The sequence below is a fragment of the Oryctolagus cuniculus genome, chromosome 13 (assembly GCF_051225735.1).
Source record: "Oryctolagus cuniculus isolate XC-2025 breed Fujian yellow rabbit chromosome 13, ASM5122573v1, whole genome shotgun sequence".
NCBI lineage: Eukaryota > Metazoa > Chordata > Mammalia > Lagomorpha > Leporidae > Oryctolagus > Oryctolagus cuniculus.
Window position 1 is genome coordinate 4,095 of NC_142879.1, and position 141,384 is coordinate 145,478.

The 141,384-nt window shown below is 57.6% G+C and overlaps 3 protein-coding genes across 15 annotated transcripts; 2 read left to right on the top strand and 1 right to left on the bottom strand.

Moving 5' to 3' along the window:
- The first annotated feature begins 19,914 nt into the window (after positions 1-19,914).
- KIAA1614 (KIAA1614 ortholog) lies at positions 19,915-40,802 on the top strand. 10 transcript variants are annotated; one of them, XM_089311947.1, is made up of 10 exons: positions 19,915-20,481; positions 22,664-22,772; positions 23,311-23,374; positions 26,045-26,188; positions 31,519-32,789; positions 34,275-34,401; positions 34,807-35,065; positions 37,647-37,774; positions 38,224-38,408; positions 40,422-40,802. In XM_089311947.1, the coding sequence occupies exons 1-10, from the start codon at positions 19,930-19,932 to the stop codon at positions 40,613-40,615; spliced, it is 3,033 nt and encodes a 1,010-aa protein (XP_089168073.1). In that variant the 5' UTR covers positions 19,915-19,929; the 3' UTR covers positions 40,616-40,802. The 10 variants fall into 10 exon arrangements, 8 of the variants coding, with proteins under 8 accessions (XP_089168073.1, XP_089168074.1, XP_069912320.1 ...); XM_089311948.1 differs by lacking the exon at positions 19,915-20,481 and adding an exon at positions 21,647-22,045; XM_070056223.2 differs by lacking the exon at positions 19,915-20,481 and adding an exon at positions 21,867-22,045 and having other exon boundaries at positions 22,398-22,772.
- STX6 (syntaxin 6) lies at positions 40,572-99,701 on the bottom strand. 4 transcript variants are annotated; one of them, XM_051841021.3, is made up of 8 exons: positions 99,448-99,700; positions 87,095-87,264; positions 85,171-85,265; positions 75,076-75,138; positions 71,298-71,423; positions 65,241-65,347; positions 61,363-61,457; positions 40,572-40,709 (listed from the first exon to the last, which is right to left on the bottom strand). In XM_051841021.3, the coding sequence occupies exons 1-8, from the start codon at positions 99,480-99,482 to the stop codon at positions 40,660-40,662; spliced, it is 741 nt and encodes a 246-aa protein (XP_051696981.1). In that variant the 5' UTR covers positions 99,483-99,700; the 3' UTR covers positions 40,572-40,659. The 4 variants fall into 4 exon arrangements, 3 of the variants coding, with proteins under 3 accessions (XP_051696981.1, XP_051696980.1, XP_089168076.1); XM_051841020.3 differs by lacking the exon at positions 40,572-40,709 and adding an exon at positions 50,429-51,646 and having other exon boundaries at positions 99,448-99,698; XR_011381803.2 differs by lacking the exon at positions 40,572-40,709 and adding an exon at positions 64,969-65,126 and having other exon boundaries at positions 61,358-61,457; positions 99,448-99,701.
- A 34,853-nt stretch (positions 99,702-134,554) lies between these two features.
- IER5 (immediate early response 5) lies at positions 134,555-136,838 on the top strand. The gene has a single exon (XM_070056224.2). It carries the CDS (start codon positions 134,687-134,689, stop codon positions 135,164-135,166), a length of 480 nt encoding a protein of 159 aa, XP_069912325.1. The 5' UTR covers positions 134,555-134,686; the 3' UTR covers positions 135,167-136,838.
- Positions 136,839-141,384: the final 4,546 nt, after the last annotated feature.

The window sequence follows — 141,384 nt, forward strand, 5'->3', positions numbered from 1 at the left end:
GTCTGGGTTGGAACTGGGGTCCAGAGGGGAGGGGCTGGGGTCGGGGTTGGGACTGGGGTCAGTGGTGAAGGGGGCTGGGGTCTGGGTTGGGACTGGGGTCAGTGGTGAAGGGGCTGGGGTCTGGGTTGGGACTGGGGTCAGTGGTGAAGGGGCTGGGGTCGGGGTTGGGACTGGGGTCCGGGGAGAGGGGCTGGTGTTGGGGTTGGGACTGGGGTCCAGAGGGGAGGGGCTGGGGTCTGGGTTGGGACTGGGGTCAGTGGTGAAGGGGCTGGGGTTGGGGTTGGGACTGGGGTCCGGGGGGAGGGGCTGGTGTCGGGGTTGGGACTGGGGTCCAGAGGGGAGGGGCTGGGGTCGGGGTTGGGACTGGGGTCAGTGGTGAAGGGGCTGGGGTTGGGGTTGGGACTGGGGTCCGGGGGGAGGGGCTGGTGTCGGGGTTGGGACTGGGGTCCAGAGGGGAGGGGCTGGGGTCAGGGTTGGGACTGGGGTCAGTGGTGAAGGGGCTGGGGTTGGGGTTGGGACTGGGGTCAGTGGTGAAGGGGCTGGGGTTGGGGTTGGGACTGGGGTCCAGGGGGGAGGGGCTGGTGTCGGGGTTGGGACTGGGGTCAGTGGTGAAGGGGGCTGGGGTCTGGGTTGGGACTGGGGTGGGGCTGGTGTCGGGGTTGGGACTGGGGTCCAGGGGGAGGGGCTGGTGTTGGGGTTGGGACTGGGGTCCAGGGGGAGGGGCTGGTGTTGGGGTTGGGACTGGGGTCCAGAGCGGGGGGCTGGGGTCGGGGTTGGGCGGGGGTCCAGTAGGGAGGGGGCTGGGGCCCCGGTTGCGGCTCGGGCAGCCCTCAGGCACCGGCTCCGCAGAGGCTGGGACGCCCGGCCACGTCCTGGCGGCGCAGCACAGGAGGTCCCGAGTACCGCGAACCCGCGGGAACCCGGGCGATCTGCGCTTCCTGGGGCCCCGAGACTCCCAGGATCCGCCCGCGGACGCGCGCACACGCACGCGCTCCGGGGGCGTCCGCGGCGCCTCAGCACCCGGATCTGCGGTTCCTGAGGGCAGAAAGGCCGGGCGATGACGGACAGGAAGGTTGCCTAGAAACGCAGTCCGTGGGCTGGCGCGTGCGCGTGCGCGGTGCTCGGTCTCCCGCTCCCTCAGCCCCAGAATCCCTCAGGGCTTAGGTGCAGGGCGGGGGCGCGGCCTCCAGAGCCTCCGGAGTGCAGTTCCCGTGGCGGCCGCGGGGGGCGGGCTGGCTCTCCCTTGCTCGGGCTCAAGGACCCCCAAGTCGTCTTCAGCCTCGGTGTAGGGCCAACAACGGGGGGATCGCATCCGGAGGCAGTGCCCCGTGTTCTGCGAGCAGCTGCCTGAGGCTGCTCAGTACACGTCAGCATAACTGAGGCTTCCGGGACAACATGGCCCCTCCCCTCAGAAGGCGGCAAAGTGGCCCTGGCCCATCCCAGGCCCCAAAGGGGACCTGGACAAAGTCACAGCCGTCATTACTGACAGCAGGGGTCCCAGCCGGCTGCCAGGCAAAGCCATGTGGCTTTTTACCCATGTAAAGGGCTCAGTGGCGCCCCTGTGTGGTCTCTACCTCCAGGCAGGGATCCAGCACAGAAAGCAGGAAGTAGTCAAGGCCCGCACTGGGGGGCACGCCTGCCACACCCACACACCAGGGACCAGGGCCTGGTGGGCTGGTTCTGACGGCCACACTGGGGGGCACGCCTGCCACACCCACACACCAGGAACCAGGGCCTGGTGGGCTGGTTCTGACGGCCACACTGCGGGCACGCCTGCCACACCTACACACCAGGAACCAGGGCCTGGTGGGCTGGTTCTGACAGCCACACTGCGGCAACGCCTGCCACACCCACACACCAGGGACCAGGGCCTGGTGGGCTGGTTCTGACGGCCACACTGGGGGGCACGCCTGCCACACCCACACACCAGGAACCAGGGCCTGGTGGGCTGGTTCTGACGGCCACACTGCGGGCATGCCTGCCACACCTACACACCAGGAACCAGGGCCAGGTGGGCTGGTTCTGACAGCCACACTGCGGCAACGCCTGCCACACCCACACACCAGGGACCAGGGCCTGGTGGGCTGGTTCTGACGGCCACACTGGGGGGCACGCCTGCCACACCCACACACCAGGAACCAGGGCCTGGTGGGCTGGTTCTGACGGCCACACTGCGGGCACGCCTGCCACACCTACACACCAGGAACCAGGGCCTGGTGGGCTGGTTCTGACGGCCACGCTGGGGGGCACGCCTGCCACACCTACACACCAGGGACCAGGGCCTGGTGGGCTGGTTCTGACGGCCACACTGGGGGGCACGCCTGCCACACCCACACACCAGGAACCAGGGCCAGGTGGGCTGGTTCTGACGGACACACTGCGGGCACGCCTGCCACACCTACACACCAGGAACCAGGGCCTGGTGGGCTGGTTCTGACGGCCACGCTGGGGGGCACGCCTGCCACACCCACACACCAGGGACCAGGGCCTGGTGGGCTGGTTCTGACGGCCACACTGGGGGGCACGCCTGCCACACCCACACACCAGGAACCAGGGCCTGGTGGGCTGGTTCTGACGGCCACACTGGGGGGCATGCCTGCCACACCCACACACCAGGAACCAGGGCCTGGTGGGCTGGTTCTGACGGCCACACTGCGGGCACGCCTGCCACACCTACACACCAGGAACCAGGGCCTGGTGGGCTGGTTCTGACGGCCACACTGCGGGCACGCCTGCCACACCCACACACCAGGGACCAGGGCCTGGTGGGCTGGTTCTGACGGCCACACTGCGGGCACGCCTGCCACACCCACACACCAGGAACCAGGGCCTGGTGGGCTGGTTCTGACGGCCACACTGGGGGGCACGCCTGCCACACCCACACACCAGGAACCAGGGCCTGGTGGGCTGGTTCTGACGGCCACACTGCGGGCACGCCTGCCACACCTACACACCAGGAACCAGGGCCTGGTGGGCTGGTTCTGACGGCCACGCTGGGGGGCACGCCTGCCACACCTACACACCAGGGACCAGGGCCTGGTGGGCTGGTTCTGACGGCCACACTGGGGGGCACGCCTGCCACACCCACACACCAGGAACCAGGGCCTGGTGGGCTGGTTCTGACGGACACACTGCGGGCACGCCTGCCACACCTACACACCAGGAACCAGGGCCTGGTGGGCTGGTTCTGACGGCCACGCTGGGGGGCACGCCTGCCACACCCACACACCAGGGACCAGGGCCTGGTGGGCTGGTTCTGACGGCCACACTGGGGGGCACGCCTGCCACACCCACACACCAGGAACCAGGGCCTGGTGGGCTGGTTCTGACGGCCACACTGGGGGGCATGCCTGCCACACCCACACACCAGGAACCAGGGCCTGGTGGGCTGGTTCTGACGGCCACACTGCGGGCACGCCTGCCACACCCACACACCAGGAACCAGGGCCTGGTGGGCTGGTTCTGACGGCCACACTGCGGGCACGCCTGCCACACCCACACACCAGGGACCAGGGCCTGGTGGGCTGGTTCTGACGGCCACGCTGGGGGGCACGCCTGCCACACCTACACACCAGGAACCAGGGCCTGGTGGGCTGGTTCTGACGGCCACACTGGGGGGCACGCCTGCCACACCCACACACCAGGAACCAGGGCCTGGTGGGCTGGTTCTGACGGCCACACTGGGGGGCACGCCTGCCACACCCACACACCAGGAACCAGGGCCTGGTGGGCTGGTTCTGACGGCCACACTGGGGGGCACGCCTGCCACACCCACACACCAGGGACCAGGGCCTGGTGGGCTGGTTCTGACGGCCACACTGCGGGCACGCCTGCCACACCCACACACCAGGAACCAGGGCCTGGTGGGCTGGTTCTGACCGCCACACTGCGGGCACGCCTGCCACACCCACACACCAGGGACCAGGGCCTGGTGGGCTGGTTCTGACGGCCACACTGGGGGGCACGCCTGCCACACCTACACACCAGGAACCAGGGCCTGGTGGGATGGTTCTGACGGCCACACTGGGGGGCACGCCTGCCACACCCACACACCAGGAACCAGGGCCTGGTGGGCTGGTTCTGACGGCCACACTGGGGGGCACGCCTGCCACACCCACACACCAGGAACCAGGGCCTGGTGGGCTGGTTCTGACGGCCACACTGGGGGGCACGCCTGCCACACCCACACACCAGGAACCAGGGCCTGGTGGGCTGGTTCTGACGGCCACACTGGGGGGCACGCCTGCCACACCCACACACCAGGGACCAGGGCCTGGTGGGCTGGTTCTGACGGCCACGCTGGGGGGCACGCCTGCCACACCCACACACCAGGGACCAGGGCCTGGTGGGCTGGTTCTGACGGCCACACTGGGGGGCACACCTGCCACACCCACACACCAGGGACCAGGGCCTGGTGGGCTGGTTCTGACGGCCACACTGGGGGGCACGCCTGCCACACCCACACACCAGGAACCAGGGCCTGGTGGGCTGGTTCTGACGGCCACACTGGGGGGCACGCCTGCCACACCCACACACCAGGAACCAGGGCCTGGTGGGCTGGTTCTAAAGGCCACACTGCGGGCACGCCTGCCACACCTACACACCAGGAACCAGGGCCTGGTGGGCTGGTTCTGACGGCCACGCTGGGGGGCACGCCTGCCACACCTACACATCAGGAACCAGGGCCTGGTGGGCTGGTTCTGACGGCCACACTGCGGGCATGCCTGCCACACCTACACACCAGGAACCAGGGCCAGGTGGGCTGGTTCTGACAGCCACACTGCGGCAACGCCTGCCACACCCACACACCAGGGACCAGGGCCTGGTGGGCTGGTTCTGACGGCCACACTGGGGGGCACGCCTGCCACACCCACACACCAGGAACCAGGGCCTGGTGGGCTGGTTCTGACGGCCACACTGCGGGCACGCCTGCCACACCTACACACCAGGAACCAGGGCCTGGTGGGCTGGTTCTGACGGCCACGCTGGGGGGGCACGCCTGCCACACCTACACACCAGGGACCAGGGCCTGGTGGGCTGGTTCTGACGGCCACACTGGGGGGCACGCCTGCCACACCCACACACCAGGAACCAGGGCCAGGTGGGCTGGTTCTGACGGACACACTGCGGGCACGCCTGCCACACCTACACACCAGGAACCAGGGCCTGGTGGGCTGGTTCTGACGGCCACGCTGGGGGGCACGCCTGCCACACCCACACACCAGGGACCAGGGCCTGGTGGGCTGGTTCTGACGGCCACACTGGGGGGCACGCCTGCCACACCCACACACCAGGAACCAGGGCCTGGTGGGCTGGTTCTGACGGCCACACTGGGGGGCATGCCTGCCACACCCACACACCAGGAACCAGGGCCTGGTGGGCTGGTTCTGACGGCCACACTGCGGGCACGCCTGCCACACCTACACACCAGGAACCAGGGCCTGGTGGGCTGGTTCTGACGGCCACACTGCGGGCACGCCTGCCACACCCACACACCAGGGACCAGGGCCTGGTGGGCTGGTTCTGACGGCCACACTGCGGGCACGCCTGCCACACCCACACACCAGGAACCAGGGCCTGGTGGGCTGGTTCTGACGGCCACACTGGGGGGCACGCCTGCCACACCCACACACCAGGAACCAGGGCCTGGTGGGCTGGTTCTGACGGCCACACTGCGGGCACGCCTGCCACACCTACACACCAGGAACCAGGGCCTGGTGGGCTGGTTCTGACGGCCACGCTGGGGGGCACGCCTGCCACACCTACACACCAGGGACCAGGGCCTGGTGGGCTGGTTCTGACGGCCACACTGGGGGGCACGCCTGCCACACCCACACACCAGGAACCAGGGCCTGGTGGGCTGGTTCTGACGGACACACTGCGGGCACGCCTGCCACACCTACACACCAGGAACCAGGGCCTGGTGGGCTGGTTCTGACGGCCACGCTGGGGGGCACGCCTGCCACACCCACACACCAGGGACCAGGGCCTGGTGGGCTGGTTCTGACGGCCACACTGGGGGGCACGCCTGCCACACCCACACACCAGGAACCAGGGCCTGGTGGGCTGGTTCTGACGGCCACACTGGGGGGCATGCCTGCCACACCCACACACCAGGAACCAGGGCCTGGTGGGCTGGTTCTGACGGCCACACTGCGGGCACGCCTGCCACACCCACACACCAGGAACCAGGGCCTGGTGGGCTGGTTCTGACGGCCACACTGCGGGCACGCCTGCCACACCCACACACCAGGGACCAGGGCCTGGTGGGCTGGTTCTGACGGCCACGCTGGGGGGCACGCCTGCCACACCTACACACCAGGAACCAGGGCCTGGTGGGCTGGTTCTGACGGCCACACTGGGGGGCACGCCTGCCACACCCACACACCAGGAACCAGGGCCTGGTGGGCTGGTTCTGACGGCCACACTGGGGGGCACGCCTGCCACACCCACACACCAGGAACCAGGGCCTGGTGGGCTGGTTCTGACGGCCACACTGGGGGGCACGCCTGCCACACCCACACACCAGGGACCAGGGCCTGGTGGGCTGGTTCTGACGGCCACACTGCGGGCACGCCTGCCACACCCACACACCAGGAACCAGGGCCTGGTGGGCTGGTTCTGACCGCCACACTGCGGGCACGCCTGCCACACCCACACACCAGGGACCAGGGCCTGGTGGGCTGGTTCTGACGGCCACACTGGGGGGCACGCCTGCCACACCTACACACCAGGAACCAGGGCCTGGTGGGCTGGTTCTGACGGCCACACTGGGGGGCACGCCTGCCACACCCACACACCAGGAACCAGGGCCTGGTGGGCTGGTTCTGACGGCCACACTGGGGGGCACGCCTGCCACACCCACACACCAGGAACCAGGGCCTGGTGGGCTGGTTCTGACGGCCACACTGGGGGGCACGCCTGCCACACCCACACACCAGGAACCAGGGCCTGGTGGGCTGGTTCTGACGGCCACACTGGGGGGCACGCCTGCCACACCCACACACCAGGGACCAGGGCCTGGTGGGCTGGTTCTGACGGCCACACTGGGGGGCACGCCTGCCACACCCACACACCAGGGACCAGGGCCTGGTGGGCTGGTTCTGACGGCCACACTGGGGGGCACACCTGCCACACCCACACACCAGGGACCAGGGCCTGGTGGGCTGGTTCTGACGGCCACACTGGGGGGCACGCCTGCCACACCCACACACCAGGAACCAGGGCCTGGTGGGCTGGTTCTGACGGCCACACTGGGGGGCACGCCTGCCACACCCACACACCAGGAACCAGGGCCTGGTGGGCTGGTTCTAAAGGCCACACTGCGGGCACGCCTGCCACACCTACACACCAGGAACCAGGGCCTGGTGGGCTGGTTCTGACGGCCACGCTGGGGGGCACGCCTGCCACACCTACACATCAGGAACCAGGGCCTGGTGGGCTGGTTCTGACGGCCACACTGCGGGCATGCCTGCCACACCTACACACCAGGAACCAGGGCCAGGTGGGCTGGTTCTGACAGCCACACTGCGGCAACGCCTGCCACACCCACACACCAGGGACCAGGGCCTGGTGGGCTGGTTCTGACGGCCACACTGGGGGGCACGCCTGCCACACCCACACACCAGGAACCAGGGCCTGGTGGGCTGGTTCTGACGGCCACACTGCGGGCACGCCTGCCACACCTACACACCAGGAACCAGGGCCTGGTGGGCTGGTTCTGACGGCCACGCTGGGGGGCACGCCTGCCACACCTACACACCAGGGACCAGGGCCTGGTGGGCTGGTTCTGACGGCCACACTGGGGGGCACGCCTGCCACACCCACACACCAGGAACCAGGGCCAGGTGGGCTGGTTCTGACGGACACACTGCGGGCACGCCTGCCACACCTACACACCAGGAACCAGGGCCTGGTGGGCTGGTTCTGACGGCCACGCTGGGGGGCACGCCTGCCACACCCACACACCAGGGACCAGGGCCTGGTGGGCTGGTTCTGACGGCCACACTGGGGGGCACGCCTGCCACACCCACACACCAGGAACCAGGGCCTGGTGGGCTGGTTCTGACGGCCACACTGGGGGGCATGCCTGCCACACCCACACACCAGGAACCAGGGCCTGGTGGGCTGGTTCTGACGGCCACACTGCGGGCACGCCTGCCACACCTACACACCAGGAACCAGGGCCTGGTGGGCTGGTTCTGACGGCCACACTGCGGGCACGCCTGCCACACCCACACACCAGGGACCAGGGCCTGGTGGGCTGGTTCTGACGGCCACACTGCGGGCACGCCTGCCACACCCACACACCAGGAACCAGGGCCTGGTGGGCTGGTTCTGACGGCCACACTGGGGGGCACGCCTGCCACACCCACACACCAGGAACCAGGGCCTGGTGGGCTGGTTCTGACGGCCACGCTGGGGGGCACGCCTGCCACACCTACACACCAGGGACCAGGGCCTGGTGGGCTGGTTCTGACGGCCACACTGGGGGGCACGCCTGCCACACCCACACACCAGGAACCAGGGCCTGGTGGGCTGGTTCTGACGGCCACACTGCGGGCACGCCTGCCACACCCACACACCAGGAACCAGGGCCTGGTGGGCTGGTTCTGACGGCCACACTGGGGGGCACGCCTGCCACACCCACACACCAGGAACCAGGGCCTGGTGGGCTGGTTCTGACGGCCACGCTGGGGGGCACGCCTGCCACACCTACACACCAGGGACCAGGGCCTGGTGGGCTGGTTCTGACGGCCACACTGGGGGGCACGCCTGCCACACCCACACACCAGGAACCAGGGCCTGGTGGGCTGGTTCTGACGGACACACTGCGGGCACGCCTGCCACACCTACACACCAGGAACCAGGGCCTGGTGGGCTGGTTCTGACGGCCACACTGCGGGCACGCCTGCCACACCTACACACCAGGGACCAGGGCCTGGTGGGCTGGTTCTGACGGCCACACTGGGGGGCACGCCTGCCACACCCACACACCAGGAACCAGGGCCTGGTGGGCTGGTTCTGACGGACACACTGCGGGCACGCCTGCCACACCTACACACCAGGAACCAGGGCCTGGTGGGCTGGTTCTGACGGCCACACTGGGGGGCACGCCTGCCACACCCACACACCAGGGACCAGGGCCTGGTGGGCTGGTTCTGACGGCCACACTGGGGGGCACGCCTGCCACACCTACACACCAGGAACCAGGGCCTGGTGGGCTGGTTCTGACGGCCACACTGGGGGGCACGCCTGCCACACCCACACACCAGGAACCAGGGCCTGGTGGGCTGGTTCTGACGGCCACACTGGGGGGCACGCCTGCCACACCCACACACCAGGAACCAGGGCCTGGTGGGCTGGTTCTGACGGCCACACTGCGGGCACGCCTGCCACACCCACACACCAGGGACCAGGGCCTGGTGGGCTGGTTCTGACGGCCACACTGCGGGCACGCCTGCCACACCCACACACCAGGGACCAGGGCCTGGTGGGCTGGTTCTGACGGCCACACTGCGGGCACGCCTGCCACACCCACACACCAGGGACCAGGGCCTGGTGGGCTGGTTCTGACGGCCACACTGGGGGGCACGCCTGCCACACCTACACACCAGGAACCAGGGCCTGGTGGGCTGGTTCTGACGGCCACACTGGGGGGCACGCCTGCCACACCCACACACCAGGAACCAGGGCCTGGTGGGCTGGTTCTGACGGCCACACTGGGGGGCACGCCTGCCACACCCACACACCAGGAACCAGGGCCTGGTGGGCTGGTTCTGACGGCCACACTGGGGGGCACGCCTGCCACACCCACACACCAGGAACCAGGGCCTGGTGGGCTGGTTCTGACGGCCACACTGGGGGGCACGCCTGCCACACCCACACACCAGGGACCAGGGCCTGGTGGGCTGGTTCTGACGGCCACGCTGGGGGGCACGCCTGCCACACCCACACACCAGGGACCAGGGCCTGGTGGGCTGGTTCTGACGGCCACACTGGGGGGCACACCTGCCACACCCACACACCAGGAACCAGGGCCTGGTGGGCTGGTTCTGACGGCCACACTGGGGGGCACGCCTGCCGAACCCACACACCAGGAACCAGGGCCTGGTGGGCTGGTTCTGACGGCCACACTGGGGGGCATGCCTGCCACACCCAGACACCAGGAACCAGGGCCTGGTGGGCTGGTTCTAACGGCCACACTGCGGGCACGGCTGCCACACCCACACACCAGGAACCAGGGCCTGGTGGGCTGGTTCTGACGGCCACACTGGGGGGCAAGCCTGCCACACCTACACACCAGGAACCAGGGCCTGGTGGGCTGGTTCTGACGGCCACACTGCGGGCACGCTTGCCACACCCACACATCAGGGACCAGGGCCTGGTTGGCTGGTTCTGACGGCCACACTGGGGGGCACGCCTGCCACACCTACACACCAGGAACCAGGGCCTGGTGGGCTGGTTCTGACGGCCACACTGGGGGGCACGCCTGCCACACCCACACACCAGGGACCAGGGCCTGGTGGGCTGGTTCTGACGGCCACACTGGGGGGCACGCCTGCCACACCCACACACCAGGGACCAGGGCCTGGTGGGCTGGTTCTGACGGCCACACTGGGGGGCACGCCTGCCACACCTACACACCAGGAACCAGGGCCTGGTGGGCTGGTTCTGACGGCCACACTGCGGGCACGCCTGCCACACCCACACACCAGGGACCAGGGCCTGGTGGGCTGGTTCTGACGGCCACACTGGGGGGCACGCCTGCCACACCTACACACCAGGGACCAGGGCCTGGTGGGCTGGTTCTGACGGCCACACTGCGGGCACGCCTGCCACACCCACACACCAGGGACCAGGGCCTGGTGGGCTGGGTCTGACGGCCACACTGGGGGGCACGCCTGCCACACCTACACACCAGGAACCAGGGCCTGGTGGGCTGGTTCTGACGGCCACACTGGGGGGCACGCCTGCCACACCCACACACCAGGGACCAGGGCCTGGTGGGCTGGTTCTGACGGCCACACTGGGGGGCACGCCTGCCACACCCACACACCAGGGACCAGGGCCTGGTGGGCTGGTTCTGACGGCCACACTGGGGGGCACGCCTGCCACACCTACACACCAGGAACCAGGGCCTGGTGGGCTGGTTCTGACGGCCACACTGCGGGCACGCCTGCCACACCCACACACCAGGGACCAGGGCCTGGTGGGCTGGTTCTGACGGCCACTCTGGGGGGCACGCCTGCCACACCTACACACCAGGGACCAGGGCCTGGTGGGCTGGTTCTGACGGCCACACTGCGGGCACGCCTGCCACACCCACACACCAGGAACCAGGGCCTGGTGGGCTGGGTCTGACGGCCACACTGGGGAGCACGCCTGCCACACCTACACACCAGGAACCAGGGCCTGGTGGGCTGGTTCTGACGGCCACACTGGGGGGCACGCCTGCCACACCCACACACCAGGAACCAGGGCCTGGTGGGCTGGTTCTGACGGCCACACTGGGGGGCACGCCTGCCACACCCACACACCAGGAACCAGGGCCTGGTGGGCTGGTTCTGACGGCCACACTGGGGGGCACGCCTGCCACACCCACACACCAGGAACCAGGGCCTGGTGGGCTGGTTCTGACGGCCACACTGCGGGCACGCCTGCCACACCCACACACCAGGGACCAGGGCCTGGTGGGCTGGGTCTGACGGCCACACTGGGGAGCACGCCTGCCACACCTACACACCAGGAACCAGGGCCTGGTGGGCTGGTTCTGACGGCCACACTGGGGGGCACGCCTGCCACACCCACACACCAGGAACCAGGGCCTGGTGGGCTGGTTCTGACGGCCACACTGGGGGGCACGCCTGCCACACCCACACACCAGGAACCAGGGCCTGGTGGGCTGGTTCTGACGGCCACACTGGGGGGCACGCCTGCCACACCCACACACCAGGAACCAGGGCCTGGTGGGCTGGTTCTGACGGCCACACTGCGGGCACGCCTGCCACACCCACACACCAGGGACCAGGGCCTGGTGGGCTGGGTCTGACGGCCACACTGGGGAGCACGCCTGCCACACCTACACACCAGGAACCAGGGCCTGGTGGGCTGGTTCTGACGGCCACACTGGGGGGCACGCCTGCCACACCCACACACCAGGAACCAGGGCCTGGTGGGCTGGTTCTGACGGCCACACTGGGGGGCACGCCTGCCACACCCACACACCAGGAACCAGGGCCTGGTGGGCTGGTTCTGACGGCCACACTGCGGGCACGCCTGCCACACCCACACACCAGGGACCAGGGCCTGGTGGGCTGGTTCTGACGGCCACACTGGGGGGCACGCCTGCCACACCTACACACCAGGAACCAGGTCCTGGTGGGCTGGTTCTGACTGCCCAGTCAGCTACATACTTGAGGGTTGTCATGGCTCCAGATCCAGACGTGGGAAATATCCCAGTGCGTTAATGACCACGACCAGGCCCCAGGCAGGCCAGCAGGCCTTACACTGTGCTGCTCTGTGTGGTCCAGGCCAGTCCCCATCTCCCTAGAAAGGATCAGAACAGTGGAAAGGAGAAGTTGATGTCCCCCATCTGCTCCAACGTTGCCTCAGAGTCAGCCTCAACTGGCGCCGACTCAGGAAAGCTTGTTCCCCTGTAGCAAGGACGCTGTCTCTGAGGAGCAGTTTGGGGTGTGTGTTCAGCCAGGGCTCAGGGAGCGTCCAGGTGCAGGCGGCGGCCCCTGCCCTGCCTGCAGCACTCGGCCATCGGTCTGGGGGCCCCTCTGGGTAGTGTGGCAGGGTGAGCTTTCCTGGAGCAGCCTCTGAAAAACTGGCTCAAGCAGGAGAGCTATCTGAGCTCCCTGTCTGGCCCAACCTCACACCCTCGGTTAGGGCGGCCATCGTGGGGACTCGCACGGGGCAAGTGCGGTGCTGGCCTCCTACCCACCTCACACTCCTCATCTCTGGCAGATGTGAGGTGCCACGCCATGCACCGCACTGGCCATGCACCGCACTGGCCCTGCCAGCACTGGGGACCCCATGGGACTCCTGCTGCCTCCTGCCCAGGCTACCCTGCCCGCTAGGGAGAACGTGACAGCTGTATCAAAGTGGCCGCAAGGTGGAGCCCGACAACCAGCGCCAACCACCCAGGGAAGGGCCCTGACAACCCCCCAAGTATGTGGATGACTGGGCAGTCAGAACTAGCCCACCAGGACATGGTGTGTGGGTGTGGCTGGGTCAGGACGACCAGGTGAGCCATTCCAGCACCCGCCCAGCTGCCGCGACCCCCTCGGATTTCATCTCCGGCTGGCTTGGGGAGCACACCTGCCAGTGCAAATGGGAGGGTAAGACTTGTTTCAGCATCAGATGATTGCTGCCGAAGGTGGGGCTGGGACAGGGTCCAGGGACAGGGCTTGAAATTGCCTGACATCCATCAGAAACACCTCCACAAAAGACCGTGTGGCTGGTATCCCAAGCAGTGATGTCGCTGGAAACTAGTCTCTCTCACATACAGTGATGTAGCCGCTCTGGAAAACAGCAAGGCCTTTTCCAAAGAACCACAAGCAAATGAAAAAACACCTCCCACTTTCCTGTTGCTACAAAAATCTTACAACCCAGCAAGTCAAATCCCCTGACGTTTCTCCCAAAGATACCCACACTGATTATGCGGTACAGGGCGGACCCAGCAGGTGCAGAAGGCTCAGAACCCGCTGTGCGCTCCAAAGGTGGGGCTGGCCTCCCTGTCTCCTGGGAGCAAACCCTGAGCCCCAGAATATCCTGCCTAGGATGTGTCTTCCTGGTGCTTGCGGAGGCCTTAGGCAGTTTAATCTAAGGTCACAGTCGGGCCTGAGCTGTCCACTTGACCTTGGAGGGGCAGCTTCATGGAGTTCTGTGAGTCCTTTTAAGTAGTCAGTCTACCCCAACCCTGTAGCCTTGAGAGAGCTCACTCCAGCTCCCACGTTCCCACTGTCCCAGTGCTCAGTAAAAGTGGCCACTAGGTGGTGCCCAAGTGCCAGCCCGAGCCCTGCGGGGTTGGGAGAGGGGCTGGGGTCATGTTAGCGCAGAGTTCGGGGTTCCCCTCCGGGCTCGACCTCCTCACGCATCCCCTTTCTGTGAAACACAGAACAGGGACACGGTCACAGCACATGCATGGCACAGAGCAGACAGCTTCATGGAGATGTCACACCTCCCTACTACACTCCTATGTCCACAGGACACAAGTCTGAAAGAAGGCACCTACTGACAGTCATCAGGAGCCTGGCTATAACCATCCCAGAATTCCCACACAGGCCACCAAAGACTAAGATGCACATCACACACTGCTCCAAGCAGCACCTCACCCCACGTCCACCACTGCCATCCTAGCCAATACTCACCCCACGTCCACCACTGCCATCCTAGCCAATACTCACCCCACATCCACCACTGTCCTGCCAGCTCCTCACCCCACATCCACCACTGCCATCCTAGCCAATACTCACCCCACGTCCACCACTGCCATCCTAGCCAATACTCACCCCACATCCACCACTACCATTCTAGCCAATACTCACCCCACGTCCACCACTGCCATCCTAGCCAATACTCACCCCACATCCACCACTGCCATCTTAGCCAATACTCACCCCACATCCACCACTACCATTCTAGCCAATACTTACCCCACGTCCACCACTGCCATCCTAGCCAATACTCACCCCACATCCACCACTACCATTCTAGCCAATACTTACCCCACGTCCACCACTGCCATCCTAGCCAATACTCACCCCACGTCCACCACTGCCATCTTAGCCAATACTCACCCCACATCCACCACTACCATTCTAGCCAATACTTACCCCACGTCCACCACTGCCATCCTAGCCAATACTCACCCCACGTCCACCACTGCCATCTTAGCCAATACTCACCCCACGTCCACCACTGTCCTGCCAGCTCCTCACCCCACGTCCACCACTGCCATCCTAGCCAATACTCACCCCATGTCCACCACTGCCATCCTAGCCAATACTCACCCCACATCCACCACTACCATTCTAGCCAATACTTACCCCACGTCCACCACTGCCATCCTAGCCAATACTCACCCCACGTCCACCACTGCCATCTTAGCCAATACTCACCCCACGTCCACCACTGTCCTGCCAGCTCCTCACCCCACGTCCACCACTGCCATCCTAGCCAATACTCACCCCACGTCCACCACTGCCATCTTAGCCAATACTCACCCCACGTCCACCACTGTCCTGCCAGCTCCTCACCCCACATCCACCACTGCCATCCTAGCCAATACTCACCCCACGTCCACCACTGCCATCCTAGCCAATACTCACCCCACATCCACCACTACCATTCTAGCCAATACTTACCCCACGTCCACCACTGCCATCCTAGCCAATACTCACCCCACGTCCACCACTGCCATCTTAGCCAATACTCACCCCACATCCACCACTACCATTCTAGCCAATACTTACCCCACGTCCACCACTGCCATCCTAGCCAATACTCACCCCACGTCCACCACTGCCATCCTAGCCAATACTCACCCCACGTCCACCACTGTCCTGCCAGCTCCTCACCCCACGTCCACCACTGCCATCCTAGCCAATACTCACCCCATGTCCACCACTGCCATCCTAGCCAATACTCATCCCACGTCCACCACTGCCATCCTAGCCAATACTCACCCCGTGTCCACCACTGCCCTGCCAGCTCCTCACCCCACGTCCACCACTGTCCTGGTGGACAGAATACAAATGTTTTCTCTGCATCTAATGAGATAACCATACGGTTTTTGTTCTTCAGTTTGTTAATGTGATGCATCACGTGTATTGATTTGTGAATCTTGAACACACAGAACAAAAAAGACACACAACAGTTTTATTCATACAGTTTATACCACTACAGTGACCCCCATTTCTTCTTAATTGGTCTCCCTAGATAGTTTTACAAAAGCACACTGTCTCTCCTCCCCACGGGCAGATGGGAAGAACTGTGCAGGGCTCCCTCAGGGGATCTGTGTGGTGGAATTGTCACAGTGTCTTAGTTTTTCCACTATCTGGTGACAGTTTCAACTCCTAAGATTATAGTTTCTCTAGGATGGGGTGAGTCTTTTTGCATTTTAACCAAATGACAAGCCAACAGAGGCAGAGATATTTCCTGAATAAATTAGTTTATTGTAATGCAAAGCAAAAATAGACAATAGGAATATATGAAAAGAGAGGTAAAAAAATTGCTTGAGCGGAGTGCTAGTAATGCCCTGAACATCACGTGTCCACAGAGGAGATTTCCAAATGGCCATAGAAAGTACACTCTTTCCAGGTGGCGCTGGTGGTTCTGGGAGCTGTGGAGCCATCAGCAGGGAAGTACAGGGCGGTCACTCCAGCAGAGCCTCCAGGGGCCAACACCTTCTCAGACTGAATTCTTGCAGAGTGGACTCGTAGTGAGCTATGTCCCAGATGTCAACTTGAAGGGAAGTGTGTTGTCTTAGCTTCCAGATGTCAGCCTTGGAGGGAAAAATTCTTGACCCAGACTTTCTCATTTGCATATTGGTGCACAGTTGTCCGTGTGGCTGTTAATTAGTAATGGCCTCCATGCTATGAGCTAGCCACAGGCTCAGTTGTGGTTTCTCTCTCTATCCCTCTTTATCAGGACTGTGGGGGCCCTCCCGCCTAACCTCCCAATGCCCATCTCCTGATACCGTCATACTGGGGACATGCGTTAGGGGGCATATAATCCAGTCCATAGGAGGGTGGATGTGTGCACAGTGAAGTAGGGAGAATCTGGTCAAAAGTCAGGAGGCCCGATTCAGCAAGCTTATTAGGAAATCAGTTCTTCTTTTAAAAAAAGGTTTATTTATTTTATTTTAAAGGCAGAGTTACAGAGAGGGAGAGACAGAGACTGAGAGAGAGAAAGATCTTCCATCTGCTGGTTCACTCCCCATATGGCCTCATCAGCCAGGGCTGAGCCAGCCCAAAGCCAGGGGCCAGGAGTTTCCTCTGGGTCTCCTGCGTGGGTGCAGGAGCCCAAGCACTTGGGCCAACTTCCGCTGCTTTCCCAGGCCATCAGCAGGGAGCCTGATCAGACGTGGAACTGCCGGGACCCTAACTGGTGCCCATATGGGATGCCGGCACTGTTGGCAGTGGCTTAACCTGCTGCACCACAGTGCTGGCCCCAGGAACTAGGTTCTTGAGCCTTCCTCCAACCAAGGAATCATGATGTCCTTGGGTGAGAGCTCAGAATCCACCTTTTCACCTGCGTCCTGGAATAGTCTGCCCAGGCACTGGTCAGAAACCACAGGGGAGCCCAGGCAGGGAAGAAGCAGGCACAGGTCGACCAGTCCTGGAAATCTCGTGCTCCTTGCTAGGAAGAGGTGTGAGGGCCTGAGTGACGGCCCTGGGGCTGCGAGCATCACACACTGCCGCCGCTGCTCAGTTGCTCCTGACGCTCCTTGGATTCTGCGCCTACGACCCAGACAGAAGCAACCGGACGCCCGGGCGCCCAGCTGACAGGCTGCATTGGGCTGCACAGTGGAGGCATGACAGCAGTGTCTCACCTCATTTCCACCCCCTCGGAGGACTGTCTCCCCTGCCTTTCCCTCTGTCCTAAAATCCCGGTGACACGTGGTTTCTACAACCTGCAGGGCTCCTCGCTCCAGCTGAGTGTTCGGAGAGGGAAGTTGGGGAGGTGGTGAGGCTTGTGTTTCCACCCAGGGTGAGTGCAAGAGGCATCGTGGACGGTGCACGTTCAAGTGGAGGAAGAGGGCTGTGTGACTGCCATTTGGCATGCTTTTCCCCTCTCTAGATTGATTTCCTGAAGATGGTATTTGAAGATTCTGATCTGTAAGAAAATACAGTGTCACCCGCCCAGATGGGAGAGCTGAGGTGCTGCCACTTCCCAGGAATCCAAGCCCCTGAGGGCCCCCACCAGGCCCCTTCTCTTGTCTAAGCTGCTTTAAATTTTTAAAGGTTTATTTATTTATTTATTTATTTGAAAGGCACAGTTAGAGAGAGAAAGAGGCCTTCCATCCGCTGGTTCCCTCACCAAATGGCTGGGCCAGACTGAACCTGGAACTCCATCCTGGTCTCCTGTGTGGGGACAGGGGGTCAAGCACTTGGGCCATCTTCTGCTGCTTTCCCAGGCTATTAGCAGGGAGCTGGATTGGAAGTGGAGCAGCTAGGACTTGAACCGGTGCCCATACGGGATGCCGTTGTCGCAGAGGGCAGCTTTACCAGCTACGTCACAATGCCGGCTCCAGCCTTAACTTTCACACTCAGTGTCACTGAACCTGGCAGTTAGCGCCTCCAAGCCTGTGCTTACGCAAGGTTCTTCCCTGAGATGCCTTCTCCACTCCTGCCCTCTGTCTGGCCGATTCCTGTTCATTCTCTGAGAGCCAAGTCTCGGTGACACCCTTCCGACACGACACACAGCTCATCCCAGCTGTTCCTGGGAGCCACCGGCACCACTCTGGACAGGGGCACTCACCCAGAGACGTCATCCTGCTCAGCTAGGCTAGAATTTCTTCCAGGGGCAGGGTCTACTGTGTTAGATGTTATCTCCTTGGTCACTGACACATAAAAAGACTTCAACAAATATCTGTGAAACCAAACAGAATCCAGATGAACAAGAAATTCCCTCTGACATATGAATGCCTTGATAACTAAATAGCATTTTAAGTACTGGCTAATTGATATATTTAGGACAATTTTTAAAAAAGATTTAGCCATTTACTGAGAGGCAGAGAGAGTCACAGAGACAGAGGGAGAGAGAGTGCGAGAGAGCTCTTCTGCTGGCTCACTCCCCAGATGGCCGCAATGACCAGAGCTGGGGCAATTCGAAGCCAGGAGCCAGGAGCCTCTTTTGAGCTCAGGGGTCCAAGTACTTGGGCCATCTTCTGCTGCTTTCCTAGGCCACCAGCAGGGAGCTGGATCAGAAGCGGAGCAGCTGGGACTGGAACCAGAGCCCACACGGGACACCAGCGGCCACAGGTGGTGGCCCAACCCACCATGCCACCGTGCCGGCCCAGGACAGACACTTTTTAAATCCTCTATAGGAATGACACCCCATCCTCTTCCTTGCAAAGTAATAAATGTAAGGAATAAACTGAGGCTGGTAATTTTCCTCTCAGAGGGTTGGGAGCAGGTTCTTTTAAAGGTTAAACTTTTGCTGGACCTTACAGATCATTAACTTCTTGGGGGAGAGAGGGAGCAGCAGCCGTGGAAATCAGCTTTTGGGATCTGAGTTCAGAGTAGCCTCTGAAAGGAGGGAGCGAGGCCCTACTTCGGAGCCAGCCAGACCCGAGCTCAGGGCCTAGTGAGACCCGCTGTGGGCTTCAGCAAGCCACTGACTGCCGTTTGCCTGAAGTGGAGACACAGGGCTTTGCAGGCTTGTTGAGACCCTGTGCGGGGCACCTCCACCCGCCAGGGGCTCCAGCAATGGGTCCTGGCACTGTTAGGGCTGACGCTGCCGGGAGCGGTTTCGCATGGCTGTCAGGAGTTCACAGGAAGGCTCCACACAGGTCTGACCACGTTCTGAGCACCATAGCACTTTGTGATTTTTCACCAATTCTTTTGACATTTTTCAACTAGATCTTCCCATGTTGAACACACAGATGCTGGCGACAGCACTGCACAGTGTGCTGAGCCAGGGTCTGGGGTCTGGAAGACTGTCACTCAGCGGCTCTCCGTCTTTGGCCTGGATTCGGGGTCCCTATCTGCAGCAAGGCTGTAACATGAGATGGGGATTGAGTGCTTAGCCCAGCGTGCCCAGGCCTACAACAGCTCTCTGTATTGCCTGAGACGGGAACCCACAAGCAAAGAGCCGTGAATGCCCGCCTGGACACAGCAGGGCCTGGGCTCTGGAGACCGGCTGTCCTCTATGCTCCCGCCCGGGGCCTGCTGTTGACCAGGGTTCCCTCCAGTGATGTCGCCTGCTCCAGACCCGCAGCTCCCAGCAGAGGCCCCCAGGCCCCAGGCCCGGTGCTGGCCCTGCCCAGGTGCCCCCTGCAGGCTAAGGCTGACCCTCGGGAGGCGGCCCTCTCAGCTTGCGCTCCCCGTCCACGGCGCCCGCTCCCGGCGCCCCGCGGCTGCCTGTCTCCTGAGCAGAAGTAGCTTTGGAATTAAGGGAGACCGAGAGGAAATACGAAGCCAGCCCCGAGGGTCCGGGTCACCGCCACAGATTCTGCTGGGGCAGGGGCCAGGGTGTGCGGGAGGCCCGGGCCCGAGAGCGGGGTCTGCCCGCGTCCTCCCCGAAATCCGAAGCCACGGCCTCGTCCTGCCAGGATGGCCTCACGGCGACATCGCCTGCAGCGCGCCCACAGCCCGCGCCGCCCGAGATCCGCAGGCTCCGGCCCGCCCCAGGCCTCCCATCCGCCGCGCCCGTCCGGGGGCGGGCCCCGAGCTCCGCGGCGCCCGGGAGCGAGAGGCGGGGGCGGCCTCGCTTCTCCGGGACGGAGGCCACCGCGGCGGCGGCACAGTAAGTGCGGGGCGCCGACGCCGGCGCGGGGGTGGGGGCTCAGGCTCGGCGGAGAGGGTCGCGGAGGCCCGCCCCGCAGGCCCTGGAGCCCGGCTCCCCTGACTCGGGGCGAAGCTGGCGCTGGGGCCGGGCCGGGTGCTTGCGCTCGCTGGGCCTGGCAGGCCGCGTCTCGCTCCTCCACACCTTGCCCACCAGTGCTCAGAAGCTGCTCCGTTACGTGGCGGAGCCGCGCTCTGGGCCGGACCTCGGCAGGGCGGAGCAGGGCAGGGCTTGGCTCTTTCTGGAGTCCCCGCGGCCAGGACTGCCCCGTAGGCGGCCCGGAACTTCCCGGCCTGCGGGAAGCGTGCGAATACCTGAAACGTGCGTGAACGAACTGTGACAACAAGAGCAGAGGGGCTTGGTGACCCCTAGTGTGTGCCGGGAGCAGCTCCTGGGGTGCAGATTGCGCACGCGGGGACTTCAGACGCCACGTTTACTTATAGTGGGGCATGTCTGGGTGATGACGTTGAAGTCGGAGTTTCTCAGCAGAATAAACATCTTTAAAAAGATTTATTTATTTGAAAGAGGAGAGAGAGAGAGAGCGTGCACTAGAGTGAACTTCTGTAGGCTGGTTCGCACCCCAGATGGCCATAGCCGTCAGGTACTAGGACACTGTGGCAAGAATGTGTGCACATGAACACCCCACCTTCCCTGTGAAGCCCTGAGCATGGCCCGGGCCCTAAACTGGGTAATGCTGGCAAGTCACTGGGACTGCCCAGTAAGAGGGTGGGGTTGAGTGACCGTGAGGCCTTTGGGAAGAAGGGTTCCAAACCGCACCTCCCTTAGCACCTGTGTGATGTTTCTCTCTCTCTCCCTGCCTCCCTCCCTCCCTCTCTGCCTTACTTTCTCCGTCTTTAAAGGAGAGCATGATGTACGGTTTGGGCAGAGCTGTGTCGGGATTATTGGAGCGTGTGTTTGAACACAGCGGCAGCCCTGCCTGGTAACCCCAGTCCTCTGAGCTTGGCCCCAGGCCGTGCACTGGGGCTCAGATCCTGCTTGGTGCAAGGAGTCTCCTGAGGTCCCTGTGGTAAAGGAAGAGTTCATCAGCTCGCAGCAGATGCACGCCACTGGGCTCCACGCTGGTCCACACTCGGCAGACGGAGAGTGGCTGTCAGAGGTTTCATCTGGCCGGTCTGTAAAACCGAAACAGTCACATTTCTATTATCCAATGACTTGAACTTGTGCAGAAGCTTCCACGTTATCCTTGCTGTGTCACTACCATCTGGACAGGGCTCGATGTGTGCACTTTGGGGACCCAGCAGGTGACTGGAGTTGGCCCAGTGCTGGGTGTCAGGAGCTCTGTCTGTTCCCACCCAGAGGGCCCAGGCCAGGGAGCAGCACAGCCAGCTCCATGGAGGGGACCTCGGCCACGGAGAGAAGCGGCTCTGAGCCACAGCCAGACGTCAGACGCCTCCTGAGACCTTGGCCTTGCCCTCGGGGAGACAGAGCAGGCAGCCTGGTGGCCTCTCAGCTTCCTGGGGCATGGAGGGTGCAACGCCAAGGCCCCTCTGTGCTGGAGTCCAAGGTGAGGGCTTTGAAGGAGAAGATGGCAGGAGGTCAGCGGGGGGCAAACCCTTGCCCTGCCCCCCGTGAGCAGTCATCACCCAAGAAACCGTCCTGCAGACAGGTGCAGGCGGGCGGAGGAGGAGCCCCCTCAGAGGGGTCTGCTCTGCCAGATGCTATGGCGACCCTCCAGGCTCGGAACCTGACCGACGTACAGCCAGACAGCGGTGTCGGTGAGGCGGAGCTTGCCAGGAATGGGGAACCCGTGCCTCCCAGGCCTCCTGACCCTGAGCTCGAGTGCCAGAACAGAGGGAGCCCATGGTTTTCGGAAGCAGAATGGACAGAGTCTGACCGTGTGGGGGGTCTTCCAACAGGGCCTGGCGCGTTGCAAGAGAGCCCTTTGCATGGAGTCAGCCCTGGCCGGCCTGGGGCTGTTGGTCCTTCCAGGAAAGCCACCCACGTGCCCCACCTGAAGAAAGGGAAGTCGTGTCCCCTGGTCGCAGGGGCACCCCTGGACAGCGCATCCCTGACGTCAGAGGAAGGCTTTGTCCCCAGGGCAACCCTGCTGGAGGGGCTCTGGAGAGCCGGAGACCCAGGGGCTCTGAGCACAGGGGGCCATGCCTTGTCCTTGTCTGGCCAGGTGGAGAGGAACCGCCTGCTGCTGCAGGAGACACTGAATGCCTCAGGGCTGCGCCCCCTGCAGGCGGGAGCTGCAGCCTGGACGCTGTCCCGGGGCAGAGCTGCACCAGGTGAGGCTCAGTCTGCAGCTGTGGGTGCTGGGCCAGCAGGAAGGGGTTACCCATGAGGGGGTAGGAAAAGAGGGAGGGGACAGCTGTCCTTCACCACAATCATCAGGCACCTCTCATCGTTGGCTCTGACGTAGATTCTTTACCCCTCACAGACAGCGACCCGTAAGCCTCAGAGCAGGGGAGGCCACCCTCTGGGCTCGGGGGCTGAGCTCATGATGGCTTTCCCCCTTTAGCTTGAAGCCTACTGCAGAGTGCTTCCTCTGTGCCCTTCCAGTGCCATACCCTCCACTCCCTGGGGACCCCCTTGCCATCTGCTGGGCCGGGCAAGCAGTCCTGTCCCACTGGCTCAGCCGCCGCCGTGGCCATGCCCACCTGCAGTCGCTGTGCCTCCACGGCCCAGACCAGGATGCAGGAAGGGTGTGGAGCGCTCTGGGGAGTAAGTGCGCTGGAGACTCCTTTCTCCTCCAGGTTCATTAAGTGGCAGCTGAGAGCCCTGTTTCTGGCTCTGCCCTGATGTCTGCTTCTGTTCTGGGGACAGAGCGACCAGCGGGGGACGAGGATGGGGACCCTGGCTTCTCCCTGCAGGACTCAGACAAGAACGGGTGAGTCACAGCCCACATTCTCTCTCCCTTCTCTGCCATTTGCTTGGCATCAGGACAGTGGAGACCTCACAGAGGCAAGGGCCAGGCAAACTCCTGCGCTGCTGGGACCCCAGGATCATCCTCCCTGAGAGCCTGTGGAAGGTGCCCCCGGGGGTGCCTGGCTTCTACTTGAGCAAAGCCACTGGGCAGAGAACACTGCCAGCTCCATGCTCTGTGTCCTTGGAGACCACTTCCTGGCCAAGGCTTCGGTGTCTTTACCTTTAAAGTGAGGGAAATCACTTTTGTCTGGCTGACTTCTCAGGTTTATTGTGAGGCTGAAGCGAGATAATGGATACGAAAATTTGGGAAAAGTTACAAGGGCAAAGGTGTTACCCTACCTCCTGCTTTCCTAACCAGGGGATGTGCTGTCTCCCCCTCACCATGGTATTCTGTAGACTTTGCTGCAGCTCCTCACCAGTGTTCTGGGGAAGCTGGACTCCCTGGGGTGCCCCGGGGGGAAGTGGGGTTCCTTGTTCTTCATGGGCAGTGTCCTGAGCCATGGCAGAAGGAGAAGAGTACATTCAAGGTGGGAGGGGCATCCTGGGTCGGATTAGACTGAAAAGTCTTTCTGGAAGGGAGGGTCTGTACCTTTCTGCCTGCAGGGCTGGACACCCTGAGGCTGGACAGCTGTGGTGTGGCCAGGGTGAGTGGGCAGTTAGACCAGCACAGGCTCAGCACCCCCGGTACTGCACCTGATGCTCCTGCCTCTGGGGGCAGAGGTGGGAGAGTAGGAAATGACCACCGTCCCACCATGGCAGGTGGGGCCTCCCTTCTCCAAGGCACAAGACGACTCTGCCATGGCTCTGCTGGCCTTGGCCACAGACAGTAAAGGCAGCTTCCCCTCTGCCACCTGCTATGTGTGACTGCATGGATGTCTCCAAGCCTTGAAAAGCAGAGAAGCCAGCTTTGTCTGCCAGGAACCAAAGCAGGGCAGCTAAAGAAAAGACAGCAACCGCTCCCAGTGGAGGGAGCAGCAGGGAAACAGCCTCACTGGAAAGCAGCTTAGGACCCGGGGCAAGGCTGATCCTGGCAGCATCTGGCCAGCTGCCCGGAGGTCTTCCTGCCTGCCTGCCAGGTCTCGTGACAGACGCCCTCTGGCAGCCAGGGAGCCACAGCTGTCGGCAGAAGGCTCCACACGTGTGGGTGGGCAGCCAGGGGCCTGCTGCTGCAGGGCACCTCTCCGGGATGGTGCCCTCATTATCTCTGCAGATGGAGCCGGAGCCCTGGGGAGTGCAGCTGCTCTCAGCTGCCTGCCCTGGGAGCTGTGCACGGGGAGGGCTTCCCGGGGCAGCAGGCCTAGACTTCACTTTCACACCCTCCCGTGACGCCCTCTGTGTTCCAAAGCTGTGCCTGTGCCCAGCCAGGGTCCACAGGCACAGATGGTGCCTCCCCCCCACACTTGGCCCTCAGCCCCAGTGCGGGGTTAGATGCAAGTAACAAGGAGAAAAAGAGAGAAAGGAAAGCATTATCTGCCCAGAGCTTGTCCAAGGGGGCCCCTCCTGGAGGCCTCAGAGCTGTGTCATTTTCCACGCACGCCTCTGTGATCCAGGAAGCCCCCTGGCACCTTCCCATCAGAGGAGAGAGGGGTGGGATGGGGCAGGGGCTGGAGATCTGAGATCTGAGTCAGCTGTGCTTTCTGGGGAGCCTTGCTGTGAGGACAGCCCCACCTGTGACCTGGGGACACGGAGGCCAGGTCAGGGAATGTGTCTGAACCCAGCCACGGACATCCTGGGGTTGGCCTGGGGCCTAAGAAGACAGAGGAGGGGTGCATGGAGATGCCTGCATCTGTGGACTGGGGATGGCTGTCGTCCACTCTGCTCCCAGCTGGTGCTTGACCTGGAGCATGTGCCAGCATCCCTCTCTGCTCCAAGCACCCTTGTGGGGCAGGCGGAGAAAACACCTGCCTGCAGTCAGGCTGGGGGGAGGGGACACAGTTGTGTTGGGGGGTCGTGGCTGCTGGTGTTGCCACGCTCAGGCCATGCTGTCTTGGAAGGGGGCAGCTCTGGGGGTGGTGAGGGCTGATGGGTGACCCTGCCTTTTACGACAGTTGAGCCACTTGCTGACTTGGTTTGAGTCCTGCTTAATTGCTGTCAGCTCAGGGCCTATGGGTTCTGAGTTGGTGCCTGACAAGTTTGGATTGGGACCAGGAGAATGAAAACACCAGGATTTATAACAATGTCATTCCCCCAAATGCCTGAACCCCTCCCAGGGCGGGGGCCAGCCTTGCTGTGTGCTGCAGTGAGGGTGCCTGGTGCAGAGACAGGAAGCTGCTGCATGAAACGTCTGCCTGCCGGGGCACGGGCCCTTCCCTCCCCACTCCCCTCTCCCACGTAGCTCCTGCTGTCTGCCAGGGAACGGACAGAGGAGAGGTCTGCATCCCCCTGCCCTCTCCTGGAGCCTGCTGAGGTCTCAGCCTGCAGTCGCTGAGCAAATCCACCAGGCTGATGGTTCCCCAGCCCAGCCCCAGCCATCCAGGGCCATTCGCCGGGCCCAGGTGTGTGCTGTCCTCAGGGGAAAGTGGCCCAAGCCGGGCCTTCCTGGCCGTGCTGGGACATGACGCTGGTAAAGTCCTAATCCGTGTTATCCTCTCCTAATCCTTTGCCGCCTGCCCTGCCTGTCTGCCGCCCTCAGGGCCTTTGGTCTCAGGCTGGAGCCCGCGCTGAGCCCCTGGCATGAGGAAGCCAAGCGTGTGCTGCAGGGCACCCGGATGAAGGCCAGGACCCAGCCCCTGCGTGCCAGCCATGATATTGTGCTCACCAACGCTCAGGGCAGCCGGTAAGTGGGGCTGGGAGGGCTGTGCCAAGGAAGGGTCGGCCGCAGGGGGTGGTGGGATGACACCGAGACGCAGATGAATGACAGGTGCTGACTTGGGCTCTGGAGGGTGGGCACTGAGGTCGCAGCCAGAAAGGCAGGAAGCAGACGCCCTGCTGTGGACTGTGGCCTGGGCGGGGAACCCCTGGACCGGCCTGGGAGGCACAGTGAGGCTCGCGAGGGGAGCAGGCTTTGTGGACGCAGCAGTAGCCGTGGGCAGGGTGACCAGAGCCCTGTGCTCAGGGATGCAGCCAGGCAGGAGCATGAGGCCACACAGCGCCCACGGCCGGGAGAGGCCGTCGTGGGCCTTCCTCTTCCCCAGGTCACTCCAGCAGCTCCCGGCAGCCCCGTCACCAGCTCTGCAGGAGGTTCCCTTGGCTAGGCTGCGCCCTGGTCGTAGAAGCTACTGAAAGGCAGCATGACCCACTTGAGCAGCTATTGTGCCCAGAAAGGAACTGCTCTGACTTGGCAGTGCTGGTGAATCCCGAGGGTAGAGCTGAAATGTCGACACCAGATGGCTGGCTTGCTGCAGATGCTTCTAAAGGTCGTGGTCCATCACACCACGCGGCAGGGGCAGGCTGCGTTGGCGCAGCAGTGCCACAGCCCCAGGCCTTGGTTAGGTGCAGCCCAGGTGTGTCACTCCTCCCAGAGAGCAGCCTGGGAGAGGTGGTGGGAGGAGGGCCGGGGCAGTCTTCAGGAGGCGTTCACCCTAGGTCTGGGCGACTGGGGTGAGCCTGACGAGAGGGCTTTTCCAGGCAGTGGAGAGCATTTTCTGGGAGCAGACGGATGTGGAGGAGCAGGCATTGGCGTAGTGGTTGACACCAGGGAAGACACCTGTGTCCCACATCAGAGTGCCTGGGTCTGATGCCTGCCCCAGTTCCTGACCGCAGCTTCCAGCTGCTGCAATCGTGGGAGGCAGTGGTGATGGATCAAGTACTTGGGTCCCTGCCACCCACATGGGAGACTTGGCTGGAGTTCCTGGCTTTTGGCTTCAGCCTGGTCCAACCCTGACTACTGTAGGCATTTTGGGCATAAATCGGTGATTAGAAGCTGTCTGTCTCCACTTCCCCCCAAAATAAAATGTTTTAGGAATTCAGTGTAGACATTGGGCAGCCCCCAGAAGCATAAGCTCTGACTCTTTGTGAGGATGGGTACAGCTAGCAGGAGGCAGGACACAGCGAACCCAGGGCCTGGGAGGGGGACCCGCAGGCGGGTCACACAGCGGCGTGTGCAGACTCTGGAGCCTGTGCACAACACATTCACAGTGCAAGCGGACAGCACCAGTGGGCAAAGCAGGCTCCTCCAGAGGCCACTCGGCTCCAGGGTGACAGGCCTGGCTCTGACCAGGGTCCTCTCCTAGAGGGTGGCAGGTGTCACACCTGCTGGGCCCCACCTGGAGAGGTGGCAGGTGTGGGACCTGCTTACTGCCCAACTGCCACCTTCTCTCTGCTCCTGTCTCAAACCTCAGCCCACTCTAACGCACTGTTGCCAACATTGCTGGTTGCCTGTGGATTTGAATGATTGGATTGAAGACAACTTAAGGGATTGCCCTTGCCCACATTTTTCCCTTTAGAACACAAATGCTGTATTTTTACCTTTGGAGTAAATTCCAGGAGGGCTCAGCTCACCACCTGTATGTAAAAGCTGAGGCCGCTGAGAGGGCTCATGAGACCTGGACTCCTCCTGTTACATTTCTGTGCTGCCTGGAAAGCTGGGATTTCCTTTTCCTCCCCAGAAATTCCAGTCACCAGTAGAGCAGGCCATGGGCCTGGGGCCTGTGTAGGAGCTGCTGTGTCTGAGCACGGGCAGTCTCCTGCTGGCCACCTGGCTGGCGAGGACGGAGCTGGTGCTCAGTAGGGTACCTCCTGTTCCTGGGTCAGGGGTGCTGAGCCTGTTGCTGCTGCTGGAGCCTTCCTTTCCTGGGCTACTAGACAGGCAAGAGTGCCTGTAGAGAGCCGACCACCAGCCCCACACGGTGACCCCACAGCTGAGCGAGCACAGGTGAGGCCCAGACGCTACACATGTGTTCTCTAGAGAGCCGACAACCAGCCTCAGAGTGACCCCACAGCCGAGTGAGCACAGACTCCACACGCATGTTCTCTAGAGAGCTGACCACCAGCCCCACACGGTGAAGAAGCTCCTGGATCCTGGCTTTGGATCAGTCCAGCTCCAGGCATTTCAGCCATTTGGGGAGTGAACCAGTGGATGGAAGACCTCTCTCTGTCTCTCCCTCTGTCTGCAACTCTGTCTCTTAAGTAAATACATAAATATTTAAAAAATAAAATAAAATAAAACATGTTCATGGGACAGTCTAAAAATATGAGTACTTTAAAAAATTGTGGAGAAATAGAATTAAAAGAAAAGTTTATTTTGCTGCAATCAGTTTTGAAATACATGTGCACTGCTTCCCTGATAGAGATTGTCCACGGATGTTTGAAGCCCCTCTGTATGCATGCATCTCAAAAATTTTGCTGCAAAATAAGTTTGCTTTTTAATTCTGTTTTCCAGGAACTTTTGAAGTGCCTGTGCATTATGGGCCCTGGGCACTGTGCTGTGTCTTTGTGTGAGCTCCAGGACACAGAGGAGCTGACAACATGCAGTGTGTTACTTAAAAGCAGTCCTTTTTCATTTTCTGAGGGAGAGAGAGAGAGAGAGAGAGAGAGCGCGCGCACTTCCATCCAGTGGTTCACTCTGCAAATGGCTGCAATGGCCGGAGCTGCACCAATCCGGAGCCAGGAGCCAGGAGCTTCTTCCAGGTCTCCCATGTGGGTGCAGGGGCCCAAAGACTTGGGCCATCCTCCACTGTTCTCCCAGGCCACAGCAGAGAGCCGAATAGGAAGTGGAGCAGCTGGGGCTTGAACCTGTGCTCATATGGGATGCTGGCATTGCAGACGGTGGTTTTACCCGCTATAGCACAACACCAGCCCCAAGCAAGCTGTCCTCTTAATGCAAGATCTGCTCAAATCTCAAAATGGGCAAAGGTATTTGCTTAACAGTAGTTTTTTTCTTAAAAAAATTTTTTTTCCTCCTGAAGCAGTCAGTGCTTACTGGGGTCAGGGGTAGTAGCAGGAGTTGGGGGCTGCCCGCTGCCCACTGCCCACAATCCCTTGCATTCCTGGACAGTGTGGGCATCTGGCATCAGGCCTAGGAGAGGCCCTGAAGAAGGGGCTGTAGCACCTCTAAGTGGTACCTGGTGATGTAAGCATCGCACCTGGTGATGTCAGAACCACTCCTGAATCAGGGTTGGGTGTGGAGCAGCAGGCCATGGCAGGACCTTGCTCAGCGTCCCTCAGCCAGCTCAGCTCACAGTGGGAGTGGAGGCCTGGGGTCCCATGAGGTGCAGTGCCCGGAGCTCTCAGCCTTAGCTAGTTCTCTGGAGCTTTTCAGGGAGTTGGTCTTGGGCAGTTTTAACTCTCACCTCTCAAGCCCACTCTTGACCCCCAAGAGAGCCCTTTGTACCTCACCCTGTGCTCCACACATGTCTCAGGAGAGCCCAGACCCTCAGGGCTATGAGGGTGAGTGAGCAGATGGCTGGGAATGGTCAGTGGTACCCTCGGTCCTGAGCCAGCCAGGCAGGGTCATTCATTCACACGTAAAGGACACCTGCAGGGCACACCGTCCAGTCCAGTGGGCACACGGGTGGTTCCAGAAGCCAACAGCTTGGAAACAGTCATCATTAGCATGAATGATTTCTTCCTGCCGTCATCTGAACTCCTCTCTTCTCAGTTGCTGGGTGGCAGTGAAGTTAGGAGAGGAGCTCCATTAGGGCAGCCATTACACTTGATCTTAGCCAAAAGGCCGAGAAGCAGTAGGGCAGCCGTTAGCCACACTGCAGCTCCCTCCAGAGTTCCTGATGCACCCAGGTACAGGACCGGGAGGTGGCCCTCAGATTCCTCTCACACAGTTCTTCATAAGACCACGTTGAGAGTCTGGGCAAGCCTGGGCAGACTGCGGCATGCACACTGCACCGGAGCAGTTTCACTGCTTGTGGAGATGGTGGGGGAGGAAGGGCTTCCTAGGTGTCCTGGGGACTGACAGCAGTGACCTAACACATAAAGTATGCAAGCAGTGACAGCCTCTGTGTGTGTCCATCCTGGGTAATCGCAAGGGGGTGGCTGCTTTCCCACGTCCAGGCCCTGCCTTGGTCAGGGTCTGGCTCTCCCTTCTCCCGAGGGAGAAAGAAGTCCCACAACTTGCCTTTTCCAGCTGCCGAGGGGCCAGCATCTTGTGTTCTCAGGTCCTTTCTGGCTCTCATCTCTTCCTTGTCTGTGATGGCCAGTGAGTGGCAGATTACCGTGACGTGTTGGTCTGGCTTCTCCAGACACGCAGAGCCAGCAGGGCATGCACACACGCTCGTGTGGACTCGGTGAGCCCAAACCTGCAGCCCAGGCCCCAGGGGAGAGCACAGCCCCTTCTTGCTCAGGGGAGGTCTGTTTGTTCTCTGAGCCTTCAGCTGATTCAGCGAATTACCTTCACCATGGAGGAGTCTTCTTTATCCACAGTCCACCGATTTAAATGTTAATCTCATCCAGAGACCACATGCACAGAAACATTGAGAAGACTGGCACAGGGCACAGCCAGGTTGACCTCAACATTAACCATCACTCATGGTGACTTAATGACCGGGCTAAACGCAGGCCATCTAGGAAGATGCAGAGGGCTGGGTAGGTGGGCGGGGCGAGAAGCCTGCAGGGCCCACGTGTGGGTGGTAGGGCCAGAGCTGGGGAGGAAGGTTCATGGAGGGCCTGTCTGCACCCCAGTGACCACGGACTTCGTCCCGTGCCTGGAATGAGTTAGTGAGGCTGGGTGAAGGGCACTGCGTGACACTGTGCCTGCGATGTGGAAGCAGTCACGAGAGACCCTGTGAATCCCATGCACTTAGCAGATGCCTGGCGGGGGTAGGGGTGGCTTGGGGGGCTAGTCCAAGCATGAGGACATGGGGAACATGGTTCTGACCTAGTGGCTCAGAAGAGACATTGTCTATGGGTCTCAGTCCCTCTGCGCAGTGGCCTGTAACTCGCGGGGGGGGGGGGGGGGGGCTGTGGTGCAGGCTGTGTGGGTGTCTCCCAGAGCCAGAGCTGAGGGCAGAGCTGAACGCAGGTTGCAGGTGTGTGATTTGGGGGCATGCATGAGATTTTCCCTGGTGCCCTGGCTCAGGGTCAGTCTGGGCTTGTAAGCTACACTGACCCCCCCAGGAATGTGGTTTGGGGTGAGCTGGGGATTGTGGCATAGAGCACCGTGGGAGACGGCACCCAGTCCTGCCTGTGACCTCTCTCCTCCTGTCTCTTGCTCAGAGATGGCCAGGGCAGCCCCACCCTGGAGCCCAGGACGACCTCCTCCTGCAGCCACAGCCTCAGCCATGCGAGTGTTCCCCGGCCCAGGTGGGGCCCCTTCGCGGCTCACGTGCGCTTTGAGGACGAGTCTGCCTGTGAGGCCGAGTTCCGCTACCTGGAGCGGTTACAGGAGCGCCAGCGCCAAGTATTGAGCACAGTGCTACAGGCCATGGACCAGGGTGCCCTGCGCTCGAAGCCAGACCTCACTGACTACATTGCGGGGGGCCTCCGGCTCCAGGACGCGAGGTCTGTGGGCAGCCGGAGGAAGTGCTCAGCCTGGGGTTCCTACGCGGGGCACCCATGCCCTGCTGAGGGGAAGGCCCTTCCCAACAGGGGAGTCCCCCAGGAGCTCCACGCTGACAGTCAGTGGGGCCTGAGCACCCCTCTGTTCCTGTCTGCTGAGCCAGGGTTCCATGGGGGCTGGATCCGAGAAACACACATTGGAAGCATCCCGGACCCCGAAGGCGAGGACCCTGCCCTGGACAGCTGTCAGCTCAGAAAAGAGGAGGTGGGGACGCTCTGGCCCAGCAGCACCTGTGAACGGCACCACGGTGGCCTGGAGGGGCCCGGGAGGGCTGAGGTGGAACTGCCCCTGGGCTTCCAGGCCCGGCCTCACCTGAGTGGGGCTGCAGATATGGACGTGGGGCAGGAGGAAGGAGGCGGAGGATGCTTGCCTGAGGGGACCTCGTTCCTGAGAGAAGATGCTGTCCCTGAGCCTGCCCTGGCATCTGAGGGGGCTTCCTTGGGGTCCCACAGACAGCCTGGGCCAGGGCTGGGAAGTCACCAGGCCCACTCTGCGGCCTCCAGGGCTCCATGGAGGACAGGCTGTGAGTCCAGCAGCCAAGCCCAAACAAACCACAACTCTCTGGAAATCGTGCCCTGTTTGTCCCCGCCCCAGAGCTGCACAGAGCCCTGTGCCCCTCACCACGCCCTGCGGCCAGCCCCTCCCTCATCAAGGAGAACCCCCACCCCTCCGTCTCGCAGGAGGACAGTACCAGCTGTGCACCTGCCTCCAGCTCCTTCCAGAAGAGAGGCTGTCAGGACCTGTGAGCCGAGCCCACCACCACAGGCCCAGCCTTGCAGCCCCCTGGGCCAGTACCCTCTGCTGGCCCCAGCCCCCAACAACTGTGGCAGTGGCCCGTCTGGGGGGCCACAGGAACCTTGCGAGGGCAGACTGGAGGAACGCCCTTGCGGCTGGGAGCCAGAGCCAGCCCCGGACAGCGATGGACACGGTAAGGGGTTGCCACTGGTTCACGCCCTGGGTGGTTGTGCAGCAGAGGCCCAGGCCAGGTCTGTGACACTCCCAGCATTTGGTATCCATGTCTGGTGACAGCCACACACCACTGCCGCAGCCCCTGGAGCCACAGGTGTTGGGAATGCCAGTGGATTAGTAGGGCTGGATGTGTCTGGGGTGAGTTAACCAGCTCCCCTGGGAGAGGCAGGTTGGTGCAGAAGGCAGTGGGGGGAACATTGAGTCCCACACGGAAGCGATGAGCTCAGTGGCTCCTGGGGGCCTGGGCTTTAGGGGGAAGCAGGATGGGCAGCAGCTGCAGGGTTTGCTGCTTTCCTAGAGCAGTAGACACCCTGCAGTCACATGGCTCAGGCCCTGACCTTTCAAATTCTCCACTGCATTCCATGCCTTCACACACTCAGTGTTGACCTTGGCGGAGCCTGTGCTGGGCCCGGCCCTGAGTGAGGCCCTGAGTGGGATGCAGAGGCGACTCTGGGGTTCTGCCCTGGAGGCTCTCTCCGCGGACAGGCAGATGTGGTCTCTGCAGGACACAGCACCCAGCGGGCATAGCCCTGCTGTCGTGAGCTGGAGCTCCTCTCTGGCACTGGCCCCCACCCGCATCCTGTCCTGCCAGGCAGCCTGACAGGCTTGGCAGTGAGGCTCTGCAGGGTGCAGGCGGCTCCTCTCTGCCCTTTGGTTGGGCCCTCATCTTGGTGAATCCGGGGCCTGGGCTCTGATCCCACTGTATCTGCTGGCTTTAGACAGAGCTCACAGGGTGCTGTGCTTGTGGTTCTGATGTGCTTGGGGCTGGGATTGCTTGGGGAGGATCCAGGATGGAGGAGAGGTCAGACAGGAAAGACCACGAGGGCCTTGCACTTCCTGCTCACGTGCACCCTGAGGAGCAAGGCTCCCCTGAGTGCCCCTGCCGCCCAGGCTTGGCCGTAGGTTCTGAGGTTGGCTGCCGGCTTGCCCCTGACCCTTCCTGCAGGATTTCTGCTCTAAGAACTTCCGGGCAGCAGGCCTCACCTCCTCAGCACAGTGAGGGCAGTAATGGTTCCTGTCTCGTGGAGCCCTTGAAGTCACTGCTACAGAGCAGGCTGTAGGTGCTGCAGAGGTGCTAGCGATTGCGAGGGCTGTTAGAAAGAGCGACAGAAGCTTCGCCTTCCAGGAACGCAGAACTCGCTCCTGCTCCCCCTGTGTGCCAGACAGAGCAGGGCGGTGATGCAGCATTGCCAGCCTCACTCACTGCTCACCCCCATGTGCAGATGCTGTGCTGACACCTGGCCCTTGGTCTCTAGTCCAGGGACACTGAGGAGGGGCCCTCAGCCCTGACCACCTGGGAGGGTACCCCACCTTCGCGTGCCACTCCTGGGGGTCTCACTGTTGCCTTCATCGCCCACCGAGTGGCCACCTCTTCCCAGCTTCTGCTGCTCCCCTGCCTCTGTGGGCCAGATCTGGCTGATGCAGGATGCTGTGCTTGTTCCAGCAGACGTCGCCACCGTCCACGCCACTGGCATCACCATCTCGTTGGCCTCGGAGCCAGAATCCAGCCAGGAACCAGAGGGGGCCCTGCAGACGACACGGTTGCATTCCACAGGATGTGTGCTGCCCCAGTGAGTGAGAGCAGCAGGGGGTGGGGACGGGGTGCCGGGTGGGGTGGTCGCATGGCTGAAGGTGCTGCTCCCTGAGGCCGAGAGGACTCCTTGACTCTGCTGGGCTTGCTTTGCTGGTGGACCATTGCCCAGGCCCAAGAAAGGTTAAGAACCACTGAGCGGGTCAGTGAGTGCGTGGGGAGCCCCACACGGAGTGCTGAGTGCCACGGCAGGGGCTCACCCACACTGTTCTGCCTAACAGTGACCAGGCGGAGAACCTCGGCCGGCCTTTCTGTCTCCGGCCGTGTGGGAGTTCCTGGCCCCAAGAGGGCCAAAGGCTCTGGAGCCCATGGGGCCCTAGGGCACAGCATCCATCATCACCCCTCAGCCATCTTCAGCCACCTGTCGTGCCCCGGTGTGTTCCAGGGCATCACCAGAGGCCAGTGCAGCACCTGACCCAGCCTCAGCCACGGCTTCTAGCAGGAGCAGGAAAAGGGGCAGCAGCCTTGTGTCCAGCCTGGGACTGAGAAAGTTCTTCTCCACCCTGGGTCAGAGCGCTCGGCCCAAGCTGGCCACGTCCCGCAGCCGCAGCGTGGAGCAGCTGCACCCCGCTGTGCCGGCCACAGCACCGCACTCCAGCACCCCTGGAGCAAGGAGAGCCCCATCGCTGCAGGCCCTGCACCTGGTGAGTCCTGGCGCCCTGGCTGGAGCAGGTGTAGCCCCCAGGGAATGCAGTGAAAGGAGAAAACAGGTGCGGAGTGTTCTGCAAGAGGCCTTCGGCAAGGGAAGCTGCTGTTTCCCCACTGTGGCCCCTCAGGACACAGGGCAGGCAACGCCCCCTCCCCTGCTGCCCACACCCAGGCCCCACCATTTTCCTGCCTCCTGCTCGCTCCCAATTTTGCCCCGCCCCCCACCAAACCCTGCAGAGCCAGTGGCCTGGTCATTCCAGAGCCTTGTGCAAGGCTACATAGTCCAGGCACAAATCTTGGCACACCCGGAGATCCTAACAGCCTCCCAGCCAGGTCTGAGGTGCAGACCTGGGATCTCCACCCCTAATCTCCCTCAGCACTCAACACTGTTGCATCTGAGCTCCCCCAGGCTTTCAGCTGAGTGCATCTTCAGCCCTGGCATCTGCTCATCCATCAGCTCCAAGGGCTCCCCTGGGCCCCTTCCTGGAACTCCTTGCACAGCATTTTACTGAGTTTAGAATTCCTTGAGGGAAGACCATGCCATATTTATTCTCCCAGCATGTGTAATGTCAGTGAGTTCCAGATACGCACTCAGTACACACTGGGTAGGCTGTAGGCCCCCTCCCCAGGCATGTCAGAAACCTGCAGCAGCCCTCAGCTCTCAGGAGGCCTCTGGAAACCCTGCCTGGTTCCAGGTAATCCCAGGCATCGCGTCCCTTCCATTCCCTGCAACAGAGCGGGGACGATGGGGCGTGGGGGCTTTCCTTTCTCAGGCTGCACAAGGGACGAGAGTGAGGCCCGATGCAGGTTCCACTGCTCTCTCTCACCAAGGATGGTTCCTGGGACGTGGTCTGTGCTTGGCTGTTGGATGGCTAAGTGCATGGAAGTCGCAGAAACAGAAGCAGATTGCGAGCTGGGGAACAAGGCAGCCGCAGCGACCTTGTGCCCCCCAAATTCCCTTTTCTTGTGAAGTTAGATTTGCCCAGCACGAGGCATGCGGGGTCACTGCCATCAGAGCCACCCCCTCTGCAAATTCTCACAGGAAAGGACACTGCCATGCTGTCACAGAGTTCAGAGGGAGGGCAGGAAGGGGAGCAGGCAGGGTGGTGCTGCAGAAATGTTCAGATAAAGGCGAAAGGTGTCCCCCAGAGATACCTGACAGGCCGGCAGGCCGTGCAGCCTGGAGGGAGCCTGCGCCCGTGACCTGCCTCTCCCCTCCCCGTCCCAGCCGGCTCCTCAGGTCGGGGTTCAGCGTGGCTTCCCCCAGGAGGCTGAGCTGGGACACAGGGCTGAAGCTGCTAGGGCACAGGCCACGTGCTCGCTCCGACGGCAGAAATTCTGGCCGCTGGAAGCCCGAGATCAAGGCACTGGCAGCCTTGGGGTCTAGTGAGGGTCACTTCCTCACAGACGGCCTGTGTGGCAGCAGGGGAGTCCCAGCCTCACGACCCAGCCACCCCTAGAGGCCTCCTTCCTTGGGGATGAGGCTGCAGCGTCCACTTTGAAGGGACTCCCTGGGCCACCAAGTACCATGTGCAGCACTGCTCACCCCCTGGAGAGGTGCCTCCTCTTATCTTGTGGTTCTTACCAACACCATCCAGCAGCCCACAGCAGGGCTGGACCAACCTGTCCCCCACAGCTCCCACAGCCCCAGGCGCCACGTCTGGCCCCCAGGACCCAGCCCGTCCCCACAGCTCCCACAGCCCCAGGCGCCATGTCTGGCCCCCTGGTCTGGCCCCCAGGACCCAACCCGTTCCCACAGCTCCCACAGCTCCAGGCACCACACCATCATACGTGCTGCCATTCTACTTCACCTGGATGGCTCTGCTCAACGTCAGCTCCTCCCTTGCCCCCGGCCTCCTAAGCCTGACTCTACTTCCCTGCACACCCATCCCTGGTGTCTTAAGTCCAGCAGTCACAACATGCATTTAGGGCTTTTGTTAGTACAAATCTTGGATGAAAGAAATCCTAAGAGGGAAACTAAGGGATCACAAGATATTTAAGACTTTCAACTCTAAAATTGTACGCACTATTCCTTAATTAAGTTGCTTTTCCTTTTTCTTTTTAAACATTTATTTCAAAGGCAGAGAGACAGAGCTCTCCATCTACTGGTTCACTCCCCAGTTGCCTGCAACAGAAGGGGCTGGGCCAGGCCAAAGCCAGGTGCCAGGAGCTCCACCAGGGTCTCTAGGAGCTCCATGTGGGTGCAGGGGCTCAGGCACTCGAGCCATCACTGCTGCCTCCCAGGGGCATCAGCAGGAGGCTGGATCGGAAGCAGAGTGAGGACTCGACCCCAGGCACTGTGGTGTAGGTTGCAGGTGTCTCAAGGGGCATCTTAACCACTGAGACAAACAGCCACCTCTGCTTTCACTTGTGTGCTGATCAACTAGAAACCAGGTTCTGCACGAAGTCATTTCAGCTAACATTTAATAAAAGCAAAACACTGTGTCAGGGACTCCAGGCATCTGACAGCGCCTCCTGCTATACGCCTGCAGTGACCACGCCCGCTGCGGCCCTCAGCTGTGGGCTGGCCGGGTCCCAGGTGCGGGTTCTCAGCTGCGATGCGGGCTTCTCCCACAGGGCTCACCTTGGCACCAGCATCACGGAGCTGCCTCCTTCCACAGCCTCCATGCCCTGCTGAGCGGCAAGGGGGACCGGTCCAGCCTCTACCTGGTGGCAGAGCCGGGGGGCCACGGAGTGGCTGGCAGGTGAGAGAGGGCCGTGTGGTCGGAGAATGAGCTCAGGGAATGGCCTCTTCCTGCCTCAGTCAGGGCCCCGCGCCGGGGGAGGACAGTGGGGCGGGGCGGGGGGTGCATGTGCCCTGGCCTGCGGCTGAGCCCAGGGCGGCCTGGGGTTGCTGCAGGGGAGCAGAGTGTGTCCTTGACCTGTGACCTCTCTGAGAGGCTATAGGTGAGCTGCCCTACTACGTGTGGTTAGAGCTCTGCCAGACTTTCGTAGAGGTTGCGTGGAGCGGGGCTGGGGTGGGGTGAGGGCGCCTCTCCAGCTCCGCAGCAGGCACTGGGCCCTGGCAGCCAGGGGAGCCGCCCGCCTTGGCCCGGTCAGCTTTCTGCTGCTGGACATCACTGGCACCAGCCTCTGAGGTCTGAGAGGCCTCAGAAGCAGTGGCCTTGCCTCACGTGTTCCATGCCCTGCACAGCACAGCCAGGGCCCCGCCCCGGCGTGCCCTCAGCGTGGAGGACGTGGGCACCCCCAGCCTGGCTCGCACCGTGGGCCGCGTGGTGGAGGTGTTCCCGGACGGCACGAGCCAGCTACAGCTGCAGCGCTCCCCGGACGGCACTTTCGGCTTCTGTGTGGCCTCTGGGAATGGGCGCCGGGACTCAGGTAGGCCCCTTCCCTTTCCAGCCACCCTCCCCACCTCCCCGTCCCAGGGGCCTCGGTAGACCACTGGCTGGGGCCGGAGCTGGGTGAGGCACTGTGTGAACTCGCAGCCCACCCTCAGCCCAGAGCTCCTCCTGAGCTGCAGAGGCACCCAGGGCTCTGTCCCTGGAGGACCCCCACCTGGGCAGCTGAGCTTCGAGGAGCTGGTGGGTGCTGGAGAGGCAGGGTGCTGTGATGCACCTGGAAATCAGGCTCTTGAAGAGGGACCGGTTCTCAGCGCTTCCCCTGTCGTGGCTGCAGCCACATCTGGGCACACAGGAGGGGCCTGGACAGATGCGTCTGGGCTCCAGGCCCCTGGCCACTGCCCAGTCAGCCCGACTCATACTGGCAGAGACTGCGAGGGGCACTGGATGCATTCTGCACTGCGGCCACTGCTCGGTTCACTCTGAGGCTTGCCCAGGCCTTTACCCAGTCTGTGGTCCAGGGTGCACCTCAGGCAGGAGAACCTGGAAACTAGTTCTCAGATAGGATGAGCAGGGAAGAAGGCTGAGGTGGGGAGGGAGGGGTGGGAAGAGAGCAGGGAAGAGACTGACACGGGAGATGTGCTCAGAAGCCTGCTGCTGGGCTCCGTGAGGGGCTGTGGGTGCTGTGCGGCACCTCCTGGGTCAGCGCTGTCCATTCTGGAGGAGCATCCGCCCCACCGTGCACTGTCTCAGCATCCCCACTGTGTGCTCCAGACTCTGGGGACAGCAGACCAGGCCCTGTCCCTAGGAGCGCACGTCCCGGGAGGCAGGCGACAGCCACGTCACCCTCTTGCCCATCACGTGCTGTGTGTTACAGTGAAAACCCTGGAAGCCAGGGTGGTGGGTGCGGTGCTGTGCCTAGATGTTCTTGAGCCAAGCCGTACCTGAATGCAGGGCGGAGCTTGGGGCACAGGGAACAGCCAGTGCAGGCATCCTGAGGGGCGGTGGGCTCTGCCTGGTGGGGAGCTGCTGGACGTTGCCGAGCACATGAGGTGCAGCGGGGAGCTCAAAAGGCGGCAGGGTCCGTGCTGTGGTGAGGGCTTTGGCTTCGCGCTAAGGGAGCCGCTGGAGGCCAAGTAGAGACCTGACGTCCAGTTTGCACCCTGCAGGGCCGCAGGCTGCCCCTGGCAACCACTGTGCGTGGTCCAGGAGACGGGATGGTCAGGCAGGACAGCAGTGCACACGGGAATGGTGAGGGGCTGGTCCTGGCCAATTCGCAGGCAGCTCTGAGCCAGTTTGCTGAGGGACTGGTTATTCCGTGCAGCTGACAGCATGGACGAATTCACTGGGCTGCAGTGCAGTGCGGACAGTCGCCTCGCTGCTGCCCGCAGGCTCCGCGAGTCCCTGCCAGACAGGAAGCTGCTGCCCTGGTTCACCGTCTCACTCCCGTTTCCTCGCAGTCTGTTCCTCAGCAGGGTCCCTAAAGGGGACAGTTTGGTCCCTCGGTCTCCAGCTGAAACCGCTCATTGCTGGTTACGCACCGCTAAGAACTGCCCCGGCAGGGGTCAGAAGCCAGGTGTCTGGGCCCCAACCCTCTGAAATCGGCCTTGCGCGTGCACGGCTGCTGCATCCTCCCCTCTCCACGGGACCCGAGAGTTTGCGCACCCCATCTCCGTGCACAGCCCCCTGCCTTGTGTTACCCCCTGGCCCCCGTGAGCCTTCTCTGCATGGCCGTGGCTGCACAAGGCTGCTTCTCTCAGCCTGCCCTTCACCTCCTCTGGTGTTGGCTGCCTGCCTGCCCTGCTGAGGTCTCACGGGAGGCACGGGGAGCAGGAGGCAGGAGAGGGGAGACGCTCCTGGATGCAGCCGAGCATCCTGGGAATGGCCCTGGCCGGGCAGGGTGCGTGCGAAGATGAGGGTGAGCCACGTGGCTCTTCAGTAGTGCAGAATTTCAATTTGCCTTAGGATTTTAACCACCCTATCCCCATCCCTGCCCAGCAGTGCAAGTCTTCACTGGGGTTCATTTGCCAGCGTCTCCTTTCTTCCTTTCCAGGGTTCTACGTGCAGGCGATGGCTGATCTGAACACGGCCAAGCTGTACTCAGGGCTTCTGGGGGTGGGCGACGAGATCCTGGAGGTGAACGGGGCCAAGGTTGCGGGGCTGGGCTTGGCTCTTGTGGAGGAGCTGCTGGCCCACGCAGAGAGCTTGTCCATGCGTGTCTTGCGGCAGAGGCCCAGCCCACGGTGACACAGAAGCGCTGCTGCCCAGAGCTGATCTATCAACAAAACAGGTCACAGCGGCACCGGCTCCCGGGGCTGTGGCAGGGCATTTGATTGATCACCTTAGGGAGAGGCAAGGAGACTGCATTGAAGACCTAAGGCCATGAGTTTATGTAGCACTGGGTAAAAAATATGGGTCTCCTCCCGTGCCAAAGCGGTGTCAACTTGTGTGAGTTCTTGACCCTTCCCTGCAGAGGAGTCAGGGGTACTCACTGGCTCCCAAGTCTCACATCAGGCCCAGTCCCTGACAGGGGCTCCCCCAGCCCTACAGAAACATGGAGTGTGGGGACAAATGGGCTCGAGTCCACCGCATGCCTTGGCTCCTTATCCCCAGGTGAGCAGAATCCTGGAGGCCTGGCCTCCAGTCCCCCAGCCCTGCTGGGTGCGGCAGCAGCTAGCAGTGTTACCTGGCTGCCAGACTGCTCAGCATTTCTAGGACATTTGAATGCGAGAGACCAATTTCAGGGAAGCAGAGATGTAGCAGCTGGGGTCTCGTCTGCAGACCCAGCCAGGCCGGCTGCCCCACCCCGCACTCTGCCTCTGCCATTGCCATGCGGGGCTGGAGCTGCTTCCCTGTCCCCAGCTGCACCTCTTGGTAGCAGCTCTGAGTGGGCACGTGGGCAGCAGGGAGTCAGGACTGTTGGGAGCGGACCCCACGTGCCAACCTTAAACCATTACAAAGCGAAGCTGCAGCTCCTGCCATGCCTTATGGTGTCCCTCTAGCTGGCCACAACCGAGGACCGGCCGAGGCCCTCAGGTTGCGGTGCCACTTCGGCAGAACAGGGTTGAGGGGTCGCCAGTAGCTTCCACAGGCCTTTGTAGCAGGAGCCCCTTGAGCCCCCTCCTCTCTCTGACACTCCTGGAGGCCAGGGGTGAGAGGGAAGGGCTCTCAGAGCCCCACCACCCACAGGAAGGGGTGGGGGAAGATGTCGTCAGGAGGGTCTCACCACCAGGCACCCTGAACACCCGCCTGCCCCCACAAGGCACAGAGCAGCCTCTCTGACCAGGAAACCACAAGTGTGTGGGATCCCTGGCAGCTCCTGAACCCCAACGCCTGGCCTTGACATCACAAAACTGGAGAAATTTCACAATGAGACAAGAGGGACCTTGTTTTCTCTGTATGATGAAGACCTGCCCTCCCAGCTGGGAAGAATGGGAGTAGGAGCTGGGGAGAATGGAAACCAGGCTAAATCCCGGAGCACTGAGCGTCTGCACCCCGCCTACCAGTGCTGGGCCAGGCTCTAGACGTCTCTGGTCTTTACAGATCACACCAGTGACGTCTGCTCACGGCAAGGGGGGGCACCCAGACCCTGCTCTCCCCCAGGTCAGAAGACAGCTGCTACAAGGGAAGAGGGTAGGTGGCACAGGGTGGTGCAGACCCTGCCCTCTGGACCGGAATCAAACTGCCAGGGCCAGAGGTGTCCCTTGGGACTCCCAGCTCCCCATGAGGTCCTGGCTGGTATGCACGGGAGCCTTGCTTGGCCTCAGCCCCTGTTTTGCATGGGCAGCTGCTGAGCTCAAACACACACTCCATCCCTGCACACAGAATCACTAGGCCACTAACCAGCTTTTGGAGATGACAAAGGTCCACCCCACAAAGCATCAGCACAGCACACTGCAGCCTGGGGCAGAGCACAGGGTTGGTGCCTAGTGTGGGGAGCCCGAGGGAAGACCACTCCTGATTGGCAGGTGGGGGTGGGGTTTAGCCGTTCAACAGCCTCCTGTGATTTGCAGAAGGCACCCAACATTGCGACTTTCTAAATAGAACAAAAAGTGGCACCAACTCTGGCTTCAGATAGTCCGTCTCCTTGGGGACATAGACGGCAGCAGTGTAGGCGGAGAGGTGCCACCTTCCTGCTGGTAGCCCATGGGCCAAGGCCGCATCCAGAGCCCCTGGGTGGGTTGAAGCTGCCAGGCTGATGCTGGACGAGGCTGGCTTTTGGAGGAGGCCGGGGGAAGCGAGCCTCAGACACGGCAGTGGGAGGGCGAGCAGCCAGGCTTGCAGCACAGGCTAGAGCCGCTGGGAGGTGGGAGGTGGGAGGTGGGGCCAGGGCCTGCCCGTGCGTGTGACGGGCTCCCGGAGGCCGGGACCCAGGGACTCAGATGGGCCCTGCCCTGCCTGCTCTGCACATGTCCTAGAGCACTGAGGACACAGCCCTGACACTGACCCTGTCTCTTCAAGGACAGCCTGCTTGCGTCCATGTTACAACCAGGCTAAATCACCCAAGGGTAAAACTGACCGTGGTGCTCGGACCTAACCCACTTCTGCCACTGCAGTCTAGGCCCCTCTGCCCATCTTGGGCTTGTGCCATGGGGATGCCTGGCTGTCCTAGGAGCCACCTTCCATCCCAGGTCCCTGTCATCGAGGCGGCTGGGACCCAGGGTCTTGGGGCTCCACTGACTTCTGGCCTGGTGGGGACTACTGGCAGGGGAGTTGGTCTCCACTTCACACATTTGTTCGCCCACCACCCATCCCCTCGCCAGTCCTCACAGCTGGAATGCCCTTCCCTTTGTCCAACCGACGTCTTGGGAGCCCACGCACGTGCCAGCTTCAGCCTCCTCTCCCCAGCGCCACTCGAATCTTGTTTCAAAGGCTCTTTGACTCTGCCTGTCCCACGGAACTCACCAGGCTCCAGGCTAATTGGGGAGTTGTGGGAAGGCCCTGGCATCACCAGATCCTCCTCCCAGCTTCCATCCTCTGTGAAGTTTTCCTGTCTCCTGCAGAGCCAGAGCACCTGCTCAGAAAAGGCAGCGGCCTCGCTTGGCAGGCTGTGCCCAGCTCTCAGGCCGTGTTTGGGCCCGAGGAAGCAAGCTGCTGGTGCTGGCTCTGACACCCTGCTCACGGTGCCAGGACTGAGCAGCTGCCCTGCCATCCCTGGAGGGTGTCCGGGGCTCCCCTGTGGACGCTGGGCCGCCCGCCACGCCTGCCTTTGTCTTGTCCTTCTGCAGTCTGGGCTCAGGGTCCTACTCAGTGTGGAGCTGCCTCAGGGAGTCTGGCCAGGTGCCAGGCACTGGCGAGAGGCACGGCCAGCCCTTGGGGTGCCCACATCTCCTGGATGGGCCCAGGTTCTGCTGTGAAAATGCACAAATTGGGGTGCTCAGGGCCACAGCTGAAGCCGCGAGGTCCTGCGGCCAAGCTCACCAGCCTTGCTGCCTCTGGTATCAAATCAGGAACCAGGGCCGCGGACGGCCACGGGAGCTCCCGCAGGGCCCAGGTGCCACATTCTGGGTCTCCCCACGGGCTGCTCAGACTTCCGGGTTTCTAGGACGGGTCGGGCTCTGTACTTCAAGCAAGCACAACTCCACAGATTTTGTCAGCCGGGACCACTGCCTGAGACGCTGGGCCGTGGATCTCTCCAGCTCCACAGCAGGTCTGAGACCTGTCAGTTTGGGCACCTGCAAGGGCCAGACGCCCAACTCCTACCACTGCCATGAGGATGGTCCCTGAGACCAGTGCCCTATACTCTCCATGCCTCAGTTTACAGGCGTCATCCGTCAATGCCCTGCCCCCCACTGGGCCCAGTGGATTCTCAGCAGGGCTGGGCACAGCAGGGGCTACTCAGGGACAGAACTGACACCTGCTCCTGGGAAGTGCTGACTGGCACGTGCTGGGGACACCATCTCAGAGCAGTCCAATCCACACACACGCATGTTTGGGGGCATCTGGTGACCGTCAGCCCTGAGGCAGGTGTGTGGAGCCTCAGCCTGCACCTGCCACAGGGCAGCCCTGCTGACGCACTGTCAAAGCTCTGGGCGCCTGATCCCAGACGAGGGAGAGTGCCTGGGACAGTCACGGCCAAAGCTCTGACGGGGACTGTGGCAGCACCAAGCCTTCCTTTTCTGCCTTTTCACTTTCTTTTTCTGTTTATTTATTTGAAAGGCAGAGTTAGAATTTTCCAGCTGCTGGTTCTCTCCCCAGATGGCTGCCATGGCCAGAGCTGGGCCAATTCGAAGCCAGTAGCTTCTTCTGGGTCTCCCACATGGGTGCAGGGGCCCAAGGACTTGGACTCGAACCGCGCCCATATGGGATGCTGGCACTGCTAGCACTGGCCACAGTGCCTGCCCTGTCTTTTCACATTTTCAACCTCAGTGGTATTAAGGCCAGGGGTAGAACTGGACACTCAGCCTTGCAGGTGCTGGCTGCACCTGCCCCACAACTCTCAAGCTCAGCCCTTTGCCCTGGGGCCCTTCCCGCCCACCCACCACTGCATCAAGACACCCAGCCCATGGAGCACTGCTGAGACCCGGGGAGGGCGGCCGCCTGCTTCCTGCCAGATCTGAGGCGACGTCATGGTGTCAGAGTTGATACAAGGCGCTCACAGCAATGAGCGTAGAGTGGCCCCCAGCTAGCAACAGGGAGGGTGCAGCAGCCAAGCCCCTGCCCTCCTTACCCGCCCTGGACGCAGGGCCCAGCAGCCTCAGCCGGCCAGCACACCAGGAGTAAGGTGTCGCTCCCCCTCTTCGTGGAGGAACGACACAGGACCCTGCACTGTTCTTTCGTCTGCTCGGCCCTCCCCGGGTTTGCTGCTGGTTCTTCCCGGGTTGGCTACTATCCCTTCCACCTCCGTGGAAGGGCAGTTCCCCCTGGCCACATTCCCCACTTCCGCAGGGGAGCGGCACACCGCCGGCCGGCGGCTGCACAGGTGTTCCTTCAGCTAGATGTTCCCCTTAGATGTTCCCTGGTGCATGCCGTCTCTCTCCTCCTTTATAGTCCTCCTCCGCCAATCCCAACTCGGCTGCCCACACGCCGAGTACACTGCTCTCCAATCAGGAGCAAGTCCTACAGTTTATTGGTTGAACTGGAGGCAGCTGTGCGGAAGCTGTTTACTTCTCTCCCAGCGCCATATTGTGGGAGAGCAGATGCATAGAATAAGTCCAGTAACTCAGTCTAGTCCGGTTTGCTCCCCACAGTAAGGGACTCGGCTCCTACCTGTTCCACTCTCTGGTCCCCCGGGGTGCTTACACTGGGCTAGGAATACCTGTAAGTCACTCAGCTTACCATTCCCACCCAGGCAGCCACACATAGCTGTGCTTCTACCTGGGGGCAGCAGGAGCAGAGGGAGCTGAGCTTCGGTAGGAAAACAACCAAGGAGCAACCAGGCCACAGCAAAACCACGCGGCACAGAGCTCACAGCCTGTGTCACTCCTCGTCGAGCGTGAATGTCGCCGATGCGCTTCAGGGAGTAAGCACCACATTTCGGGCTGGGCAGTGGAGCCGCTTCGTTTCATAATATTTTTAAAAGCTTTCTGGTGTGCAGAGTCGTCGAGTTTTATTTCACATCAAGGATAGAGCAAAGCCAGGATGGACGTCGACTCTGCAAGGGTGTTTTCCTTTCCAAGCCCATGACACTATAGCAGTTCTCAAACAGGATGGCACTGGAGCCCCACGGGCTTGGGAAAGCACTGCCAGCCTCACCCGAGTCTGCCTGTCCTCAGCTTTCCCAGAGACTCTGTGGCTTCTGCCGGCCCCTCACCCAGGGAATGGGGGAGACGACCCTCCAGTGGCTGCGGGCTGTGAGCGGCTGGCACCAGGGCTCAGGCTGCTTCTTATCACATGGATGGGGGGAGCAGCAGGGCCTAACATCTGCTTCCTGTGATGCTGCAAAGAGCCGCCCTGAGGTTGGTCGTAGCCCACGGCTGCCAGGTGCTGGCCAGAGCGGAGGGCTGGGCTGCCGACAAGGCCGGGAGAATACAGGAAGCTGGGGTTCTCACCTCTGACACCTGGGAGCTTGCTTGATGACACTGACAAAACACTCTCACGAAGGTGGGGCTGGCCCATGGGAGGGGGAAGCCCAGCAGCAGGGCAGAAGGCCAATGCCAGCCAGGCAGCAGAGGGCACTGCAGGGCAAGGGTCACTGAAGGCAGAAAGGGACACCAAGTCCTTTCTCTCCTCACTCCTCTATGGACACCTGCACCAACACCTGTCACTAAGAACTCCTGACACCTGCACACAGACACACCTGACTCAGCATGCACACCTGCACCAACACCTGAGACTAAACTCCAGACACCTGCACACAGACACACCTGACTCAGCACTGCACACCTGCACCTACACCTGAGACTAAGAACTCCAGACACCTGCACAGACACACCTGACTCAGCATGCACACCTGCACCTACACCTGAGACTAGAAACTCCAGACACCTGTACAGACATACCTGACTCAGCACTGCACACCTGCACCTACACCTGAGACTAAGAACTCCAGACACCTGCACAGACACACCTGACTCAGCATGCACACCTGCACCTACACCTGAGACTAGAAACTCCAGACACCTGTACAGACATACCTGACTCAGCACTGCACACCTGCACCTACACCTGTCACTAAGAATTCGACACCTGCACGCAGACACACCTGACTCAGCACTGCACACCTGCACCTACACCTGAGACTAAGAACTCCAGACACCTGCACACAGACACACCTGACTCAGCATGCACACCTGCACCTACACCTGAGACTAAACTCCAGACACCTGCACACAGACACACCTGACTCAGCATGCACACCTGCACCTACACCTGTCACTAAGAACTCCAGACACCTGCACAGACACACCTGACTCAGCATGCACACCTGCACCTACACCTGAGACTAGGAACTCCAGACACCTGTACACAGACACACCTGACTCAGCATGCACACCTGCACCTACACCTGTCACTAAGAACTCCAGACACCTGCACAGACACACCTGACTCAGCACTGCACACCTGCACCTACACCTGAGACTAGGAACTCCACACACCTGCACACAGACACACCTGACTCAGCATGCACACCTGCACCTACACCTGTCACTAAGAACTCCACACACCTGCACACAGACACACCTGACTCAGCATGCACACCTGCACCTACACCTGTCACTAAGAACTCCACACACCTGCACACAGACACACCTGACTCAGCACTGCACACCTGCACCTACACCTGAGACTAGGAACTCCAGACACCTGCACAGACACACCTGACTCAGCACTGCACACCTGCACCTACACCTGAGACTAAACTCCAGACACCTGCACACAGACACACCTGACTCAGCACTGCACACCTGCACCTACACCTGAGACTAGGAACTCCAGACACCTGCACAGACACACCTGACTCAGCACTGCACACCTGCACCTACACCTGAGACTAAACTCCAGACACCTGCACACAGACACACCTGACTCAGCATGCACACCTGCACCTACACCTGAGACTAAACTCCAGACACCTGCACACAGACACACCTGACTCAGCACTGCACACCTGCACCTACACCTGAGACTAAGAACTCCAGACACCTGCACAGACACACCTGACTCAGCACTGCACACCTGCACCTACACCTGTCACTAAGAACTCCAGACACCTGCACAGACACACCTGACTCAGCACTGCACACCTGCACCTACACCTGAGACTAGGAACTCCACACACCTGCGCAGCACTGACTCAGCACTGTTCTAAAGGTAAAAGCACCGATGTCCAGGTGTGTAAGCATGTTGTTAGTACCAGGTATGAACTGGGCTAAGGTTAGCTTCCAGTGCCTTTATTTTGCCCCAGAAAGCATGCTGGTTCCCCACAGCCAAGTCCAGAATGAAATGCACCCAGCAACTCCCATGGCTGTAGGGTGCGCTGTGACTGTCCTCTTGAGCTTTGTGCCTCAGTCCCCGAGACCACATCAAAAAGATGACTCCACTAGACGGCTGCACGGAGTCGTCCCTGCTCACTCCGGCTGCCAAGCACCAGGCTCTGGCCATGCGACTCAGGCCAGTGCTGCTCTAGGTGGCTCCACACTACTCAGAGCTCTCGGTTTTTCAGACTGGACTCCAGAGGGCAGCTTCCCGGTGGATGTAACCAGGTACAGGGCTGACATGCAGCAGACCAACAGGAGCAAGGCATCTAAGCAAAAGCTTATTTCCTGAAAGCTGGAGGCGGGTTAGGGGCAGCTGGACACTGAAGAAAAGCCACCTCCTCTCACCAGGCCCACCAGGCGGCCGCAGCACATGCCCTGAAGCCTGTCACCTGGTGCTGTCTTCAGCACCGCCAGTGCCCAGCGCGGACCAGGGCGTGGGCTGCAACCCCAAGAACCATTTCCATGTCTGCTCTTTCAAAGATTTTTTTAAGTAAATTTTAAGAGAAAACTGGGAGGGAGAGACGTGCCAGCGAGGGTGGGGTACTCCGCATTTGAGACCTGAGCTTTCCGCACACTTCCTGTTCTGTCCACAAACTGTGGGATCAAGGAGCACAGAACCCACAGGATGAGGTGTTCACGGCTTCACTCTTAGCAAGTGCTAGGAATCCTTCAAAACCCCGACAGGGAGGAGCCGCGCCGTGGCACTGCGGTTAAGCCACCACTTCTGATGCCGGCATCGTACGGCAAGTGTCGGCCTGAGTCCCGGCTGCTCTGCTTCTGACCACGCTCCCTGCTAATGCTCCTGGGAAAGCAGCTGGCGATGGCCCAAGTGCTCGGGGCCCCGACGCCCATGCAGGAGACCCGCATGGAGCTCCTGGGTTCTGGTTTCAGCCTGGTCCAGACTGAGCTGTTGTGTGCATGTGGGGGGGTGGGCAGAGGTGTGAACCAGCAGATGGACAATATCTCTCCCGGCCTCCCTTTCTACTGCTCTGCCTTCCAAATCAATCCATCAATCAAGACATCTTTAAAACGAAAAGAAAGAAATTAGAGGCGGCAAGGAAGAGATGTCTTCTCGTGGCACGCTGCAGCTGGGGAAACGACGGCGAGACACTGAACGCGGAGTCCGCTTGGCGTTCACCTGGATTTCTTCTCACAGTGCTCTCATGCTGCAAGATGTGGACATTGCCATGTTGCTGCTACCAGACCCACCAGGCTGCCTAACGCCGGCTACAGGCAGAGAGTGACGGGCAAGCCGCCAAGCTCCCCCTCAGCCCTGCTGTGAATTCTGGAATTGTGCAAGGCTCTCAGGCAACACACACGGTGTGACTGCCAGTCGCCACAGGGCCCAAGGATGCACAGCTCGGCGGTTTTCCACGGTCCACGAAGATCAGACCACAAATGGGGACTGGTCCCCGAGGGCTGCTCCTGGAAAGTGTCCTTTCAGGAAACATACCCTGAGCCCCTTGTCTCCTGTCCCTCACGTCGGCCTGTTCGTCGAGACTGATGAACACAGGACAGGAGCCGGGAGCTGACAGAGAAGCCCCCACCCCCCGCCAGCAGGTACTCACGGGCAGTGGGAGTGTCCCTATGCCCTCCCTCTGCCCACTCAGGTGCGCTCAAGCCTAGTGGCATGCAGGTCACTGGGGAGGAATCCCCTGGAGCCAGAGAGCAGCCCAGTGCCAAGGTGACACCTGGCGGCCCTGGGGGAGATGCTGTCTCCCGCTGACTTCCGTCTTCTGCACCAGCCTCACTGGGCCCACAACAACTTCCATCAGGGAGGCAGACGTGCCGATTGGAACCTGCCAGACACCACTGATCCAGGTCACAGAACGTGGTACCAGCAGGGCAGTGGCCCGGCTTCTGAGTGGGGCACCGTGAAGACCTACGGTCCTTCACCACGGGGTGTGGGGCCCGGCACTGAGACAAGGGCCACGTTCATCTGTTAACAAGTCTTCCACAGCTCAGTGCAAATTCAAGACCGTTCCTGTTGTCAATTTACAGAAGGCTGAGTAAGTCTTAGAACTGTGTAAACACAAATAACCAGTGCCCCACTTAAAGCCCTTTGTGATAGTCACCTGTTTCCTAATCTGGAAAGAAACAGCGCTGGCTTGAGTTCAGCTGCCCTCAACAAGATAAAATATCCTTCTTAAAAAACTGTCACAAACATTTATTTAAAAGTGCGATTCAAAAGTTAGCTGGTCAAGCACATCATAGCAAATCATAAACATGGAGGAAAGAAAATCCCAGAACAAAACCACAAGAAACAAAACGAGAAAAAGGTAAAAGAGAAAAAAGTCAGTGTGCTGAGGAATAACCCAGAAAGGACAGGAAATGAGGTCCAGACGGAAGCGCGGTCCAGAGGCTGCTGTTCCCGGGACAAAGGAGGACAGGAGACAGACCCGCAGCCTCCACCGCCGAGCCCTGGCTCCAGGCCCCGCGGCTGCTCAACCTCAGGGAAGCTACAAAAATACCCCACACACAGTGTGTGCACCTGCGGCAGTTACAAAGTCTTCAGAAGCCTGGCGTTCAGTGTCTCAGCGGTTTCCAATTAAACTCAATTCAGCATCTACCACGTGAATCTGGACTGGCTCAGTTATCTCAATGCATAAAATCAAGCTGTTGTCTTTGGGGCAAGAGTGAGCCGAGTGCATCTGCCCAGCCTCCCTGTCACTCACGGCCGGAGAGGCCTGGTCCCGAGCTACGCTTCCTCCTCACCGCCCTCTCTGCGCAGTAGCGGCCCCACCCCACCCCGTGCGAGGGCATCAGTCAGCGACATGGCCAGCCCGCCGCAGGCTGTGCTGCTCTTCCAGGAAGCCCAAACCCTAGGCGCCTCACTATTTCCCACCTGCTGCTCCCGCCACGAGCAAGTGCCCGGGAGGAAGGACTTCATCTCAGCACTCATCCCTGGAACGGGAGCCGAAGTCTCTGTCACAAACTCTCCCGAGCCTCCAGATCTCGTCAGCAGCGCACGCTCAGGGGCTGAGAAAGGCTTCAGCGACGGGAAGCAAGAGGCAGCCAGCGGCCAGCCCTCCCCACAGGTGCGGCGGAGGGGCGACGACAGGGGAGGGGCCGCTCACAGGCCCCTGGGGAAGGCGGTCTGGAGAGGCAAAGCAGCGGCTGTTGGCCTTGGGGTGGGCGGGGGCTCCTGACCCCTCTTCCCTTCCCAGTCGTGGAGCTGGCGTGGCGGCCGTCTCCTGGAGAGGACTGGGGGCAGGCGGCTGGGCTGGCTTCTCCCTCTCCCCGAGGTCGTGTGCAGCGAGGGCTCCTGGCGGAGGCGTCCGTCACAGCACGAGGAACAGGATCAGCACGACCAGCAGGACTGCAAAGAGCACGGCGATGGCACACCACTGGCGCCGATCTAGAAGGCAGGATACGTGTGAGCGCTCCACAGCCTCTGCTTCCCCGAGATGCAGGCGCATGGGGCTCAGGCAAGCAGCAAAGGGACTGGTGTGCAAGTGACGGGGCCTGACTGTGAGCCTGCCTAGGTGTGTGGACCCCGTCTGTGCCGGGGTCTCAGCATCCCTGAAAAGATGCTGGCCCTGGTGTCGCAGATCCCAGCAATGCCAGGTCTCCCGACTCAGCAGGAACCACATTCTCCCTGTGAGTGCCACACGAGGGTACAGGGAGGTGAGACACTGCCAGCGGCTCAGGAAGCAGCAGCTGACAGGGTGTCGCTCCCCCTCTTCGTGGAGGAACGACACTAAGTCCTGCCTAGGCTTCATATCCGAGTCACGGCACCATTATGTCGCTCCCCCTCTTCGTGGAGGAGCAACACAGGACCCTGCACTGTTCTTTCGTCTGCTCGGCCCTCCCCGGGTTTGCTGCTGGTTCTTCCCGGATTGGCTACTATCCCTTCCACCTCCGTGGAAGGGCAGTTCCCCCTGGCCACATTCCCCACTTCCACAGGGGAGCGGCACACCGCCGGCCGGTTCTCTCGGGGGCTGCACGGGTTCCCTTAGATGTTCCCCATAGATGTTCCTGGTGCATGCCGTCTCTCTCCTCCTTTATAGTCCTCCTCCGCCAATCCTAACTCGGCTGCCCACACGCCGAGTACGCTGCTCTCCTCCAATCAGGAGCAAGTCCTACAGTTTATTGGTTGAACTGGAGGCAGCTGTGCGGAAGCTGTTTACTTCTCTCCCAGCGCCATATTGTGGGAGAGCAGATGCATAGAATAAGTCTTAATTCCAGTAACTCAGTCTAGTCCGGTTTGCTCCCCACAGTGGGAGAGCAGATGCATAGAATAAGTCTTAATTCCAGTAACTCAGTCTAGTCCGGATTGCTCCCCACAACAGGGCAGCTCGGGAGGGGCATGGCTGAGCTCACACGACATCCAGGGAAGAGGGTCGGTGCCCAACCCTCGCCCAGCAGTGAGAGCAGGCACGTCTGCCAGACCCGCAACCTGCAGCAGCAAAGCACAGGGAACAGACCGCAGCCAGGCGGCCGAGGGCGGAGACGCCCGGGGGGCGGCAGAGCCCTGACCCCCACTGACTGCGTCCCCAACTTCATCTGAGTGGAGACTGAACACCGCGTGGGACAGGGGCCCCAGAGCACGCCCTCGGCACCAGGGTGCACTCTGCATGCTGGGGGCCCATGCACAGAACAAGCAGGGCTCAAAGGAGGGACTTCCGCTGCCTACACAAGTGCAGGCCACCAAGAGGAAAGGGGCACAGCCTTATGAGTGCTCAGATTCGGTGCATCACAGCTACTGGGAATCTGAGAAAGAGACGTGAAACTGCCCAGAAAGCACAACCAGTGCTTAGCAATATTGTGACGTCACGGATACCACACAGAGCCTTCAACTGGCCAAGGGTCACCCAACCAGCGAGAGCAGAACAAGTGCCTCTGAGGGTAGCCACACCTCACTGCACCTGGACCCACCAGGAGCTCCTGTGCTAATGTTGGGGCGAGCACACGGACCTGTGCACTCAGCACCTTCCTGAACCAGGACTGAGCCGGGCACGGGGTAGCACTGCTCATACAGACAACACTGCGACCAGCTCAACACTCCTACAGACAACACGGCGACTGGGGACAGCACTGTACCTACAGACAACACCGCGACTGGGGACAGCACCACCCCTACAGACAACACCACAACTGGGGACAGCACCACACATACAGACAACACCACGACTGGCTCAGTGCTCCTACAGACAACACAGTGACTGGGGACAGCACCACCCCTACAGACAACACAACTGGGGACAGCACCACGCGTACAGACAACACCACGACTGGCTCAATGCTCCTACAGACAACACGGTTACTGGGGACAGCACCGCCCCTACAGACAACACCACGACCGGTCTACCAACCCTGGGTCTCCAATCCAGCATACAAGAGGCCACCACTCTGTCCAGACAGTAAAAACTGAACACACTCATGAGAAAGCAACAACTCTTCTCAGATCTGTCAGAGGAGGAGACGTCTGGTGAACATAGGAAGCCACAACTTGGTGGGCAGAAAGCCACCTGCAGCCACCTCTCAGTGCCACAGCCCCGTGACTGAGGCTGGAGGAACAGTGGGGACGAGTCCGAGAGCTGCAGTGCCAGGCGAGCAGGCACGGGGGTCCCACATGGACAGGTTCACCCCTAGCAGCTGACCCAGGTATACAGGGAGCACGGGGGAGGGGGCGTGACCACCTTGGAGGTGTGCAGGGACTGTGCTGTGGCCAGGGCCTGCCTACAGAAGCTGCTTCACCACAGCCCACTAGCCTGGGAGGGGCGAAATGACCAAACCCACCCCCTGCAGAAGATTCCCGGCAAACACTGAGCAGCAGCAGTGGGACTCCCAGTCGCAGCCCAGGCTCAGCCCAGGGCTGAGTTGCTGCGGTCACTGCCACACCCACCGGAGGCACCGCCAGACCGTGCACCACCACATCTTTCACCCAGAAGTCACACGGCACAACCAGCAAGCATCAGGGCCAATGTCAGATTTGGCAGAGGTGACGGAGTGCTCAGACCAGGAGTTTCAGAAGCCGTGATTCGTATGAGGGGCTCACGGAAAATGCCGACAGCTTGCAGGAACAGATGGACAGTGGAAGCAGAGACGGGAATTCTGGCGAAGAATCAAAAAGAAAGGCGACAACACCTGGCTCAGCTTGAGGATCTGACATCTGAAACCCACGCTAGGGAGCAAGCGAGAGAAGACTGACCAGAAGCTCCAGGACTGTGGGACGACGACGAGGCTGCGCTCGTACCACCGCACGCACCTGAGACAGCGTGCTGCTGGCAGCCAGCCAGCCAGCCAAGGGCACGCAGAAACCAGGCTCCGACGGAGGAGCCAGGGCCATACAGAGCAGGGTCTGACATCGAGACACCCGACAGCCACAGGCAGCCTCTACACCAAATGGACCCAGACCTAAATGCAAAGTGCAGAATCACGAAACTGGTGTGGGAATGCTAGATGACACGCACAGAGAAGTCCTCGGGGACCTTGGCTTGGCGATGCCACAGCAAAGGAAGGAGCCGTACAAACTGCTCACACAGACACTGTGAAGAGTTTAAGACAGGCCCCAGGCTGGGAAAACACTGGCAGAAGACACATCTGGTAACAGGCACTCCCAAAGTGTACAAGAAACCCACAAACCCAGTAATAACAAAGCAACCTGACCGACAAGTACACAAAGACCTGAATGAACACCAAGGTTGATGGGCAGCCCTGGGCCCACGGGAGGGTGTTCCAGGGATGCCCCCACCACCCGTGGGAAACACGACCAAAGCCACGTGCTGCCAGGGTGTGGAGCGGTAGGCAAGGCAGCTCGGAAGATTCCTGCAAAACTGAACATCCTCACCTCCACCTGCAACCACGCACCATTACCTGCACCCAAGGGAGTTCCAAGCTTGCAAGCTCACACACAACTGCACATGGATGGACGTTTGCAGCAGCCAACGCTGGGAGACAACCAAGCACAGCAGTACCTCACCCCTGTGGCTTTAGTTACACATGGGCAACACAGGCCACAAATACTACACACAACATTCCAGAAATAAACTCCCAAGTCTTAAATCCTGCACCATCCTGACTAGCATGAAGAAATCTGCTGTCCAGGGCATGAGTCACCCCTCTGTGCAGCGTATCGGGTCACCACATGGGCTGTCCCGGTACTAGGGGACTGTGTTACCGTGTTCTTTACCCAGCAGCCCAGCACTGATGGCATCCACTCAGTGCCTCGCCTCCCATCACAGGAGAGTACAGTGCAGGGGGGAATTCTGGGAGAGAGAGGGAGACCACACCACAGAACTTTCATTATAGGGCACTGCCAGACTCGCTCTATGCGTTACTACTAACACCACCTTGCATCTAACTCACAAACCCGATCTTCTCACAGGCAAATATGGACAGGCTCTGGTACCAGCCAAGGTGTGAGGCATCCACGGGGGGTCTGCACCAATCCTCCCTGCGGGGGATGACTGCACGCTACAGCACATCCAGACAGGGAGTGCTGCTCCACACGTGTGGGAAATGGAACTGCGCATTCCTAAGTGAGGGAAGCCACTGGGAAAAGGTTCCCACTGTGCCTCGTTCAAGTGGACAACCACGGAGCAGCCGCAGGGCTGGGGAGGAGGGAGGATGAGTGGGCGGGGCACAGGGGACTTACAGAACAGGGAAGATCTGGAGGACACTGTGATGGGGACGCCGGCCCCCCCACAGCAAAGCCACAGAACGTACACCAGCAAAGTGAGCCTGCAGACGGGCAGGGGTCAGCACTGTGGTGCAGGATGAACCTGGTGTAACCCCCACCCCCCGGCTCTGAGGATGACGGGCAGGGTCAGCACTGTGGCGAGGGATGAACCTGGTGTAACCCCCACCCCCCGGCTCTGAGGATGACGGGCAGGGTCAGCACTGTGGCGCGGGATGAACCTGGTGTAACCCCCACCCCCCGGCTCTGAGGATGACGGGCAGGGTCAGCACTGTGGCGCGGGATGAACCTGGTATAACCCCCACCCCCCGGCTCTGAGGATGACGGGCAGGGTCAGCACTGTGGCGCGGGATGAACCTGGTGTAACCCCCACCCCCCGGCTCTGAGGATGACGGGCAGGGTCAGCACTGTGGCGCGGGATGAACCTGGTGTAACCCCCACCCCCCGGCTCTGAGGATGACGGGCAGGGTCAGCACTGTGGCGCGGGATGAACCTGGTGTAACCCCCACCCCCCGGCTCTGAGGATGACGGGCAGGGTCAGCACTGTGGTGCGGGATGAACCTGGTGTAACCCCCACCCCCCGGCTCTGAGGATGACGGGCAGGGTCAGCACTGTGGTGCGGGATGAACCTGGTGTAACCCCCACCCCCCGGCTCTGAGGATGACGGGCAGGGGTCAGCACTGTGGTGCGGGATGAACCTGGTGTAACCCCCACCCCCCGGCTCTGAGGCTGACAGGCAGGGTCAGCACTGTGGTGCGGGATGAACCTGGTGTAACCCCCCCACCCCCCAGCTCTGAGGCTGACGGGCAGGGTCAGCACTGTGGTGAGGGATGAACCTGGTGTAACCCCCCCACCCCCCGGCTCTGAGGATGACGGGCAGGGTCAGCACTGTGGTGACGGATGTTGCTAGTGGACGCAGTGATCAGGGAAAAGGCGTCCATGAAACCCTGTACTTTTCTTCCAGTTTTGCTGTGAACCTAAACTGCTCTAAAAAAAAAAAGAAATAGTTATTTTAAAAAAGAAGAAAGACATTTACAATAATTTAAAACTATCTTCATCAAGATGAGTAATTGAGGGGCTGGCGCCATGGCGTAGCAGGTAAAGCTGCCACCTGCAGTGCCAGCATCCCATATGGGCACCAGCTCAAGTCCTGTCTGCTCCACTTCCGATCCAACTCCCTGCTAATGGCCTGGGAAAGCAGCAGAGGATGGTGAAGTGCTTGGGCCCCTGCACCGACTTAGGAGACCTGGAAGAAGCTCCTGGCTTCCTCCTGGCCCCTTCCCGCCACTGCGGCCATTTGGGGAGTGAACCAGCAAGTGGAAGATGTCTGTCTCCTTAACACTTTCAAATTAAAAAAAAAAAGGAAAGGTGAGCAGATGAAACTCATCTACAAAAAATACAGAGAAGGTAACTGCTTCCTTCCCACTGCCTCCGAACCCCATAAGCCTCCTGTGCTGAGCCCTGGCCAGCGGAGGGGTGAATCTCCACCTCTGGGCTTTCCATCGCCCCGACACTTCCCTGCCTACAGCTGCGCTCAGAGAAGCACGTGCCACCCGCGCGGCTGCCCTCCAAGGCCAGTGCTGGGACGCCACCAGCAGGCGTCTCCCTAGCACCTCTGCCAAGGATTCCTGTGCAGAGGGACTTCTGCGGACTTGGGCAAACAATTTTACCCACTGGAGAGCTCAGGACCCGACTCGGAAAGCTAGGGGAACGAGGGCAGGGAACGAGGGTGTCTCAACAGTTCCCTCCACTGAAGAGAAGATGAACAGAATGACAGCGAGGGAGCAGGGGTCGCAGAGTCCACTCCGAGTCCAGTGTGCGTCTGAGTGGGTGCAGAGCTAACGTCTTTCCTGGACCATTCGGAAGCCTACATGTGGATGCAGTGTACCAGAAAGCCAAGTAAAATATTCTGAAGGAGCACGTCCCCACCAGCGCTTTCCTGGGACTCAGCCCCGCACGCTGGGAGCTGCACTTCGCCGGGTGCTGCACGCATTTATGCCCTTTAGGTATTTTTGAGCTTTGCTCTGGAATACGGTCAAGCTGCCTGGGCACTGCCTTGGGAGCACAGAGGAGCACTCAATCCAGGATAAATTTTTCTTCATTAGTGAAACAAAACTTTTCTGAGTACTCTTAAAAAAACAAAAATAGTTAAGTGTGGAGCTGGTTTGCAAAGAGGAGAGGCGTTGCCTTGTGTGGGGGACGTGTGCCCACTGCCTGGTCACCACTGAGGTCCACACAGAGGGGCGCTCCCACCCTTACGGGGGGTGTGTGCCCACTGCCTGGTCACTGAGGCCCACATGGAGGGGCACTCCCACCCTCACAGGGGACGTGTGCCCACTGCCCGGCCACCATGGAAGCCCACACAGAGGGGCACTCCCACCCTCACAGGGGACGTGTGCCCACTGTCTGGCCACCACTGGAGCCCACACTGAGGGGCACTCCCACTCTCATGGGGGACGTGTGCCTACTGCGCACGCTGAGGGGCACTCCCACCCTTTCGCGTGACGTGTGCCCACTGCCCGGCCACCATGGAAGCCCACATGGAGGGGCACTCCCACCCTCAGATTTCTTCTGGGAGCCAAGTGAAGACTGAAATGGAAACACAGGGAACCTGTCAAAAATGAAGGCTTTCAGGCTACCTGCCCTGTTTCCTGGCTCCTCCTGATACAAACACCACTGAAGCCTCACTTTGGTTCCCAAACTCTTCTCTGGTGGCAAAGTAGAGGGAGGCATAAGCACGCCTGAGAGAGCCACACACGTGGCACGCAGCAGCTCAGCACAGCCCTGGCTGCCTGCCTTGGTGAGGGGCGCGTCCACGCCGCTGCTCTGAGACTTCACTGACGTCTTCCCACTTTAAGTGGACAGGTGGGGGTGGAGAGGACAGAACAGGGGAGTCAGAAAGGCAGACTTGCAAACCTTTCTCTGCCTGTGTGGACGGTGAAGCCAGCAGGCACCTGCCTGCCCACACACATGGCTTCAGGCAATGTAGGGAGCAGCCCCTGGTTTGGCTACAGAGCCTTTGTCGCCAGGGCCAGTTGTTCTTACAAACTAATAAATGGCAGATTCTGTCAAACTCTTATGTTATTGTTATTTCATTTAATTCTCAGGAATCAATCTATTTTTACAGATAAGCAATCAAGTCCCAGAAAGTTGTTTTGTAACTTGAGTTAAACTGCTGAAGAGTAAAGATGCACATGTACTTATTTTTCAAAGACTTATGTATTTGAAACGGAGTGACAGAGAGAGAGAGAGAGAGAGAGAGAGAGAGAGATGGAGCTCCCATCTGCTGGTTCATTCCCCAGATGCCTGCAGCAGCTCCAGTCCACAGACAGGAGTCAGGAACTCTGTCTGTCTCCCGTGAGGGTGGGGTGCACCAGCAGGAAGCCGGGTCAGCACTGGAACCAGACACTCCAACATGCAGGGACCCCCACCCCGCACACGTGTATCTAATCTAGCCTCGTGCAAAGGCTCATCTACGTGACCCTGTAACATGCACTTGACAGCAGGAACCATGGAAGAATGAGGAACCAAGACATGGGACCTTCTAATGGGGGAACGGTTCCTGGTCTAAGAACACCTGGTTCCTCCTTAGTCCAAACCCAGCAACTGAACAAGAGATGCTGAATATTCTTTGATTTAAGACATATTATTTCGTATGTACTAGGGGAGATGAATTGTAATAAAAAAAATAAAGGGAGGAATGTCTGGGCCGGGGATGGGGTCTGGTTGGGGATTGGTGTCTGGTCTGGGGTTGGGTGGTCAGGGGTTGGGGTCTGGCCAGGAGTTGAGGTCTGGCCTAGGGTTGGGGTCTGGCCTGGGGTTAGGGTTTGGTCAGGGGTTGGTGTTGGTGTCTGGCCTGGGGTTTGGGTCTGGTTGGGGATTGGTGTCTGGTCAGGGGTTGATGTTGGGGTCTGGCCTGGGGTTGGGGTCTGGCTGGGGGCTGGGGGCAGGCCTGGGGTTGGGGTCTGGCCTGGGGTTGGGGTCTGGTTGGGGATTGGGGTCTGGTCAGGAGTTGATGTTGGGGTCTGGCTGGGGGTTGGGGTCTGGCTGGGGCTGGGGTCTGGTTGGGGGTTGGAGTCTGGTCAGGGGTTAGAGCACCTCTGTCTCACATCCAAGTCCCTGGGCTCAATTCCCAGACCCAGCTCCTGACTGCTCACGGGCACCCCGGGAGGCAGAGGTGGTGGTTCCAGTGCTTGGGTCCCTGCCACCCACACAGAGACCTGAGTGGAGCTCCTGGCTCCCAGCGTTGGCCTGGCCCCACCTGGCCATTGTTGGCACTTGGAGAGGGAATAAACAGGAATGTTCTTCTCTCAGATAAATAAAGATTTGTGGCCAGTGCTGTGGCTCACTTGTCTAATCCTCCGCCTGCGGCACGGCACCCGGTTTCTAGTCCCAGTTGGGGCGCCGGATTCTGTCCTGATTGCTCCTCTTCCAGGCCAGCTCTCTGCTGTGGCCCGGGAAGACAGTGGAGGATGGCCCAAGTGCTTGGGCCCTGCACCCCATGGGAGACCAGGAGGAAGCACCTGGCTCCTGGCTTCGGATCAGTGCAGCGCGCCAGCTGTAGCAGCCATTTGGGGGGTGAACCAATGGAAAAAAGGAAGACCTTTCTCTCTGTCTCTAACTCTGCCTGTCAAAAACAAAAAGATTTGTAGTATATCTAGATATGTAATAACTAACTTGAAAATGATTACTTCTTCATCCCCATCATGATACAAATTCCCTGGACTATTCTACAACAAATTAAACGCAACTGTTTAAATTAGATCCACAAGACCATCTGAAATTGTAGGCATTTCTCTATCAATAAGAGACAGTTCTGGCTTCTTAATTAATTATTACCTTAAGTAAGTTCCCTATTTTGGGAAGGAAATATAAAAAAGCATTTTCTAGTTGCAAAGATACTGCTGTCTTGGAGGAAGCATGTAGGAGCCCAAAGACCATTTCCCAAGCGACAGTGACAAGCTCAATACCAGGCCTGTGCATGTGGGCCCTGGAACACCCCCAGCACTAGGTGGCAAGAGGGGCTGGGGCACACCTGGGAGACAGCCCCAGCCCTGGGCGGCAGGAGGCGCTGGGGCACACCTGGGAGACCTCCCCAGCACTGGGCGGCAGGAAGGGCTGGGGCACACCTGGGAGACAGCCCCAGCACTGGGCGGCAGGAGGCGCTGGGGCACACCTGGGAGACAGCCCCAGCCCTGGGCGGCAGGAGGCGCTGGGGCACACCTGGGAGACCTCCCCAGCACTGGGCGGCAGGAAGGGCTGGGGCACACCTGGGAGACAGCCCCAGCCCTGGGCGGCAGGAGGCGCTGGGGCACACCTGGGAGACAGCCCCAGCCCTGGGCGGCAGGAGGCGCTGGGGCACACCTGGGAGACAGCCCCACAGACCAAGGTCCAGGACCAATGCCAGTTCTCTGTGTAGACGCCATACCTACCGCTGGTCATGTGAGACACCTTGGCGAGTTTCTTCATCACGTTGTCCAGCCGAGACTGAGTGCTCTCCAGCTCGTGGGAGAAACCGTCCAACATTCTAGAGAGACAGACACAGACACAGAGGGCAGGTGCAGATAAACACAGAGCCGGGGGTCCCACTCTGTCACACACACGACTTGCGGCCCTCGCCCACCACACAGAATCCCTGGCACCGGAGGACAGCTTCGACTTTGAGGGTGTTTTGGGTTTTTGTCTGTCTGTGTGTTTTTGTTTTGTTTTGTTTTTTGTTTTTTGTTTTTTTGACAGGCAGAGTGGACAGTGAGAGAGAGAGACAGAGAGAAAGGTCTTCCTTTTGCCGTTGGTTCACCCTCCAATGGCCGCCGCGGCCAGCGCGCTGCAGCCAGTGCACCGCGCTGATCCAATGGCAGGAGCCACGTGCTTCTCCTGGTCTCCCATGGGATGCAGGGCCCAAGCACTTGGGCCATCCTCCACTGCACTCCCTGGCCACAGCAGAGAGCTGGCCTGGAAGAGGGGCAACCGGGACAGAATCCGGCGCCCCAACCGGGACTAGAACCCGGTGTGCCAGCGCCGCAAGGCGGAGAATTAGCCGAGTGAGCTACGGCGCCAGCTCTGTCTGTGTTTTGAGTGTAGCCTGCAGCAGTCTGGGACAGTCCTATCATCAAACAGGCTAACGTTTCTGCATGGAAGTGCAAGGGAATCAGAGTTGCAGTCAATTCAGGTGCAGCTTTCCTATCATGAGAGCTCGCTGTACATTAAAACCCACACACACTCTGGGTGTTTCAGAGCTTTCCAGACTTCAGATCTGCAGACACGGCAAGCCCAGCAGCACGCAGCAGGCTGCGAAGCAGGCACCTCGGTCAGGCACAGGCCCCATGGCTCTGTGGCTTCCTTTTTATCTGCTTTTTATCAGAGATCCCTGCACTAAAGACCAAGTCTCCTCACTGCAGAACAGGGCGGAGGATCAGCCCAGCGTCCCCCAGGGGAGGCTCGTGCAGACCCCATCATACGCAGAAGCAGCCTGCGTCAGCCGAGGCAAGGACACACGTCACCCAAGCAGTGTCCGTTACGTCTGTGCGCTGTCCTTGGCGGCACGTGGATGTGCGCACACCGGGTCAGCGTCTCCACGAGGAGACCCGGCTCCAGGAGGCTCACAGCGTCTCTGTCCGCCGAGCAGCAAAGGGAACACCCACGTCCTGAGCTCCCGTTCCAGCGCATTTACTTCAGGGTCTGACTGATGTCTGAGCGGCCTCCGGCTGGACCAGCACAGAGCAGTGAGCACCGGGGCCTTGCCGCGCGGCTCCACACACTCCGCCAGCGCGCAGGCGCCAGCAGCCACACAGGACACCCTGCGGCAGCCGACGTCACTCCACGCTGGCAACTGAGTGTCCCTTCCCTGTGTTTTCAGATGCAAACGCTTCCAGCTCATCCTAGATTCTGGCAGGCTGGCCGGCCAGGCAGGCCACCTGAGAGGAAAGAGCCACCTCCGTGTGCGGGCTGCGACTTCTGACCACAGACGAAACAGGCACTCACTGAACCGTCAGCCCACGGATGCTCACAACCAGGTTTCCAGTCGGTCTAACTCCACGCTGTCCAACAGAAACAGCACAGGCCACACACGCCACGTTGCACTTCTAGGAGCCACGTGAGACAAACAGAAAGAGGGGCCGGAGCTGTGGCACAGCAGGTGAAGTCTCCGCCTGCAGTGCCGGCATCTCATATGGACACCGATTCAAGTCCTGGCTGCTCCACTTTTGATCCAGCTGCCTGCTTCTGGCCTGGGAAGGCAGTGGAGGATGGCCCAAGTTCTCGGGCCCCTGCAGCTGCGTGGGAGACTGGGAAGAGGCTCCTGGCTCCTGGCTTTGGATCAGCCCAGCTCCAGCCATTACGGACATTTGGGGAGTGAACCAGCAGATGGAAGATCTTTCTGCCTCTCCCTCTCTCTGTAATGCCGCCTCGCAAATAAATAAATAAATCTTAAAAAAAAGAAAAGGAACAGGTGAAATTAATTTTAATAATTATATTCACTCTAACATACAAAAACATCCCCACTTCAACAGGCCCTCAAGTATTAAATGAAAAGTATTAATAAGTTATCCTGAGCCTGCACACTCCACTGTCCACTCCCAGCCGCGCCCAGCCAGCACAGGTCCAGCCCTGGCCCTCCTGCTCTCCTTTCAGTCTACTTTTCCTCAGCGATCCCTGTTCTCCAAAGACACAAGCTGGGCTGCCAGCACCTCACTCTTCCTGAGGGGCTTCCAACACTGACGGACCCTGCCCCAGAGAGCAGGAGGGCCACACTAGGGCTTCTGTGGCCACAACCTCATGGCTTCCTGGCGGCCCAGGGCTGCCTGGGGTTCTGCTGTTTGGTCTGCAGGTCACAGCCAGGCACTCGTCCGCCTTCTGGGATCCAGACGTTTCCCAGCCCATGCACTACGCCTCCGCAGGTTTCAGGCCTTTATAAAACACCCTTCTGTGCTGGAGAGACCGCAGAGCTGAGGGGCGTTCTCAACTCACGTCTCCAGCTGCAGCCTCTCAGCACCTATCCCCGAGGCCCCTGAACTCCAGAGTCAGAACTCAAACGTGCGACTGTCCCAGTGCAGGACCTCACCAGACTACAGGCGGCCTTCCCGCCTCACCTTCCCTGTCAGCCTGCTGACAGGGCCTCTGCGGGACTGCTCCCACAGCGCCCCTGCCCCACGCTCCCGCAGGGCCTGCAGGTAGCCACAAAAACCCCCTTTCTCAGGACCCTGGTGGGGGCTCTGGGCAGCAGCTCTGGCCTCATCACGGCACCTTCATCTGCCCCCTGACATCACCAGGCAATGACGTCGCACAGGAAGCTGTCGCTGTCTGCTCTGTGCTATGTTCTAGGGCTTTCCAGTGAGAACACACAACGACTGTAGCCACAGAATGACCGTGAGACAGGAGTTCCTTTTTTTTTTTTTTTTTTTTTTTTTTGACAGGCAGAGTGGACAGTGAGAGAGAGAGACAGAGAGAAAGGTCTTCCTTTGCCGTTGGTTCACCCTCCAATGGCCGCCGCGGCCGGCGCGCTGTGGCCGGCGCACTGCACTGATCCGAAGGTGGGAGCCAGGTGCTTATCCTGGTCTCCCATGGGGTGCAGGGCCCAAGCACTTGGGCCATCCTCCACTGCACTCCCTGGCCACAGCAGAGAGCTGGCCTGGAAGAGGGGCAACCGGGGCAGAATCCGGCACCCCAACTGGGACTAGAACCCAGTGTGCCGGCGCCGCTAGGCGGAGGATTAGCCTATTGAGCTACAGCGCCGGCCAAGACAGGAGTTTCTGAACTATCCTGGCAGGCTGTCTTTCCCCAGGAAAAAGTGTGTAAAATGGTCAAGGTATTATGTAGCATCACTTAAAAATGCTCTTTTTGCTGTCATCTTCCAGTGTAAAAGAGACTGTTCTTAAGGACAAAGTATGTTTTCTGGTTTTTATTTTATGAGAGGGAAGCCTTTCTTGTTAATTAGAAGTAAATCCATAAGATTTGCATAAAGCTACAACTTCAGATACCAAGCACAGCTTTAGTCCACGTAGCAGGAAAGTCCTGGGGAGACAGATCAGCTCCTAACCCACCTCACTCTCCTGCCGCGCTGGTCTCACCCACGGCTTCAGGTCCCGTCTGGTCCACTCTCCCACTCACAGACACTGGCCAGGCATGCTCTCAGGGGGACGGGTACCTGTGTCCAGAGCTGCCTGAACCACCTGTTGTAAATTTTCTCAGATTTCCTTTCCTGGGAGGGCCAGTGGGTAACATGGAGCAGAAAACAGCCACGAACAAAGCACCAGGTGAGTGCTGGCTCTTGGGGTCTCCAGCGCCGCCCGGCGAGAGGGCGCCCAGTACTCACACTGCCTGCTCCTCCAGCTCCCCTCCGATGCGCTGGGACATGCTCTTCAGCACCCCGATGCTGCCGGAGACCAGCTCCAACTGCTCATCCTGCTGCTCCACAATCAGCTGCACAGAGGGGAATCAGCCGTTAAAATCCACCTCCCTGGTCCCACGCCCGGCCCTGAGCAGCTGCTGCCTCCCGGCCAGCTGGACAGATGTGCATTTAGTGGCCAGCCCAGAACACAAGGACCAGACCACCGCCTCCAACAGCACACAGCGCACAAGGCCGGCCAGTGGAGCCAGAGCCTGCTGGTCCAACCTGAGACCAGGGACACTCTAGACCACCCAGAGATGCTCTCTGGTCAGCTGAAGTCCAAAGGGGGAAGACCAAGGCTGAGCCAAGGTGAGCATGTGGCTATCGGCTGGGAAAAGCAAGGTCTTGACGCAGAGCACACAAAACCCCGGGACGGCACAGCCACACGGAGACTCACCCAGTGTGCAAACCCCGGGACGGCACAGCCACACGGAGACTCACCCAATGTGCAAACCCCGGGACGGCACAGCCACACGGAGACTCACCCAATGTGCAAACCAGGGATGGCACAGCCACATACACTCACACAGTGTGCAAACCCAGGGACGGCACAGCCACACACACTCAGTGTGCAAACCCAGGGACAGCACAGCCACACGGACTCACACAGTGTACAAACCCAGGGACGACACAGCCACACAGAGACTCACACAGTGTGCAAACCCAGGGACAGCACAGCCACACGGACTCACACAGTGTGCAAACCCAGGGACGGCACAGCCACACAGACTCACACAGTGTGCAAACCCAGGGACAGCACAGCCACACGGACTCACACAGTGTGCAAACCCCGGGATGGAACAGCCACACAGAGACTCACCCAATGTGCAAACCCAGGGACGGCACAACACACAGACTCACACAGTGTGCAAACCAGGGATGGCACAGCCACATACACTCACACAGTGTGCAAACCCAGGGACGGCACAGCCACACAGACTCACACAGTGCACAAACCCAGGGACGACACAGCCACACAGAGACTCACACAGTGTGCAAACCCCGGGACGGCACAGCCACATGGACTCACACAGTGTGCAAACCCCGGGACGGCACAGCCACACGGAGACTCACCCAATGTGAAACCCAGGGATGGCACAACACACAGACTCACACAGTGTGCAAACCCAGGGACGGCACAGCCACACGGACTCACACAGTGTGCAAACCCCGGGACAGAACAGCCACACAGACTCACATAGTGTGCAAACCCAGGGAAGGGTTTGCACACACAAGGCTCAGGACCCCAGGAGCCCAGATCCTCAGCACCAGCTCTGGAGTGAGCGGAGACCAGATTGCAGCAGCCCAAGCCGCTGGCGGTAAAGCTGTGGGAAGAGCTCGAGAGCCTGGTGTGGGCCTGGCATGGAGCCCTGTGGGGAACAGTGGACCTGCCAAAGTAGAGAGAAAAAGAGGGCCTCAACTCTCAGTTAAAAGACACAGACTGCCTAGTGGATCAAAAAATAAAACCTTTCTATTTGCTGCCTGCAAGAAACACATCTTTCCAACAAAGATGCACACAGACTGAAAGTGAAAGGTCAGAGATATTCCATGCCAAAAGAAACCAGAAAGGAGCTGGTGTGGCCATCTTACTATCAGACAAAATAGACTTCAACACAGAAACTGTTAAAAGAGACAAAGCGGGGCACTATATAATGATTAAGGGATCCATTCAACAGGAAGATGTAACTACTAGAAATGCATATGCACCTAATCACAGGGCACCTGGCTAATTAAAAGAAATGTTAGTGGATCTAAAGGGACACACAGACTAAAATACAATAGTACTGGGGGACTTCAGTACCCCACTTGCAGCAATGGACAGATCAACCAGACAGAAGATCAACAAGGAAACAGCAGACTCAATCGACACTACAGACCAAACGGATCTGACAGATACCTATAGAACTTATCATCCACAGTTGCAGAACACACATTCTTCTCAGCAGTGCATGGAACTTCCTCTAGGATTGACCACATGCTAGGCCATAAAGCAAGTCTCAGCAAATTCAAAAAATCAAAAACATACCATGCATCTTCTCGGACCACGATGGAATGAAGCTGGAAATTAGCAACTCAGGAATCCCTAGAGCACAGCAAACACATTGAGACTGAACAACACGCTCCTGAATGAAGACTGGGTCACAGAAGAAACCAAAAGAGAAATAAAAAACTTTCTGGAAGCAAATGAAGATGACAACACAACACATCAAAACTTACGGGATACAGCAAAGCAGTGTTAAGAGGAAAGTTTATAGCAGTTGGTGCCTACATCAAGAAATTAGAAAGGCAGCAAATAAATGAGCTATGAATGCATCTCAAGGACCTAGAAAAACAACAGCAAACCAAACCCAAAGCTAGTAGGAAAAAAGGCATAATTAAGATTAGAAAAGAAATCAACAAAATTGAAACCAAAAAACCTACACAAAAGATCAGTGAAATAAAGAGCTGGTTTTTTGAAAAAACAAAACAAAACAAAACAAAACTGACACACCATTGGCCCAACTAACCAAAAAAAAGGAGGGAGAAGACCCAAATCAATAGCTAGAGATGAAAAAGGGAATGCAACAACAGACACCACAGAAATAGAAGAATCCCAGAAATTACTACAAGGAGTTTGCCAGCAAACTGGGAAATCTATCAGAAACGGAGAGATTCCTGGACACACGCAACCTACCTAAATTGAACCATGAAGACAGAAAACCTAAACAGACCCTTAACCGAGATGGAAACTGAATCAGTAATAGAGGCCCTCCCAACAAAGAAAAGCCCAGGACCAGACGGATTCACTGCTGAATTCTACCAGACATTTAGAGAAGAACTCACTCCAATTCTTCTCAAACTATTCAGAACAATCAAAAGAGAGGGAATCCTCCCATATTTTTTCTATGAAGCCAGCATCACCTTAATTCCTAAACCTGAAAAAGATGCACAGAGAAAGAGAATTTCCCTGATGAACATAGACACAAAAATCCTCAATAAAATTCTGGCCAATAGAATATAACAACACATCAGAAAAATCATCCACCCAGATCAAGTAGGATTTATCCCTGGTATGCAGGGATGGTTCCACATATGCACATCAATTAATGTGATACACCACATTAACAGACTGCAGAAGAAAAACAATATGATTATCTCAATAGACGCCGAGAAAGCATTTGATAAAATACAACACACTTTCGTCATGAAAACTCTAAGCAAATTGGGTATAGAAGGAACATTCTTCAACACAATCAAGGCAATTTATGAAAAACCCACAGCCAGCATCCTATTGAATGGGAAAAAGTTGGAAGCATTCCCACTGAGATCTGGTACCAGACAGGGATGCCAACTCTCACCACTGCTATTCAATATAGTCCTGGAAGTTTTAACCAGAGCCATTAGGCAAGAAAAAGAAATCAAAGGGATAAAAACTGAGAGAAGGAAGTCAAACTATCCCTATTTGCAGATGTCATGATTCTATAAGTACAGGATCCAAAAGACTCCACTAAGAGAACTATTGTAACTCATAGAAGAGTTTGACAAAGTAGCAGGATATAAAATCAATACACAAAAATCAACAGCTTTGGTATACACAGCCAATGCCACGGCTGAGAAAGAGCTTCTGAGTTCAATCCCATTCACAATAGCTACAAAAAATCAAATACCTTAGAGTAAATTTTACCAAAGATGTCTAACATCTCTATGATGAAAATTAGAAAACTTTAAAGGAAACAGATGAAGATATAAAAAAAAATGGAAAAAAATTCCATGTTCATGGATTGGAAGAATCAATATCATCAAAATGTCCATTCCTCCAAAAGCAATTTACAGATTGAATGTGATACAATCAAAATACCAACAAATTTTTTTTCAGATATATCTGAGAATACATCTATAGAAAAACTATATATCCATAGAAGTATATATATTTGTCTATAGAAAAATGATGCTGAAATTCATATGGAATCACAGGAGATCCTGAAGAGCTAAAGCAAAGTTATACCACAAACAAAGCCAGAGGCATCACAATACCAGATTTCAAGACACACTACAAGGCAGTTTTAATCAAAACAGGCTGGTTCTTGTATAACAACACATGGATAGACCAATGGAACGGAACAGAAACACCAGAAATCAATCCACGCTTCTATAACCACCTTACCTTTGACAAAGGAGCTAAACCAGTCCCTGGAGCAAGGACAGTCTCTTCAAAATGGTGCTGGGAAAACTGGGCTTCCATGTGCTGAAGTATGAAGCAAGACCCCACCTTACACCTTACACAAAAATCCACTCAACATGGATCAAAGACCTAAATCTATGACCTGATAACATCAAATTCTTGGAGAACACTGGGGAAACTCTGCAAGGCACTGGCATAGGCAAAGAGTTCTTGGAAAAGACCCCAGAAGCACAGGCAGTCAAAGCCAAAATTGAGAAATGGGATTACATCAAATTGAAAAGCTTCTGCACTGCAAAAGAAACATTTAGCAAAGCGAAGACGCAAACAACAGAACAGGAGAAATTATCTGCAATCTATGCAACTGATAAAGGATTAATAACCAGAATATAGAAAGAGATCAAGAAACTCAGCAACAAGAAAACAAACAACCCAGTGGAGAAATGGGCAAAAGACTTCAACAGGCATTTTTCAAAAGAGGAAATCCAAATGGCCAACAGACACATGAAGAGATGCTCAGGATCACTAGCCATCAGGGAAATGCCAATCAAAACCACAATGAGGTTTCAGCTCACCCCAGTTAGAACGGCTTTCATACAGCAATCAACAAACAACAAATGCTGGTGAGGATGTGGGGAGAAAGGTTCCCTAATCCACTGTTGGTGGGAATGTAAACTGGGAAGCCAGTGTGGAAGACAGTATGGAGACACCTCAGAAACCTGAATACAGACCTGCCATACGCCCCTGCCATCCCACTCCTGGGAATTTACCCGAGGGAAATGAAATCAGCATATGAAGAGTTATCTGCACCCCCATGTTTACTGCAGCTCAATTCACAGTAGCCAGGACATGGAATCAGCCCAAATGCCCATCAACTGAAGACTGGATAAAGAAATTATGGGATATGTACACCATGGAATACTACACAGCAGTAAAAAATGAAATTCGGTCATTTAGAAGAAAATGGGTGAAACTGGAAACCATCATACTTAGTGAAATAAGCCAGTCCCAAAGGGACAAATACCATATGTTCTCCCTGACCTGTGATAACAGACCACCCAAAAGGCATTCTGTGGAAGTGAAATTCACACTTTGAGGTGGGATGACTTTGAATAGCTCTTGTCTGAACTGTTGAGGAACAGTTTTCCATACTATTTGCTGAACTATTTACTTAGTATAGAATTAACAGTATGTGTATAAAGCTAATTTAAAATAGAGCTTAGTAAAAATTAAGAATGGGAATAGGAGAGGGAGGAGGAAGAGGTGTGGGAAGATGAGTATGGTGGGAAGATTCACTGTTTCTAAAGTTGTATATATGAAACGCATGAAATATGTACACCTTAAATAGAAGATTTCTAGGGCAAAAAAAGAATAAAGTTTTAGAATTCCATGTGGGGGCCGGGGCCAGCACTGTAACAGTGGGTAGAGCTGCCACCTGCAGTGCCAGCATCCCACACTAGCACTGGTTCAAGTCCCAGCTGCTCCACTTCCGATCCAGCTCCCTGCTATAGCCTGGAAAAGCAGCAGCAGATGGCCCAAGTCCTTGGGCCCCTGCACCCACGTGGGAGACCCCGAAGAAGCTCCAGACTCCTGGTTTCAGCCTGGCCCAGCCCCAGGCTGTTGCCACCATTTGTGGAGTGCGCCAGTGGATGGAAGTTCGCTCTCTCTCTTTCTCTGTTAACTCTGACTTTCAAATAAACAAATCAATCTGTTAAAAAAAAAAAAAAATCCCATGTGGATGCACTCACCACACATGACAAAGCCGAGCACGGGACAAGCAGCAGATGCACCCCCGCCCCACAACCTCTGTGTCCCTGCAGTACCTGCTGCTGTGCCTGCTGCTCCTCGATGAAATGGGAGTTGGCCACCTGCAGCTCTCGGTCCAGGCGCCCGTATTTATCTGGGGCTCTGCTGCTCCAGCTCTGGCCACCACTGTCTCCCAGCAGTGCCTGTGGAAGTGGGGACACTTGGAGTCAGGAGTCACCAACAGCTGACAGCACAGAGCAAGTGACAGACAGAGGTCCCGCATTTCTCACCATCTGGTTTCCCTGGGTCAAGTGTTTGCGTGGTGCCGCAGAGGGTGGTGTGTGTGTGGCACTGTTTAAAACATGGCCTCCAGTCCACCCAGTGGGCCTCGCCAACGAAATGTCCCCTCGCAATGCACAGGACCTGCAACGCTGCCTCAGCTGCCCCCAGGATGCCTGAGGTCCAACGGGGACTCACAGGCTCTACTCCAACGGGCTCCAGAGATCGGGAACCCTCTCCGTGAAAGTAGGACCCAGAGAAGTTCTGTTCTGGGGGAAGGAGTGGGGAGTCCCTGCCCTCACGTGCAGAGGGCACAAGATCCACCAATGACTGCCAAATTTAATCCAGCAATCCTCGCTTGGCACCAAAGGCTGCAGGCTGCCCAGATGGCACCAGGCAGGTGGGCCACAAGGGTTGACTGGCAGCCCAGGCAACTGCTGGACCCAAAGCCGGAGACTTCCACTAGGGGTCCTGAAAGCCAAGAGATCCCAGGTGCCAGGGTCGAGTTTCCCACGCATGAACTGGAGGAAGTCTGTAGCCAGAAATGGGTTAGCTTGGGAACGTCTTCACACAGGGGCCTGGCAGGAATCCCTGCTCGGCTGGCAGTCTCTGCTGATCCCCACAGCCTTTCTGACTGTCAGTCACTGCCCTGCACGAGAACCACAGCACGCTGGCAGCAACCTCCTGCCTGGGGTCCTTGAGCTCGGCACTGTTCCCCACCGAGGGGCCCACAGCAGGCTCCCAGGGGAACCCCGTCAAGTGGTTGGGCAAGGAGCAGAGCACTAAGCTCCAAGGGTTATGAGTCCCTGAGACAGTGTCATTAGCTCTTCACCAGATTACTCATTTATTTATTTAATTTGAAAGGCAGTGAGATGGAGTGAGAGACAGGGCGATCTTCCATCTGCTGGTTCACTCTCCCAAGACCCACAACAGCTGGGGCTGGGCCAGGCTGAAGCCAGGAGCAAGAACGCCACCTGGGTCTCCCACATGGGTGGCAGGGACCCAAGTACTTGGGCCATCACCTGCTGCCTCCCAGGGTGTGCATGAGCAGAAAGGTGGACTTCGGAGCAGAGCTAGGACTTGAGCCCAGGCAGCCCAAGCACTCTCTGAACTGCCAGGCAAAATTCCTGCCCCTGAAGTTCTTCTCTGGAGAGCTTTCCACGGCCTAGGGCACCAGTCCAGGCAAAGCTAGATGTGATTAACCCCAGGGTTTGTGGGTGGCTTTGCCCTGATCTGGCCGCAGGCGGCCAAGATGGGAAAGATCCTGCTCATTCTGCCCCCAAGACTCTGATGACCTCCACACAGGTCACTGTGCCTTATAACTTTTCAGAGAAAGGCTATGGGGGCCGGCGCTATGGCACAGTAGGCTAAGCCTCTGCCTGTGGTGCCACTGTCCCATGTGGGTGCCGGTTCAAGTCCTGGCTGCTCCTCTTCCAATCCAGATCTCTGCTATGGCCTGGGAAAGTGTTGGAAGATGGCCCAAGTGCTTGGGCCCCTGTACCCACGTGGGAGCCAGGACGAAGCTCCTGGCTTCTGGCTTCAGCCTGGCCCAGCCCTGGCTGTTGCAGTCATTTGTGGCGCAAACCAGAGGGTGGAAGACCTCTCTCTCTCTCTCTCCCCCTCTCTCTCCCTCCCTCCCTCTCTGTAACTCTGCCTTGCAAATAAATAAAAGATTTTTAAAAAAGAAGAAGAAAGAAAATAAAAAAGAAAAGAGAAGAGAAGAAAAAGGCTATGGGCATCATTAGGCCATGGACAGAGGGCTGGACTCCACCAGCAGCTACTTTTTTCCAAGTCTCCCATGGTCTATGTGGATGGGACCTGTGAGGACATCACCCTATTAAGATGCCCCGCCCCACACCTGCCCTGGCTCCTACGCCAGCTTCCTGCCAGTGCAGGCCACAGGAGGCAGCAGGAGGCGGCAGACCCGTGGAGGAAACTGAACTGAGCTCTCAGCTACTGGCTTGGCCGGGCCCTGCTGCTGTGGGTGTCTGGGAAGTGACCCAGTGGGTAGCAGCTCTGTCTCTGTCTGTCTGCCTCTGAATGAACACTCACATACACTTTACTCTGAAGCAGCTTGCTCCATGTTCATCAGCTGACAGCAGGAGTCAGAGAAAGGTCTGCACAGTGATGCCTGCGTGGGCACCAGAGCGAGGCTGGCCCTGCTACTCCCTGGAAATGAGACTGCAACACTTCCCTCATGGCCTAAAGCACACTTGGGAGGGACACAATATACAAGCAGCTCTTTGTGTCTGTGGGCTCAGCTCTGCTACCTAGAGAACAGGCCCTCGCATTCAGAGAAGAGTGTCTCGACCTCACTGCAAATGACCACAGGCACTTACAAGCTCAAGTGCAAATGGAACTCTAACTCCAGACCCAGACAGCTGTGGCCGTCCACAGCTCCTTGCAAGAGTGGGAGCCGGGTGGAACGGGCTTGGCCTAGCTAGCGGCTTTTCCTAGCTGCACTGTTCAGAAGGAGAGCAAGGGAGATAGGTAAGGAGAACAGCAAAGACTTGGACAATGAAGTTCAGGGAAAGGAAACTGGAAAATGAACTTAGGTGACATTTGTAGAATTCTTCCCTTCTTCAAGCTTTTACAACACTTGTTTCCAAATTAAGTGGCTCAATAAACATCCACAGGTGTAAAGCAAGCTTTTATCTTAAAAACCCTTGGTTCCTGGGGGCCACTGGTATGATTAAGCCGCCGCCTGTGATGCCAGCATGCCATGTGGGTGCCAGTTTGAGTCCCGGCTGCTCCACTTCCAACCCAGCTCTCTGCTATGGCCTGGGAAAGCACTGGAAGATGGCCCAAGTGCTTGGGCCCCGGAACCCGTGTGGGAGACCTGGATGAAGTTGTTGTGGCCATTTGGGGAGTGAACCAGTAGATGGAAGATCTTTCTCTATGTCTCTCCTTCTCACTCTGTAACTCTGCCTTTCAAATAAATAAATCAATCTTAAAAAAAAAAAAAAAACCTAGTGACTGTTAGTTATAAAACTAGTGAGCTGACTTCTCAAGTTAAGTGGCTACTAAATGAACTCTTAGTAGCTTTCTAGAATTAGGATAGCATGAAGTTAAGCGAAGTCATTTGAAGACAATAATACTTTTCATATAGTTTTTCTTATTCTTTGCAACAGTTATCCAAAGAATTCATGAAAACCATCTCTGAACAAAAATCACTTAATAGTTTCACGACAAGCAAAAACAAATTCTACCCCACAAAATGTATCTAAATCAAATCACAGTCTAAATTCAAGTATAAACTTGAATATATGTTTTTTCAAAGGACTAGTTTAATAATTAAAAAGGAATTACTAACAAACACTCAAGTGTGTAACTTAAAAAAAATACTTAAAATGAAGAGACAGTGAATTTCACACACACTGAAGGTTTCTCCAATGTCTTTACTGCAATTTAAATCCTCAGCTGTCCAATCCCTGCCCCCGTCAGGTAAGTGCCGCCTGGGCAGAACCCACCGTGACCGCAGAGCCCGTTCCTCCAGCCCACACGGGCCTGCGGTCAGCACTGTGGAGCCCAGTGTCGGTGTGTGTGCTGACGGACGTGTGCCCGCTGTTCCCTCACCTGTCTGTTCCTTCTTTCAGCCAACGCCTGCACAGAAGAAGCCGACATCTGATCCTTCATGTCCTACGACAGAACAAGCGGAAACACCTTAGACAACGGGGACTACCATCCCACGGGCTACCCAAACACACATGGTCTACTTTTGTCTCTTAAAGCAAAAAACCTTCTGAGAGGAGGCAGAGAGAAGGATCAGCCTTTAAGGCGGCCGAGCACTCACACGGCACCCCTGCATTCTCGCAAGGTCTGCCTTCAGGCTGCGGAGACCCCAGTAGGCTCTCAGGATGGTGCAGACGCTGTGCCCAGGCCCAGGCTGTCCGCACCACACACGGTGCAGCCAGGCACCCCGTGCAGAGCACATTCCCCACCAGCCACCCTGACCCTGCTCCCGCATCGGATTCCTGCACTGAGACTACTGCCAACAGCAGAAGGGATTTCCAGAGCGCACCGAACCACCTTGTATGGAAAGAGGAAGGATGGGTCCACTACGCAAGGTGAAGGTAGCGCTGTATTACCCACAACCCAACATACCCAAGTACAATGCGGCTACAACACGACTGAAGGGAGAGGCCTGTCGAAATACCTCAGGATTTCCTGTTGGCCACAGACCAACTTACACAGCCCAACACTAAGGAATTCAGACTTTCAGAAGCTGCTTCTAAGACCCTGACCATGACAGTGTGGGGCAGACAGCGTCAGGGCCTTCATGCTTGCTACTGTGGCAGCTGAGTGCCGGCCACCTCGGGTTCTCACGGGAGGCACACATGCACCTGCTGAGCAGAGGCGCCAGACCTAGCAGCGAGTGACACAAGCCAGGCCCCTGGGGGCAAACGCACGCCCTGCGGTGCGCCAAGAGGCTCTGGTGATGCCGTGTGCGGCTGCTCTCTAGGCTGCAGGAGCCTTCCTGACCACCAAGGTTAAAACGACGCCGCTGTCACCCGCGATACCGTGCACGGCAGTGCCTGAGCCAGGCCCCGGGGAGCCGCGCTTCCTAAGGCACACAGGACGCACTGCTCAGTGTTCTCCTTTTGAAGGCCACTACCTGCAGAGTACCCGTATCGACGTTCTGGCCTCTAGAGAACGTGTCTCTCGGCAGTCAGGGTTAGGGTTAGCGAGGGTGCAGGCTGCAACCTGAGGGAGAGCAAGGGGCTCCAGTGCTGGCAGCGCCTGCGGGGTCACCGAGCCGCACGCCACGGCCAGCGCCTTTCTCTGCGCTGCTGCTGTTTCATACCAGTGGGTGGCAAACTGAACCAAGCCTTTGAAAATAAATTCCCATAGTACATGCCGCAAGACTTTCACTGTCTGGACCCAGTTATTCCACTGATAGGCCTTTATTTCAAGGGAACAGTAGAAAACAAACACTAAAACAGACATGCAAAGGTGTACGATCCCAGCGTTATTACCGACACGAAGAGAGATGCTGGCATATTTTTTTTTTTAATTGACAGGCAGAGTGGACAGTGAGAGAGACAGAGAGAAAGGTCTTCTTTGCCGTTGGTTCACCCTCCAATGGTCACCGCGGCTGGCGCACTGCAGCCGGCGCACCACGCTGATCCGATGGCAGGAGCCAGGTGCTTCTCCTGGTCTCCCATGGGGTGCAGGGCCCAAGCACTTGGGCCATCCTTCACTGCACTCCCTGGCCACAGCAGAGAGCTGGCCTGGAAGAGGGGCAACCGGGACAGAATCCAGCGCCCCGACCAGGACTAGAACCCGGTGTGCCGGCGCCACAAGGCGGAGGATTAGCCTAGTGAGCCAAGGCGCCAGCCGCTGGCATATCTAAACAGGTGACTGGCACAGGTGCGTATGACGAAGCCAGACAATTCACCACACACTAAGCACCAACGACGAAACACTGGCAGCTCACTGATAATCAGAGAAGTGCAGCCAACAGACACTTTCCCGCTCAGACCAGAAACGTGAGCGACAGTGAGCACTCGGTGTGGCAGTGAAGGTACTCAGAGATGCACCAGAAACTAACTGATGAGGTCTTTTCTCAGGACACTGTGAAAACAATAACCAGTATTTAAGATGTGTGTTCTCACTGAACTCTTTGTAATCACACCAGTATCTAGGCTGTGCCGACAGTCCCTGGAATGATCAAAAAGTAAAAGTAACCAAAATATCTCCTGGTAGGACAATGATTAAATAAATCGTAACGCCTGTCAGATAACCCAGGTCTTCGGCGCAGTGCTGGCTAGGACGCCTGCGTCCCATGTCAAGGTGCCGGGGTTTGTCCCAGCTCTGCCTCTGATTCCAGCTTCCTGCTAGAATGTGCACCCTGGGAGGCAGCAGATCATCGTTCAAGGAGCTGGGTCCCAGCTACCCCCAAGAGAGACCTGGATTGAGTGCCAGGCTGCTGGCTTTGGCTTGGCCCAGATCTGGCCGTAGTGGGCACTGGGGAGTAAGCCAGAGGATGGGAGCTCTCTCTCATCCCCTCTCTCTGCCTTTCAAATAACAACAACAAAAAATTAATGAAAGTCAATGATTTGGAGTAGTATTTGAATAGAATTTTTTTTTCTTTTTAAAGATCTTGGTTCAAGACTTAATTACAAGGCCGGCGCCGTGGCTCAATAGGCTAATCCTCCACCTTGCGGCGCTGGCACACCGGGTTCTAGTCCCGGTCGGGGCGCCGGATTCTGTCCCGGTTGCCCTTCTTCCAGGCCAGCTCTCTGCTATGGCCAGGGAGTGCAGTGGAGGATGGCCCAGGTGCTTGGGCCCTGCACCCCATGGGAGACCAGGAAAAGCACCTGGATCCTGGCTCCTGCCATCGGATCAGCGCGGTGCGCCGGCTGCAGCGGCGGCCATTGGAGGGTGATCCAACGGCAAAAGGAAGACCTTTCTCTCTCTGTCTCTCTCTCTCACTGTCCACTCTGCCTGTCAAAAATAAAAAAAATAAAAAATAAAAAATAAAAAAAAAAAAAGACTTAATTACGGGGCCTGACGCAGTAGGTTAATCCTCCACATGCGGGCCAGCATCCAATATGGGTGCTGGTTCTAGTACAAGCTGCTCCACTTCTGATCCAGCTCTCTGCTGTGGCCTGGGAAAGCAGTAGAAGATGGCCCAAGTACTTGGGCCCCTGCACCTGTGTAGGAGACTGGGAAGAAGCTCCTGGCTCCTGGCTTCGGATCGGCACAACTCTGGCCATTGTGGCCATTTGGGGAGTGAACCAGCAGATGGAAGACCTTTCTCTCTGTCTCTACCTCTCACTGTCTGTAACTCTAACTCTCAAATAAATAAAATCTTTAAAAAAAAAAAAAAGAAGAAAAAAGAAAGAAACAAAGAAACAGGATGGAAATCCCATTTCCCATTCTCAAAAAAAAAAAAAAAAAAAAAGACTTGGCCGTGCCTTTCAGAAGATATGCAAGATTGGGAAAATTACTCCACGTGTGGAAGTGTCCTTTCTTCTGTACACGGGGGTCGCCATGGGGACTGAGATGGCACAAAAGCTTGGCTAACAGCAGCCAGTGAGAACTCACACAGCAAACACCACGGCCCCATGGGTTGTCCTGTGAGCCCTGCACAGGCCAGTGCAACTCAGGGACAGCACTAATTCCATTCTCATAGACTAAACCTTAAATGCAATTACAAAATTTTTTAAATGTTGAAAAAAACTGTTTCTGAATCTACTGTTTAAACTCTTAGTTGTCGGAGCAGCACCGGGCCGGACGCTGTTTTTCCCTTGCTGTAGGTTTCTTCTACAGCAACGCAAGAACAGGGAAAGAAGAACGAAATAACGAGCTCCCCAGCGAACTCTCCAACCGACTCTCCAACCAACCACCCCCCGAACTCTGCACCAGCCGGGAGACAGTAGTAAGTGCAGCTGAGTCCCCTTTTATAGTCCTCTTCCACCAATCCGTGCTCTGCTGCCTGTGCTGAGCATGCCGCTTTCCTCCAATCAGAGGTTGGGTCAGCCCCTGCAGCTCGTTAGTCAAACTGATGAAGCAGCCGAAGCGGCTGTGTAGAACTTGCTTACTCCCCCTCAGCGCCATGTTGTGGGAGCCGGGCCCTGCTTCCCACACTTAGTTCTTTTCTAATTCTTTCTTTTTTTAATTAGAAAGGCAGAGAGATCGAGAGAGACAGACCCACAGGAAGAGAAAGCAAACTCCCATCTACGGGATCATTCCCCAAATCCTCAGAGCAAGGCACTGACCCAGGCATTCTGAGTCCACACCCGCAGGAAGCAGGAGGCACAGCCATGCTGGGAAACTCCCGCAGCACACCCACTGCTGGGACCCTCCCACAACACCCACTGCTGGGACACTCCCACAGCACCCACTGCTGGGATGCTCCCACAGCACACCCACTGCTGGGACGCTCCCACAACACACCCACTGCTGGGACGCTCCCACAGCACACCCACTGCTGGGACGCTCCCACAGCACACCCACTGCTGGGACGCTCCCACAGCACACCCACTGCTGGGACGCTCCCACAGCACACCCACTGCTGGGACGCTCCCACAGCACACCCACTGCTGGGACGCTCCCACAACACCCACTGCTGGGACCCTCCCACAGCACCCACTGCTGGGACGTTCCCACAGCACCCACTGCTGGGATGCTCCCACAGCACACCCACTGCTGGGACACTCCCACAGCACCCACTGCTGGGATGCTCCCACAGCACACCCACTGCTGGGACACTCCCACAGCACCCACTGCTGGGACGCTCCCACAGCACACCCACTGCTGGGACGCTCCCACAGCACACCCACTGCTGGGACGCTCCCACAACACCCACTGCTGGGACCCTCCCACAACACCCACTGCTGGGACCCTCCCACAGCACCCACTGCTGGGACCCTCCCACAACACCCACTGCTGGGACGTTCCCACAACACCCACTCCTGGGACCCTCCCACAGCACACCCACTGCTGGGACGTTCCCACAACACCCACTCCTGGGACCCTCCCACAACACACCCACTCCTGGGACGCTCCCACAACACCCACTGCTGGGATGCTCCCACAGCACACCCACTGCTGGGACGCTCCCACAGCACACCCACTGCTGGGACCCTCCCACAACACCCACTGCTGGGACGCTCCCACAACACCCACTGCTGGGACATTCCCACAGCACACCCACTGCTGGGACACTCCCACAGCACACCCACTGCTGGGACCCTCCCACAACACCCACTGCTGGGACATTCCCACAACACCCACTGCTGGGACCCTCCCACAACACCCACTGCTGGGACCCTCCCACAACACCCACTCCTGGGACCCTCCCACAACACACCCACTGCTGGGACCATCCCACAACACCCACTGCTGGGATGCTCCTACAGCACACCCACTGCTGGGACACTCCCACAGCACCCACTGCTGGGACGTTCCCACAACACACCCACTGCTGGGACGCTCCCACAACACCCACTGCTGGGACGCTCCCACAGCACACCCACTGCTGGGACGCTCCCACAGCACACCCACTGCTGGGACGCTCCCACAGCACACCCACTCCTGGGACGCTCCCACAACACCCACTGCTGGTACCCTCCCACAGCACACCCACTGCTGGAACGCTCCCACAACACCCACTGCTGGGACCCTCCCACAGCACACCCACTGCTGGGACCCTCCCACAACACCCACTGCTGGGACGCTCCCACAGCACACCCACTGCTGGGACGCTCCCACAACACACCCACTGCTGGGACACTCCCACAGCACCCACTGCTGGGACCCTCCCACAACACCCACTGCTGGGACCCTCCCACAGCACCCACTGCTGGGACACTCCCACAGCACACCCACTGCTGGGACCCTCCCACAACACCCACTGCTGGGACGTTCCCACAACACCCACTGCTGGGACCCTCCCACAACACCCACTGCTGGGACGCTCCCACAGCACACCCACTGCTGGGACGCTCCCACAGCACACCCACTGCTGGGACGCTCCCACAACACACCCACTGCTGGGACCCTCCCACAACACCCACTGCTGGGATGCTCCTACAGCACACCCACTGCTGGGACGCTCCCACAGCACCCACTGCTGGGACGCTCCCACAACACCCACTGCTGGGACCTTCCCACAGCACACCCACTGCTGGGACCCTCCCACAACACCCACTGCTGGGACCCTCCCACAGCACACCCACTGCTGGGACGCTCCCACAACACACCCACTGCTGGGACACTCCCACAGCACCCACTGCTGGGACCCTCCCACAACACCCACTGCTGGGACCCTCCCACAGCACACCCACTCCTGGGACGCTCCCACAGTACACCCACTGCTGGGACGCTCCCACAGCACACCCACTGCTGGGACCCTCCCACAGCACACCCACTGCTGGGACCCTCCCACAGCACACCCACTGCTGGGACGCTCCCACAGCACACCCACTGCTGGGACGCTCCCACAACACACCCACTGCTGGGACGCTCCCACAACACCCACTGCTGGGATGCTCCTACAGCACACCCACTGCTGGGACCCTCCCACAACACCCACTGCTGGGACCCTCCCACAGCACACCCACTGCTGGGACCCTCCCACAACACCCACTCCTGGGACGCTCCCACAGCACACCCACTGCTGGGACGCTCCCACAGCACACCCACTGCTGGGACCCTCCCACAGCACACCCACTGCTGGGACCCTCCCACAACACCCACTGCTGGGACCCTCCCACAACACCCACTGCTGGGACACTCCCACAGCACACCCACTGCTGGGACCCTCCCACAGCACCCACTGCTGGGACGTTCCCACAGCACCCACTGCTGGGACCCTCCCACAGCACCCACTGCTGGGACCCTCCCACAGCACACCCACTGCTGGGACCCTCCCACAACACACCCACTGCTGGGACCCTCCCACAACACCCACTGCTGGGACCCTCCCACAACACCCACTGCTGGGACCCTCCCACAACACCCACTGCTGGGACGTTCCCACAACACCCACTGCTGGGATCCTCCCACAACACCCACTGCTGGGACCCTCCCACAACACCCACTCCTGGGACGCTCCCACAGTACACCCACTGCTGGGACGCTCCCACAGCACACCCACTACTGGGACCCTCCCACAACACCCACTGCTGGGACCCTCCCACAGCACACCCACTGCTGGGACGCTCCCACAGCACCCACTGCTGGGACCCTCCCACAACACCCACTGCTGGGACACTCCCACAGCACACCCACTGCTGGGACCCTCCCATAGCACCCACTGCTGGGACGTTCCCACAGCACCCACTGCTGGGACGCTCCTACAGTCACAACTTCATTGTGAATCTCATAGACGTCCAGATGTGGAACCCCAAAATTATCAAGAGTTTTACACAAACACTGGAGTCTCTGCTGTTCTAGGAAAGAACTTGAGCACAACGTTAAGAGCTGCACACATCAAAGGTCGAGGGCAACGCACAGCACACAGGCTGAAGAAGGGCACCCAGGACAACAGAGCAAAGAGCTTCTCAGCCAGAAAACACTGCTGTCTCTCTCTCCGCCTGCGAGAAGGGGTGACGGGCCCAGGCTGCTCCTCTGACACCAGGGTAACTCGCAATTCTGGGGCACACGAAGTTGAGGCAGCCGCTTATGGTAACACAGGACTACATCAACTCTGATGCACAAACTCCTCACCTCAACAAGGTCCCGTCTGCCAGCTTCCTGAACCCAGAACGCAGATATCCTGTACGTGACTTTCTACTTGAATGTGGTAATAGTGAAGTAAAACACAGTGGGACTTATTTTAATCTGTTGTCAGGTTAGTATCATTACAATTTCCTACTCTTTATTTTTTTTTTAAGATTTATTTATTTATTTGAAAGGCAGAGCCACAGAGAGGCAGATGGGGAGGGAGAGAGGGAGAGAGAGGGAGGAGGGAGGGGGAAGGGGAAGGGGGAGGGGGAGGGGGAGGGGGAGGGGGAGGAGGGGGGGAGGAGGAGAGGGAGAGGGGAGGAGGGGGAGGGAGAGGTCCTCCATCCACTGGTTCACTCTCCAGTTGGCCGCAAGGGTCGGAACTGTGTCGATCTGAAGCCAGGAGTCAGGAGCTTCTTCTGGGTCTCCCACGCAGGTGCAGGGGCCCAAGTACTTGGGCCATCTTCTACTGCTTTTCCAGGCCATTGCAGAGAGCTGGATCAGAAGTGGAGCAGCTGGGACTTGAACCAAAGCCTATATGGGATGCCAGCACTGCAGGTGGTGGCTTTACCCACTACACCACAGCGCCAGCACCATCCTTCTGTTTTATAAGGCTTTCAATGAGCTTTTATTAAGATTAACTAGCTTGGTTAGGGCTAGTCCACCACTGGCAAATACTAACAGCTTCCCCAAACAGTGACAAATTATAACAAGAATGACTAAAAATTCAGTTACATCACCAGCTGAGTATGGCTCACATCTGAACCCCAGAAAGATATTTGTAACACTTCTTTCTAAGAACATACTTTGCAAAGCTTTTCAGCTATTACAAAGTGTACTTTGAGGCCAGCGCTGTGGCACAGAAGGTTAAGTCACCATCTGCAGCACCAGTGTCCCTTATAGGCACAGGTTCGAGTCCTGGCTGCTCCACTTCCAATCCAGCTCTTGTCTATGGCCTGGGAAAGCAGCAGAAGATGGTGTAAGTTCTTGGGTCCCTGCACCCACATGGGAGACCCAGAAGCTGCTCCTGGCTTTGGGCTGGCCCAGACCCAGCCATTGCAGCACTTAGGGAGTGAACCAGCAGATGAAAGATCTCTCTCTCCTCCTCTCTCTGTATATCTTCCTTTCAAATAAAACAAAAAAGAATTTTGATTTCACTTCCAATTATACCAACCAACACACTGACTCCTGAGTTTCACTTTGCATCATCCATAAGCACCACTGCAAATCTAGACACTGTACTGCAAGGCACCACTTAAATATTTAGAGTCCTTAAAAACCTATTACAAAAAAGGAAAAAAGTCAACAATATTTATACAAAAATAGCTGGGGGAGCTTCCTATAAGAGCAGCATTTTGGACGGGCTCAAAGCCAACATTCAACTCTGCACCAGTGCAACCTGAGGTTGGTTGTTTAGACAGGCAGCTACCGACAGAACAAGACTGTATGAAGTTCAGTGATAATCCGAATTTGAAACAGCTTCAGAAGGAGATCACCTGATGGAAACTCTGGCAGGGCAAGGTAGGGTGCACCAGTGAAGATGCCTCTCGGGGAGACTGCGTCCCATCCCACAGTGCCTGGGTTCGAGAAGGGGCGCTGCTCCCAGTGCCAGCTTCCTGTGGTGTGCACTGGTCAGCTTCAGGGACAGCCCCAATACCCGTGTCCCATCACCCACATGGGAGACCAGGACTGAGTTCTGGGCTCCTGGCTCCGGCCTGGCCCAGCCCCAGGTGTTGCAGCATCTGGGGAGTGGACCAGCAGGTGGGAGACCTCTCTTGGTCTGCCTGTCTCTGTCTCTCTCAAATAAAAATACATTAAATTTTAAAAATAAAGCCTTTGGCAAACACCAGCCGAGGCTCTCATTCGAGGAAGCTGCTTTCTAGTTCGTGTGTTAGGCAGCTGGCGCCTTTCCACCTAGTTATGCTAATCTCAGAGCTCAGCCGCACAGTTTCAAAATACAGAGCACATCTGAGAGACACAGAAGTTACTTACGAGATACGTGCTCTTAGATTTCTAAATAATGCACACTGTGAACATCTGGGGACTACAGATCTGCTCACTGGCACCATTTTTTGTACTCCGATAGATGCTTATCTGGGCAGTCCTCTACGGGCTGCCACAGGGTTGCACGTGAAATGTCAACAGCACGGGCTGAGGAGGCTGCACCCACACCCAGCAAAGCCTTCAAAACGCAAAGCGATTCCCAAATCAGTTAAGGAAAGGCACAGCTTCTACAGTGGTAATTCCTCCTTTTGTCCAGAAACAGGGCACTAAGAAACAAGGCAGCCAGACAGCTGCTCCGGGGGAGCCAGGGCCAGGGACAAGCAGGGCAACACTCAGTAGCCGCCGGAGCTGGTATTTTGCTGCCTTGCTGCTTGCACTAAGAAATGAGCCCAGCATACAAAAAATAAGGATCTTCTCGTTCACCCAGAGGAACTGCATGGGGGAAGATTGCTCCCAGCTCACAAGGGGACGCGGCAGGGTTGTACTTCTTACCCTGACAACTTGCCGAGTGCTTGTGATGAAGGCTTTTCTTACACTCAGTTCAGTAGCATCAAGGTTGAATTTTCTAGGATTTGCTTCAACTATGCGTAGGTCAAAAAGTCAAGGCAAAGAAATTTCCTCTGCAAAGCCTGTCGGACAGCATCCCGCTAAACCCCAGAACCTCTCCCATGCAAGCTAACTGTGGTCTAATGTTCTCGAGACAGGTGTGGTCAAACCTCCTCTGCCCCAGAGGTGATGCCACGGAGAAGCAGCCTATGCCTGGACGCGGCACAGCCCGAGGCCGCCCTTCCGCAGACGGGCTCTCCTGATGCTGGCCGACACTTCTACCCGTCCTTTTTGGACTTCTCACTTTTCCCACAACAGCCTTTGAAGCATGTTTCAACTGCCATTCCAAACCAAGATGTCAACCCAACTCCCCAGCCTCAAAAGCTCTAGGCCTCTCCAGAGCAGCCCTGCCCTTCGCCCCTGGCCTGGTCCTACTCCATCACTCTGGTTCTCTGCATTTCTTGCTATTAGTAGTTAATATCCGTCCCCCCTCACCTCGAATTCACTGCTTTATTAGTCTAATCTCAGTAGCAGACAAGATGCCGCACCCGGCACCTGCGGAATGAACAGGGAGCTATCACTGGAACTCCTGCCCCCTTCCTCCTAACTTCTTTATCTTCCCCAACCCTGTCTCACTTCCTCATGCACTGCATCACTACTTTTCAGGAGCACACTCAGCCATGTAACAGGCACCCAAGGTCACTGCATCACACACTGCACACAGCAGCTGCCCGTGAACCTGTGCTCACACGGAGTGGTCCTGACAAAAGGAGACAAATCGGATCCGAGAGCACCCAGCTGGCTTATCTCCCATCTAAAGTTCTGGATAAACGGAATTTCCAGTTGGAAAAAAAAGGCCATTTATAATTCAGCTTTCACAGCTCTGTCAGTCAGATCAGCTGCACATCCACACACGGATTAGCAAAACAGATCTGCATTCCCTAAATTCAGCATTCAGTGACACTGCTGTCACGACTACACAAGACAGGCTACAGAAGCCTCTCTCGACCCCTAAGTATCACCAACAGTGGTCTGTGTATTCCAGTGTCTGTATAGCTAGGTGCTCACTGTGCACACAGCATCAATCTAAGCTCTCCATGTCCACTTTGTATTGAAGACACAGGTCGGCCACTGTGCCCAGAGCCACACGGCCCCTAAAACCCAGGGAAGGGACACTCCCATGGACGTCAGTCTTTTGTGCTAATGAGAGGACTGAAGGCTGAGAGCTTCCAGACAGCCCCAGGATAAGGCTGCTCGTCCAGGGAAGAGTTGTAGAGTGTAGAGTTGGAATTTCTAGCCCCGCCCCTCCCTGGCCTCTGGGAGCTGATCACAGGTCACCAATGGCCAATGATGTCATCACTTATGCCTGTCTGGTGAAGCTCCCATAACAACCTGAAAGGACAGGGTTCAGAGAGCTGGGCACACAGTCCCACAGGGCAGTGCAGCAGGGCAGGGCACAGAAGCACCTCACCCTGCGTGTCTCTTCCACCTGGCTGTCCTGCACCCTTTCTAACAAGTGGGTAAATGCAGGCAAAGTGTTCCCCAAGCTCTCTGAGAGCTCCAGCAGATCAACTTAAGGAAGACTTGCGAGTGAAGGGGGCAGTCTCATGGGGCTGAGCCCTCCCTCTGTGTGATCTGATGCTGAACACGGACAGCCAGCGTCATCTTCCGGAGAACCGCTTGGTGTGTGCAGGAAGAGCCCACACACCTGTGGCATTGACACTGCATTCCCAGTATCGTAGTGCCCTTTCCCCCGGTGGAGTCGGGACCTGAACACCAGCGCGACTCTGGTCCACAGTCACACCCACGCCCCACAAACATGAGCAGACACCTGCCGTCCGCCCAGGGCACAGACCACAGAGAAGGATATTGATTGTCTCGTCCAGGTCCTCCAGATCCCACTCGATGCTGCGCAGGTTGTTCCTCAGCTCGTTGGTGGTCCAGTCGATCTCTTCCCTCGTGGCTATGGAGGGGTCCTGCAGGAGCTCCGTCCATCTCTGAAACAAGCCCTGGGCAGTGTTGACTGCTTTCTGGACCTCCCTGTAGCAGGGGCAGGGGAAGCAGAGATGTCACAAGTGGTGCTCCGTGAACCAGCTACCGCGAATCCCGTCACAGCCACCTGCCCAGAGGCTCCTCAAACACCAGTCAAAACTAAGTACACTGTTGTGTTGTCAGCCGATTCCAGCATAAAACCATCATTTAAACAGCTATAATATCAAGTGGACAAAATTAACTTTCCTCTGAGACGTGATCTTCCAAATTAACTAAGGAGCCGCTGATTCCCACACCTTCCATCTGGTGCGAGTGGCTCCGGTGGGTGAGAGGCCCCCACAGCTTTCTTTTCTTGGAGCGGGGGGTGGGAGGAGTAGAGGGAGAAACTCTCACACAGCTTGGGCTCCACAGGTCAAGTATGTTAATCTGAGATGTTTTTAAATCCCAAACCTGGTCAGTTTCGGGAAGAGTTACACATCTTCCCATTAAGTATCACCTATGGTAACAGAGGGCAGAGTTGAGGAGGCGCCTGCAATGACAGCTTGGTGTAAAGAATGCAGAGCTGCTGGATTCTGTAAAGAAACTGAAGCCCAGGCCAGGCGTCCTCGGCCATTGGCGCCCAGCGACACCTGAGCCAAATCCCACGCGGCAGCCTGGGAGCGTCCTTGGTCCAGGATTACCGCAGACACCCTCAGAAGCACACTGAAGTGGGCTACACAGACTCCTTTTACCGTACTGGAAATTCAAGCTAACTGTCAATTAATTAAAAATAAAATAATAATGTTTGTCAATTAAATTAAAAAGAACTTACACATAACCATAATGTTTTAATAAAAAAGATTTCCAAAACACAAAAAAATTAGTGAGGAGAGTAGCAATGCTTCACAGTCTGTGACTCTCCTTAGAAACTGGTGGCCACACAGCTGGACTGAAATACCTAAGAATCCAGCCGCAAACCCGCATGCAGAGGGGTAAAGGAAGAGGACTTTGTCTCTGTGGGTAACTGTGCACATTCTTTTTTTATAGTATACCAGCACAAGACAAGCCCAGTTTCTTCAGTTCAGTTGCAACGAGGAACCTGAAACCATCAAAGAAGTTTTCGAATTCACACACATTACAATCTGCTGGGGTGTCTTCTAGGTTGAACGGGTCCTTCACCCAAGGACGACTCTATAACACCCTTTTACTGTCAGGAGGCCAGTATCAGCTTCCTGAGAGCAGATCTTCCAAGTGCCAATGTCATTACACAATAACCAAAATCATTCTCATCATCACCCCCAATCTCATCAGAAAAGCTGAAGTGCTGGGATCTGTGAGACCACAGTAGCTCGTGTAGGCTTTCCAAAATCTCCCCTTGAAAGAAAAAGCTCCGATTTTATCATCAGTGAAAGTACGGTGAGGTGTTTCTCCTGGCATGATGGGTTCACGCCAAGATTTCTTTTTAAAAGCTTATCTTAAGATTAATTTATTTATTTGAAAGGTAAAGTTACAGAGAGGCAGGGGCAGGGGCAGAGAGAGAGAGAGAGAGAGAGGTCTTCCATCTGCTGGTTCACTCCCCAAATGGCCACAACGGCCGGAGCTGCGCTGATCCGAAGCCAGGAGCCAGGAGCTTCCTCTAGGTCTCCCACATGGGTTTAGAGGCCCAAGCCCTTGGGCCATCCTCTATCGCTTTCCAGGCCATAGCAGAGAGCTGGATCAGAAATGGAGCAGCCAGGACTCAAACCAGCGCCCATATGGGATGCTGGCACTGCAGGCGATGGCTTTACCCACTACACCACAGTGCCGGCTCCCTCAAGGTATTTTTTAGATGACTTTGAGATTTGAGAGAGGCAAGTCTAAGCATCTAGGTTGTTAGTTATTCTTTAAAAATGAGATCCTGTTTCAGCTCACAACTCAGGAGCAGGAGTGCTTTTGACAACGATCTCATTCCACAACACAGAAGAAATGCCCTGCGCACCTTCTCACTTTCTCACACTAAGAGAAAACAATCACAAACTACATACCTGATTAACAACTTGCACTTAGAATATTAAAAAGCAAACAGCTCACAATTTAGTAAGAAAATATACCCATTAAAAAAATGGGCAAAAGCTTTGAAGTCACTTCACCAGAGAGTCACGTGACCAACATGCACCTGAAAAGATGCCCAACACCACCAGCCACCAGGAAACGCAAGCCGGACCCTCAGGGGCTGGCACTACACCCTTCACACACGACAGCGCAGTGTGCAGAAAACTGCGCATCACTGGTGGGGACACAGAACAGGGCAGCCACACGGGAAGGCATGCTGCTGCTCCGAGTCAAACGTATGGAGCGTCAGGCCAACACTCCCAGGATGAGACGTCGTGGAAACCTCGCCCACAAAACCTGCACGCGCTGTTCATGCAGAAAGCAGCTCGGACCTCCTTCTTCACAGCACTGGACAAAAGGCGCAACCGAGCTCCCAGAAGTCCCTGCAATAGGACACCGTGCAGCAGCAGAAAGGGGCACAGGGCACCCCAGCTGCATTACGGGAGGGGACAGAAGCCAGACGCCGGGGGCTGTGCACTGCAATGGTCTGGAAAAGGCAAAACACAGGAACAGAACACAGATCGCTGGGTGGCAGATGCTGGGCAGGCGGGGTGAGCCAGAAGGGACGGGGGACCCCGAGGGGCCTGAGTCTGTCCTGTGTCTTCTCTGTAGGTGCTGACCACACACGCTGCTCATTCCCCCTCACACACTCAGAAGGGTGCACTTTAGTGTAAGTTACAGCTCTAAAACACTGCTGTTTGATGGAAGATATTCTTCCAGGACCCAACTGCTTTCTCCCTCACTGTGCCTACAGGACGGCGCTCTACGATTCTGCCGTGGCCTAGGACCTCAGCCACCCCACCAGCAGCGCAGACACGAACATGGGGAGCCAGGCAATCGTAGCCTCAGCACCACCATGGAAGTCAGGATCGCAGACACACTAGAGCAGCAAGGTCGAGGACACTGGCACCGGATGGGGCGAGGAAGTGCGTGCAGGCGGCTCTCCCACGTGCGGAAGCACAAGCCTGAAGAAGTGAAAGAAATGGCAGGAGTCAGAAAAATGCCACGGGCCCATGCAGCAGCACTGCGCCTGCTCCACCCAAGGCCTCCCTTCCGGTTCTCCTTGAGCAGCACAGACACACAGGTGTCTCCAGGAGTCCCAGCGGTGGGACTGCCAGAGAGGCTCAGACCAGCCACCACCAGAGAACCCGTCTGAGCAGCACTCAGACCCTTAGTGGACTTTCCGATACCACTTCAGCTGAGCATGGCCTTGGGGAGCAGAAAACAACATCAGTCACAGACAGGCAATCAGAATTTCCTGCAAACCTGGATTTCACAGTAGTTTTAAGAACCACGGGGCCGGCGCTGTGGCTTAATGGGTAAAACCACTGCCTGCGGTGCCAGCATCCCATATGGGCGCCGGTTTGAGTCCTGGCTGCTCCACTTCTGATCCAGCTCTCTGCTATGGCCTGGGAAACAGATGACCCAAGTTCTTGGGCCCCTGCACCCCCTTGGGAGACCCAGAAGAAGCTCCTGGCTCCTGGCTTCGGATCAGCTCGGCTCTGGCCGTTGTGGCAATCTGGGGAGTGAACCAGTGGATGGAAGACCTCTCTCTCTGCCTCTGCCTTTCAAATAAATAAATAAATCTTAAAATACACACACACACACACACACGACATATCCAATAATATAGAGGACTAACCAGTAAGACAACCCTCTCAGTCCAGAAGCACTTGGAAGCATCTGGAACTAAGAGCTGGGACAGCTTGGCGTTCCAGGTCAATCATTCCATGAAACAGAGCCATGTAAGCTGTGTCGGCTGTGGAGACCTGAGTGGGTTCTAACACAAGTGGCCGTCTCCAGCGTGGGCTGCGGAGACCCGAGTGGGCTCTAACGCAAGCGGCCGTCTCCAGCGTGGGCTGCGGAGACCCGAGTGGGCTCTAACGCAAGCGGCCGTCTCCAGCGTGGGCTGCGGAGACCCGAGTGGGCTCTAACGCAAGCGGCCGTCTCCAGCGTGGGCTGCGGAGACCCGAGTGGGCTCTAACGCAAGCGGCCGTCTCCAGCGTGGGCTGCGGAGACCCGAGTGGGCTCTAACGCAAGCGGCCGTCTCCAGCGTGGGCTGCGGAGACCCGAGTGGGCTCTAACGCAAGCGGCCGTCTCCAGCGTGGGCTGCGGAGACCCGAGTGGGCTCTAACGCAAGCGGCCGTCTCCAGCGTGGGCTGCGGAGACCCGAGTGGGCTCTAACGCAAGCGGCCGTCTCCAGCGTGGGCTGCGGAGACCCGAGTGGGCTCTAACGCAAGCGGCCGTCTCCAGCGTGGGCTGCGGAGACCCGAGTGGGCTCTAACGCAAGCGGCCGTCTCCAGCGTGGGCTGCGGAGACCCGAGTGGGCTCTAACGCAAGCGGCCGTCTCCAGCGTGGGCTGCGGAGACCCGAGTGGGCTCTAACGCAAGCGGCCGTCTCCAGCGTGGGCTGCGGAGACCCGAGTGGGCTCTAACGCAAGCGGCCGTCTCCAGCGTGGGCTGCGGAGACCCGAGTGGGCTCTAACGCAAGCGGCCGTCTCCAGCGTGGGCTGCGGAGACCCGAGTGGGCTCTAACGCAAGCGGCCGTCTCCAGCGTGGGCTGCGGAGACCCGAGTGGGCTCTAACGCAAGCGGCCGTCTCCAGCGTGGGCTGCGGAGACCCGAGTGGGCTCTAACGCAAGCGGCCGTCTCCAGCGTGGGCTGCGGAGACCCGAGTGGGCTCTAACGCAAGCGGCCGTCTCCAGCGTGCGCTGCGGAGACCCGAGTGGGCTCTAACGCAAGTGGCCGTCTCCAGCGTGGGCTGCGGAGACCCGAGTGGGCTCTAACGCAAGTGGCCGTCTCCAGCGTGGGCTGCGGAGACCCGAGTGGGTTCTAACGCAAGTGGCCGTCTCCAGCGTGCGCTGCGGAGACCCGAGTGGGCTCTAACACAAGTGGCCGTCTCCAGCGTGGGCTGTGAAGATCTGAGTGGGCTCTAACACAAGTGGCCATCTCCAGTGTTGCCTGGCTGGGCACTGCCGCAGACACACACAACACAGCCGGCCCTGCAAGCGCCTCCTCACACGGCAGCTGCAGCTGGGACTCCTGAACCAACAGAGATCCCTTTTGTCTGTCATCTCCAAAAAGGTTTTTAAATCCCAAGACACTGCCTCTTTATTCTGCAGAGCTCGGTTTAGCTCTTTCTGGGTTTTCTCCCTACTGACGTGACAGGAATGCCTGAGTCTGACTCTCAGGGTGCTCCGTGAGCCAGCAGGTATAAATTCTCGCAGCTCTCCAGCTCAGCAAGTTTCTTGGCAAACAACAGCCTGCACACCAGCGGTTCTGGGAACCCTGGTAGGCACCACCTCACCGAAAACTCGCCAGTCACCTCCCCAGGAGCCACACTGGCCTTTTTCAGGCCCTTGCTGGACAGACGGTCACTCTGGCGAGAATCAAGCGGGTGCTCTGGTGCCTGCCCCGTGTGCTTCCAAAGTTAGTCTTGTCCCACACGAGCAGACCTCCGGCGGCAAGAGCACGGAGCTGGTTAAGGCCGGAGGTGAGGTGTTCCCGGCCGTCCACTCCACAGCCCCTCAGAGTGACGGGGCCCACGGTGTTCTTGCACTGCCCCGCATCCTCCAGGGTCCACAGGAAATGAGAACACAGCCCACATCTTTGGGGAAAAAAACACAGTCATCCAAACTTTCAAAACCACAGCCCCCCATTCCTTATAAGTAAAATGCCGCTGGCAGGACTACACACTTTGTTTTTTTGAAGTCAGTTCGACGCTGATCCCCAGTTGAGTATCTTATAGACAACTTTTAACCTATTCCACGTGGAAGCGCAGCATCCTGCCCAGCTTCCAGGCTACAGGTGATGGAAACCACAACATTCTCTAACTCGGTCTGGAAGCAACAGGGGAGCAGAGTGCCATCGGGGACGCTGCTTCCCAGGACCTGCCAGTGCCGACCAAGGGTGTGGGCTGCAGCTGCACCGGCTTCCCGCCTTTCCTGGACCAGGCGTCTGCCTCAGCGCCACAGCTGGGTAACAACTAGCTCCAAAGCATAGCATGAAACAATCATGCATGCACTCTGTCCACGGAATCTGTGGCTTGGATCCACGTGTCAGGAGCCGGGTGGGGGTTCCTCACGCGGCCCCGTGCACGTCCTGCCCAGCAGAGTGGCCTCAGTGTCCCTGGACAGCTTCCTGCTCACCAGCACCCTGGGCTGTAACCCCAGGGAGACTGCAGGAAGCCACTTCTGCCCCATGCAAGGTCAAGGCCGTTTCTAAGATAACACCCAGGTTCAAAGGAAGGGAATGTGGTCAGCTCAGTGGTCAAACGACTGGTTCACATTTGAGCAGAGCAAATGGACAGGGTGTGTGTCCATGCGTCCACCTCTGGAAGAACACAGGTGCCAACACACCTGTATCCAGGACAGTGTCTGCTCTGCAGGTGTCCTTGGCGTGGGGGAAGGGGGCTGTGTCTCACCCCTAGGTCAGTGACTGGAAACACCAGGCTGTGCAAGCTCCTGCAGCTGCGTCACCTTCCCCCTCCTCATGCTCCCTGAACCCCACAAACATTCCACCTCCCACCCCTCAGGTAAGACAGGGCTCTGTTCACTGCTCGGCTGCCTTCGTGTGGCCTTGCTGCCATTTCCAAGCTGAAGTACACCACGGTCTCTTTCGCCGTTGAGCAAACAGTCTTAGTTTCCCGCATACACAGCTACCCAGCGTGGATGCCGCCCATGCTCCCTGCTGGCGGAGGGGTGCTGCAGCCCGCCCCGTCGACCTCGCACAGCGCCCACGTCCTCTGGTTCTGTGACCTCACGGTGTTCTGTTTCCCACCGGTCTCCTTTTCCCTCTCCACTCAAAGTGAGCCCCGGGCTGACGCCTCTCCCCTGCCGACCAACTCTCTCAGGATCAGTTCCTGTACATGTAACTGCTACGAGACCATTCCATTTCCCCAAATTTATAACCATACCTTCGCTATGACACACAAGACAACAGTTATGTCATCTAAGCTGTCATGGCCACTTTAGCATTCAAAGAAACAAAAATAAAATAAAAAAGGAAAATCTGCCCCCCTAACTTCCTCATTTTAGCTAGCAGTGCCACTCACCATTTCCCAACGTCAAGACTAAATAAGAGTCCTCGGCCTGCGGTGCCGGCACCCCGGGTTCTAGCCCCGGTTGGGGCTCTGGATTCTGTCCCGGTTGCTCCTCTTCCAGTCCAGCTCTCTGCTGTGGCCCAGGAAGGCAGTGGAGGATGGCCCAAGTGCGTGGGCCTTGCACTTGCATGGGAGACCAGGAGGAAGCACCTGGCTCCTGGCTTCGGATCGGTGCAACGCGCTGGCCATAGCAGCCATTTAGGGGATGAACCAATGGCAAAGGAAGAGCTTTCTCTCTGTCTCTCTCTCTCACTGTCTAACTCTGCCGGTCAAAAATAAATAAATAAATAAATAAACAGCCAGCGCCGTGGCTCAATAGGCTAATCCTCCGCCTAGCGGCACCGGCACACCAAGTTCTAGTCCCGGTCGGGGCGCCAGATTCTGTCCCGGTTGCCCCTCTTCCAGGCCAGCTCTCTGCTGTGCCCAGGGAGTGCAGTGGAGGATGGCCCAAGTGCTTGGGCCCTGCACCCCATGGGAGACCAGGATAAGTACCTGGCTCCTGCCATCGGATCAACACGGAGCGCGGGCCACAGCGCGCCGGCCGCGGCGGCCATTGGAGGGTGAACCAACGGCAAAGGAAGACCTTTCTCTCTGTCTCTTCTCTCACTGTCTACTCTGCCTGTCAAATAAATAAATAAATAAATGAGAGCCCTCCTTGACTCTGCCTGCACACCGTCTGCATGGGACCCTCGGACGGCCGTGACCTGAGCTCACTGAGCACCGAGACCTCCTCCCTGCCTCCCTGGAGCACTTCCGATCTGCCGTCAGCCATACACCTTCTGCCACCAGGATCTACTGAACCCCACTTCTGCGGAGCCTCCCGACAAATCTGCTTTCTTTGTGGAATCTGGAGACGCGGGCCTGAGTCCTTAATAGGTGACTAAAAGCAAGGGAATACACCTGCTGGCTTTAAATTGAGAATTTACCAGATTAAATGTAAACTTCCTATGCCTCCTCCCATCCCAAACAAATCAACTTAAACCCAACCAACTCCTCCCTGAAACAAGCACTGTTTCAGCCTCCCCACCCCCTTTCTGAAACTGCTCTGCTGCTCCCTGGTCCCAGGGACCCCCCCCCCACTCCACAAAGAAAATGCAGAATAAGGAGAAGGAGGCACCACGGGCCGGACTCCCCCATACACTGTATCTTTCTTGAACTTGTCTGCACAGTGTCCAGGTACAACACTACGCCTTCAAATCCCTCCCCCACCAACACAGCTAAAGGATATAAGGAAATACAGATGAAAAGATCACAAAACAATACATAATTTCAATTTCTAAAATAAGTAGTAACGCACGTTTATATAAATCCTGCCTTCCCATTTCCAAGGTTATGAACCAGAAGTGTTTCACTAAGCTGTGTCTTCCTCTTTCTACCGGGATGATAATGGTGTCTACCTCCTAAGGATTAAAAAGGCACCTACAGTTCTGGGTTTCTGACCGTATCACACCTCACAAAAGAGCTTCCAGTGCCAGGGCACGTGGGTGCCTGCTGCAGGCACAGCCTAACTGGGCTCCACACTGCCACCACACACTATTATTCCAAACTCCACCTCATGGGATTTCCCAGGTCTACAAGTCTCTACTGGCCTCAGGCCAAAGCCACTTGGCCCTATGGTACCTGCGCAACGGAGAAGCAACAGAAGGAGTGGGATTAAGTTCAGATGTGAATCCTGGGTCCACCGCTTGGCAGCCCCATGACCCTGGGCAAGCAGGCTGACCTCTCTGCTTGCTCAGCTCCTCATCTTGACGATGAGGCTGAAGCACTTATGACACGGAACTCCATAAGTGCTGACTTAGCGCAGGACACCCGGCAGCACTCACTATCAGCTGCAATTACTGCCGCCCCAGGACGCCCCCACCATCAGCACAGGGCACGGCTTCACGATGGCAGCCAGAGCAAGAGGAACCATGACGGTGCCAGGGGAAGCATCCCCGGAGGCAGAGGAGACGCCGGGGCCGAGCCCCGAGAGCTGAGGAGGGCGGTGCATGAGCAGCAAGGCCGCCAGGGCTGCAGGCATCGACAGGCACTGAGGCTGCTGCTGCTGGGCCCGGAGCCGGAGTGGGGGAGCTGTGCAGGGCCGGGAGCTGGAGTGGGGGAGCTGTGCAGGGGCTGGAGCAGGAGTGGGGGAGCCGTGCAGGGGCTGGAGCAGGAGTGGGGGAGCCGTGCAGGGGCTGGAGCAGGAGTGGGGGAGCCGTGCAGGGGGCTGGAGCAGGAGTGGGGGAGCCGTGCAGGGGCTGGAGCAGGAGTGGGGGAGCTGTGCAGGGGCTGGAGCAGGAGCTGGGCAGGGGCAGAAGCTGGGCAGGGGGTGGAGCTGGGAGCTGGGCAGGGGGCAGGAGCTGTGCAGGGGGTGGAGCTGTGGAGGGGGTGGAGCTGGGAGCTGGGCAGGGGGCAGGAGCTGGGCAGGGGGTGGAGCTGGGAGCTGGGCAGGGGGCAGGAGCTGGGCAGGGGCTGGAGCGGGAGCTGGGCAGGGGGCAGGAGCTGGGCAGGGGGTGGAGCTGGGAGCTGGGCAGGGGGCGGGAGCTGGGCAGGGGCTGGAGCGGGAGCTGGGCAGGGGGCAGGAGCTGGGCAGGGGGTGGAGCTGGGAGCTGGGCAGGGGGCAGGAGCTGGGCAGGGGCTGGAGCGGGAGCTGGGCAGGGGGCAGGAGCTGGGCAGGGGGTGGAGCTGGGAGCTGGGCAGGGGGCAGGAGCTGGGCAGGGGGTGGAGCTGGGAGCTGGGCAGGGGGCAGGAGCTGGGCAGGGGGTGGAGCTGAGAGCTGGGCAGGGGGCAGGAGCTGGGCAGGGGGCAGGAGTGGGGCTGGAGCGGGGCTGGAGCGGGAGTTGGGCAGTGGAGTCAGCGCAGAAGCCACAACTGGAGAGTCAGATTCTAAGTAACCTAAATTTAAAAACTGAGATGCAATTCAGTTACCAGGAAACTTTTATGTACGTTTGGAGCAATTAAGGTATGCAGATTTACTTCCCAACTAACACTTTAACAAACTAACTGCAAGTCTAGTATCTCTGATGAAAATTTAACATCCAAATTGTAATGTGCTGTAAGCATAAAATATACATGAGATTTCAAAGAGTTAGCACAAAGAAAACTAAAATACCTCATATCTTTGAACATACTAAAGACATTAAAATTCCTTCGCCCATTTCTGTGGCTGCTGGAAAATGAACAGTGATAAACGTGGCCTGCATTAGACTCAGCAGACCCCGGAGCACAGAAGAGCAAAGGGACTGGAGCAGGAAGATGGACTAAAGAGACTCAAAAAAAAATCCAGGGGCCCAAATTATTTACATTTTGCCCATCTTTAAAACCTAATTAAAGGGTTTGGTGCTGTGGTGTATCAGGTTAAGCTGCTATCACACCAAATGGGCTCCACTTCTGATCTTGCTCCCTGCTGAGGGCCTGGGAAAGCAACAGAAGATGGCCCGAGTGCTTGGGACCCTGCACCCACGTGGGAGACCCCGAAGAAGCTTCTGGCTTCAGCTCCAGCTGTTACAGCCACTGGTGAGTGAACCAGTGGATGTAAGACCTCTGTCTCTAAATACGTCTTAAAACAAATCAAAACCAGCAAACACCTAAGTCAAGATCTACTTACTGCTAGGGTGGGTGTTTGCCACAGTGGGTAAGCTGCCCCGGGACACCTGCAATCCCTGGAGTGCCTGCCTCTGGGCCCAGCTCCTCCACGTCCCACAGATGCACACACCAGGAGGCAGCACCTGGGTCCCTGCCGCCCAGGGAGACTCAGGCGGAGTTCCAGGCACCCAGCTCAGCCTTGGCGGTAGGGGGGCATTTGGGGAGTGAGTCAGTGGATGGAAGATCTTGCTGTCTATCCAATAAAATGGAAATAAATATTTTAAGAACCTCACTTCTACTCCTAGAAGCTTTTCCATCCTAAGAATTGCTAAGGAGTTGCCTTTCTCTGGCCTTCCACCTGTTATCTGTACTTAGTTTAGGGGGTGATTTGTTGCCCAGGTTAGACCAGAAGGTCCTGAGCTGAGGCAATAATTTAGGCATCCCTGATTTCCACATCAGCACCTAATAGGTGCCACCAACACCGACACCACGTGGCTGGTGAGGCGCTGAGTCCTCTTCCGGCAGCACCTAGAGGACATGAGCTACGCCTGGGAAAAGTCAGACAAGCCCACGGCCCTGACGGACTGTGCTGACCCCCATCCAGGAAATGTCAACGCGGCATGGCAATCTAGGGTTTTCCTAAACTCCAGTAAAAGCCACCTGCAACGCTGGCATCCCACAGGGGCGCCACTTCTATCCCGGCTGTTCCACTTCCGACCCAGCTCCCTGCTGTGGCCTGGGAGAGCCGTAGATGAACCAAGTGCCTGGAACCCTGCACCCGCGTGGGAGACCCGGAAGAAGCTCCTGGCTTTGGCCTGGCACAGCCCAGCTGTTGTGGCCATCTGGGGAGTGAATGTCTGTCTGTCTGTCTGTCTGTCTCCCCCCCCCCCGTGTGTGTGTGTGTGTGTGTGTCTGTCTGTCTCCCTCCCTCCCTCCCTCTCTCTCTCTCTCCCTCTCCCTGTGTGTGTGTGTGTGTGTGTCTCCCTCTCTCTGTAACTCTACCTCTCACATACATAAATAAATCTTTTAAAAACGGCTCACTAGGAGCCGGGGCGCGGGTGTCCCCACGGAGCTTCCTGCCCACGCAGCCGGGACGCGGAGGGCCGCCCCTCACGGCAGAGACCCGCTGGGCTCCTGGCTGCAGCCCGGCCCGGCCTCTGCTCTGGGGGCATCCGAGGGGCCAGCCGGCGATGGACGCTCGCTCTGATGCTGCGCCTTTCAAATAAACCCAGATTTTTAAAAGCTGCGGCTCAGAACCACCTTGCTTCGGTGTGATACGCCGTGCGTCCGGAGTGTCCACCTGCACACGGCGTGGCGTCCGAGCCAGGCAGCAGCCGCGACCGACACCTGTCACCCCGCGGGAGGCGAGCGAGGGGCTGGCCGGGACCGCGTCGAGCCCCCGCCGAGCACCCCGCCGGCCGCACTCGCGCGCCGCTCCCTCCCGCAGCCCGGCGGCGCCCACCCGCCGCGCCTTGGCCACAGCGCCGACCACACTCACCCTTTCACCACAAAGAAGGGGTCCTCCATGGACATGGCGTCCGCCCGGCCGCCTCGCCCCTGCGCGCCCACCGGCTCCTGCAGCGGCCGTGCCCGGCCTGTGGCCCGAGCGGAGGCCGGGGCGAGGGCACCCGAGCTGGGTGCAGGCGAGGCCGGGGGCGCGTGGGGTGCGCCGGACGCCGCGGGCCCAGCTCTCGGCGGCGCCACCGGCAGAACCCGACTCAGCCACCGGCCTGACTCCGCCCACGGGCCCTCGGCCGCAGCCAATCGCGTCCGCAACCGCTCCCACGTGACAGGCCACGTCCCGCCTCTCACCGTCGGGGCCTGCGCACTGCGCCCCGGGGCCCGGCGGCAGAGCCCAGACGTGGGCGGGGCCCGGCGTGGTGGGGCGGGGCCCTGTATGGGCGGGGCCCGGCGTGGTGGGGACGGGGCCCTGTATGGGCGAGGCCCGGCGTGATGGGCGGGGCTCGGCGTGGTGGGGGCGGGCCTCTGCGGCCAGGCAGTCCGCGCCTGGGGGAAGATCACTGGTTCGGGCTCCGCGGGCTGCGTGCTCCGTACAGCCGTCTCACTTTCCCTGTGCCTCAGTGCTCGTCGGAGACCTGCTGTACAGCTGCTCGTACCTGCCATCGGCCTGCGCCGGCCCCGCAGCTGCCCTGGCGCGCGGCGCTCCTCGGGGCTGGACCCCCGGCGTGGGCAGCAGTGGGGTGGGCAGCCGATGGGCTTCTCCGGGGTCGCGCAGCGGTCACCCTGGCACCCCCAAGTGACCTGCCCAGGGTCACTTGTGCACTTGGCCTCTCGCTCCGAGCCGCTCTGAGCAGTAAATCAAGATGCATGTTAGACCGCAGAACCCCGAGGAGGCAGGGAGTGCGGCCGGCGCACAGCTGCTGCAGGAGTTGTGCAGGAGACCTGGGAGGGGTCCGCGTGTTCAGCAACCGCGTGGTCGTGGATGGACTCCCCTGTGGAGTTCAGAGCCCCTCCCCCCCACACACACACTTCTCACCTGTGCGGTCTTGGGCAGCGTGCTGTCTCCCCGTCCTGTTCTGGGTAGTGAAGTGGTCACCGCCTGCCTTCCCCACGCTCTCAGAAGCATCCCGTCCATGTGTGAGCAGTGCTGAGAGCCACCAGGCGTGGGCACGGGAGCAGGGGGCTGGTTCCTTGCCCCCAAGGCCCGCAGAGGGCAGGTGCACACAGGGCACGAAGCGAAGGCGGCGGCTGCCATAGACACAGGGGCTCTGTGTGCAAGCCGGGAGGGGCAGGCACAGGGGAAGCAGGCTGGGGTGTGGAGCCCCCCAAGTCTGGCTGGAGCAGGAGTAGGATGGCGGCCTGGGGCCATGCTAAGTACCTGGACACTCCCGAGGCCATGGGGACTGGGGCATCCGCAGGGCAGGATGGGCGTCTGACAGGTGCTGCGGGCCCTGTCCTGAGCCAGGCTTGGGCCGACCAGCAGAAGATGCGAGCGTCAGCCGGCATGGTGATGGCATGGTGATGGCGGCCTCCCCTGGCTGCCGTCCACTGTGCTTGGGGGTACAGTGCGCAGGGATGGGGAGTGCTCTGAATGACGGAGCTCCCCAGGCTGTCACCTCTGAGCCTCTCTGGGGGTTCCAAGCCTTCCTGGGAGTCCTGAGGTGCTTACAAAAGCGCCTCAGGCACCCAGTGAGCCTCACAGCCGGGAGAGCAGTGGTGGGAGGAGACTCCTCGGTCCTGCAAGGCGACTCGCACAGACACAAGGAAACCTCGCCCCACCGCAGGTGCCAGGATGGACCGAGGGAGCGGCCCCCACTCCACCAGGAACACAGCACGGCCAGCCTGCCCCTCTGAGGATCACCTGGATCAAGTGTGGGAAAGCCTGCTGTGGAACACATTAAGCACCTTAGAACTGAAAGATCTCTGCTTCAGTCGTGAGTGCACAACCCAGTGGAGTTTAGGCCACTCCTCTCCTGCAGCTGTCTCAACCCTGCCCCAGTCCCAGGAGCAACGCTCTCTGTCTCTAGGAATTGCTGCTCTAGGAACCCCATGTAGGCTCTGTCTTTTTATGATCTGTGCATTTCACTTAGCATAGTGTTCGCAGAGTTCCCCTGGTGTTGCATTTTGGTGGCTGCGCAGTCAGTGGACGCTCGATGGCTGCCTTGAATAATATGCTGTAAGCGTGAGTGTGCCAGTGTCTGCTGCCAGTTCTTGTGGTTGCGAACACAGAGCTGTGGCTGCCAGGTCATGTGCTAACTCCAGTTTTCTAAATGACAACTTCTTGAGCCACACCTCAAACACTCTAACTTGGGGTCCCGGAAGTGAGTTCAGGAAATGGCTTTTTATTTATTTGAAAAGGAGAGAATCATCCATCCACTGGTTAGCTCCTCAAATGGCTTCAACAGCTGGTACTGGGCCAGATTGAAGCCAGAAGCCTGGAGCTCCATCTGGGCCTCCCATGTGGGTAGCAGGGACCCACATACGTGGCCATTGTGAGAAGCCAGAGCCACGCCGTGACAGGCTTCTCACAAGACAAAGAAACTGGCTAGGCCCAGGATGTGCCTGGTACCAGAATATGAAACCTGGCCCCGGGCAGTCCGTGATCCTGCAGGACCAGGTGAGGGCAACCAATGCAGGGTGGGGGGTGGGGGCTCGATGTACAGCCACATGAGGAAAGAAGGAATGCGGAGGTAATACTTGTTTGCCCAGCAACTGTAAAAACCCAGGGAATAAAGAGGAAGGGGTCTTGGTCTCCCAGCGCTGCGTTGCACAGGAGGCCAGGGCCCCAGCATGCTGGTCCTTTTGTTCTTTGCATTTCAGTGAGTCTTGCTGGTTCTTTCTATCTGGGCGATCCGGAACACAACAGCCGTCTTCTGCTGTTTTCCCAGGCGCATCAACAGGAGCTGGATTGGAAGCGGAGAAGCCGGCACTTGGGAGGCCGGCATTGTAAGCTGCAGCCTAACCCATTGCACCACAGTGCTGGCCCCGCAATGCCATTTCTCACATTCCAAACAAAGGCCGGCCAGCCGGCCCGCATGGTAGCCGCTCACCAGCCAAGGCCATGAGCTCCAACTCCTCCACATCCATGCCAACACTGATTATGTCCTATTGCTGTTGTTTTCTTTTTCTTTTTTCTTTTTTTTATTTATTTGACAGAGTTAGTGAAAGAGAGACAGAGAGAAAGGTCTTCCTTCCATTAGTTCACCCCCCAAATGGCTCCTACAGCTGGAGCTACGCCGATCCGAAGCCAAGAGCCAGGTGCTTCCTCCTGGTCTCCCACGCGGGTTAGGGCTTCAACGTGGCCCAGCCCTGGCCATTGTGGCCATCTGGGGAATGAACCAGCAGATGGAAGACTTTTCTCTCTCTCCTAACTCTTTCAAATAAATAAACATTTTAAAAAGATAGCATTGGGGCCAGCCCTGTAGCATAGTGGGTAAAGCTGCCACCTGTAGTGTTTGCATCCCATATGGGCACTGGTTCAAGTCTAAGATGCTCCACTTCTGATCCTGCTCTCTGCTGTGGCCTGGGAAAGCAGTAGAAGATGGCCCAAGTCCTTGGGTCCTTGCACCCACGTGGGAGACCCAGAGGAAACTCCTGGCTCCTGGCTTTGGATCGGTGCAGCTCCGGCTGTTGCAGCCAATTGGGGAGTAAACCAGCAGATGGAAGATCTCTCTCTCTCTCTCTCTCTCTCTCTCTCTCTCTCTGCCTCTCCTCACTCTGTGTAACTCTGACTTTCAAATAAATAAATAAATAAATAAATAAATAAATAAATAAATTCTGTTCCCAAACAGTCAAGACAAGGGCTGTTCAAGTCATTGCTTCTCAAAGTGTCAGTTTCACTTCTACAGATCACCTTTTAGGTGCTCTGTTAACACAGGTCAGGGAGGACATATGGTATTTGTCCCTTTGGGACTGGCTTATTTCACTAAGTGTGATGGTTTCCAGTTTTATCCAATTGTGGAAATAAGAGAATTTCTTTTTTTTTATTGCTGTGTAGTATTCCATGGTGTACATATCCCATAATTTCTTTATCCAGTCTTCAGTTGATGGGCATTTGGGCTGATTCCATGTCCTGGCTACTGTGAATTGAGCTGCAGTAAACATGGGGGTGCAGATAACTCTTCATATGCTGATTTCATTTCCCTCGGGTAAATTCCCAGGAGTGGGATGGCAGGGGCGTATGGCAGGTCTGTATTCAGGTTTCTGAGGTGTCTCCATACTGTCTTCCACACTGGCTTCCCAGTTTACATTCCCACCAACAGTGGATTAGGGAACCTTTCTCCCCACATCCTCACAGCATTTGTTGTTAGTTGATTGCTGTGTGAAAGCCATTCTAACTGGGGTGAGCTGAAACCTCATTGTGGTTTTGATTGGCATTTCCCTGATGGCTAGTGATCCTGAGCATCTCTTCATGTGTCTGTTGGCCATTTGGATTTCCTCTTTTGAAAAATGCCTGTTGAAGTCTTTTGCCCATTTCTCCACTGGGTTGTTTGTTTTCTTGTTGCTGAGTTTCTTGATCTCTTTCTATATTCTGGTTATTAATCCTTTATCAGTTGCATAGTTTGCAGATAATTTCTCCCGTTCTGTTGTTTGCATCTTCACTTTGCTAAATGTTTCTTTTGCAGTGCAGAAGCTTTTCAATTTGATGTAATCCCATTTCTCAATTTTGGCTTTGACTGCCTGTGCTTCTGGGGTCTTTTCCAAGAACTCTTTGCCTATGCCAGTGCCTTGCAGAGTTTCCCCAGTGTTCTCCAAGAATTTGATGTTATCAGGTCATAGATTTAGGTCTTTGATCCATGTTGAGTGGATTTTTGTGTAAGGTGTAAGGTGGGGTCTTGCTTCATACTTCAGCACATGGAAGCCCAGTTTTCCCAGCACCATTTTGAAGAGACTGTCCTTGCTCCAGGGACTGGTTTAGCTCCTTTGTCAAAGGTAAGGTGGTTATAGAAGCGTGGATTGATTTCTGGTGTTTCTGTTCCGTTCCATTGGTCTATCCATGTGTTGTTATACAAGAACCAGCCTGTTTTGATTAAAACTGCCTTGTAGTGTGTCTTGAAATCTGGTATTGTGATGCCTCTGGCTTTGTTTTTGTGGTATAACATTGCCTTAGCTATTCAGGATCTCCTGTGATTCCATATGAATTTCAGCATCATTTTTCTATATCTAAGAAGAATGTCTTTGGCATTTTGATTGGTATTGCATTGAGTCTGTAAATTGCTGTTGGAAGTATGAACATTTTGATGATATTGATTCTTCCAATCCATGAACATGGAAAAATTTTCCATTTTTTGTATCTTCTTCTATTTCTTTCTTTATTTTTTGTAATTCTAATCATAAAGATCTTTGACATCCTTGGTTAGATTTATTCCAAGGCATTTTTTGTAGCTATTAGAAGTGGGAGTTCTTTCTCAGCCATAGCATTGTCCAAATTTACAAAGGCTGTTGATTTTTGTGTATTGATTTTATATCCTGTGACTTCACCAAACTCTTCTATGAGTTCCAATATCTATCGGTGGAGTCTTTTGGCTACCCTGTATATAGAATAATGTCAACTTTAAATAGGGGTAGTTTGACTTCCTCTTTCCCAAGTTTATCCCTTTGGTTTATTTTTGTTGCCTAATGACTCTGGCCAAAGCTTCCAGGACTATATTCAATAGCAATGGTGAGAGTGAGCATCCTTGTCTGGTTCTGGATTTAGTGGGAATGCTTTCAACTTTTCCCCATTCAATAGAACACTGGCCATGGGTTTGTCATAAATTGACTTGAGTGTGTTGAAGAATGTTCCCTCTGTCCCCAGTTTGCTTAGAGTTTTATCATGAAATGGTGTCTTTTAACTGGAGAGTTGAGATCATTTACATTCAAAGTGACTATTGATAAGTAACTACTTTGCCCTGTCATTTTTCCATAAATATTCCTATTTTTTACTTTGGATTTCCTTTGTATTTTTACTGGATAATCTTCTTCCTTTACCTTCTTTTGTAGTGATGACCTTGTTTCTGTGTGCAGCACATCCTTTAAGCATCTTTTGGAAAGCTGGACAGGTGGTGACAAATTCTTTAAATTTCTGTTTGTTGTGGAAGATCTTTACTTCACCTTCATTCATAAATGAGAGCTTTGCAGAGTACAGTATTCTGGCTTGACAGTTTTTTTCTCTTAACCTTGGAATATATCTCACCATTCTCTCCTAGCCTGTAGGGTTTGTGATATGAAGTCCTCTGTGAGTCTAATCGGACATCTTCTGAAGGTAATCTGGCCTTTCTCTTGTGCACTTTTTAGAATGTTTTCTTTATGTTTTACTGTGGTGAGTTTGATTACAATGTGTTGTGGTGCAGATCTTTTCTGGTCATATCTAGTAGTAGTTCTACGTGCTTCCTGTACTTGGATGTCCCTTTCTTTCTCCAAATTATGGAAGTTTTCTGTTATTATTTCACTAAAAAAGCCTTCTAATTCTTTCTCTCTTACCATGTCTCCAGGAACTCTTAGAACCCATATGTTGGGTTGTTTGATAGTATCCTGTAGATTCCCAACAGTGTTTTTTGTGGGGAGCAACTGAGACTAGACTAAATTACTGGAACTAAGACTAATTCTATGCATCTGATCTCCACCATATGGCGCTGAGAAGGAGTAAACAACTTCTACACAGCTGCCTCACCTATTCGACTGATAAGCTGCAGGAGCTGATCCTGCTCCTGATTGGAGGAGAGCAGCGTGCTCGGCGTGTGGGCAGCAGAGCACAGATTGGTGGAAGAGGACTACAAAGGAGGAAAGAAACAACATGCACTGGGAACATCTGAGGAACATCTGAGCAACCCCTGAGAGAGCTGGCCGGTGGTGTGCCGCTCCTCCGCGGAAGCAGGGAAAGCGGCGGGGGTGCCGCCCCTCCGCGGAGGCGGTGGAGGGGGGGACGGCAGCTAACCCAGGACGGTGTCGTTCCTCCTCGAGTGGGGGAGTGACAGTTTTTTAGTTTTCTAATTTTCTCTGCTTGTTTTTTGTATAATTTCCTGTGCTTTGTCTTCCAAGTTGGATATTTTTTTCTTCTGCTTCACTGATTCTGTTGTTAAGGATCTCCACTGCATTTTTTATTTGTTCTACTGCATGTGTTGCTTTCTCTTTAAGGTCTCAATTTCATGGGAGAAATTTTCTTTCAAGTTATGTACAGATTTCATTAGTTCATGCATTTGCTTCTGATTACTTCTATATAATCTTATGACCAATTTTTAAAATTCCATTTCTTGCATTTATTCAAACTCTTCATCTTCACAATCTAGTATTGAAGTGTCGTATTCTTTTGCAGCATCATGTTGCTTGTTTTGAGGGCATCATTCTTGTTTCTTGAATTTGTGCATTTGTCATTTGGCATTTGTGAAATGATACCGGTGAATGGCAGGGTTCTTGTCTTTGCACAAGAAAGAATTCAGGTGTGAGACAGAGAGTAGTGGAAAGTAAAATAGCAAGGTTTATTAGGGAAGGGACATCCATAAAAACAGATGGGCACCTCCAGACAGAACCTGAGAGAGAGTTCCCACTCGCTCGGACTAGGGGAGAGCGTGGTTACATGGTTGAGTGGAGAGAGTACACCTGGCCAGACCAGGCGGGCAGCTCAGCATGGAGGCAGAAGGCTGAGCGCACAGTCCAGTTGAGGCCAGGGGTTTTTAAGGAGATGGGTCTCTGTCTTCACACGTCTCCTCCTGAAACAAAGGGTTTTATGGATGTAAATACTAAGAAGCTCCTATCTGAGTTTTCCCCTGAAGGTATCAGACAGGAGGAAGCCTAGCTGGCTCCGCCCTGGGTTTAGAGGAAGGGTGAGCAAGACCCCCTGGAGGATTGGGATTTGAAATGCAGATACTGGGCTGCATCTGGAAGATTATCAGGCAGAAGGGGTGGAGTCCCCCCCCTCCAGGTTATCAGGTAGAAGAGGGTAGGGCAGGATGCAGATACTGGACTGCCCCTGAAACATTATCAGGATGACTTTGAGATGCATAGATGTCAACTCTTTAGGCCTTTGTCACACACATATAAGCTCATATCTGACTTCCTACCTAACAGAGATACTTATTGCTTTCTTCTTCTTCCTCTTCCTCTTCTTCTTCTTTGCTGTGGTGGCTTGTATCCTTGGACTATGTGTGGATTAGTGGAGTGTCTGCTTTCAGGGAATGCCTAGAGGTGTGTGCTGGGTGTGGCCAGGGAGCTCTGTTCAGTGCTGCAGGGTAGGGGGAGTGTCCAAGGAGACACCCAGGTTGGATGTGGTAAATCTTTTTTTTTTTTTTTTTATCCAGTGGGGAGATTTCTTCTGTTGGTGTAGACTCAGCTTATTTCCTGTCCTCAAAGGACACTAGTGCCTGGGCACTAGACACAGTGGGTATAATATTCGTCCTTACTTCCATAAGGACCACCACACAAAGGATCTGTGCAGTCCTTGGTGTAAGCAGGTTCCCCAGCAGTGTCCCTCACCAGGAAACCATGGTGCCCTGAGCGTGTGGAGCCTCCCACAGTGACAGCCTGAAGTCCCAGCCACACCCTGAGTCCTCCCATGCAGCTTCAGTGTTCTTCCAGTCCCAGCACACAAGCCTCCCACAGTCACCAGCACCCAGTCAGTTCTCCCCTCCAAACGCACACGTCTCTGCTATGCACAGACAAGGACATGAGTTGGCGCAGCTGTTACACATGTCCAAAACGGCACCCACTCTGTATCAGCATGTTACAAGACACTGTTGCCGGGTGACTGGGGAAAGAGAAATGCCCCAGCCTCTTCCCTCCTGTAGTTCTGCAGGTGCCCTGTCTCCCACAGGGCTTCCTTCCTGGCTTTTCCTGCAGCTTTATTGCCAGTGGCTTGGGCTGCTGCATTCTGCTCCTACCTCTCTCCAGAGCTGGTGGAGCGTCCTGAGTTGTGTGCCCATACCCTCCACATAGGTCCACTGTGTCCCTCTAATTTGCGTGGAGTTTTCTCTGCCACTTTCTCCCTAACTCTTCCTTGAGACTGCTCTCTATTTTTTTATTTATTTGACAGGTAGATACACACACACACACACACACACACACACATATATATATATATATAGAGAGAGAGAGAGAGAGAGAGAGAGAGAAAGGTCTTCCTTCCATTGGTTCACTCCCCAAATGGCCACTATGGCCGGCGCTGTGCTGATCCGAAGCCAGGAGCCAGGTGCTTCTCCTGGTCTCCCATGGGGTGCAGGGCCCAAGCACTTGGGCCATCCTCCACTGCCCTCGCGGGCCACAGCAGAGAGCTGGACTGGAAGAGGAGCAACCGGGGCAGAACCACCACCCCAACTGGGACTAGAACCCAGCGCCCACAAGGGATGCCGGTGCCGCAGGCCGAGGATTAACCAAGTGAGCCATGGCGCCGGCCTCTCTCTCCATTTTTTAAAATTATCTTCTCCTAGACTGGAGTGGTGAGCTCCCTTCCTACTCCATCACTTCAGGATGGTCTTCTTCAGCACATTTGCATGGTCCCTCCTGCTGTCCCCAGACATCTGCACACTGTCTGCTCAGAAGTCACCCTCAGGGAGGCCTCTCCTAAGTGGTCTTTCTGCCTGTGACTGTGATGCCCACTCCTCTTTGCAGCTTTATTTTCCCCCACTGCACTTAAAGAGAAATGCATTTTGCTTAATTTATGCCGTCTGCCTTCCTCCCTTTCTCTCAGCATCCTTGGACTCTGCGAGGCAGACTCTCTGCTTTGTTTGGTGTGTGCTTGGGAACTAGAAGTGTGCATGTTTGTTAATTCTACAAGCCAATCGTACAAATTTGTCCTCTTTCTGCCTCCATCGTTAAGTAGCTGCATGCCTTCAGGGGAGCCACAAAACTTGCCAAATGTGGAGAGAATTATTTCAAGACCAGCTGCAAATTAAAGCAGCCGCCTTTTGCAAAATCCAGGTTGGATGTAAATTGGATTTCAGGTGCTCCGATTTCATCAGCCTTCCTTCCCTTCGGTGAGAAATATTTTTTAAGGTATAAGTTTCAGGTTAAATAGAAATATTGTCTTCAGCATATCTCATTATCCCAAAGCGAGGAAACAAATCGTTTCTGCTGTATTTTCAAGCCTTCCTGTGTGCCAAGCTCCTTGTGCAAGAAGCACACAAAGGAAAACAGCTAAGTCCCCTTCCTAAGTGCCTTATTGTGCAGAAGTGGGTGGGACAATGGGCCACTGGCTCTGTGACAGACCAGGTCCTGTTGATTGAGCACCAGGACTTTTGTAGGGGAGACACTCGCAGCAACCTCAGAGGCCTCCACACTGGGGGCCTCATGATGTCCAAGCCTAGGGAACCAGCTGCTGCCTTGCTCGCTGCGGCCTGTGGTCTGGGGCAATTACCGTTAACTTCCAGGGACAGCAGAATCAGGGGCCTACACTGGTTTCACAGAAGTGGTCCAATCAGCCAAAGATGCCCCTGGAGGCCTAACAGGGCAGAGCTAAGAAGGCCCTCCTGGCCTTGGGCAGGTCAGTTCTCGAAAAAAATTTCATGTTATCAATTCTTTCAAAGCAGCTATGGAGAAATAAAAGTAAAGACAGATTTAATGGCAGATGCCAACCCAGGGCTCACTCATTGAATCTGATTTTTTCAAAGGCTCTCTGGTTATAGATAAGGAGAAAGGAATATCAGGAAGTCACATAAGGCTGGGAGCAGGGGTCTGACACCGGCAATAGAACTTGGGTATCTTCGCACAGCCCTGACAGGGGTGACAGAACCTGGTGTCCTCAAACAGCCCTGACATGGGGGACAGAACCTGATGTACTCACACAGCCTTGACACGGGGGACAGACCTGGGGGGGTCACACAGCCCTAACAAGGGGGACAGAATCTGGGGGAGGACACACAGCCCTGACATGGGTGACAGAACCTGGTGTCCTCAAACAGCCCTGACATGGGGGACAGAATCTGGTGTCCTCACACAGCTCTGACATGGGGGACAGACCTGGGGGGGTCACACAGCCCTAACAAGGGGGACAGAATCTGGGGGAGGACACACAGCCCTGACATGGGTGACAGAACCTGGTGTCCTCAAACAGCCCTGACATGGGGGACAGAATCTGGTGTCCTCACATAGCCCTGACACGGGGGACAGACCTGGGGGGGTCACACAGCCCTAACAAGGGGGACAGAATCTGGGGGAGGACACACGGCCCTGACGTGGGGGACAGAACCTGGTGTCCTCACACAGCCCTGACATGGGGGACAGAGCTTGGTGTCCTCACACAGCCCTGACATGGTTTTGACAGAACCTGGTGTCCTCACACACCCCTGACACGGGTGACAGAACCTGGTGTCATCACACAACTCTAACATGGGTGACAGAACATGGTGTCCTCATACAGCCCTGACACGGGTGACAGAACCTGGTGTCCTCACACAGCCCAGACACGGGGGGCTGAACCTGGTGTCCTCACACAGCCTTGACATGGGGGACAGAACCTGGTGTCCTCACACAGCCCTGACACGGGGGACAAAGCTTGGTGTCCTCACACACAGCCCTGACACGGGGGACAGAACCTGGTGTCCTCACACACAGCTCTGACACGTGGGACAGAACCTGGTGTCCTCACACAGCCCAGACACGGGGGGCTGAACCTGGTGTCCTCACACAGCCCTGACACGGGTGACAGAACCTGGTGTCCTCACACAGCCCTGACATGGGGGACAGAACCTGGTGTCCTCACACACCCCTGACACGGGTGACAGAACCTGGTGTCCTCACATACAGCCTTGACACGGGGGACAGAACCTGGTGTCCTCACACAGCCCAGACACGGGGGGCTGAACCTGGTGTCCTCACACAGCCTTGACATGGGGGACAGAACCTGGTGTCCTCACACAGCCCTGACACGGGGGACAAAGCTTGGTGTCCTCACACACAGCCCTGACACGGGGGACAGAACCTGGTGTCCTCACACACAGCTCTGACACGTGGGACAGAACCTGGTGTCCTCACACAGCCCAGACACAGGGGGCTGAACCTGGTGTCCTCACACAGCCTTGACACAGGTGACAGAACCTGGTGTCCTCACACAGCCCTGACACGGGGGACAGAACCTGGTGTCCTCACACAGCCTTGACACAGGGGACTGAACCTGGTGTCCTCACACAACCCTGACACGGGGGACAGAACCTGGTGTCCTCACACAGCCCAGACACAGGGGGCTGAACCTGGTGTCCTCACACAGCCTTGACATGGGGGACAGAACCTGGTGTCCTCACACAGCCCTGACACGGGGGACAGAACCTGGTGTCCTCACACAGCCCAGACACGGGGGGCTGAACCTGGTGTCCTCACACAGCCTTGACATGGGGGACAGAACCTGGTGTCCTCACACAGCCCTGACACGGGGGACAAAGCTTGGTGTCCTCACACACAGCCCTGACACGGGGGACAGAACCTGGTGTCCTCACACACAGCTCTGACACGTGGGACAGAACCTGGTGTCCTCACACAGCCCAGACACGGGGGGCTGAACCTGGTGTCCTCACACAGCCTTGACACGGGTGACAGAACCTGGTGTCCTCACACAGCCCTGACACGGGGGACAGAACCTGGTGTCCTCACATACAGCCTTGACACGGGGGACTGAACCTGGTGTCCTCACACAGCCCTGACACGGATGACAGAACCTGGTGTCCTCATACAACCCTGACACGTGGGACAGAACCTGGTGTCCTCACACAGCCCAGACATGGCTGACAGAACCTGGTGTCCTCACACACAGTACTGACACGGGTGACTGTCGCTCCCCCTCTTCGTGGAGGAACGACACTAAGCCCTGCCTAGGCTTCATATCCGAGTCACGGCACCCCCCCTCTTCGTGGAGGAGCAACACAGGACCCTGCGCTGTTCTTTCGTCTGCTCGGCCCTCCCCGGGTTTTCTGCTGGTTCTTCCCGGGTTGGCTACTATCCCTTCCACCTCCGTGGAAGGGCAGTTCCCCCTGGCCACATTCCCCACTTCCGCAGGGGAGCGGCACACCGCCGGCCGGGTCTCTCGGGGGCTGCACGGGTGTTCCTTCAGCTAGATGTTCCCCTTAGATGTTCCTGGTGCATGCCGTCTCTCTCCTCCTTTATAGTCCTCCTCCGCCAATCCCATCTCGGCTGCCCACACGCCGAGTACGCTGCTCTCCAATCAGGAGCAAGTCCTACAGTTTATTGGTTGAACTGGAGGCAGCTGTGCGGAAGCTGTTTACTTCTCTCCCAGCGCCATATTGTGGGAGAGCAGATGCATAGAATAAGTCTTAATTCCAGTAACTCAGTCTAGTCCGGTTTGCTCCCCACAGGTGACAGAACCTGGTGTCCTCACATAGTTCTCACACGGGTGACAGACCCTGCCACAGCCCTGACATGGGTGACCCACCCTTGGTGTCCTGACACGCAGTACCCTGGGAGCCCTGCTCCCAGATGCCGGGTGGGGGGGTTTCGTTTCCCCTCCACTTTGTGTGGGACCAGTGTGGGGTCTCCGCGCAGCTGCAAGCCCTTCCCCAAGCACGTGGAAGAGCGGCACCCAGAGATGTGTGGGAGAGCAAAAACAAAAGTGCAAGCGCAGAACTCAAGTTGTGCACGAACAAAATCAGAAAGCAAGGAAAACACCAATCCAAGGGAACCCGCAACAGGCGACAGCCCCCCACCAAGTTAAATCCCGGGTCAGTGCACACCCCACTGAGGCCCGCGGGATACTCCCAGGGGAGGATCCGACCGAGAACCACGTGTTCACGCCATCAGGGGCACGCGGCAGTAAGCACGCCCGGGAATTTGACTCCAATCACCTAAACTCAGGGTAGAGGGGACGGTTCACAGCGTCCGGAGACCGACAGGGCTGGACGGCAGTGGGCCATGGCCTTCAGGGGGGCGTGTCACAGCGGCCAGAGAGGTCAGGGTTTGCTGGGGCGGGGCTCTCCGGTGGGCGGGGCTTGGCATTGCGCAGGAAGGAAGAGAATTCGCTGCGCGGTGTGTGCACCCTGTGTGTGTGTGTGCGTGTGTAAACCATAACCCTGTGTGTGTATGTGTGTGTGTGTGTGTGTGTGGAAAACCGAATCATCTGCAGCTGCCAGTCAAGGGCCTCCACAGAGCCTCGAGGATCAGTCAAAAGCAGTTTGGGGTGTCAATCACAGACCTGTGCTGTCCTGGGATTCGGCCGGATCTGTCAGTCAGCGGCCTGCGTGGTCCGCGAGGAGCGGTCAGACCTCGGCTGCTCCCCCCACCTGGCTACAGCGGCCCGCACTGGATCTGCTCCCCACCCACCTGCAGGCCGGAGCCCCTGCCGGAGGACTGGCACCCCTCGGACCCCTGCCCCAGAGGGTGGGCGGCGCTGCGGGAGGCTCCATCAGGCCGAGGGTGCGCGCAGCGGGGCTGCGGTGGTGGGCCCGGGACTGAAACCCTTTCTCTGAGGATCGTCTTGGCTTGCTCTACCCTCAGCGTAGATGGCGATCCTCATGTTGATACCAGAAAAAAGAAAACGTCGAAAACGAACAGAGATGGCTTACTAGGGAAATCACTGTGCCTTTAAATTTTTAAAAAAATATTTATTCGAAAGAGAGAGAGATCTTCCATTTGCTGGTTCACTTCCCAAATGCCTGCAACAGCCAGGGCTGGGCCAGTCTGAAACCGGGAGCCTGGAACCCAGTCTGGGCCTCCCACTTGCATAGCAGGGACCCAAGGGCTCCAGCCATCACTGCTGCCTCTCAGGGTGAGAGTGAAGCCAGGACTCAAACCCAGGCACTCCACTCTGTGATGTGGGGTAACCACGCCAAATTCTACCCCATGCACTAGGTCTCAGTCCTACTCTGACGTGGGTGTGGCATGTGTCTCTGTGTGAGTCTGTATGTCTGTGGGTGTGGTTTATGTAAGTCTGTATGTGTATCTGTGTGTGTGTGTGTGATGTGTCTGTAGGTGGTTTAGGTAAGTCTGTATGTATATCTGTGTGTAGTCTGTGTGTGTGTGATGTGTCTGTCTGAGTCTGTATGTGTTGTGTGTGGTTTATGTAGGTCTGTGTATGAATCTCTGTGTGTGGCATGTGTGTGATGTGTCTCTATGTGTGTCTATGTGTGGCCTGTATGTGTGTTACCCACACGTACACACAGAGTTGCAGTGGGGTCCACATTTATCTGCCCACAGCCTTTGTTGGTGACCCAAGTTTGGTGGTCAGGGTTTTTTTTTTTTTTTTTTTTTTTTGACAGGCAGAGTGGACAGTGAGAGAGAGAGACAGAGAGAAAGGTCTTCCTTTGCCGTTGGTTCACCCTCCAATGGCCGCCGCGGCCAGTGCGCTGTGGCCGGCGCACCGCGCTGATCCGATGGCAGGAGCCAGGAGCCAGGTGCTTTTCCTGGTCTCCCATGGGGTGCAGGGCCCAAGCACCTGGGCCATCCTCCACTGCACTCCCTGGCCACAGCAGAGGGCTGGCCTGGAAGAGGGGCAACCGGGACAGAATCCGGCGCCCCAACCGGGACTAGAACCCGGTGTGCCGGCGCCGCTAGGCGGAGGATTAGCCTAGTGAGCCGCGGCGCCGGCTGGTGGTCAGGGTTTTAAGACCCTCACTTCCTCAAGGACAGCTCCCCTGCGGGGCCCAATACGTGGTCTTGGGCCCTTCCCAAAGAACACATTTGCTTACAGCTTGAGATCGCGGTGCAGACCAGAGTGGGAAAGGCTCCCGAGCTCTAAGGTCCTCTTAGCCCTGATTCCGTGAGAGGAAATCGTGGCAGGGCCGGGGGCAGGGGGTGCAGGCGCACCAGAGCACTGACAGGAGGCTGGAATGGCCGGCAGTGCGCAGGTGGGGCCGTCTGTGGCTGACTCCCTTCCCTGTGCCTCCCCTCCAGGGATCTGAGACGTGGTCGCCCAGGCCTGTGAGTGCTGGCCATGGTGTCCCTGTTTATTTCAGGTGGGTCTCTGGACTCACTCCCTGTCACCACATGAGTGTCACCTGGCACAGGAGCAGCAGCTGTCAAGGTGGAACTGAGGCACGCGCAGAGACACCACAGTCACGCGGTGTGAGTGCTGTGGAGGTGAACACCTCCCCCATCACCTACACCCCGCAGAGATGGCAGGGGTGGGGGGGCTAATGGCGGCAGCCTGCAGCAGCTGCTGACTTGCCCTGCCTGGGGCTTTTGGCTCCTGTCTGGGACTCCTTCCATTTCCTGCCTTGGTGAGTTGGGAAACACTTGGGAGGAGGGGAAATTCTTACACACTGTTTACGACCAAGGACTCTCATGACACCAGTGGGTGTGAAAACTGCTTCACCAAAGTTTTCATATCCTCTCGTAAATATTCCCGCATACCCAGGAGATAGCATTTGACTGGTCTACTTGCAGTTTAGCATGTGGTCTTGTAGTAAAAATGCATCACAACCGTCTCACGCTGCAGAGCTTGCGAGATGCGATGTGCCTGCTCCGGCGGGAGGCAGCTGAGGTGTCTGGGCCGAAGCACAGGCCTCGGAAGCAGACGCTCTGCCAGGCTTTGAGTTCCGCTCGCCCCTCAGGGACTTGGGCTGCCTTGATCTCTGTGCAGTCCTCGGGGGCAGGAAAGCAGGGCAGTGAGGACTCAGCTGAGACTGAGCGGCTGTGTCCTCACAGCTGCACCTTCCAAAGGAATCAGCTTCACTCACTCCCCACCCCCAAAGGGCTCAGACTGGGGGGGGGGGGGCTCAGACTGAGGGGGTGGGGCTAAGACTGAGGAGGCGGAGCTCAAAGGGGCGGGGCTCAGACTGAGGGGGTGGGGCTCAGACTGGGGGGGCGGGGCTCAGACTGAGAGGGCGGGGCTCAGACTGAGAGGGCGGGGCTCAGCCATAAGCTAACTTCCCTGACAAACAGCAAATGGGCACCGTGGATACTGTGGGGAAGGGGCTGTCCCGGGTAGCGCGGCTTTTGAGCAGGGAACTGCCCCCCAGAAGTTACAGTGATCTTGATTTGTCTTTTTTTTTTTTTTTTTTTTGACAGGCAGAGTGGACAGTGAGAGAGAGAGACAGAGAGAAAGGTCTTCCTTTGCCGTTGGTTCACCCTCCAATGGCCGCCGCGGCCGGCGCGCTGCGGCCGGCGCACCGCGCTGATCCGATGGCAGGAGCCAGGAGCCAGGTGCTTTTCCTGGTCTCCCATGGGGTGCAGGGCCCAAGCACCTGGGCCATCCTCCACTGCACTCCCTGGCCACAGCAAAGGGCTGGCCTGGAAGAGGGGCAACCGGGACAGAATCCGGCGCCCCAACCGGGACTAGAACCCGGTGTGCCGGCGCCACTAGGCGGAGGATTAGCCTAGTGAGCCGCGGCGCCGGCCCTTGATTTGTCTTTTTGCAAATCACATCCTCATCATTAATTTCTAGTGAATTCTGAGGAAATTTTTGCGTTTAAAAAATTTCCATTTACTTAATTCATTTGAAAGGCAGAGAAGCAAAGAGAGAAAGAGACAGAGATCTCTCCTCAAATGCCAGGAGCAGCAGGGCTGGGCCAGGCCAAAGCTGGAAGCCAGGAATTCAACTCAGGGACCCAAGCACTTGGGCCATTACCTCTGCCTGCTTGGATACTCGCGAGCGGGAAGCTTGACTGGGAGTGGAGCTGGTACTGAGCCCAGACACTCCGATGTCCGATGCTAGCATCCCAAGTGGCAGCTTAATCTGTTGCATGACAATGCCCACCTGCTTTCTCATTTTGACAACAATTTTTCTCTTTTTTTGATACTGCTTCTTTTCTTTAAATTTATTATTTAAGGAATGCAAATTTCATAAGTACCACTTTAGGAATATGGTGATTCTTCCCCCATACCCGCCCTCCCTCCCACACTCCCACCCTCCTCCTCCTCCCTCTCCCCTTGCCAGTCCCATTCTCCATCAAGATTCATTTCCAATTAACTTTTACCCAGAAGATCAACTCCAGACTAAGTGAAGATTTCAACAGTTTGCACACACACACACACACACACTCACAACTGTTTGAGAACTGGTTTTACAGTTAACTCTCAATACAACTCATGGAGGACAGAGGTCCTGCATGGGGAGTTAGTGCACAGTGACTCTTGTTAGCTCAGCAATTAACACTCTCAGGTATGTCAGTGGACCTATGTATGTATGTCCATAGGTGGACCTAGGGCAAGGAAAGGGGAAGGAAAGATGAGACATTTATAGGCTTTTGATACTGTAGGAGAAAAACAAACGTATTCAGGAAATATTAAATTAAATATGTACCATGATCCAGGCTCTGAGCTGTTCGCTGAGACACGTCTTCTGTGGTCAGTGGCTGATGGAAGCCTTGTGCTGGCTTCCTGCCCCGCGTTCCACTGGTATTCACTGGGATCGTGGCAGCACATGATGAGCCTGGGCCTTGTCCTGGGACCTACTGGGATCTGAAGGCTTGACTTGGCTCTGTAGCCACAGACTTCAGTCCAGCATGGGTAATACTCTGTGTGTGTGTGTGTGTGTGTGTGTGTGTGCACAGATCAAAGTAAAATCAATACCTCTACCAGAAAATAATTCAGCGGGGCCAGCACAGTCTAAGCCATGGCCAGCATCCCTAATGGGCTCTGGTTTGAGTCCCTGCTGCTCCATTTCTGATCCAGCTCCCTGCTAATGCAACTGGGAAAGCAATGGAAGATGACCCAAGTGCTTGGGCCCCTGCACCCATGTGGAAGACCTGGAAGAAGCTCCTGGCTCCTGGCTTTGGCCTGGCTCAGCCTTGGCTGTTGTGGCCATTTGGAGAGTGAATCAGTGGATGGAAGATGTCTCTCTCTGTCTCTCCTTCTCTAGACACACTCTGCCTTTCAAAACATACATCTTTAAAAAAGAGAAGAAACTCAGGCAGCCAGAGCATCATTAATGTTTTCTTTAGAAAGTACAACAATGAATGACAGCTGCTGAAGTAAAAAACTAATTATTTCATAATATTCACTTCTTTCAGGAATGACACAGACTGTGAGTTCCTGCTTTTATCTTACAGTTTGTGAATTTGGGTTAAAATCTGTCAAGTACTAAGAGGATCTTGACAAAGCGAGGTAAAGCCATCAGCTTCTGTAGGTTTTGGTCGCCACTCTGCCTCCTGTGGGCTCCAAGGCAGCTGTCTGGGGACAGGGCACATCCCTACCTCCCATTTCTCAACAAGGACTCACTAACAGGTCAGAGAACCTTGTCACCCAGGCAGGCGGCTTCTCCAATGCTTTGACTTGAACATCGAGCCTGCACGTGGCCACCGCACAAGGGCACCTCGCTGCACGGCCTTTCTATTCATCTTCTCTCTCGAGAAGAACGTTTGTTGTGCGAGAGCTTCAATATCCTGGGTGCTGTGATCCTACAGACAGGGCTTTGCCCCTCCCCTGTGAGAGCCCGAGCAGACCTGGCCGGCCTACTCACTTCCTGGCCTGAGGACATTTCTGGGCCTTTTTCCTGGGGCAGCCATCCCTGGCAGCTTGGAATCTTGGGAGCACACGTGGTCTGATCATTGGATGAGATCTCGCCTTCTTTCATGGAAAGTTAAGAAGAACAATGATCAGACTTAAGTTCACCTCTGGGGGAACTGCAGACGCCTGCACACAGCTGCGTAGCGTGTGTGTGTCACTCCTGTCTTCCCACACTGGCCTAGTGTAGCTGTACCTGACTCACGTCACACAGATGCTTGTCTTTGTACACACCAGAGTACGCAGAAGCCCCAGTGTGAGAACTAACACCTTCTGGATGCTTCCTCCTGTCCCCAGTCCCAAATGGGCCTCACCACATTGGCCTCCTGCATGGGCTGCGCTGCCACTGGGCCCAGTGTGATCAGTGCCACCTCCCCTCATCCCCCTCTAAGACCCTGCCTGCACATCGCAGCCCTGACAGCTCAGGGTCCCAGCCTCGGGACTGGCCCTGAACACCTGTCCCAGGCGTGTGACACCTCAGGGTCCCAGCTACACGTGTGTCTCAGTTGCAGCTTCTGCCCTCCTTTGCCTTTGTGGTGCCCTTTGCACTCTGACCTTAACCCTCACAGCCACAGAGGAAGATCCTCCAGGTGCCACAGCTCTGAGAACCTGCCTGCCACGTCTGCTCCCTGTGCTGTGGTCCACCTGATCCTGTGAACGGAGCTCCCACCTTGGCCTCTCTGTCCTGGTGCCTGCTGACTTGCACACTTGTGTTTAGTTTGTTTTCAGCGTGGCCACAGGCAATGTCCATATTGTCATCTAAGCAGTGTAGCCCTGTGGAAATATGTGACTATTTCTGGAATGGTTTCTCCTTACACTGAGAGTCAGGATGTGGCACTAGTGATGTCTTGGCCTTTCACCTGCACAGCGTTCTTGTCAGACAGGATGATTGCACGCCTCTTGGATGGTTGCATGCCTCTTGGATGGTTGCACGCCTCTTGGATGATTGCATGCCTCTTGGATGGTTGCACGCCTCTTGGATGGTTGCCTGCCTCTTGGATGGTTGCATGCCTCTTGGACGGTTGCACACCTCTTGGACGGTTGCCCGCCTCTTGGATGGTTGCATGCCTCTTGGATGGTTGCACACCTCTTGGATGGTTGCACGCCTCTTGGATGGTTGCACACCTCTTGGACGGTTGCATGCCTCTTGGATGGTTGCACGCCTCTTGGACAGTTGCACGCCTCTTGGATGGTTGCACGCCTCTTGGATGATTGCACGCCTCTTGGATGGTTGCACACCTCTTGGATGGTTGCACGCCTCTTGGATGGTTGCACGCCTCTTGGATGGTTGCACACCTCTTGGATGGTTGCACGCTTCTTGGATGGTTGCACACCTCTTGGATGGTTGCACGCTTCTTGGATGGTTGCACACCTCTTGGACAGTTGCACGCCTCTTGGACGGTTGCACACCTCTTGGACAGTTGCACGCCTCTTGGATGGTTGCACGCCTCTTGGGTGGTTGCATGCCTCTTGGACGGTTGCCCGCCTCTTGGATGGTTGCACGCCTCTTGGATGGTTGCACGCCTCTTGGATGGTTGCACGCCTCTTGGATGGTTGCACGCTTCTTGGATGGTTGCACACCTCTTGGACAGTTGCACGCCTCTTGGATGGTTGCACGCCTCTTGGATGGTTGCACACCTCTTGGACAGTTGCACGCCTCTTGGATGGTTGCACGCCTCTTGGATGATTGCATGCCTCTTGGACAGTTGCACGCCTCTTGGATGGTTGCATGCCTCTTGGACAGTTGCACGCCTCTTGGGTGGTTGCACGCCTCTTGGATGGTTGCATGCCTCTTGAACGGTTGCCCGCCTCTTGGATGGTTGCACGCCTCTTGGATGGTTGCATGCCTCTTGAACGGTTGCCCGCCTCTTGGATGGTTGCACACCTCTTGGACGGTTGCCTGCCTCTTGGATGGTTGCACGCCTCTTGGACGGTTGCACGCCTCTTGGATGGTTGCACACCTCTTGGACAGTTGCACGCCTCTTGGATGGTTGCACGCCTCTTGGACAGTTGCACGCCTCTTGGATGGTTGCACGCCTCTTGGATGATTGCACGCCTCTTGGATGGTTGCATGCCTCTTGAACGGTTGCACACCTCGTCTGCTCCCAGGGCCTTGCTCGAAGCTCCCGGTGAAGAAGGAAGAGGAGGGGCAGGCACCCGTGTTCCAGGACGAGTACTGTGGGCGTCTGAGTACCGATGTTTCCCCCAGGGGGATTTCACGATACACAGGAGCTGTGAAGACAAATAAGTGACTTTTAAAAATATGCAAAACTTTGCAATCTTCACTTTACTGTAGGTGGGTCACAATTGTGCTATTTCTTCATAATTTGGTCTTGCTAAGACTTCATTCCTTCGTGTTTGTTGGCTACAGATGCCCAATAACTGAAACCTCATAAGAATCTGATACCATCCTGTGAGGTGGGAAGGCAGCCCTGTGCATCACCACAACTCTTCTGGCTTCCAGTTGTCTCCATTGGACGTTTTGGATAAAGATCAGTGGATGAGGAACCTGATCAGTTCTCTCGCTCTTTTCAGCTCTGCCACCTTTGTTACCTGTTGTCTTTTTAGCACATAGAGAACAGGCATTGGTGCGCTGAAGTGGCAGGGGTACAAGGGAGGTGGGGGGGCCACTGTTCTCTGGGCCGGACTCGTGCACCCAGGATTCACCTACCCAAGGCCTCATCTACCCCAGGCCTCATCCACCCCAGGACCCATCCACCACAGGACCCATCCACCCCAGGATCCGTCCACCACAGGCATCGTCCACCCGAGGACCCATCCACCCCAGGACAAGTCCACCCCAGGACCCATGCACCCCAGGACCCGTCCACCCCAGGCCTCGTCCACTTCAGGCCTCATCTACCCAGGACCAGTCCACCCCAGGACCTGTCCACCCCAGGACACATCCACCCCAGGCCTCATCCACCCCAGGACCCATCCACCCCAGGACCCGTCGACCCCAGGACCCATCTACCCTGGACCCATCCACCCCAGGACCCGTCCACCCCAGGCCTCATCCACTCTAGGACCCATCCACCCCAGGACCCATCCACCCCAGGCCTCGTCTACTCCAGGCCTCGTCCACTTCAGGCCTCATCTACCCAGGACCAGTCCACCCCAGGACCCGTCCACCCCAGGACACATCCACCCCAGGACCCATCCACCCCAGGACACATCCACCCCAGGACCCATCCACCCAGGACCCATCTACCCCAGGACCCATCTACCCCAGGACCCGTCCACCCCAGGCCTCATCCACTCTAGGACCCATCCACCCAGGACCCATCCACCCCAGGACACATCCACCCCAGGACCCATCCACCCCAGGCCTCATCCACCCCAGGACCCATCCACCCCAGGCCTCGTCTACTCCAGGCCTCGTCTACTCCAGGCCTCATCTACTCCAGGCCTCATCCACTCCAGGACCCATCCACCCCAGGACACATCCACCCCAGGACCCATCTACCCCAGGCCTCATCCACCCACGCCTCATCCACCCCAGGCCTCATCCACCCCAGGACCTGTCCACCCCAGGCCTCGCACACTCCAGGCCTCATACACCCAAGGCCTCATCTACCCAGGACCAGTCCACCCCAGGACCTGTCCACCCCAGGACCTGTCCACCTCAGGCCTCATCCACTCTGGGACCCGTCCACCCCAGGACCTGTCCACCCCAGGACCCATCCACCCCAGGCCTCGTCCACTTCAGGCCTCGTCCACCCTAGGACCCATCTACCCCAGGACCCGTCCACCCCAGGCCTCGTCCACCTCAGGCCTCATATACTCCAGGCTTTATCCACCCGAGGACCTGTCTACCCCAGGCCTCATCCACCCAAGGACCTGTCCACCCCAGACCTCATCCACCCCAGGACCTGTCCACCCCAGGACCCGTCCACCTCAGCCTCTGCCCGTGGGGCCTGGTTGCTTTGCCTCTTCCTTGCTCCATGTTTCTAAGCTCTGGTCTGTCCCTCACTTCTGTCCCATAGACAACTGCCAGGGTGGGGGCTGGGCTCAGCAGGTCAGGGCCTGGGCCCCGGAGGAGCCTCGGTCAGAACTGGTGCGTGTCAGCCGCTCTCTTCTTCACACCGAGTTTCAGCTCACAGTGTTCCCTGAGAAGGAGAAGGGGTTTCCCAGAGCCACTCACAGCGGGCTGCCGGCCCAGGTGCCCCCGGGCCACACTGCAGTGCTTACAGGGCAAGTCTCCACTGCCCGTCTGCGAAGGACCCTGGACATCTTCCTCCTGTTCTTAGATACCTCCGCCTCTCTCGAACCCTGGGCTCCCTTTCCCAGCATCCCCTTCGCTCTGCTGTTCCTCCCTTTAGGCCATGCAGCACGTCCCAATGCCTGCTGGTTTACACAGCAGCAGTCTCCATGGGTCGGGAACTTGGGTCGGGCTTGGCGAGCAGGTGATTCTGTGGTGGCCACTCATAGAGCTGCAGGTCAGAAGGTGCAGGCGGAAGCGGGTAGGGTGGCCAGGCATCCCTGTCCACGGGCCCTTCTGGGTGGGTGGTCCAGATGCCCTCAGAGCAGCCATGGCTGAGGTCAAGGCGGAGAGCATTGCATTTTCCATGACCAGGCCTTGAAACTCACGTGGTGTCGCCTGGCCACACTGTTGATCCAGGAAGCCACACACCACGCCCAGGTCAAGGAGAAGGGACACACATAGGCCTCAATATGGGTGGGAAAATGATCAAAGTCGCATTGTGAGGAGACTGTGTCAATACATGTTGCAGCTGGGGCCACTGCTGTCTCCCTGGGGCCGGTGCTGTGGTGCAGCGGGTAAAGCCACCGCCTGCAGTGTCGGCATCCCATATGGGCTCCAATTTGAGTCCCAGCTGCTCCACTTCCAATCCAGCTTTCTGCTATGGCCTGGGAAAACAATGGAAGATGGCCCAAGTGCTTGGGCCCCTGCACCCACGTGGGAGACCTGGAAGAAGCTCCTGGCTCCTGGCTTCCTTCTGGCCCAGCCCTGGCTGTTGTGGCTACTGGGGAGTGAACCAGTGGATGGAACACCTCTCTCTCTCTCTCTTTCTGCCTCTGCTGGCATCCACCCTGGGGTCACCCTGGGACGCTTCCAGGCCAGGGTGACCCCAGGGCTGAGGACAGGAAGTCTCCAGGCCAGGGTGACCCCCAGGGCTGAGGAAAGGAAGTGTCCAGGCCAGGGTGACCCCAGGGCTGAGGACAGGAAGTCTCCAGGCCAGGGTGACCCCAGGGCAGAGGACAGGAAGTGTCCAGCCCAGGGTGACCCCCAGGGCTGAGGAAAGGAAGTGTCCAGGCCAGCGGACCCCCCCCAGGGCTGAGGACAGGAAGTGTCCAGGCCAGGGTGACCCCAGGGCAGAGGACAGGAAGTGTCCAGGCCAGGGTGACCCCAGGGCTGAGGACAGGAAGTGTCCAGGCCAGGGTGACCCCAGGGCTGAGGACAGGAAGTGTCCAGGCCAGGGTGACCCCAGGGCAGAGGACAGGAAGTCTCAGGCCAGGGTGACCCCCAGGGCTGAGGACAGGAAGTCTCAGGCCAGGGTGACCCCCCCCCCAGGGCTGAGGACAGGAAGTCTCAGGCCAGGGTGACCCCAGGGCAGAGGACAGGAAGTCTCAGGCCACGGTGACCCCCCCAGGGCTGAGGACAGGAAGTCTCAGGCCAGGGTGACCCCAGGGCTGAGGACAGGAAGTCTCAGGCCAGGGTGACCCCAGGGCTGAGGACAGGAAGTCTCAGGCCACGGTGACCCCCCCAGGGCTGAGGACAGGAAGTCTCAGGCCAGGGTGACCCCAGGGCTGAGGACAGGAAGTCTCAGGCCAGGGTGACCCCAGGGCTGAGGACAGGAATTCTCAGGCCAGGGTGACCCCCCCAGGGCAAAGAACAGGAAGTCTCAGGCCAGGGTGACCCCCCCCCAACTAGGGCTGAAGACAGGGAGTGTCCAGGTCAGGTTGACCCCCAGGGCTGAAGACAGGGAGTGTCCAGGCCAGGGTGACCCCCTCCAACTAGGGCTGAAGGCAGGGAGTGTCCAGGCCATGGTGACCCCCCCCCCAACTAGGGCTGAAGGCAGGGAGTGTCCAGGCCATGGTGACCCCCCCCAACTAGGGCTGAAGGCAGGGAGTGTCCAGGTCAGGGTGACCCCCAGGGCTGAGGACAGGAAGTGTCCTGGTCAGGGTGACCCCACAGGGCTGAGGAAAGGACACGTTGGCAGCCTTCCACCTTCCTTTCTTTTTTTTTTTATTATTTATTTTATTTATTTGAAGAGTTATATAGAGAGAGACCTTCCATCCACTGGTTCACTCCCCAAATGGCCACAATGGCCAAAGCTGAGCTGACCTGAAGCCAGGAACTGGGAGCTTCTTCTGGGTCTCCCACGTGGGTGCAGGGCACCAAGGACTTAGGCCATCTTCTGCTGCTTTCCCAGGTGCATTAGTGGAGAGCTGGGTTGGAAGTGGAGCAGCCGGGACTTGAACCGGTGCCCATAGGGAATGCCAGCCCTGCAGGCTGTGGCTTTAAACTGCTGTGCCACAGCACCATACACCACCACCCACCCTGCTTTCTTTCTTTTTTTTTTTTTTTTGACAGGCAGAGTGGACAGAGAGAGAGAGAGACAAAGAGAAAGGTCTTCCTCTTCCATTGGTTCACCCCCCAATGGCCGCTGCAGCCGGCGTGCTATGGCCGGTGCACCGTGCTGATCCGAAGCCAGGAGCCAGGTGCTTCTCCTGGTCTCCCATGCTGGCCCTGCTTTCAAAAAGCTGAATTAGTTGCTGGTCCCTGGGTCCCTGACGAGGAACGGTGGTTCTGATCCAGTGCAGGCCTAACACCTGAGGTCAGTCTACAAAGGAAGCATTTACGGTCCTGTGATGGACGGTTCAGAGACTCCCCTGTCACAATGGATGACTGAGTTCTCCGTGTGGCATTATGCACGCTGTGTTTTCACTAAAGCCACCCCGTTTGTCTACTGTCGATTCATGTCAGTGGCCTGCCACAGATGTTGATATTAAGCTAAACTCCCACGGCTGCATTATTTGCTGAGTCACTCAGAGTGCCTGCTTCCTGAAGCTGAGAGCCAGCGCCTGCCTAGGGCACACAAATCCCAACGATGGGTGCTGTGACACTGCCCCCAGCAGTGGAGCCAAGGACGGGGGTCAGCTCACTGCAGGGAATGAGTTGCTAGTTTGGTGTGACTGGCTACAGCTCTGACAGTAACTGTATCTATTTGAGAGAGGGAGAGAGGGCTTCTCAGCCGTGTACAACAGTCGGGGCTGGGCTAAGCCAAAACCAGGAGGGTGGAGTCCATGCCAAGTCCCCCACACAGGTGGCAGGAAGCTGCGCGCTTCCGCCTCCCAGGGTGCGCCTTAGCCGGAGGTGGCTTCGGAAGTGGAGCTGGGATCACACCCTGGTGCTCGGATCTGGCGCAGGCTCACAGGCCGCGTCTCCACTGCCGGACCAACACTCACCAGTGAACATAAGGCTTTGCGGCGATGCTGAATAACGCAGGCTGGATAAAGCCGCAGCACGACATGGGAGGGCCTGCGTATTAGATTGTTGTTGTTTGCTTGTTTCCATTACAGCACGCTCGAAGCTAGGTCAGCGGTTTATTTTGCTCATAGTCCTGGAGGGTGAAAGTGCAGAATCAGGCAGCCCCAGGCTACCGAGGACTGGAAGCAGGAAGAGAAGCAGCCCCAGGCAGACGTGAGCGAGAGCTGATGGCCTTGCTGCCGTCCACTCCCACGAGAACTGCCCAGTCCCATGATGGCCACGTTCATCGCTCCTGACCTCAAGACCTCCCACTGGCCCAGTTCTTTGAGGCCTCATGACTCTCAGCCTGGCCCTACTGAGGAGTCCTGGCTGCTCCTCTTCCGATCCAGCTCTGCTATGGCCTGGGAAAGCAGCAGAAGATGGCCCAAGCGCTTGGGGCCTTGCCCCCGCGTGGGAGACCCGCAAGAAGCTTCTGCTCCTGGCTTCCATCTGGCCCAGCCCTGGCTGTTGTGGCCATTTGGGGAGTGAACCAGAAGATAGAAGATATCTCTCTGTCTTTGTGTCTCTCTCTCTCTCTCTGCCTCTCAAATAAATAAATGAATCTTTTTTTTAAAAAAAGGACCCAATAGCCCAATAGCAGTAGAATAATCTGAAAAGCTACACTAGCAGAATTTGGTGATCCCAGTCATCCATTGTGACAGGGGACAGTCTCACAGGACCAAATGCTTCCTTTGTAGACTGACTTCAGGTGTTAGGCCTGCACTGGATCATTAAATCCACTTATTTGGAGCACACTGGGGATGTCTCCACCAGCTTAAAATCCTGTAGAGAAAAGGTCCCAGACATCTGGTGCTGGACCCTGCTCCTGACGCCATCACTCACAGCACCTCACAGTGAGCAGTGAGCCTCTCGTCACAGGGGATGCCTCCCAGGGCAACTTGAACGCGGGCCCCTTCTGCCTGGGCAGACTGATCACACACCAAGTATCCTGACTGTGGGTTCTAGGGGTGCTTCCAGCTGTTCAGGGCTGCACCTCCAGTCTACAGGTAAACCTCCCACTTCAGGGCTGTCCCAGCGTCACCTGAGTGGTCCAAATGGGACTCCTGGTCAACTCAACCACTAACTTGGCACACAAGGCCAGGCTCTGGAGGGCCTCCTCCCTCCTTTCCCCAGCTGGGTCTGGGAGGGAGCCTCACTCACCGGGAGGGAGCTGAGGGCCGAGGAGGCACACGCCTGGCTGGCGGCACAACCCCAGTCTGGCTCTTCACCCCATGTTCCTTCCATGGACTCCACAGTTTCTGAAACGGCCGGAGCGTTTACGGGCACCTGACAGAGACCAGACAGAAGGCTGGATTCTACAGGAGAGACACGGGTCCACAAAAACTTTCCTATCTCAAGCCCTTTTAGAATCGATGAGGAAGAAACTTACAGATGCAGAAATTATGGGAAATGCGCAGAATACGATGCCTGGAAGCGCCATGCGGCCATGAGGCCCCCAGAGATGGATGGAAGGAAGTCGGTGCCTACGGGGGAGGGTTAGGGTTAGGGTTTAGAGGTGGGGGCCCCATGTCCTCCCCAGGTCCAGCAGCCACTTCCTGTCGGCTAGAGGCCTGGGGTGCTTCCATCCCGTGCTTCCAGGAGGCAGAGGGCCGAGAACGTCCAGACCAACTGCAGTTCTCTGAGCCAGCAAGAAAGAACCAAGCTCGGTGTTCTGGACACAGAAAACTTAGAACCTTACTTTAATTGGAAATAATTTCTCAATTGGAATGTTCCTGAACAAGACTATGAGCCAGGAACCTTAGTTTGCAATTCTGGCCGCCATCACTTGATCTTGTAAAGCCGTCTGCAGAAGTGCCTGGGACAGGAAGCGGCACAGGGCTGTCAGAGCACACAGTGGGAGTGAGACTAAAGCCAGGAGCCAGCCTTCCTAATGCCTCCCAGTGAGATTCTGTGCTCAGAACTTGGGAAACCTCCGCTGTCCTGTGCTGCTGTTGTTGTTTTTTTTGGGGGGGGGGGGGGGCAGAGAGCCGTTGGATAAGTGAATGCGTGGCCTAAAGGTGGATCTCAGACAGCACTCCCTTCTTGAGACGTGTGGTGGCTGGGTGCAGGTTGTTGTCCTTTGCCAGACAGAACATGAGGATGAGGTGCAGGTGCAGGTCAGCAGAGGCGAGACTCCCGTGCAGGGTGGAGGCACCATGCCCAGACGCAGCACCTGCAGGCAGGGGTGCTGTCTGGGGCAGGGCTGAATCCAATTCCAAAGCAGGTGGAGTTTGGAGCAGACCTTGAACGCTGCCCATTTCCTCACCTGGTGTGGATCGCTCAGAAATGTCGTGGCGTCAGAGCATGGTGGTAGTAGAGTGTCAGCCTCGGTGATTTTATTGTAAAGCTCATTGTGTGGACACAGCCATCCATCATGTTTGCTATTTTCAGCCAGGGCTGGTTGCTGTGGAAGCTGTGGCTTTTTTGCTGTGGGGAAGGGGGTTTGGGCAGTGCAGGGGCCACAGGGCGAGGCTGGTGACTTCAGCTGCTCCTTGCTATTGGACTGAACGTTGCTCTTGAACCTGTGCCCTCATCAACGTGCTCAAGGTCACTCCCCTCCTACACAACCTCTCCCACTGCAGTTTGGTTCTGAGCAGAAGCCATTGCTCTGGGCTGCAAGCGTCCTAGTTTGCCTGCTGTCCTGACACCGGCCTCTCTCCCTCATTAAGTCTTCGGTTGCAAAGGGTACTTGCTAACGTAAAGAGAACTAAGCCCCTCGGGACTCCAACATCTGGTGGCATAAAGGAGGGTCCTTGGCAACCATCGCCTGGCACAGACACTGCCATTCCTCTTGCCCTGCCCACGAGGCCGAAGTGCCCTCTCCTGGGGGTAAGATGTTTCCAGGCCAGGCTGGCAGGCACGGTGCCGTAACATGTTTTACCTCTGGGGGCAGGCATTTGGCACAGCAGTCAGGACACTGCCAAGGTTTGATTCCCAGCTCTGCTTCTGACTCCAGCTTCCGGACAACGTGCACCCAGGAGGGAGCAGGTGACAGCCCAAGTACTTGGGTCCCTGCCACCAGTTCTGGGCTTCTGGTTTTGGCTTGGCTCAGCCCCAGCTGTTGTGGGTATTTGGGGAGTGAACCAGCAGGTGGAAGATCTCTTTTCGCTGGTCCCTGTCTTTCTGCCTTTCAAATAAAAATAATTTTTTAAAATGCCCTATTTTCCATCACTGTATACTGCTCCTCCATTGTCTCTCCTGGAAACCTGTTCCCTGGGGGAGAATGGCAATTTGTTTCCTCCAATTCATGAATTCAACATGTGCGTGCTGAGGGAGACCCATGCCTGCCATGGACAGCACTAGGTGCTGACGGGATCCAGGGGCACACGGCAGTTAGTACCATTTTTCCATCCTGCCTGCTACAGGAAGGAAGTTTGCCAACTTCCTCTGATTTATTAGTGTTCCACACATCGTTGTCATCCATCCACTCACCCCAACACCTTAACAGCTCTTCCGCCATCCAAGGTGTCCCTTGGGCCACCGCTGGGCTGGACACTGAGGGTGCTCAGGGCAGTACTGGTACAGCAGCACTGCGACATGGCCAGTGTCCTGGCTGCCTTGGAAGCAGGGCCATAGGCGGAGGAACCGAGCCGCAGCCCCCAGCAGCTGAGGCTGGACAGGTGTCCTTTTTGACTGTAAAAGCAGCAAATCCAGAATCCAGTTTGCCATGCACGATCTCTTACACTTCAGGGACACAGCCTGGTCCTTGGGTCTCTCTGTCCACCTTTATCTTCCAGACGCTGTGCTGCCCATCTGATCCCTTTGTTCAGCTGTCCCAGGCATCCCCATTCCAGTCACATCCCCCTCACGACAGGAGATGCTTCAGGACCCCAGAGGGCCAGGGGGCAGAGCAAACAGACATGTGGGAGTGGGTGAGGCATCGTTCCAGGGAAAATGAGGAGGAGGGCAGAAGAGGGGCAAGGGTGATGTGGAGACAGAGGCGCGTCAGCGAATGAGGGGAGAAGTACAGGGGCCGGGTGCCCTGCTCCGACCTCGTCAAGGCCACGTGGCAGGTGCCGGCCTTTCTGTGAGGGCTCAGGTGCCTGACAGGGCCGGGGCGGCCAGCACAGCACGCAGCCAGTCTCCAAGGGTGACGTCTGCTTCGAAACTGTGAACTGGGAGAAGGAAGCCCTCCCAGCATCCATCATGAGCTGCTTTTGAAAATCACTGTTTTGGAGCACAGCTGCTTCCTGTCGCTCAAGCCTGCACTCTGCTCCCTTCCAGGTGGAGCCTGCTGCCTGCTGATTTAATCCCCGGGGTTCCCTCTGCCTCCAAGATCTCACAGCCGATTCTGGGCCCAGCTTCCCTTCACGCTGCCGCTGCCCCCAGGCTGGAGGGGGGCTCTCTGCTCCTCAGGCACAGACAAGCTAATTCAAGACAAACCTAATTCTCCTGTCCAATTAGAAACACACAAACAATGTAATATTGGCACAGGAACCAATCATAACAGCTTAAAACCTTTTACAAGCCTTAAAAAGAAGCACACAAAAGAACCTCATCATAAGGACAAGGGACAGCCCTAGCAGGCACAAAGGTGGGCAGGGGTACGGGGACCCCCGCCCTCCCCCGGGCCACACGCACAAATTGAGGGTCAAATGGAAGACGACCCAGAGTGAGAGTTGCTGGGGGCTCTGACCTCAGGGCCCCCGGGGATTCTGAAGCCTGAGGAGGGGCAGGGGCAGGGACCCCACGGTTGCACCCTCAAAGGCGACACACTGATCTTCCTTGATGGATTTGAAGTGACGCCCTGACAAGAGGGACTGCATTTCAGAGCACCCAAGAGTCCCTCTTGAGAAAGCACCCCCACCGTGAGACCATGGTCTAAACTCAGACAGGAACAGCCGCTGCATCCCACTGGGCAGGAGCTCAGGCTTCAGACAGATGGGCTGCACCTGGGTTAATGATCCGATTGTAATTTGTCCATGTTCCACATATGATTTAGGCTGACACCTGGATTAATGTCAAGAATATAATTGTGGGGCCGGCGCTGTGGCGGCTCTGGCCTGAAGCACCGGCATCCCCTATGGGCACCGGTTCTGGTCCTGGCTGCTCCTCTTCCTATCCAGCTCTCTGCTGTGGTCTGGGAAAGCAGTAGAAGGTGGTCTAAGTCCATGGGCCCCTGCACCCACGTGGGAGATCCGGAAGAAGCTCCTGGCTTCAGATCAGCACAGCTCCAGCCGTTGCGGCCAATTAGGGAGTGAACCAGCGGATGGAAGACCTCTCTCTCTCTCTCTCTCTCTCTCTGCCTCTCCTCTCTCTGTGTGACTCTGACTTTCAAATACATAAATAAATCTTAAAAAAAAAACATTGCTTTGAGCTTCGGGGTTGAGAGTTCTCTAGGGCATGGGCCACTCTGCACTGGCAATAAAGGACCATCATTTTATCAGCGTGTGGGGCTCCTCCGTTTGCACAGCAGATTCTGGTGTGGAACAAGGCTCCTCCCATGTGACTTCAAGGGTACTCTTCTAAACAAACAGTGATCTCTCGGTGTTTTCAGGGAAGCTGAAAGCAATGATCTCTCGCCGACAGAGCAGGACTCCAGAGAGGCTGGCAAGAGATCCTGGCGAAGGGAAGGCTCCGGGAGTCTTACAGCCGCCCGTCCTCAGCAGAGCTCAGGGTGCTGTCAGCACCAGCGCCTGTAATGCCTGAGCCTGCCCGTGTGCTGCAGCAGGTGTCTGCACAAAGCCTTTCTCAAGTGTGCACAGTCCACACGGCGTGGGTGTTTCTGAAGTGAACAAGCACTCGTGTTAGAATTCAGATCAGTGTTTCCATCTAAAAGGGGTTCAACACAGCCTATCAGCCACACGACCCATGGGGGTGGTGGGCAGAGGTTGAGGGGTCTCCTGCTGGCTGGAAGAAATACAGGCTGCCCCTGAGTGAGGTGCTGACACCACCAACCTGCAGGAAATGTGTAATCAGGGTAGGCAAGCAACTACCTTCTCGGTAAGCACATACTCCCAACAGCACGGTGGAAAAAAGCAGAGATCAAGGGTGGGGGTTGGCGCAGCAGCCGGGACCCCGCTCGGGTGCCCACGTCCACGTCGGAGTGCAGGGCTGCAGCCCCTGCTCCTTCCCTGACTCCAGCTTCCTGCTACTGGGCGCCCTGGGAGCAGCAGACTTGCCTCACATTCCCCGGTCCCTGGACTGGACGGAGTGCTTGGCTCCTGGCTCAGCTGCTGCGTGCATTTGAAGAGTGAACCAGTGGATGGGAGATCTCTCTTCAAGTATTAGAAAAGCACAATTGTCTAAAGTCAATCTATTTTATGTAAAAAATAACTTTTGCAGGGAAAGGGATAGGACAGGGCCATGACTATTATGGTCCAGGGTGAGATAAAACGAATTTGCAGTGATGTGTGGGTAGTAGACCACTAGAATAACTTATGTGACACACGGTAGCTGGCTGTTTGAATATCTGAGTCTCACACTTTGCGGCCTTTCAGTGTGCTTATCTCAAGGTTAACAGTCCTCTGATGTCATGGTGTATTCAGGGTGTGGATGTGAGTGAGGCAGGAGGCACTCACAACAGTGTTGCTGGCAAGTGAGAAGCAAACAAAACACAAAACAGAGATAGCGTTACCACAGGATACTGATTAGCACTGTGGTTTTATTTAAAGTTTTTCCCGTTAGACACACACACACACACACACACACACACAGCTCCCATCTGCTGTTTCACTCCCCAGATGCCAGCAATGGCTGGAACTGGACGAGGCAGAGTCCAGGAGCCTGGAAGTCCACCACGATCTCCCATGTGGGTGACAGGGCCCAAGTACTTGAGCCATCTTCTGCTTTCCCAGGTGCATTAGCAGAGAGCTGGATCGGAAGTGGAGCAGCGGGGACTTGAACAGGCTGATACAGAAGGTCACCACTGTAAGCGGCAGCTTAACCCACTGTGCCCCAGTGCGGGAGGGCGAGTCAGGCACCCCAGGAGCTCCCTTTGTCTCCCTGAGCCCAGGCCCCCTCGACCCTGACCCTGACCCTAACCCCCACAACCGCTTTGTAACTGCCTCTGGGCTACCCAGCACAGGTCCCTGTGGCCGTCACTCACTGAGTGCCTGCCGCCCGCAGCCCAGCCTGTCTCCCTCTCCACCGGCTCCAGGCAGCTGCCCAGCACAGCTGCCAAGTGCAACACTCCCCACGCCGGGCTGTGGCTCCTGCCACCTAACTCCCCGGCACACAGCTTCTTAGGTCAGACCTCCTCGTACCTGTGTGCCTGCCTTCCCACCACGGCCGCTGTAGGGTGAGGAATTCTGATAAGGAACGCACACACAGGTGCCGGTGTGATGTGAGCTTTGCCTGTGTTCTTACAAACACTGAGGGCAGCGCTGTCATTATCCCTGTGAGGCAGAGGGGAGGGCTTTGCACAGGTCACGGGGAAAGTACGAGGCGGGCTGGGATTCCAGCCCTGGAAGCTCGTCTCAGCCTAGGCTCTGGGCTACAGGGTGGTGGTGCCGCGAAGTTCTCTAAGTTCCTGGAGGGGGCCCCGGGTTTCAGCAGCATGCCTGGCCCCACTCCACAAGCTGTAGGCCAAGGCCCCCGACTGTGAGCTGGCCAGAGCAAGTCCGGGATCTCAGCCAAGCACAGCGCCTGGTAAAACCCTGGCGCCGACCAAGCCAAGCGCTGCGCCGGTTCCGGAATGTGTGGCTGCCATCACCTCCCACATAACACAGCAGAGGCGCGGGGCGCAGAGCTGCAGGGAAGGAGAGGGCCCCGGGGGTGCTGACTGCGCTCGGCCTCGGTCACGGTGCTGGACAGCCCGGGGTGACGGTCAGTGCACTAAATCCCGGAACATCCCCACTGCTATTCATCTTGACTCTAAATTAAACTATGACACCATCATGGGCCCCCTGTGCCTCCTTACGTGTAGTTGTCGAGTGCGCTAGGTTCTCCCAAGGGTGCCGCTGGGTCTGTGGTGGAGTACAGGGGCCGGGTGCCAGCTGCGGTCTGCAGAGGAGAAGCCCTGTGTCCCCGGTGAGGCCGGCCGGCGACTTCAAGGGTCGGCCCCGTGCTCGGACGGACGCTGGGCACCTGTGCGCCTGCAGGCTCGGTCGGGGGTGCAGCCGCGGGCAGCGGGCAGCGGGCAGCAGGCAGCGCAAGCCGGGCCCCTCCGCTGAGCTGGCCCTGCCCGCGCCAGCCGGTGCAGCTCAGCCTTTCGCACACCCCGCCTTGCTCCCTTTAAAGGGCCAGCTCCGCGGGGTTCGCGTTCGAACGCACCCGGCGCCCTGCTCGGGCTCCCATTGGCCGCGCGGCCGGCCCGACGGTTGGCGCCATCTGTGATTGGCGGCCGGGGCCCATATAAGGCGGGGCGGCGGCGGCGCCGCCGAGGCCGGACGCGGGCAGCGGTGCTGGACGCGGGCAGCGGCTGTGGCTGGGCAGGCGGCGGGAGCGGCGGAGTGTCTCCGGATCCGCGCTGCCGGGCACCGGCGGCATGGAGTTCCAGCGGGAAGCCCACCGCATCGTCAGCATCTCTCTGGGCAAGATGTCCAGCGCGCGGGCGCAGCGCGGCGGCGGGCGGCTGCACAAGAACCTGCTGGTGTCGCTGGTGCTGCGCAGCGCCCGCCAGGTGTACCTGGGCGGGCCGGGGGCCGGGGCCGGGGCTGGGGCCGGGGCCGGGGTGGGGCCGCCCGCGCGCCCCGCCGCGCCCCGCGCGCCCCGCGCCGACGGCGGGCCCCTGAAGCGCGTGGCGGCGGGCGCGGGCGGCGGCCCCGCGGAGCGCCCGGCGCCGCTCAAGAAGCCGCGGCGCGCGGGCGCGGACGACGAGGACGCGGACACCGACGGCGTGGCCCAGCTCGTCAGCGTCTTCGGCTCCGGCTTCTCGGGACTGGTGCGGGATGAGGCGGCGGAGGCGGCGGAGCCGCGCGCGCTGAGGGACCTGCGGCCCCGGAGCGCGGCCGTCGTGGCCCTCTAGGGCCCGGCCGCGGGCGCGGGTCCACTGCCCCGCAGCTCGCCGGAGGAGGCCCGATGGACGCCCGCATTCCGCGGCGGAGCGCACCCAAGCCGGCGCGGGAGCGCCCTGCGGGCCTCCGGCCTTTGTTGTATAAAGGTCGGGAGCCAGGCGGGGTTTGTGCGGCGTGTTCTCCGTGGTCGTGTCGGGTTTTGTATGAAGACGTACTTGCGTGTCCCACGCGTATTAAATATTTTGGAACAGCGTCACTGCCTGGTCTGTTGCGGGGGAGGCGCGGCGAGAGGCGCTGATGCCCTGGCCCGCAGCCCCTCTGCGGACCCTGTGCGATGTAAGGCCAGGCTTACGGTGTCTGATTAATGCGGACTAGTGTAGCTGTCATACACATACCAAAAAAGTTTTCTTAGCGGTGCTTTTGTCTTTGTGCATCTTCTGTTGTTACTGAAAAGGAAAAAAAAAGAAAACTGGTCTCGGTAATAGCTTGCTTTAGGAGCCTGTCTGGATCCGACCTGAGCCGTCCAGGCCCGGTGAATGTCAGGAGGGAAATCCCGTCTGCTGTGAAATTGTAGAAAACACGTTGGTGCAAGGGGACTTCCTCGGTCAACCAGAGAAGCTAGGCAGGTGCATGTCGGGAAGCAGAAATTCCAGACTTTGTCCCCAAGTGGTGACATCATTGTTCCGGGCGTGGTGACAGCCAAGGCACCTCTAGGTTTGACTACAATCATTGTTCAAAGCTGTCTAAAGGAAAATGTTCAGTGGTTGAAAGAGACGCAGTATTTCAGAAGCAAGCTGATGAGGGAATGGTGTCGCCAGTCCCCTAACGGTGGCACTGGCGTAGCAGCTTGGAGTAAACTGAGCAGGAAGTAGACAAAACCGCAGGCTGTGGGCATTGGGCAGAAGGAGCTGTGAGGGTACCCTGGCCTTAGCTGAACCCCAGCCCTGAGAGCTTTGGTATTTCTGCAAATCCAAGTGGTTCCTTGCGCATAGTGAAGTTTCTGTGTTACGTAGTCCTCCATCTCCAGGGAGGGTCTTGTTAAACTGACTGCTTTTTCCTTCAGAAATTAGCTACTGAAACTGTTTTGGCCACCAGGGGCCATTGCGAGTGCTGACTGCTTAACCTGGAGGTGTCCCAGCACTGATTGTGCAGGCATTTCCCCTCTTGAACAGTATCCTGATACAGCTAGCGTTTGCTGAGGGCAGGGGAGATGCTTTCAGCGAGACCAGAGTTCCTGCTGATTCTTGGGTCTGCACTGAGATGAACCCTCGACCATGAGTCTGCTTGATGGAAGTGTAAGTGGACATCGGTGACAGGGAGGACGCCTCGCAGGGGTCAGAAAACACCGCTCTCTTCTGCTGTAGGTGGTGCGATGGTTAGACAGAGTACTTGGGTGTTTGTGTTGTGTTGTTTTGTCATCTTAACTCTGCCCTGAGCCAGGAACCTTGGACAAGTTCATCTCTGTGCCTCCGCACTTTTCAAGTGTGAAACTCAGATGATTGTACCTACCTCGTGGCTGTGAGAATTAATGTGCGGACACTCTTCAAAAGTGTTTCATGCGTAGTAAGCACTCAGTGGCCACTCACATGAAAAAATACTTGAAAGATCTCCCACCCACTGGTTCACTCCCCAAATGCTGTGACAGCTGGGGCTGGGCCAGGCTGAAGCCGGGAGCCTGGAACGCAGTCCACGGTCTCCCGTGTCGGTTCCAGGAACCCAGGTACCTGAGCCCTCACTGCTGCCCCCGGGTGTGCGTTGCAGGAAGCTGGAGCTGGGAGCAGAACTGGGACGGACCCACACACTCCCGAGTGGTGTCTTAGCTTCTGTGCCAAGCGCTGCCATGTGGTTGTGCATTGTGTGTAGTTGTGAGAAAGAAGGAAGGAGGATGTTTTGAAGTTCAGTCTGTGAATGCTGGGTTGTTTTTCTTCAGGGCACCGAGAGCCAAGAGGCACAGTTTGTGGCCAGGTGTGCTACCCTGAAGCCTTCGGGTTGTGGTTGACAACCTTTGTCGGGGGAGTAAGCGGAGTGAACAACTCTGGAGGGAGCAGAGTGCTGTGGAATGCAGGTAGTTCCTGTGGGGAGTGAGGGAGACTGGCTCAGTCATTTTCGGCCTGAGTGCTTGGTAAGCCATACTCGATGGGGTCCTGGACGAAAGCCTTCCCACCGCCGAGATATGGTTTTCACACAGCTAAGTCAGTGCTGGGACTCCAGGTTTTGGCACCAACCCTGTCTTGACCACCGTGGGAGAGCAGGACCTGGTCGTGTGATCAAATTAGCCTTAGTTCTGCTACGGGAAAAAGGCTCTGACAGCCACATCAAAAAACCAGCTCTCTGAAGTTCTTTTTGAAAAGTACCTCGAGAAAAGTCCATCTATCGGGAGTAAGTGATGTGTCAGCACAGTGCCGTTCAGACGTGTCAGGCTAAACCTGGCCCTTTTCAGAGACTGTCAGTTGTACTTGGGTGGGGGGATACTAAGCGGGAAGCCTGACCTGCCCCCCAAGTCGCCCAGCTGTGCTGTATGGCACTCAGTAACCCTGCTCCCGTTCCCCCAGGCTGGATGTGGGAGCGAGCACTGGGAGGGAATGGGTCGAGAGGCTTGGTGGGATAAAGATGTAGAAGTATGCGGACGATGTGAGTGGCAGCTCCGTCTCATCACTGGCATCCAGAGCTTGCAAACCTCAGCCTGGCAGCCTGGGCAGCCCGAGCTGGAGCCTGTGTGATGCAGTTGGCGTGGGGCTTGATGGACTTTTTTTTCTACTTCAAAAATTTCAGTTCACTGAATAACCAAAGAATTTCTGATCTCTTGCCCTAAATATTTTGCTCTTGTCCATGAATATTTTTATTCCCTAGCCTGCCTTTTATCACAGCAGTTCTTGAAAATGAGAACCAGGGCAATGCTGAGCCAGCCTTCCCATGACTGAGACACCGTTGCTGCGAGGTGGGAGTGAGGCCACCCGGGGGCCTGGCCCGCCGCGGGAGCAGTTGGCCGCCCAGCCTGTGAGCCGCCAAGCAGATTTAGAGTTCTACAGTAGAAAGCCTTGGGAGGAAAGCGGTAGCGGCAGCGGCACGGTTGGTGCTGAGTCGCTGTGAAGGCAGGAGTTCGGTGCAGTGGTTTAGATGCCACTCAGGACGCCTGCATCTCCGTTCCTGGCTCCGGCTTCCTGGGAGGCAGCAGGTGATGGCCCAAGTACAAGGCCCCTGCCCGCTGCGTGGGAGGCCTGGGTGGAGTCCAGGCTCCTGGCTCCAGCCTGGCCCAGCCCAGCAGTTAGAAGAGCTCTCTGTCTTTCACATAAGGTTGTAAGTTGTGATCTAACTCATGCCCCAGAGTTTTCCAGAAACAACTGTTGAAGATGCAGTCGAGAATGAGCATGGGAGAGCAAAGTGTGAAAGGACCCACACATTCGCGAATGCCTCCAGTTCTTTGAACTTCCGAGTTTTGACAGATCTCACTGATTCACTCCCCAATGCCTGCGACAGTGGGGCTGGGCCAGGAGGAGGCCAGGAGCCTTGAAGTCAGGCTGGGTCTCCCACACGGTGCAGCACCCAAGCGCTCGAGCCACTGCCTCTGCCTGGCAGGAGTGCTTACCAGGACCCAAACCCCGGTTCTCTGGCATGAGCTGTAGGTGTCCTAGGAGCAACCCTAGCCACTGCACCGCCTGCTTGTCCTGCTCTCACCTCACCTCCCTCCTCCATGGGCTGAGGGTTTCAAAAACTTAGTCCCTGTACAGCACGCGCTTTCTCCCAAGAGACACGGGCCAGCGTCCTCACAGGGCTGCACCCCTGGGGACATCAGCCAGCGTCCTCACTGAGCTGTATCCCAGATGACATTGGCCAGTGCATCCTCCCTGGGCTGTACCCCAGGGGACATCGGCCAGCGTCCTCCCTGGGCTGCACCCCAGGGGACATTGGCCAGTGCGTCCTCCCTGGGCTGCACCCCAGGGGACATGGGCCAGTGTGTCCTCCCTGGGCTGTACCCCAGGGGACATCGGCCAGCGTCCTCACAGGGCTGCACCCCAGGGGACATCGGCCAGCGTCCTCCCTGGGCTGCACCCCAGGGGACATCGGCCAGCGTCCTCACAGGGCTGCACCCCAGGGGACATCGGCCAGCGTCCTCCCTGGGCTGTATCTGGAGTTTGCCTCAGACCTCTGGATCCCTGCAGGAAGGAGAAGCCTCCAGGGCTGCATTCCTGGCAGAGCTGGTGGTTTCTGCTCTCAGGTCGGAGCTGGAGTTGCGAGTGGGGGAGAAAGTTGATTGGCAGCTTTGGAAGGTGTGGGAAGGGCTGGTTCTCACTGCTGCTGGTCATCTTTATCAGGTGAGTCCACTGGCCTGGCCGGGAGCAGGCCTGGGGTGTTTGCTGGTAAATGTACTTACTGCGAGTTTTAGGTGATACTGCGTCAGGGGACTTGGTCGTAGGAAGCTCCCAGGCTGTGATGCGCCCTATCCCTCGTTTATAGGATGAGATGAGACTGCTGCCGCGTTCCCGTCCATGTAGAATGAATCAGCCCTGGCCCCAGCCACACTTTTTCCATATAAACTGCATCTCTACCAGAGTGTCTCAGTCCCGGGACCGCCGTTGGGCAGGTGGGCACTGTCCAGCCCCTGGTGCCTCAGCGTGGTCTGTGGGCAGCACAGGTGACCTCTGAGCTCACTAGAAAGGCAGTCTCAGTCTGCAGTGCAAAAATCTGTCTGTGGTTTAGCAGGATGCGTGGGTAATTCGCCCAGAGTAAAGTGTGAAAAGTGGCTTATGTCCACTGCTCTCAGCATCAGGTGTGAACCCCTCAGGCGTAGGTCACCTGTGTCAGGTGTGAACCCCTCAGGTGTAGGTCACCTGCGTCAGGTGTGAACCCCTCAGGCGTAGGTCACCTGTGTCAGGTGTGAACCCCTCAGGTGTAGGTCACCTGTGTCAGGTGTGAACCCCTCAGGTGTAGGTCACCTGCATCAGGTGTGAACCCTTTAGGCGTAGGTCACCTGTGTCAGGTGTGAACCCCTCAGGTGTAGGTCACCTGTGTCAGGTGTGAACCCCTCAGGCGTAGGTCACCTGTGTCAGGTGTGAACCCCTCAGGTGTAGGTCACCTGTGTCAGGTGTGAACCCCTCAGGCGTAGGTCACCTGTGTCAGGTGTGAACCCCTCAGGTGTAGGTCACCTGTGTCAGGTGTGAACCCCTCAGGTGTAGGTCACCTGTGTCAGGTGTGAACCCCTCAGGCGTAGGTCACCTGTGTCAGTGTGAACCCCTCAGGCATAGGTCACCTGTGTCAGGTGTGAACCCCTCAGGTGTAGGTCACCTGTGTCAGGTGTGAACCCCTCAGGCGTAGGTCACCTGTGTCAGGTGTGAACCCCTCAGGTGTAGGTCACCTGTGGCCCAGCTCCCTCTTTCCCACACAGGACTGTGCAGGCTGAGTCACTTTCCTGTGCTGCTCTGGGCTCCCAGGAGGGGGCGTGGTCAGGGTCAGAGACTGCCCTGGAGGGAAGGGTGGGGCTGGGAATGGGCTTGGCCACAGGGAGCCCTGGAGGAAGAAGGGGCAGTCTCTCCAGGGAGGGAGGTGGGCGGCAAAGGAGATGGCTCCTGAATGCAGTCGCCCTCAAGGTCTGGTGAGGGTGGGCGGGAAAACCAGAATAGGAGGGGAGTGAGGGGCACGGAGGCTGTGATTGCAGCCTCTCCAGGAACAAGAGAACCAGGGCCAGCAAGAAAGGACCCAGGTGCAGGCCTTCAGGCTGCCCAGGGTGCGGGAACAGTGGAGCGGGGGCAGCGGGGTCTGACTCAGGAACTCCTGCGTGTGTGTCTACAAACACGTTTCCTTCCCCTGCCAAATAAACATGACCAGAAACACTAGGACCTCGTCACGATCGGCAGCTCAGCCCCAGCAAGGCAAACGGCCAGGGGCTCCTGCCCAAGCCCTGGTGCCACTCAGGGTTTCTGAGGTTTCGGTCCCTGATGCAGTAGGACTTTAAAAATCTGGCATTTTAGGCCGGCGCCGCAGCTCACTAGGCTAATCCTTCGCCTGCGGCGCCGGCACACCGGGTTTTAGTCCCGGTTGGGGCACCGGATTCTGTCCCGGTTGCCCCTCTTCCAGCCCAGCTCTCTGCTGTGGCCCGGGAGTGCAGTGGAGGATGGCCCAAGTGCTTGGGCCCTGCACCCCATGGGAGACCAGGAGAAGCACCTGGCTCTGGGCTTTGGATCAATGCGGTGCGGTGCGGTACGCTGGCCACAGCAGCCATTGGAGGGTGAAC

Bases quoted from the DNA above. Each gene is read 5' to 3' on its own strand.
- KIAA1614 (XM_070056219.2), top strand. From the start codon at position 21,872: ATGGAGGGGACCTCGGCCACGGAGAGAAGCGGCTCTGAGCCACAGCCA. The intron at 23,375-26,044 runs GTGAGTCACAGC...TGCCGCCCTCAG, and splicing joins CAGGACTCAGACAAGAACGG to GGCCTTTGGTCTCAGGCTGG. The intron at 35,066-37,646 runs GTGAGTCCTGGC...CTTCTCCCACAG, and splicing joins CGCTGCAGGCCCTGCACCTG to GGCTCACCTTGGCACCAGCA.
- STX6 (XM_051841020.3), bottom strand. From the start codon at position 99,482: ATGTCCATGGAGGACCCCTTCTTTGTGGTGAAAGG. The intron at 87,265-99,447 runs GTGAGTGTGGTC...CCCCTGCTACAG, and splicing joins CCCTTCTTTGTGGTGAAAGG to GGAGGTCCAGAAAGCAGTCA. The intron at 51,647-61,362 runs GTAGGTATGGCG...CCTGCCTTCTAG, and splicing joins GGTGTCTCACATGACCAGCG to ATCGGCGCCAGTGGTGTGCC.
- IER5 (XM_070056224.2), top strand. From the start codon at position 134,687: ATGGAGTTCCAGCGGGAAGCCCACCGCATCGTCAGCATCTCTCTGGGC.